Here is a 137,454-nt window from a genome sequence, read left to right on the forward strand (position 1 = left end):
ACAGAATGGGGTCCAGTCAGGTAGTAAGGAGTAGGGAGGTAGGCCCTGAAGGAGTTTTCAGAGGCTAGCTCTGGTGTACTCTGAATACTCTTGATGAGTTCCAAGCAGACAGAATGACAAGGGCAAAGAAAAGCTTAACGGTGCTTGGGAAGGATGAGGCATTCATGTGGTCAGAATCCAGGGTCCAAGGAGACCAGGCCAAAGATGGACTGAGTCACAGGTGGCAGTCAAACATCAGGATCCTTTCAGACCAGTGAACAAAGTTGAATCTTGTCCTTTCATCTGGGAATTGAAAGCTACGGGAGCAGAGGATTGACAGGATCAGATTTGTGTATGTGGCTACTTAGTATTTATTCATTCACTTGTTTGATATTTATTGAATACCTACTATGTGCCAAGTAATGTTCAAGATTCTTAGGTTTTATCAGTGAATAAAACAAAGACCCCTGTCCTTTTGAACTTACATTCTCATTTGGGGAAGACAATAAACAAAAATAGTATTTTTAAGAAGTAAATTATATTTAGAAGGTCAAAACTACAATTAAGCTGGGCATGGTGGTGCAAGGCTGTAACCCCAGTGCTCCAGGAGCTGAGGCAAGAGGATCGCAAGTTCAAAGCCAGCTTCAGCAAAAGAGAGGTGCTAAGCAACTCAGTGAGACCCTGTCTCTAAATAAAATACAAAATGGGGCTGGGAATGTGGCTCAGTGGTCAAATGCCCCTGAGTTCAATTCCCAGTACCCAAAAAACAAAACAAAACAAAAAGTTACATTGTAAAAAGCAGGGTAAGAGAGAACTAAAGTGTTGGCCTATAATTTTTATTTTATTATTTTTAAATATTTTTAGTTGTAGATTGACACAATATCCTTATTTATTTTATGTGGTGCTGAGGATGGGACCCAGTACCTCACCCATGAGAGGCAAGCACTCTACCCCTGGGCTACAGCCCCAGTCCCTGGCCTGTAATTTTAAGTGGAGTGGACAGATAGTCTTCATTTAGGTGACATTTTAGCAAAGACTTAGAGGAGGGAGATAATCATACAGGTCTCTGGGCAAGAGCGTTCTAAACAAAGGAACAGCTAGTAGCTTGGTTTGGAGGAGTGATCAAGGAAAGTAGAGCAGGGAAATCACTCAGGAGGCTGTTGCAAGATACTGAGGGGCACAAACCAACACAGGCTGTGCAGATGGAGATCTTGGAGGCAAAACTGGCAGGACTTGGTACCTGCCTGGGTGTGGGAAGCATGTAATACTTCTGGACATACTATATATTCCATTTCAAGGATAACTAATATGAGGCTATACATGCCACCTCTAGGGCAAGTATGAGAATGATCAACACATTCCATCCTGGATGACTCCATTGCCCACCTGGATGCTCCTCCCCTGCCCCTGCCTCCTAATTCTTTAACTTGATGTTCAGTGACTTTTTCTCCAGTCTACCCACCGTGGATATACCCTCATGCCCACAAACGAATCCTATCAGCTTTTAATACTCTCAAACATCCCGATTCCTCCATCTTATTCACTGTTATGGGTTGAATTGTGTTCCATCCCACCAAAAAAAAGATATGACATCCTAACTCATGGTATGTCAGAATGTGATCTTATTTGGAAATAGGGTCTTTATAGATGTAATCAAGTTCCAATGAAAGGTGGGCCCTTATCCAATATACCTGGTGTTACAAGAAAGAGAATTTGGACAGATAGACACAAAAGGAGTAGGGTACAGAGATGCACAGGGAAACTGTCACACGAAGACAGAGAGCTGAAGTGGTACGTCTATAAGCCAAGAATATCAAAGATTGTTGGCAAACCATCAAAAATGAGGAGGCAAGGAAGGATTACCCAATAGGTTTCAGGAGAATGGCCCTGCTAACGCCTTTATTTTGGATGTCTGGCCTCTGGATCCTTGAAACAATAAATTCTGTTGTTCTAAGCTATCCAGTTTTTGGTACTTTGTTACAGAAGCCTCAAAAAATAGTTCCAATATTCCTCCCCTTCTATGGCACTCCATCTCACTCCTCTTCAGACATCTTCATGAGGACCTCCAGGCCACTGACCCTTGTACCCTTCCTATTATTTCCCTCCCAACCCAGTGTGGATGCCTTGGTCCGTCACTACACCCACTCTTCTGCTAGCCTCCTTATCATTTTGTCATTTCTGACTATCTTAACCTCAGTCTGGAAGAACCCAACAGTCCTCCTTCTGAGTCTTCACTTGTACTGAGTGCTGCTGGAGCTTAGAAACCCCTACTGATGATGCTACAGTTTCATGGTCACCAGCCTACACTGGGATTTTAGCCCTTTCTGGTCATCTTCCTGTATCCCCACCCTTGTCACCTCTCCCAATTACAACTACCTCATACTTCCTTCCCACTGGTTTCCTTGCCCCACCCTCAGCTATAGAGTGAACTCCTGCTTCATGAAGATAGAGCCTCCAGAACTCCCTTGTGCCCTATCTTCACTCTACACCTTTCTGCATACTTGCCCATCCTTGACTCCTTCCCTCCTGTTACAGGAGTCATCTCTCCTCCAACTTCCTGAGTTATCTCCACTTCCTCACCTTCTGTGCCAAGGCAAAGTTTTTTCTAAGAAATTACAGACGCAGAAGCTACACTGCAGTGGATAAAGGAGAAAGCAGGAAATGGAGAATTATACCCAATTCTTGTACCCTCCTAAGCTTGGTCAAGCTTTCTTACACCAAAGGTCTCACTTCTCTTTCTGCCTCTCTCTGACATTGTGCCTGAAGGCCCCAGCTGGGCCCTTTAGAGACTAAGGGGAAGGAAAAATGCCCCCATTATCAGTAGCCATCCATCCCTCCCTATCTGTAGTCTATTTCCTGATTCTCTGAACAGCAGGTTCTGGTTTTCTCAAGGAATTTTGACTCCAGCTGTGTTCCTCCATACTTCCTCTCATCATTTTGGGGGCCCTAGGTGGTGCCTCAGTGAAGAGCAGACCAGTTAGGAGTCCCTCCTGGGGCTCCAGAGCTTGCAATGCCACCTTCCTGAATCACTCCTTCAGCACAGGTCACCATGCTTATTCCATGTGATCTCTCCACCTTGCCACAGCAAAATGGATCAGGATGGGATGCTGAGCCACAGGTGTGTAGGTCTGCAAGACAGTGTGGTTCCAGAGTTCTGAAGACCCTATGATACTGAAAACTGCTGATGGAGGAAGAGAGATAAGATACTCAGAGAAAAATATAGAAGCTAAGAAAGGGTAAAAATTCTGAGTTACAGAACCTTTGGATTTGCCATTTTCGAGTGTCTGGAATTGTCATCTCAGTTTTCAAAGTCCTGGTCCCACTGGCAGGACATGTATGTGATGACTCTTTAGTAGAAATGATGACCTACAAAGTCTAGTGTATATGTGGGTAAGAGAGGAATTTTTAAAAGTACATTGAAAATTAAGCTGTGAAGTGTTAGAACTCTTAAAGTATACTCATATGCCTTAATTATAATTGCAGATCCTTGTCATTTTGCTGTTCAAAAATAACTGGTGTGTATTCTGGTGTCATTTAATCCACTTTCAACGTTACTGCACAAATATCATATACTGACATAGTGGCACACATGTGTACTCTGGATGCTGAGGCAGGAGAATGGCAAGCAAGTTCGAGGCTAATCTGGGCAATTTAGCAAGATCCTATCTCAAAATAAAAAGGGATGGGGATGCAGCTCATTTCTAAGAGTGCTTCTGGGTTCAATTCCTATTACAGCTACACACACACAAATTGTCATATATTTAAACTGCATCTTACTTATTTTTATATTAGGAACTAAAATTAAAAAAAAAAAAAAAAAATTCCTAGGCCGGATGTGGTAGTACATGCTGTAATCTCAGTGATTTGGGAGGCCAAGGCAGGAGGATCAAGGAAGTTTGAAGATAGTCTCAGCAACTGCTAACCACTTATTAAGACCCAATCTCAAAATAAAAAATAAAAAGGGTTGGGGATGTGGTTCATTGGTTAAAAACCCATGGGTTCTATTCCTAGTACCAAAAAAAAGAAAAAAGAAAAAGAAGGAAACTTTTTTGGTGGAGGGAGAGGTAATGAGGATTGAACTCAGGGGTACTCAACCACTAAGCCACATCTCCAGCCCTATTTTGTATTTTATTTAGAGGCAGGTCTCACTGAGTTGCTTAGCACCTCGCTGTTGCTAAGGTTGGCTTTGAACTCATGATCCTCCTGCCTCGGTCTCTGGAGCCACTGGGATTACAGGTGTGCATCACTGCACCCCTGAAGAAAACTTAGATGAAAGGAGAATGGTCAGGCAGTGGCTGTCTGCAAGACATCTGAATCACTACAGCAGCCATAATCAATTTCAGGGGTGAAATGCTTCATAACTCCATGCATCTGAAGGGACTGATGGGGCAGCCAGAGGTTCTCTCTCTTAATATTCCTGGAATTCTTATCACCTGCCCCTCAACCAGGATGCTCACATCATGCAGGGCTCATCTATCTTGGAAGGCAAAGGATGCAGTATTTAAAGTTCTGACCATGGTCTGCTGGCTTTCTGGTGACCTTATCCCTCCTTATTAAGGTCTACAATCCCACCTGCCTGGTATCAGAAAAATATTTCAACACCCTCAAATTCCTACTATAATATAAGCTCACAAGACTCCCAAATTTCTGCTTTCCTTATGACTGCACACCCAAGCTGCTGGACACATTGGAGAAAATCTCAAGATCCATGGGAAACCCAACTGATTCAATTCTTTGGAGCCGACCACTGCCCACAATCCTGCCCTAATGCCCATAGCCCCCTGTCTACTGATAGAACCTTCACCTCTTTCATCCCCCTGATCTCACCATGGTGAGTCTGAGTCAAAGGTCAAGGTGAGGCAGAAAAAGAATGGGAAAGGGTAAAAAGGCAAGTATGAGACCTAAAGAAAGATGTGGAACTGAGGTATTTTTTAAGAATACCTCAGGAAAGAGCATACTTACAAACTGAGTCAATTATATTAATAGTTAACATTATAGCACTAGCTGCTCAAGTGTTATCTAAGTGTCATATGTATATCTCTTTATTTAATTCTCATAACAACCCTATGAGGTAAACACTATTATGTCCCCATTTTGTGGATGAGAACACACCACAGTACACAACAGTAACTTGTTCAAGGTCAAAAGGTAGTTAAGTTTCAAGTGGCAGAACAAGGATTCAAACCCAGACAAGCTGGTGCCTGAGTCCATGAGCCCACTGTAACATATGCCACAGATGGAAATATCTGAGCTTGCAAATTCCCTAAACTAGTTCAAAGTGGGTGGCAAACAGCCACCCAAAGGCCTATACAGATTCAGGTCACTGCTTCAGGATTCTTATTGACTAAATCCTCCCAACACCATCCTGAGCCTACCCTTCCTCTGTCTCCAGTCCATTAGCTCTCAGGTGGCAAAAGGCAGGCAGGGACTTCCATTCCTTTTCTCCCACTTCCACACAGCAGGCCAAGGCTCATATGACAAATGGGCAGAACCTTTATTTCCTAACTCTATCCTTGGACCTCTATTAGGAGGAAGATCAGATGTACTGTAGGCTGAATGTGAAGCCCTTCTCAAACAATCCAGAAATCTGGAGAGACCCCACAGATGGCATTCTTCATAGTAGTTCTTTCTCATAGGCCAGAGGGAAGGGGCAGCAGGACTTCTGTGGATTCAAGCTTTGTTAGGAATGTTGAGCAGTCGAAAGGGGTTCTCAGAAAAGGCACAGCCATCTCAGATGTCCAGGTCTAGAGAACAGCCTGGTTCAGCAAATATTCAGGACCGGGTGTCTCGAGGCCTTCTTCGAGGTCGGGGGCCACAACTGGAGCTGGGCATGGAGCCCAGGCCAGGGGGTGCCCCTGGGGGCTGGTAGCCACACTCACTAGGGTCCAGGGGGTCCCGGCTGAGCAGTACCCACACTGCAGGCACATTGCGACGTACTGTGAGGGGGTCTAGGCCTGTGTCAGGTGAATTTGGGACCCAGCTGTCCTCAGTCTGCAGGAAACGCAGTTTGGTAAGCTGGTGCAGGCCTGGAACCCGCCGTTTGACAATCTCTGCGCAGCTGACAGCCTTCCCTGCAGCCCGGCCAGAACCAGAGAACACCACATGTCGTGCACTGCCTCCCTCCAATCGACCCAGTGCCAGTCCCAGCAGGTTTCGAATTTTGCTGCCATCTCGGACCCGCATCTCCAGGGTATCAGGAGGTAGCTGGGGCATTGGAGAAGGTGCTGGGAGCTCTACAGAGCCAGCTTTCCGGTAGTGCTCCATCCTGCTTGCTTTGGTTTCTGTGAATCTCACTGCCCACTGCAGGGAAGTATTAGATGAGTGGTAGGCAATGTGGCCCCGCCCTCCCCCGCCATTCTCCATCATTCCCTCCACCCCCATTGGGTATGGCCCTTTTTCTCATCCCAGACTTCCCAGGAATAGTGTCACACCCCTCATTCCCAGGCTTCTCAGACCAGGAACCATGTCTACCTCACCTTGGGAAGAGGCTTACCCCTTATACGCCCTCCTCTTCCTCTAGACAGGGCTACAATATACCCCTCTTCCTCACAAATCTGAAGTCCCTGAGACAGGATCAAATTTCCAAGCACTGGGTTCTTTGGGCTGGGGCCAGATCCCATTATTCCAAACTCCTTAGGACTGGGAGGGAGCCCCAACCCCTATTCTGGGCTTCTTAAGGCAGGGCCCAGAACCCTTACCGTGGCTCTCTAAAAACAAGACTGAGAGCTCTTTATCAGGTACAGGAGGAGGCAATCCCCTTAATTTTGAGCTCCCAGAGAACAGGGCCAAGACTGTTTGACCCAGGTTCCTCGGGACACAGCAAGAACTCTTACCCAATGCTTCCCAAGACAGAACCGAAACCTCGCCGGGATCCCTAGGGCAGGGTTAAGCAGCCTTCGCCCCGTATCGGGGTCAATCTACAGCAACCCAGATCACTCAGAAACTCAGGAGCAGAGGCTCGAGAGGAGGGCTGCGTCAGCCAATCCTGGCCAGCCTCGGCCGTCTCCATTGCCACGGCCCGCTTCCAGGTCCCGCGGGCCACTGCAGCTAGCGTCCCCACCCTGCTGGTACCTGGATCTCACCTCCGCAACCCGGGAGGGATCACACTCGATCCTCGCAGCGCAACCAAGATGGCGCGCGAGCCGGGAGTGCGCCGAGCCGGCGGGGCCGCGCACGCCGTACGAGGGCGGAGCCTGAGAGAAACCGAGGAGGAGCTTAGGCCCGCCAAGCGAGCGGAGCTAGGTCGTGCGGACTGGGAACACAAGCGCGGTCTCCGCAGATACATCCGGGACAGGGGCGCCCCAACGGGGCCAAGAGGGCCCTGAGCGGGAGGGGAGGTGCCACCTGAGGAGTCCTGCGTTTGAAGAATAAGGGGCTTGGTCCTTAAAAGATGGGAGGGCGGGCTTTACCTGTTGGACACTGCGGAAGCAGAGGTGAAGCTTGCGAACAGGAGGTTCGGTTTGGAGTGGATGCTACTGCTGCTACTGCTACTGCTACTGCTGCTGCTGCTGCGCGGGCGACAACCTTAGTTACCAAGTGCTGAGCTTTGACCTCATCCTGTGGGCACTGGCGAACTAGTTTTTTTTTTTTTTTTTAGTTGTAGATGGACACAATATCTTTATTTATTCGTATGTGGTGCTGAGGATTGAACCCAGTGCCTCACATGTGCGAGGCAAGCTATCCACCTCTGAGCCACAACCCCAGCCCTATCGGGGTTTTTGACAGGGGTCAATCGAACCAGTTTGTGTTTAGCTCTCTAGCGGCAGCAGAGGATGGCGTGTGAAGTGGGGCTGCAGTTGGCATGACCCTGGGAAGGGGCTGTACCACATACAACCCGATAGCAGCCTCACAGGGCTCCTGGCCACGGGGATCCAGGGGCGTGTCCACAGAACCTAGTGCAATACCCAGCGAAGAGCAGGCATTCAAATATTTGTTAGATGATTTGTTGAAACCATGAACCACAGAAATGGCAGTGGGAATGGAGAAAAGATTAAATTGAGAGATACTGGCAGGTAGTTATGGTGAATAGTTGACAACTGTTTGAATGGAAAAGTAGTCTAGTAGACTGCCAGGTTTCAGACCAGTTTGGACACGCTGAATTCCAGGAGCCAGTGAGACCACATGGGTGGCGGATGGCCAGCAGGCAGTTGGTAAGCAATCTGGAGCCAAATTACTCCCTGAGACCACAAGGAGGCAGCACTTAGCGGAGTGTGGTGCCCACTTCAGTTGCTCCCCTGCAGGGCTTTCCCAACTTCCCCTCTCAGAGCTTAAAACATCCAGATCTCTTGGGCTCTCCCTACGCAGCAAATGGCACCACGCAGGCTCCCAAGAGAGAAATTTCAAGGTTTCTCTCTGCATTTGCACATATTGCTCCCTTGGCTTGGAAAGTCCCTGCATTATCACCCTTCAGGGCTGCTGCCTGTTCCATAGCTCGTTCTTTGAGCCTGAAAGATCTTGTGCATACCTGGTAGCACTACGTATTGCTTGACTATATCCCTCAACATCCTGTGTCCTCAATACCTGGCATGGCATATAACTTTTAGAGGGTACTTGGTAAATGTAAGATAAATGGATGCACAAAGGAATGTTCCATTCACATCAATCAAATGAGAGCCTTCATCTTGAGAGCTCTACATCTCCCAGAAAGCCAGACTAGGATAAGAATAGTTTCCAGTCCAATCACTAGGGAGGTTGACAGCTCTGCCTTCCATCACCCGCATCCTCACCACCAAGCATATCCTAGACCAGAAGCTGGTACACTCCTCCAGTAATCTCTATAGTTTATTGTCACTGGAATAAATACACCGATGGGGGGGATGCAAAAAAACATAACTGCCAGGTAACCTGATATCTGTCCTCAGAGCCCAACCTGAGTGCAGACAGGTGGTCCTTACATCTCATAAATACAAATCTGCCTCTGCCTTCTTATAGACAGGTTGGCTCAGGGCCCTCCTGGTTGCCCTGACCAGCCCTGTGATGGGGAGCAGCTGTCACTCTTCTGCTGGCTTCACTTGCTTGGCAGCCTCTAGCTGGCAAAGCAGCTCATCCCACTGCACGAATTGCTTAGAAAGAAGCACTGTCTGGTCACAGGTCAAGGAGATGACAGGAGTCTTATTGAGGGAGTGATTTTGCATCTGCCAAAAGTAGGGATGGGGAAGCAGGGAATCGACAGGTTGGTTGGGATGGGAGGAGAGACCTAGAGATGGAACAAAAGGATAGAGCTTGGGGAGAGCACCTACTGGGGTCTAGCTGAGCAGAAGGATACGGTTTTGTTGTATTCCTCCAGGAGAGCCTTGGACTCTTCAGTGATCTCCGCACACTTGTCCTGTAGGGCCAAAGTGGTAGAAAAAGGATATGGGCAAAGTCCTATCTCTCACTAAACTTATTCCCCACATAGCCTAGTGAAGGTGAAGTTTATACCTAGAACAAAAGGAGCAAAATGCTAAAGGGGCACTTTCAGGCCTTAGGATGGGTGCCTTAACAGAAGTCCAAATTATGAAAGGGGAGGTGGGCCACACACTTAAGAAAACATTCTGTCTAGTATATGTGTCCTCCTTCTGAACCCTCTTTGAACTTGAAACTAAGAACCGAAGATAGAAAAAAGAAGAAAGAAAGAAAAGAGAGGAGGGAGGAGAGAGAGAGGGGGAGAGCAATCCTCCACTCATAATCGAGGACATACCATTCTCAGGAATTCTTGGGCACCTCCCAATTTCAACCTTCTGTTTCAGAATAGCTCTATGGCTGGGAGGCAGGAGGCCTGGATGTAGCCCTAGACAAGTCCCTTCCCTGCTCTAGGGCATATGGAAAGTAAAGGACAAACCTCTGAAGTGTCAAAAGAAGGGCCTAAGGCATGCTTCCCCAGGTAGGAGGAGTGTGGATGAGGTGCCTTACCATCTCTACCTTCCCTTTCAGTCCTCCTCATACCTGCTGCTGGATGTGGATCTGGGCCAAGTGCTGCAGGCGGGCGGCATGCTCAGGAACGGCTGTAAAACACATCGCACACTGCCCGATGATGCTTGTGCCCTCCCCCGGGACTGCTCAATAGTCTATTAGGTCTTCGGCAGGATTAGAGTATTGAGTGGAGAAGCTAAACAAACGCCAGGCTTCATCGACCGCTATAGCTGGAGGTGGTGGTGGGGCTCCCTGCCTGACCCAGTCTTAGTCCAGGACCCATAGGGAAGGGAAAACACAGGTGCCAAGGAGAAGACAAAATTTTGGGGCTCCGAATGTTACCCCCTACCACTCAAATGCTATGAACATGGCCTGGTAAAGAGAGTTTTTGTTTGTTTGTTTTTGGTTTGGGGAATTAAACCCAGCAGTGCTTTCCAAGTCCTTTTTATTTTGAGGGTCTTGCTAAGTTGCTAATGGTCTTGCCAGAGCTGCTGAGGCTCATCTCAAACCTGCAATCCTCTTGCCTCAGCCTCCCAAGTTGCTGGGATTATATGCATGTGCCACCATGTCCAGCAAAGAGTACTTCGACTATCATAGGATCTGTCCCTTTGCCCTCAGCCCAGCAGCCCAGGTCTCTTTGGCTTTGGGAACGGGGAGCCGGCAAGTGGGCTGAGGAGGAATGCCAGGTCCCTAAACTGGCCACCTGGAATCTAACATCCAGAACCTTGACCACCATGTTGGGACAGCAGCTTAAGGCTGTCAGATACTCAGCAAGTAGCTGATCAGGAGCAGGAGGGGGAGTTGGAAAAAATACCTCCGGAGACAGACAAGATGGATATCTGGATTCAATTAAAGCCACTGTCTGCTTGTCAAACCCCAGGCCCAGGGACTCTCTCAGAAGTGCAGCAGGAAGAATTCATATCCCTGGCAGGGGCTCTGACTGTAAAATCAGGGCTCTGCAGCAATCTGAAGAGAGAGACTGAGGGGTGGGGTAGAAAGCAGAGTTGGGGGCTGCTTGAGCATGTGTTAAGTATACTCAGGCCCAAATTACCTGAGTTCTTGAAACTAAGCTCTCCATCCTGAGAATTTTAATTCTAGTAGAGATGGCAATAAGACAAGTAAGCCCCGGGGTGGGGATAAAGAAAAGGAGTGGACCCAGCCTAAACCCAGGGAGTCTGAGGCATAGGGAAGTCTTGCTCATCCACCCCTCCCCAAGCAGAACAGTGGAGCTGAAGCCCCAAAGAAGTACCTTTGATGGGAGCACTGTCCAACATGGGTACCAGGTTGTCCACCTGCTCCAGGAGTGCAACTTGGGAGAGAATAAACTGTTCCTCTGAAGCATAAAGAAAAGACAGTGGAATTGAAGCAAGTCCCAGCACTGTTACTTCAGTGCAAGAGGTCAAGCACCTGGCGGGAGTCAGGGTTGGGCAGCAAACCTACCCACTGCCTCCCTTCTCTAGGTGCACATTCCCATCCTGCCCTACCTCTCCTGGATGTCTTGTCTGACCTATCTTGAGTCCAAGGAGTCTCTCAACCTCTCCAAATCCCATCTTTCTCCAAGTTTTAATTCCAAAGCCTCTTTTCTTTTCTTTCTTTCTTTCTTTCTTTTTTTTTTTTTTTTGTTGAGGTACTAGGAATTAAGTAGGGATTAAGCCCAGAGCTATTCTACTATATCCTAGCCCTTTTGAGACAGGGTCTTACTAAATTGTCAAGGCTGGCCTTGAACTTAAAATTCTCCTGCCTCAGCCTCCTAAGTCACTGGGATTACAGGCTCCTAGGCCTCTTCTTCTAGCCTCCTATCAACAATTCCTTGCCTTCTAGATCACAGAAGACAAAAAGTACTTCAGACTTGGGTCCTCATACCAAAGGCCCCCAGGGAGGCGTACAGAGACATGTGACAGACTATACCAGGCAAGATCTGCTCAGTGGCTCTCAGAGGTAGAGAGAATACACATGGCAAGAGATCTGGGAAAGCAAAGAGAGAGGCTAGGAAGAAAATAGGACCTGGGCTGGGTTCTGTATACACAGGGGGTTTCAATGCACTGAAATCCTTGGAGTGGGAAGACATTCAAGAATGAGGACTATAGCTGGGCAGTGGTGCATAACTGTAATCCAAATGACTCTGAAGCCTGAGGCAGAAGTATTGCATGTTTGAGGTCAGTCTGGGCAATTTGGTAAGATTCTGCCTCAAAGATATAGGACAGGCATGGTGGCTCACATCTGTAATCCCCGTGGCTCTGGAGACTGAGGCAGATTGCAAGTTCAAGGTCAGCCTCAGCAACTCAGTGACACCCTGTCTCTAAATAAAATATAAAAAAGAACTGGGGATGTGGCTCAGTAGTTAAACAACCCTGGATTCAATCCCCAGTACCAAAAAAAAAACAGGGGGGGAAGATATAAAAGTGCTTGGGGTATAACTCAGTGGTAGAGTGCCCTGGGTTAAATCTCCAATATCATAAAAAAAAAAAAAAAAAAAGAAAGAAAAGAAAATGAAGGAAGGAAAGAAAGAAGAAGAGAGAGAGAGAGTGAGAGAGAAAGAGAGAGAGAGAAAGGAAGGAAGGAAGAAAGAAAGAGTGAGGACTATTACATGCAAATGATTAGAGGCAGGAGTGCTTGACAATTAATAAAGGAAAAAGAATTCAATTGGCTGAATAGGAAAAGGCAGAGCCCCAAAACCATAGCTGGATGGAAGGATAGTCCCTATAGACTAGAAGACCTTGGATGGCAGGCTAAAGAATTAGGATTTTATGCTAGCAAGGAGAGGAGACACTGCAGTTTGAAAGTAGGCAAGTGACATGCTGAAAATGTTTTGTGAAAATGAGACCAGACTAAGGCAAGAAGATGACTTGGGACACTGTAACTGCTTCCTGAGGCAGTGTCATAGGAAGAGAGGAGAGGCTGGGGTAAAAGTCAGTGCAGAGGGAGATCTCCTGAACCATAGCAATTGATCAGGAGCCTTTTGAGAGTCCTAATAGCCCCTCTCATCAGATGTGCCCCTCCTTACCCACTCTCAGTGTTACATTACCCACCTAGGTTACAAACTCAGGTCCCTGAAGTGGGAATTGCCTCCTCTTGCTCTTGTTGTGCCCATGAGGGCAGGACTTTCTGGTTCACCACTATAGGTCTCTCACCCAGGATAATGCTCGAATTCATAGTAGATAACCATTGAATATCTTGTTTCTCTCTCTCTCTCTCTCTCTCTCTCTTTGGGGGGTGAGGTGGGATGGGGTCAAGGGAACAGGGTCTCACTATGTTGCCCAGGTTGTCCTTGAACTCACAATCCTTCTGCCTCAGCCTCTGAAGTAGCTAGGACTACAGGTGCTTGCTACCATGCCCAGCTGAATATGTTCTGGATGAATGAACAAACAGAGGTGCTCAGAAATTCCTAGCTATGTAGTGGCTGACTGATATTTCTGCCTAGAACTCTGAAATACTGGAGATTTTTCACATGAAAGAAAAATGCTAAAACTCATGACAATATTCTCCTCTCTCCTGAATAACAATGGTCTCTGCCCCCATTTTTTCCTAGAAGATCTTCTATTCAGTGAGCAGAATGAGGAAGATTTGGAAGGAAAATTCTAGGGGTAGGCCATTGATAGAACACTGAGTGGCTCCCACTGTGGCTAGCACCATGGCCTGCAGCTCACCCAGAGGTATGCTGCTTTCAGTGCCTTCTACTGGATCCACAGATCATCTCAGGCTTCAGTTCAGAACCTGGCCAAAATCCCAGACAGCAACTTTCAGGGCTGTATCATGTCAAGATGGGAGAGGAAGACTATCTCTGTGCCCTATATCCCCACATCCAAGATCCTCAGGTGCATGTACACACATAGTCCAGAATTACCTGCTAAGATGAACTGCAACTTAGAGGCATCAGGCATGGCAATGCGGTCAATGTACTCAGGATCCAGGTATTTGATCAGGTCTTCAACTAGAAAAGTAGCAAGATAGAAAATAGAACTTGGCTAGAAACAGAACTCTGTCTTATAAAGTAAGTTTGGGGAACGGTCATCCTTGGAGGGAGCTTTGAATGAAGAGCTGACACACGTAGTGCTGCATCAGCAGCACCTACCAAGTTCCCTATTCCTCCTCCCTGTTTCTCCACTCTTACGATCTGCTGGCTGACCTCAGACTGTAGAGCTGGAAACACAATTGCTGCCACCACTCAGGGGTCCCCAGCACTGCCACTGATCCTCACCAAGGGTGGAAGGCTCCTTTCCTCCTTAATGCCAAACAAGCCAGAGCTTGCTCTGATTTCTAGTTACTAAGACAGTTACTAGCTGTGACATAACAGCCTAGTTGAACCAAGGCTGAGATTCTCAGTGCCTAATTTCTTTCCCTCCTTCACCAAGGGAAGCTTTCAGTAAGAGGTCTCATCTCATAACTTAAGACCCTGGCATGGGCTTGAGATTTATCTACAATGTAGAAAAGCATACTGCAATTCACTACTTTGGCAGGGAAACATCTTCACATTCTTTCTTTCTGTCTTCAAGGAATTACTCTAGTGACCTGCTGGCTGAAGGAGTAGAGTGAGGTTCCAGGAAGCACAGGTATGAAAAGTAGAGCTGGCAGGGACCCCATGGAAGCACTTACTCTTTTTGTACAGAATCTTCACCCTCTCCCTCTTACTGGCAATGTTCCCCAAAGCCACCTGCACCTTGACCAGACCATCAGCCACCTGTAAGGAAAGTGGAGGTTAATTCCAAGATATACCACCTGGCTCAAGGCTTGGAAGTAAAGAATCCTCATTCCCCTAGACTCCAAAACTTCTGAGTCCTAGTAATCTAGGTTGGTCCTCTTCTTTTGCATTAAAGAAGATGAAGCCTAGCTTCAGATAATCCTTAATATGAAAGGAAAAGAATCATGTACTTCTTGGGGAGTTTCAAGTCTGTTTCAGGAGACAATTAACTACTTTAGAGTTTATGGGGCACCAGCATATATTACATATTCCCTGGTTCCTAAATCCTTGGGCATGAGAAATGCAAATATCTTCATCCAGGTTTTCATTACCCCATGACTGGATGACTACCAGCTGCTGAACTGACTGGCCTACCTCTAGCTCCATCCCCTCCAAATCAACTCTAGTGTGGAGAATGGAAGAGTCTTGGAAGACATCTAGGATCCTAAAGATGGTCAATCCCTGTATTAGGGCATATAGAAAAGAATCAGGTTGTGGAGAAGTAGAGCACAGTTAAGAGCATATGGATTGAGTTTGAGATGTCTGCTGAATATCAAATGGAAAAGTGTGGAAGACAAATGGACATTAAATCAAGTTCTCAGAATAGAAATCTTAACCAGAGATACATATTTGAGACATAATGGCAAGTAAAGACTAACTGAAACTATGGAAGTGAATGGGCTGACCAAGGATTTAAGGGTAGAAGATGAGAATTTTTACTGTACAAGAGTTAAATAGAGAAGGAGGCTATGGAAGTGAATGAGTTCACCAGGGTCTTAGGGTAGTGAGTGCAGAATGCTAATATTCAAGGGACATATGTTGATAGGCAAATAAGACTGAAAGCAGCAGCCAGAGGGTAGAAGAAATATCAGGTAGGCTAGAGTCATAGAAGCCAAAGAGAAGAATGTTTTGGGAAGTTAGTTTTCAAGTGGGCACACAATCTGCTAGTGACAATCAATTTCACAAGTGTACAAACATACAGCACTATTTCTAATGCACTTAACTCCAGAATGCCTGACACTGCACCAGAAGTTATTCAGTAATTGGGCTTCCCATTGTAGAAATACGGCATTAGAGGGTACCCGGCTCTCAAACTTGTCAAAATTTAATCATTGGTGTGGGGTGATTGTCAGCATCTGAACACCCAGCACCCAGTCCCTGACACTCCTATTCTTGGCCTTCTCAGACATCACCTCTCACTCTTTACCACCTCTGCTCTGACTCCTTTGGGGTTCCATGAACCTCTACCTGCACAATTCATTTAGCAACTCACTACGCAGGGCTCCAAGGCGGCACTTCCATTGTGGACTTCATCTCCTATTGAAACTCTCATTAGTCAGTTTCTCAAGTGTGTCAGATCTCCCCAACTAGCCTGCAAGGGCGGGGCAGAGTCTTAGTTACACTTGTCACTGAACCCATCTCAAAAAGTCCTAACTATCCTCAGAGCCCACCATGGGAATGGGCCCTGAGGGTACAATCGGCTCCAAAAGATCCCCGACCTTTGTTATGTCAAAAGCTGGACTGTGGACGACAGGATTGGAGTGGTTGCATCCATCCCGAGTGCTGAACCAGTGGACTGCTCTTGCCCTGCAGCAGAAACGGACCACCGGACCCGGGCTCTCACCTTCCGCGTGCCGCGCGCCCCACTCGGCCCGTACACCCAGCGCTCCAGCTCCTCTACTCGGGCCTGTAGTCGCTGCACGTCCGTCAGAGCCGCCATCGCCACTACAGCCCCACCTCAACCGCGGAAGAGTCAGAGGGTGGGACATCCGCCCAAGGAGGAAGGATGGCCAATCCGAGTGCACGGATGGTCCTCCGGACAGGAAGTGACGCCATGATTCAACCTTTCAATGCCAGAAGTGACCAGACGGGGCAGGTGAAAGAAGTCAAAAGCTGTCTAGTTACCTAGGTAACGCTACCTGATCGTTCCCTACCCAGGCTTCCAATGCCTGGTTATCAAGATTTTTCCTTTCTTCTTCTAATTTCACACCAAAGAGTTTTCCCCGCCCCTTAATTTTGCAGGTATAAATACACCCACTATTCCAGGATAGGTCCATTCCCATAGACAGCCCAGTAGGAGGTTTCATGAACTTTAAAAGTCCATGAAAAAAATCCTTAAAAAGTCTTTTAAAGCTCAAGTGACTTAGTGACTTGCCCAAGTCCAGACAGCACTATAGTAACAGAATCGAGATTTGAACTAAGCAGTCTGATTCAATGCTCTTCTATTCTCACGGAGTTTTGCTATTCTGCCTTCTCCTCAGAGTCCCCCTCCCCCGTCTCATGCTGCCTGTGTACCACATCATCCCTTCTCCACCCAGACCCAAACAAGAAGAGGAGGCACTGGAGAGGGAGGGAGCACAACTTTATTTGGAAATGTGACCTGAGGGACGTCTCCTGCAGCAACACCCAATCCAACCCTTCACCTGGCTCCTGAAAGGGTTGACACAAAGAGGCGATGTGCCAAAGATGATACTGACACAAAGGGCACATGACAAGATGATGGGGGTTGCTGGGGAAGAATCCTTTGGTAGATGCTGCTGGAATTGGCTAGGGAGGTGGTGCCCTCCTTTTACAATGAGGTAGATGGAACGTCAAAAGAAAACCTTTTGGCATGGAGGTGGGGTGTGGTCATCTCTCAGGGCTGCGTCCCAGCGTGAGCATCCTGAAATCAAGGCAGAAGGGTGCCTCCTCCCACCTCAGCAATGGAGCTGGGATTCTTAGTTCTGAGTAGGAACTCTCAGGGCAAGGCGCTGGAAGGGGGCCCAGTAGAGGGTGGGGCTGCAGGGTTGGTTGGGCCCTGGGAAGCTGGCACAGGTTGGCGGCGGGCAAAGAGGACACCTGGCAAAGGGGTAAGGGGACGGTAAAAGTAAACACAAGCAGGAGAGGGTGGGGCACAAAAACAGAAGGGAACAAAAGTAAGTGTCCTGATTGCTAGAGCACCGTACACATACCCTTGCCACAAACCAATGAGGAAAAGTCCCTTGGGTCAGTGAGAAATTCCTATGCCAATGTAGATACCCTCAAACAGGTAAAAAAGAAATACTGACAATAATACATAGGCTCACGACAAGGCAGATATCCCATGGTCACCATGCCTTGAACCCCATGCCTTGTAGACACCCCCTTTAACCCATGCCAATGTAGCAATCCCCTGAACCCCACGTTACCCATGCAAGTTCAGATATCCCTGAACCTCATGCTAATAGAGAAAATCTAGAATCCCCATGCTAGTCTAAATACCCCTGACTCCATGCCAGTGTAGACAACCTAAAGTACCCATACCAGTGTAGACCACCCCGTTGATCTCTAGCGCCATGTTGATACTGCTGATGCCACTGCCTGCCAGATTGAGGGGCCCATCCAGCCGCTCTTCTGTCCAGGAGGGGGCAGAGTAATCACATTTTGGGGAATCAGATTTCAGTCCCCCATTTCTATAGATGGCCCACATTTCACTTCAGCCCCCATACCTGTAATCACAGTTGTCTATAGAGGGATTTGTCTGCCCACCTCCAAAACCTATCAGGTGATGGGTCTATTTTCCCTCAGTGCATAGGACTGAAGACCCCTCAACAACAAGCCCTTCCTCACCCCTCAAGGGAACCTTGCTGCGGGGTAGGAAACTGGGGGGTGCACTGGGTCGAGGTGGGTCCATGGGGCCCATCAGCACAGCCCTCTTCTCTGGAGGCTCCTCTGTTGCCAACTTCTCCCGTGCTGGTCCCCAGGCCAGGCCCACAGGCAGTTGCAGATGAGGGGTTGGAATTCCACTCTCCTCTGGAAGAACAGGTCATTAGTTTCCCTGGCCCAAGCAATGTGTCTTGCATTTGGTTCTTCCCCAAGTCTGAGACCAAGAGAGGTTATCCAACCTCAAGCACCAAGATCAATCTCTCTTCCCATTCAGAGCTTCAGGCTAGAGGCTGAGGTGTGGTGTCAAGCCCAAAGGGGGCCAATATATAGATTTAGGTTGGTTAAAGAGAATTTGGGGGACTTTGGTTTTGGTTGTTAAAGAATCCAAGTCACAAGGAGGCAAACCACATGCAAACAGGAGCCCTAGGTAGATAGGTTTGAAATGAAGCTGCTATGGATAAAGGACTTTTTTCTAAGCTTGGCTTCACACCACAGTACCCCGTATACCACAGCTGTCAAGGCTTTATTGACTCCAAACCTCAGGATTTCTATGCCTTAGCAATACCCAAACTTCAGAGCCCTCTCAGGTCTTCCTGCTCCTATATTGCAATGCCTCCCAGACCTCGGGATCCTTACTATTTCTTTCTTTCTTTTTAAAAATATTTTTAATAGTAAATGGACACAATTCCTTCATTTATTTATTTTTATGTGGTGCTGAGGGTCGAATCCAGTGCCTCATATGTGCAAGGCAAGCACTCTACCACTGAACCACAACCCCAGCCCCTACTATTTATTTATTTACTTATTTATTCATACTGGGGACTGAGGGGTGCTTTGTCACTAAGCTACAACCCCAGCCATTTTTATTTTTTATTTTGACACAGGGTCTCGTTAGATGGCCCAAGCTGGTGTTGAACTTGCAATCCTCCTGCCTCAGCTTCCCGAGTAGCGGGGATTACAGGCGTGTGCCACCGCGCCCCTCAAAATCCTTTCATTTTAATGTTTACTATACCTCAGTGCATGCACCCCGCCCCCAAATTCTCATCCTTTGGTCGCACCTTTCTTAATAGGGCTGGGGCTCAACTGGGCGCAAGCATGCGCCGGTAGACCAGAGGCGGAGCCCTGGGCAGGGCTGGAACCAGGACCCGAGAGAGGCGCGGGCGGGGCGGGGCCAGGGCCGGAGGCGGGGCCAGGAGCGCCCCTCTGGTGCGGCCCAGCTAAGGTGAAGAGCGGCGCGGCGGTGTAAGCCTGGCGACGGCCCTCGCGCCGATTGCTGTCTATGGCGGCCTGGAGCTCCCCGGGGGAACTGAGCGCCCGCGTCTCGCACTCGTATGGGTACAGGTACTTCATGTACCTAGAGGCGAATCGGGGCGGGGAAGGGAGGCTGGGCCCAGCGGGTCAAGTCCCACACCCTGACACCGCCCCACCTTCCGCATCCTCATCCCCCACCCTGCGTGCCCTTCCCTTCCGCCAGCACCCCTGGCCTCACTGAGTGCGTAGAGTGAAGGCGGCTGAGGTGATGGTGGTGGGCAAACTGAGGCCGCGCGTGACCTCCCGCCACACTTTTCGGTTGATGACTTCCACCAGGCCACCCTTGGCGGTCACCAGGCGAAACAGTGCATACAGGTCCAGCACCTGCTTCGCCATGATGGGCACACGATTCACTGGTGTCCCTGATGGGGAGTAGGCAGAGAGTCAGGACACCAGGATGCCCTATCTGAGGGCATCCCTAGGGACTGAGGGAGTTAAGTGCCTGCACTAGGCTCAGGGCTGGAAGGCCAGGGGATGGGGAGGTAGGATTACAGGCGGAACCCCCAGGGCCTCCATCATAGCAGGAAGGACTGGAGTCTAGACCAGGGGTCAGCACACTTATTCTGTAAAGGACCAGATGGTAAATATTTCCGGTTTTGCAGGCCAATAGATCTCTGTCACAACTACTCAACTCTGCAACTGTAGCCTGAAAGCAGCCTTGGAGAATAACTAGGGAATGGGTGGGAATGTGTTCCAATAAAACTTTATTTGCAGGCTCTGAAATGTGAATTTTACAAGCTATAAATATTATTCCTCTTTTAATTTTGTTTTCCAAGTAGATTTTTTAAAAATGTGAAAACCATTTTATCTCGAGGGAGGTGGATTTGGTCTAAGAGCTTTAGTTTGTCCGTCAATCCCCCCCCCCCCCCCGCCCCGTCCAGGTAGACTGTAGCAAGGACTAGCGAAGAACTGAACTCCCCTAAACCGCAGCCCCCAACGGCTGCCCAAGGCGGAGATGGGGCGGCGGGGTGGGGGAACGGAGAACGGATGGCAGGTGGAGAAGAATCAGTTCCTGCCTGGGCCCGCCAACTCTGCATCCAGCGCCACCCCCGCCAGCCAGTCCTGACAAAGGGTCCTGTCTCCGCTGAGCGATGGGCCCCAGTTAATTCCTTACCGATCCCGTCCCCCTTCCACAGCCGCCTTTGGACCCGAACAATTAGCTGCGGCCTGATTAATGGGGGGAAATTATCGGCCCTGCGGGACCGCCCTCCCCCACTCCCCACCCCCTACTCCCGCAGCCCAGCAGAGGGAAGCAGGAACCTAAAGGGAGGCAGAGCCACGGGTGTGGGTAGTGCTGGGATCAGCTCAGACTACCCCAACCCATTCTCAGTATAGAGAAGGCCCCAAGGAAGGGGCAGAGAGGAGACACTGGGACCAGAATGACCAGTCCTCCCAGGAGAGCAAGAGGAACTGGGACCCCACCAAGTGTCCCTGGGAAGGATAAAAAGGGATACTGGGTCTGGGTGATGGTCCAGGGAGACTTGGACCAGCAGCTGCACTAAGGGAGGGGGGGCTGCAGTGCAGCCAGTTAATTAGCGGCTTATCAGGCTGTGCTCTGAGTGAGTTAATTAGCTTTGTAGAGAGAGATAATGAGTCAGTGTTCAGTCCCATGAATCTGGGGAGAAGCTGAAGTGATGGACTACTGCCCACCCTGATCCCCTCCTGGACCCTTCTTGCATTCTTTTCCAGTTCTGAGATTACTGGAAAGGAATTCCTTCTCCACCAACTTCCTATACTTTTATGGTCCCCAGCCCATCCCTTGGGAAGTCTTTTCTTCAGTCTAATCCCAGTCCTTCCAGCTACAAAGCACTTGGGGAATTCCCTGACTGAAGCAGGGGAAAATTGAGGAGACAAGGCTGGAGGAATGGCCCACTATAGAGAATTAAGGCATTACTAGCCCTCCAGTCCTGGGACCTTCCCACCCTAAGCCAGTCCCCCACGATTCCTCCTCCCACCCTCCCAATTGATTCCACACTCATTAACCTGCCAGTGGACTGGTAACTAATTAATCCTGGGGCAAAGAAGGGGGGCAGGGTCAGAGGTTAAAGACGCTATTGAAGGCCTAAAGGACAGGTGCTGCCAACCCTAGGCCCCTGCAGGGAGAACCCCACCTGGGGACTACATCCTGGTGTCTCCCTTCCTCAAACCTGATAAATGGGGGCAATTCCAGTTTCTTCCCCGCATCACCTCACTCACCCCTCTTCTGCATGAAGCTAAACAGGTCATCCAGAAATTCCTTCCTCTTGGGGTCTGCATCAAGTTCATACAACTGGGAAAGAACCAGGGTCATTCTTTAGCTCCATTGAACCCCCTCCCCTGAGACTCCTATTCAGGTTGTATGCTGAACAAGAGTCCTTAGGTAAAGGGGTAAGTTGAGCCTGAATGTGGACCCCCTGGCATTAGGCCCATCCCCAGGGTGCAGGAAGGTAGGGGTACCTTTTTCTAATATGCATAGACCAGTACTGGCTAGTGGTGCTCTGGGAAGCCCAAAACACCCATCTGGGAATTGTAGGGAAGAGGAGACATAGGAAGAAACTAGGACAGCTCAGCCTGCCCTCCAGAGTGAAGTCTTGCCCCATTCTGAGAGGACATTCCCAACTAAGAAAGCCAGGCTAGGTCTGTGCTCCACACTGAGGAAACTGATGTGTATGTGAGGCATCATTCACTCTCATTCATTGTGCAAGGCCCTCATGCTGTTCACATCCTTGTGTTTCAGGGTTAGGGTTGTGTGAAGGGCAGGGAGGATGCTCAGGAGCTCCTGGATTGATAACTTCTGGCCTGAGATTCCAGAGGCAGTTACCCTGTCTACTACAGAAGCTACCACAGAGGCACTGGCCAAATGCCACAGGACTTGAAGGGTTAAGGGATGAGGGACCTACCAGTCATCCTACTACTTCCTAGTCACTTGTACCCCTGCCCTCAGAATCACCTCTCAAATCTAAGAGGAACAATTTCCAGAGTAATAGTCAATGACCCAGAATAACAGTCCCTGAGTAACACCTATAAGTAACGCTCCATCCCCCAATAAGTACTCTCAGAGAAAAGACCACCCATGAGTAACAAACCCCAGAGTCTCACCTTTAGAATCACATGCCCACAACACAGAGCCCTAAGTCTTAGATGGATACCTTCAAATAATATTCACACTCTCCAAGTAATAAGCCCCAGAGTAACAGTCCCTAGAGCTATATCTCTGGAGTAACAGGACCCTGAATAACACGTTCTTACATTAATGCCACAGAGTTCTAGCCATAGACTAAGACTTCTGGAAAACACCCAAGACCAACACCCTGCATAAAATGCTGCCAGAATAGCACACCAGAGTCACAGCCCTAAGTAACACCTTCATAGAATAAAACCCAGAAGGGTTTCTCAGGGAGGAAGAACCTGGAATTAAGGTCATGTGAGTAAAATCTTGTCATTCCCAGTTGCATAGTTGTCCTTTAGTCACACCGTAGCTGTAGTGGCCAACACAGGCTGGGAACTGCCGTCCCTGGAATTTAGGCCAGGTAGAACATTTGGATGGGGGAGTAGTGTGATAGGAAAGAGGAGGGGTGTACCAGCCTGCCAAGGGAGTGGCAACCTCTATTCTGCTTCCAAAGACAGAGGGAGATAGTATGGGACACTCCTACTGGTCCTGGCGACTTGATGTGTGAAAGGGTAGGTGTGTGGGGGGTTGCTGGTATAGGAATTCCCAAGCCCCAGGCCTCTCTCCCTGAAAGCCCCCCCCCCCCCTTCTTAAAGACTCACTGATGGCTTCCAATTTGTCAGTCTCCGTGTTTGGGGGCATTCCCTGCACCTTAGTGTGGTTTTGTGCACTTTTCACATATCTGGGTGTCTGTTTTTCCCACCCTATCTATCCCCCAGTCTTCCTACACGCTCTCTCTCTCTCTCTCTCTCTCTCTCTCTCTCTCTCTCTCTCTCTGCCCCCCCCCCCCCCCCCCAGGTCTCTGTGTGTGTCTTTCCTTCCTGCAGAGGGCGTTGGGGATGGATGGATTACTGATCACCTGGCTTTGCTTTTGCCCAGAGGGAAGGAAGGGGGAAAGCCCTTACAACAAGGGGATCCTACCTGCTTGAACTGTTCCTCATAGGTCCACTCATGAGGATGGGGTCCAGGGGGTTGGCTGGAAGGTGAGCTGGGGCCCTGGGCTCTTGGACAGCTCTCCTCAGTTGGCTCCTGCTCTGCTCCAGCTTCCTCCCCTTCCTCATCTTCTTCAGCATCCTCCTCTTCATCAGCCCCAATGTCCCCCAAGGCTCCCTCTGGAGCCTGCAGGGTCGGGGGCCCAGGCAGGGGAGGCCGGGGTGGCAGCGGTTGATGAGGAGGAACCAAGAGCCCCACCCCTTGGGCCAGCCGAGCTGCCTGCTGTCTCTGCAGGACCTCCATTACAGCTTCCAGGCGCAGTCCCCCTGCTGGGGGCGGCCCTGGTACCAGGCGGGGCCCAGAGGAAAGGGCCGTCTGTATGGGAGGCAATTATGGTGGTGGTGGGCCTTGCTGCCCCTACACCCCCCAACACAAGCGGGGGTGGTCATGGATTCAGGAACATGCAGTGGGTCATAAGGAAAGGACAGAAGGATAGCTTTCTCAGACATGTACAGAGACAGAGAGGTTGAAAGATCAGGAGAGAGAGAGACCAGATCGAGGGAGTAAGAAATGGCCAGAATGAGGACAGGGAGAGGGTGAGAAAATCAGAGATGGTGATAAGGGCCAAGGGAGATAGAAGTGGGAGGAAGAGAGAAATGAGAGATGGAGATGGGACAAGGAGAGACCAAGATGGAGAGAGACAGAGATATTAGAGACATAGACGGGGAAAGATGAGATTGATAGACAGTGGGTAGAATGACAGCAAGGGTAAGAGAGAGGAACAAGAAATAAAAGACCTAAGTGACAGGCAGTCCAGATAGAGACAGAGACAGAGCGAATCCAATAGAGACATGGTGAGGGAGATAAGGAAAGACCGACGACGCAGCAGGAGACAGACAGAAGAAAGATATCAGGAAGAGGGAGAAACACAGAGACAGGAAGACTGGTACAGGAAAAACAGACTGAGATGGGGCAGGCAGACAGAGGGCAAGACTCAAGGAGGTGCGGGAATAGAGGGCGGTGGGGGTAGTGACTGGGAACGGGACCAGACCGGACGGGCAAGAGGCGGTGGAGTCACTGCGCCCAGCTCTCTGGCTCCCAGCACCCGACAGCCGCACTCACCGGCCTGGCGCGGCCCGCTGCCCCGGGTGTCTCCACGGCGGTCCCTCTGCTCCGCCCGCCTCGGGGACGGCCCCTGCTTTTGCTCGGTTCCCTGCGCAGGGTCCTCACGGTGCGCTCTTGCCGTCTTGCGCTCCTCTGGCCGAGGCGCGCTCACTCGCGGCGGATCTGCTGGCTGCGGTCGCGGGGGCGGGACCCGAGCCCCGCAAGGCGGGCGGAGATGCAAAGGGAGAGGCCCCTGTGGGCTCTGCTTCTCTCAGTCCCCCAACAGGTGTCTCCCACCTTCCCTACAGCCAGACTCCGGGGGAGGGGCGCTGGAGAGCTATGGGGAATCGGGAGAGTGAGGAGTCCACCACAGCTGGATTCCGGACCAGGACCCCGCCCCACCTCACCAAGACATCCGACACTCATAGTCAGAGTCGGGCGTGCACACACAAACAGCCGCTTTCACACATCAACACACCTTGTCATAAGTTCAGGCACGTAGCTGCTCAATTTTACATACTGGGTTACATGGCACTATAGCGTCAGGGACCTGGGCCAGCCGTAATCACTAGGCGAATCACTCTGCAGGATGCTGGGTGAGTGTTGAGCCTGGCCAGAACAGGAGCTTCTTCTGCTCTGTCCACATGCTGTCCTCAGCTGCATCCATGATGCAGTTTACACACAGGCGTGCATATGGCGATGTGTCCACACCTATGCACTCCCACACTCAGAAGTCTCTGAGCTGACTGCACACCTGCAGCAAGGTATAAGCACCACATGCAACTACACAACTGCATACAGTCCTTTAAAATTTTTCTTGACATTCTATGATATATTTCCAAAGGTACACGGGAGAAGAGCTAAGAATATAATGAGCCCCAGGCACTCATCTGTTTGTTTCACAGTGACTGGTATGTCACACACATTCTCCACTTGTGTGTCCCTGACTTCCAAATCTCTATCTTCCCAGCTTTGGTCCCACCCTACCCCAACTATCCACCAGATGCTGTTTCTTTATTGAGGTTCCTGAGTGTCAGGCCATGATTTCTCTGAGCAGCTTTAACCCTATTCCTCTGGGGCACCCCCATACTTCCCCAGTTTTATTCAGTGCCCAAGGAGACCTCTACCTACCAAAGGCATGATGACCACCCTAAGGTGAGGGAATAGCAAGTGTCTGTAAGGGTGACATCTACTATGGGTATGCAGTACCAAGGACCATTCTCAATGAGATCACTGGGTGAGACACACATGCCCCAGGGACATGATTCCTTTAGAAGGCAGGAATCTAGTGAACTTTGTCTCCTCCCTTCTTCCTCCTACTCTCCAAATCAGTTCACTCTTCTCCAGCTTCATCTTGCCCTAACCCAGACCACCAGTTCTTCTACCAGGAATCTATGTTGGGTGCCTGCTTTCCTCCAGCCTCCACCCTTCTCTGCACCCGGCCCTAAGTCCTTGTTCTCTATGGCACATCCCTGGTCACACTGAGGCTCAGTCCCACTATACCCTTGGTGGATCCACCCCTTCCCCATGGTGGTTGGCTATGAGTTCTCCTGAGGCAGAGCAAAATCTCTTCGTCTGCCCACTCTGGCCCACAAAGGGGAGAACTGGTGAATGTACAGAGGCCAATAATCACGCCCTCCCCATTTCATGGATGACCAGAGGGCAGAGCTTAGAAATCCACAGAACTCCACTGTCCAGCTTGCTTCTCTTTCCCCCAGCTTCCCAGGGCTGCTCAGAGTATGTGTCTCGAGAGAGATAGGTGATAAGATTTCTCTTAGAAAGGTAGGAACTTGCTTGGCGGAATTAAATTATGAGGGTTTGGAGATTGCTTTTTGCAGAGTTTGGGTTTGGGGAGGAGAGAGGCATGGAGCTGAACAGCTACCCCTCTCCCCTCAAAATAAAAAGTATGAAGCAAAAGGTAAACCCACCTTTCAGGTCTGAGCTGGGAGGTTGACAACTGGTAAAGGTTGAGGGGAAGGAATAAGCCAAACTGGAACCTGGTTTATCTCTCTATTCATCTGTGAAAAGGAAAGGCTCCCTCTCACACCCACACAATAGTCTGGCCCTATGCCTTACAGAGACAAAGACAGACAAAATAATCTAGACCTGCAGAAAACAATGCTTCATTCATGCAACACATATTTATTGAGTACCTACTTTATGCCAGGAACTGCTGGACACAGGTGTAAATAAAACAAAGTCCTGGTTATAATACATAATTCTAGCAGAGGAAATATATATTGTCTGATGGTGATAGATAACATGGAGAAAAATGTGATTGGGTTGAGGGGAACAGAAACTGAAAAATGTATTGGTTATATATTGCTGTGTAACAAATTACCCCCACACTTAGAAGTTTAAAACAAACATTTATTTTCTCAAAATTTTGTGGGCTGGGGATTCACAAGTGACTCATTGACTTTTATGAGACCGTAGTAAAAATGTTGGTCAGGGCTGCAGTCATCTGAAGACTTGACTGGGGCTGGAAACACCTATTGGTAGGAGGCCTGTTTCTCCCCACATGGACCTCTGTACAGGACTGCTGTATGTCCTCTTAAAAGGCAGGTGGTTTCCCCCAGAGTGACTCAAGAGAGATTAAAGAGGCAACAATGCTTTTTATGGCCTAGTTCTAAAAGCCACACACTATCACATACATTATTTGTTAAATACATTGAAGTACATAAGAAAGTCTAGTCCACATTCAAAGAGAAGTAAATTAGACTTCACCTCTTGAAGGGAGGAATACCAAAATTTCTGCAGTGAGCTAGAGTGCAGCTCAGTGGTAGAGCACTTGCTTAGTATGCGCAAGGATCTGGGTAACATCCCCACCATCCACAGAAAAAGAAATTTGTGGCGGTATTTTTAAAACCACAGAATGGGATGCTATTACATAAGTGTTAAGAGAAGAACTCTTTGAGCAGGAATTAAAAGTGGGAAGGACAAGAGCTATAAGGATGTCTAGGAAAGAGCTCTGACTTCAGTATAGCCAATGCAAATATCCTGAGGTAGAAGGGTGCTTGATGTGTTGGAAGAGAAGCTAAGCCACTGGTCCTAGAGTAGTTGAGAATGAGTTGGATGCTTGGTCAGAGGTAACATTGGCCTTGGAGTAGGCCCATGGAAGGGGTGAAAGGACAGAATGAGATGCAAGACCATTGAAAATGTCTCAGGAGAGTGAAAGTCTGCCTCCAGCTGCTGTGTGGAGAAACCTTTACACAGGATGCAAGTGTGATCAGTTTACATGGTCATTGCAGCAGTACAGGCAAGTTATGATGATGTTTTGAACCTGGGTGGTTGCAATGAAATTGACAAGAAGTGTGGCTAGAGTCTGGATATGTTTTAAAGATAATACTGAGATTCATGGATGGATCAGATATGAGATGGAAAAGAATGAGAGGTGTGTAAGAGAACTCCAAGGTTTTCAGTCCGGAGAACTGGATAAATGGAAGTGTCCTAAATTAGAGAGTAAAGACTATAGTAGGTGACATGGGCAGGATTGGGAGAGAAATCACTTTGCTTTGGACATCTTAAGTTGGAGATAACTATTAAACAGCCAAGTCAAAATGTTCAGTAGAAAAAAAATATTCAGTAGAGATGGAGGTGTTACAATATTTGAGGCTGGAAAACCAGGAAGAGATGTAGACCGAAACAAAGATTCAGGAGTCAAGATATATAGATGGTATTTAAAGTCATGAAATAGTTGAGATCACTTGGGAGGGGACATAAAGAGAGTTTAAGGACCAAGTTCTCAGAAGTAGGAAGTTGAGGAGATAGGGTTGACAAAAGAGGCAATAAAGGAAAAATATATCCTAGAAGATTACTTTTGTCAACAGAAAGGTGAGAACTATGAAATGATCACTGGGCTTAGCAACAGAAATGGGGAGGATCTTGGAAACTTAGTCATTTGTGGAGGGGAGGAATGGGCACTGGGAAATACCTGAGAGATATATGCTGTGAGCCTAGAAGCAGAACTGGGTTTACCAGGTGGGAGAAATCCTCCATGGAGGTTATGATTTTGCAATCCAGGATCAATGGAGTGGCCCCAGTCAGGACCTGTCATAGCCAATTTGCTGGTAGTTGAGATGGCCAACTTGCCTGGGCTTCATAGTCATTCAGAGTCACATGTCTAGATTTTTTAATTTAAAATTTTGATGTAATTTTCAAATGAAGTTATACATGTATTCCTTAGTATGCATTCACTAGACTATCAAATTTAAAAACATATATAATATTATAACCACATTTCTGCCATCTTTATCATACCAGGAATCCTAAGAGGTGGGAATGGTCTGGGCTTTACTCAACCCCAGAGGGACAAGATAAGGGTGAGGAAAGCTTGGTGCCTGGGGCATGCATGTTAAGAAGAGCAGGTCCTTTGGTGTGAATGCACTTTAGGCCCCTCTTTTGCATCACTCTAGTCCTAACCCTACCTAATTTTCATACCAGAAGGTAGAGTGTCTGCTTCCCACCCCAGCTCTCCTCCATAGAAGTGCTGGGTCCTACTAAAAGGAGAGCACAGGGTGGAGGTACTTCTGCCCCAAGTATGGATGGATGCCATACTCTGGGAACACAGAAAAAGAGTACTTGAGAAGGATGCCTTTTAGCTCAAAAGTGGGTGAACACTGCCACCCTGTGGCCATCCAGGGCTGGATTCAGAGGACTGTTCCTGTAATTGTGCTCACATAGTACAGACAAGACAGACTACCTCGCCCAGGTCTGAATTTCTCAAACTGTGATATTCATAATTGTGTTGAGAAGGGATCTTATTACATATGCTAATTTCAAGGCATCACCTCAGAAAGACTGATTTCTCAGGATAGAGCCCAGTGATCTGTAGACTCAGTGAGCCTCATAATTCTTAGGCATAATCAAGTATATAGTCCCTACTATAGTCCAAAGTCACTGTCTAATAAACTGAATTGCAAGCGAGAGGCCTCCTGAGGTCCCCCAGAAGCTAGTGACTTTCTCTGCTGCTCAGACGCACCAAGAAATGGAACTGTTCAATAGGTCTTTATTAACAGAGACAGACAGATGGACAGAGAATGCAGCACGGGCAGTGTTCTGGAAATGGTGATGGGGGTGTGTGTATGCACACACAGAGGAAGCCTTCTCTAGGCCAGAGAAAGCCCCTTAGACCCAGGCCTCCCTCTTCAGGCCTCTCCTCAGTGGTGGGTGAGGCCAGCTTTCCCATCATACTCCAAGGGAAGGAAAGGGGGTCTTTCAAAGATGGAGGACCTTTACTTTAGCATTCTCTACATTCCTCTGGTTCCCCAATTGACTTTGTTGCTGAGAGGGTGGGGGACAAGCCACAGGGGCACTTGCATAGCAGGAAAGTGGAATGGGGATAAGGCATATGGTGAGGATAGGGGAGGTAAAGGGGAAGGGCATCATAGCTGTAGGTGAGGGGGCCTCCAATGGGCAGCTCCTCTTCCCCTTTACCCCCCTGCCCCCAGATTACTGCTGGGTTGAGGAGTCAGGCAGAGGCAGAGTGTAATAATACTCACCCTACCCTTAACTCCAGAGTCCTGATTGCAGGCAGGAATCTCTGGAAGGCCTGAGTTCGTGTGAGTGGAGCTTGTGATATGTGTTGAAATATGACTGGCCCCGTAGGTATACATGGGACTCCCTCTCTGGATGAGTGTGAGTGCATGATCCTGCAATACACACAGGTCTTGGCATCTATATATATATATGTCCCATTTGTTCCCATGGGTCTCTGTGTGGGATGTATAAGCATGTATGTCCCTCCTTGTACATCAGGAACTCAGTATCTGCACGGTTTGAATATGTCCCTGTCTGTACATGGGTTCCACAAGTGGATGTCTGCAGGCCTGCCTGCTCCTGTCCATCCACAGATCTTCCTGGATGGTCAGGGGTCCTGGCCAAAGAGGTAGGTGGTGAGCTCAAGTCGGAGGCCCCGGGCATAGGAGCGAAGAGTATAGAAGAGAGTGAGGAAGTCCTGGGTGCTAAAGACAGTGTCAGCCAGTGCAAATGCCAGGGTAGACGGGATGACACCCCGGCCATACTCCACCATCCATGTGTTTGGCCCCCACTCCACAGCCGTTGCCTCGCCAGGCCCGTGCATCACTGTTTCCCCTGGAGGAAAGGGAGCACCCATGTGAGGAGCCCATTTCTGTTTTGCCCTTCTATTGTTTGTTGTACTTCCCTGGTCCATGGAAAGTATCCTTATCTGGGGGTGGGGACTGAAGAGACACCTTCAGGAAAGGAAAAGGTCTTACCTCACGGACCTGATCTCCTATCTAGAAGGAAAAAATGACTCAGTCACTTCTAAATCTTCTGCGGGGGCCAATATTCTCTTTTGGGGGAAGCCATGAAGGGCTACTGAACTTGGCCAAGGGTTACTGTGTGAAAGTCTGCATTTCCAAGTTGCAGTAACATCTAGTGGAAATTTAGCTAAAGTTGGGCTCGGTTGGTTAGATATGGAGGGGTGATTATAAGACTTACAAGCCTTTCTGTTCAGTTACCATGCCTACATGCTTACCTTCAACCTCAAACTCACTTGGAAGCCCAAAGCTCTACTTTTTATGTAAATTGCTTCACCATTAAAAAAAAAAAAAAAAAAAAAAAGGTAGGGGGAACTGTTTGTATGATGTCTGGGTGTGAGTGTTGCTGAATACCAGTTTTCTCACCAGCAATTGCTGGAATATTGGCTGGGTAAAATAGTGTCTGAGCAGATAAAATCAGACACGCTTAACAGGGAGTTATGCATTGTGTTCCTTTAACATAGGAAAGCAACAAGGTCCCTCGGATTTGGTCCCCAACCAACCACTTGTGGCCTGGCCTATGGAGACAGGGAGAAAACCATGGGGAGGCCCCACTCCATGCCCTGCTCCTTTCCCCAACTGTATGCCCTCCCCTGCTTCTCCCCCACCATCCGTTCCCCGCCCCTCATGAGGGCACCCACCTCTCTGACAGAGTCTCCTAACTCACCTGGGTAGAATACCTCACTCTTGGTGGTACCCTCTCTCCACTGGTGGAAGATGCCAGAGATGATAGTGTCTGAGATCTCAGCCCAATAGCGCCCTGAGTGACAATCGGATGGACACCGACTATTAGGGTTATCAGCACCATCACATTGCCCAGCCAAATATCAGAAAGGAGGGCTTGGGCCCTTGTATAGCCCCAGCCTCCCATTCTGGCCCACCGCTAGCACTGACCCGAGTGGCCGCGGGAACCCAGGGCTGTGCCGAAGAGCAGCACATACTCGGACAGCGAGGCGTGCAGAAGGCACATGGCACCCATCCAGCCGCCCGCGTTCACGAACACCCACTGCAGCTCCTCGTCAGGCAGCACGTGGCCTGGATGCAGCCGCCGCAGCTCCACGATCAACCGAGAGAAAGCCAGCTCGTGGTCCAGCCCTGGCGAAAACAGAGGAACAGCGGAGTCAGGGCAGGCTCCAGGCCCGGCCTCCGGGAAGGCGCCCTCGGAAACCTCAGCTCCCCTCCAGGGCCGCCCGCCCCGCTCCCCGCCCTCAGCCCGCTCACCAGCGTACTGCCGCGCTAGCTGCGCGATCTCTTCGTGCTGGAAGACGAAGCTCCTCGTACCCAGCCACAGCCAGACAACCTGGGTCAGCACTGCTGCCGCAGCCAGAAGCAGCGCGACCCACGCCCACCGCCGGCCCACGGCCCACTGCATCCCGGCGGGCAGCCGGTCACCGCGCAGCGCAGGAGGGAGACTGGGCCTGGGACTGGGACTCTGTCTCCGAGCCTGCCGCCGGCTGCCCACCACTCGCTCCCCTGCCAGCACCGTGGTATGGCACGCCTTGGCCAATCGGAACAGTTCGGGCACCCTAGCACCGCCCCTTCGGTTGAACCATTTCCTCACCGAGCGCCTAGAGGCGTGGGGCGGCACAGCTCACGTGAGGGGAGGGCGTGGGCTAACCTCCGGCTGCGGGCGTTAGGTTCCTCCCGCAGGGTCTCTCCTAGCACAGCGCGAGGTGGGGATGGGGGTGGGAGGCGGGGAGACCCAGATGGGCTCTCTAGCTGGGGAGCCCGGAAGTAGAGCCTTCTGCGACTCGCGATTGGGCCCGCCTTTGATAACGCAGAAACCCGGAGGAGGTAGCGCAATCCCTGAGCTGTTGGGGAAGGCTTTCCAGCGGCGGTGACAGTATTGAGAAGGGCATTGCAGCCAGCGAGACCCACTCCAGGATCAAAGACACCGAGAAGACAGGATGGGGTCTTCAGGACCTACAATTTATTCTTCGTTCTGAAGCACGAAATGTGAGCGGTGGCCTTGTAAACCAATCGAGGGCCATCCTGGTTATCAGCAGGGCAGTGATAGGATTAGATCTTGCCACAGAGTGGTACAGGGCTACACAGTGGAAGGGAGCAAGGTGAAAGTCGAGGAGACCAGAACTATGATCCAAGTAAGAAAGAAGGTCTGTGTCACTGGAGGTGGAAATAAAGAAAGGGCTTCAGAACTCTGGAAATAGAGTTAGTAGGGCTTCCTTCCCCCATATTCCTGAAATACTCTTTTCCCTCCAGCCTGTTCCCACTTCTTCCCCTTACTTGTCTAATAGGCAGTTGAGTGTCCTGTTCTGAAGTTCAGATCCAGTCGAGGTAGAGGCTAGGAGTTGTCATTCATTCAGGCTACAGTTATTTTAGCATTTGTATGGACCAAGTGCTGTGGTGACCACTGGGGATATGGCTCCAAACAATGCAAGCATGGTCTCATCTCAGCTTAGAGATCTCACTGGGAATCCTACAGAAAGGTGGTAGTTAAAACCTAAAACATGGGGAAGGAGAGGGAAAGGGCTCGGGAATGATATTGACCAAATTTTATTGTTATATTGTATATTGTGTGCATGTGCAAATATGTAACAACAAATCCCTTAAAAAAAAAACCACTAAAACATGGATAAAATCTCATAGGGAGGGAGAATTGAGAAAGGTAAAGTGAAGGACAGAGTCCTAGAGAACACCAACCCTAAGGGATAGGCAGAGGAAAAAGAGAACAAAAAGGAAGATAAGGGAAAGAGAAAAAAGAGGCAGTGTAGTGCTGTGATTAAGAAATAAATTCTGGACCTGGACAGCCTGGGTTCAAAGCCTGGCTCTTACCACCTAATAGTGTGATCTTAGACAAGTTGCTTAAATTCTCTGACTCAGTTTTCTTATCTGTAAAATGGAACAAATAAAAGCACATACCTTTACTGTAATGAAGTGAAATGAGTTAATATTTTTAAAGCAATTAGTCTCTGGCACATGGTGATCATTATGTGTGTTATTTATATAAATAAAACAAAGGAACTAGAAGAGCATAGTCTCACACATGGGAATGATGGAATGAAAGGCCCACACAAATATAATTTGACAATGGGAAATGGTCATTAAATTTCTCAGTAGGGGCATGTGGCAGAGAAATGAGAGAACACTACATTCATAAACCCATTTCCTTTTGCTCTTGAGCAAACAAAAATTACATTCCAGTCTACTCTGTATTTAGATGAAGCCAAGTGATTGTATTCTGGGCAATGAAATATAGGCAGAAATGAAATGCCACTTCCAGGTCTGGTTCTTAAAATGTCCTGTGAAATTCTTTAATTTTGGGGGAGTGGGGGGGAGTCCCAGGGATTGAACTCAGGGGCACTCAGCCACTAAGCCACATCTCCAGCCCTATTTTGTATTTTATTTAGAGACAGGGTCTCACCGAGCTGCTTAGCGCCTTGCTTTTTGCCGAGGCTGGCTTTGAACTCTCGATTTTCCTGCCTCAGTCTCCTGAGCCGCTGGGATTATGGGATTATAGGTTGGTGCCACCACACCCAGCCCTATGAAATACATCCCCCCGCCTTTTTCTGACCGTACTGAGGATTGAACACCCAGGGCCCTGCACATGCTAGACAAGTACTTTACTACTGAGTTAAATCCCCAGTTACAGACACACACCTGCATGTGTGAGAGCGTGCACACACGCATTTTTTGGTGATGCTGGGAATCAAACCCAGGACCTTATGCATGCCAGGCAAGGCACTCTACTACTGACCCACATCCCCAGCCCATGAGCCATATCCCCATCCCCAACCCCCCATCCCTTTTCGTATTTTTTTTTTTTTATTTTGAGACAGGGTCTTGATGAATTGCTTATGCAGGACTTGAACTCGTTATCCTCCTGCCTCAGTCTTCCAAGTAGCTGAAATTACAAATGTGCACCACCATACCTACCTATGTTGTCTTTTGTTCCTCATGTTACTATAGTTACAGAGGATATAGTAGAGAATTCTGAAGCCTTAAGGAATGGTAGAGCCACCATGTCTGTGGACCTAGGTCCCTGAATGCTGCATGCAGCAAAACTTACCCCCATCCCAAATACACAAAATGGATTATAGTACTAAGCCACTGAGCCTGAGGGGGAGGGCGATTGCCACTGAGTTGAAAGTATAGCAACTAAGGTTACTGAGTAATTCAGAGCAAGACATCTTATAATATTTTGTGCAGCTGAGAGTAGAAGATGGAATAATGGGCTATTTGTTAGAAACTTGGTAGAGAAAAGAATGATAAACCCAGGATTGGTGGCACAGACCTCTAATCCCAGCAACTTGGGAGGTCAAGGCAGAATTAGGATCCTTCAGCAATTTAGAGACCCTGTATCAAAATAAAAAATAAAAGGATTGGAGGTGTGACTCAGTGGTAAAACACCCCTTGGTTCAATTTCAAGTACCAAAATAAATAATGATAATAAAATAAATAAAGAAGGGATTATCTAGAGGAGAATGCAAGGTTGAGGGAATATTTTTATATTGCCTTTGGCTTCTATGGCACTCCTGAGTTAAGTATTCTCCAAGAACCCTGAGACCCCTCTAGATAATTCCTTCTTGATCTTTCCTTTCTCCATCAAGTTTTTTTTTTCATCAAGTTGCTTTAAAAAAAAGAATCTTTTCAGCCTCTACTCTTAGCTGCACAGAATACAGTAACTATCTTTTGTCTGTATTAGGGTAACAAACAACCCCCAAAACTCAGGGACCCCTAGGTAGCAGGGACTAGCACAAAAATCTGGTTTCTGTCCTCCATTCCAGGCAGTCGTTGGGACTATCTGGGCTTGCAGCTCACCTGTCTGGTCTTTCCAGGAAATTCCTCCAGTATATACTATTAAAAAAAAAAAAAAAAGTTTTTGTAAACTTGAATGACCCCAGATAGGGGAAACTAAGGCACTCAGGGTCACAGCCATTTTCCCCAGATGTTATGGCAGAGATCACACCTCTGGGATCTGGGAGGGAAAGTGCTGGGTAGGCCTCATTTAGGTCATTCTCCTTTCCCTCCAGAAAGTGACCTGGAGAGATACAGAGGAGACTTTAGGGAGATGTTCCTAAGGAGATGTTCCTGAAGGAGGTCAGGTCAGGAGTCAGATGCCATGAACTAGGGAGAGGCTTGGAAACACTGGTGTTTCTGGGACGATCCAGTCCACTCAAACAAAGATACCTGTAGAAGTAGAAAAGCAGGGTTATGATCCCTGCCCTTACTCCCTCTTGTACCATGAACATCCAATGGGAAAGAGTAAAAACTTTTATCTCTCAGTTCCTGCTCTCTTTCCCCTAGGGCAGAGATCAGGTAAATGACCAATGACCCAATTTTTACAGCTCAGCTACAGAATACCTGGCTTGGCCTGGCCTGGCTTGGGGGAAGGCCTCTCTACCACAGTCTAGCTCTTAGCTCACTAGATTTTTGTCCTGAATCCCACTGAAGTCTCAGAGACATCTCACAGCACTGGGAATTTTCTTGGAAACCTGCACTCAAATTTCACCTTAGCCACTCATTCTCTGGGTAACCTTGAGGCCTATGATCCCACTATGATGTGGGAAGGAGATTTAGACAACATTTAGATGGCTCTTCAGGAGTGCCTGGTGAAGGAGATGGAAATTTACAACCCCTGGGGGAAAAAGGGAACTGAGGACTCTGACCTTTCACAATTTCCCTTATCTACAACTGTCCACCTACCTACCCTCCTGTCATGTATGTGGGGAGATGTCTGTGGTAAATGGGAACTTTGGTCATTTAAGAACCTCAGCTGGAGGGAAGGCAGGAAGGGATAATGGGAAGAGCACAGAAGGAACACCCACCTGACTCCTACCTATAGCTGTACCAGCTGTCCCCAGTAAAATAGGTCCCAAGGATCCACAACCGTTCCTCTACCTGCCCTCCTGCCCCACCCTAAATGAGCCTGCCAAAAGTAACTGACCAACTTCTCCCATGCCCTGGCCCTGCTAAACTTTATAAAACCCAGATCCTTGTTGGAGCCTGCTGACATTTATTTTCTCTCTCTAAAATGTGCCCCTCCGCTGCTTAATAAAGCATGGCTGTTCTCTTGAGGTCTACCTCCATTTTCTTTTTCTTTTTGTATTCTCTTTCATGTGTTTTTACCAGGGGAGGAATTAATTTGAATTTGTTCTGGTGTTAGTTAGTTGCTCTGGTTGAAGAAAATTTTGGGGAAGAGAGGGGATGTGTAAGGGAAACAGACATTTCTAATGCCTCCTGGATGGCTGGAGCTACTGAGATACTGACAGTCCTGTCTCTTCTTCACCCACCTACTTTTCTTTCTTTGTTTTGTTTTCTTTCTTTCTTTCTTCTTTCTTGCTTTTCTTTCCCTCCTCCTCCTTGTCGTCATCGTCGTCGTAGTCCTCCTCCTCCTCCCCCTCCTCCTCCTCCTCCTCCTCCTCTTCTTCTTCTTCTTCTTCTTCTTCTCTCTCTCTCTCTCTTTCTCTCTCTCTCTCTCTCTCTCTCTCTCTCTCTCTCTCTCTCTCTCTCTCTCTCCCCTCCCCTTCCTTGCTTCTTTCCTTCCTTCCCTCTTCCTCTCTCCATTTCTTCTCTTTTTCTTTGTTTTATTCTTGAGGTTGGTCTCAAATGATACTCCCACCTCAGCATCTCAAGTAACTGGGACTACAGGTATGCAATTCACCATACCTGGCTCTTTTTTATATCTCTTATAGCCCTCTTACTCGTCCTACTTCTTGTGTTTTTCATCTATGTGTATGTGTGTGTGTGTGTGTGTGTGAGAGAGAGAGAGAGAGAGAGAGAGAGAGAGAGAGAGAGAGATTTTGCTACTTAACTCCTGCCTAAACTTGTTTCTGCTCCACTTCTCCAGGTAACACCTGAGGAACTAGGGTTTAGCTATAGCACATCAAAGCCCACCTGCACCCCCTCTTTTTCACCACGGCCACTGAGCAGGTGACTGAGGTGATTGTTAAGATCCAGGGTCATAGCTTTACATGGCCTAGAATGAAGCTCTGGGAGACAGTGACTTGTGTGCACAGGGAAATCCTATGTTCCACGTAGAGCCTAGATGCTTGGCCCTTGGAGGATGCTCAGTAAGAATTTGCTGAATGAATGGCCAGATGAATGAATGAATGAGCAAAGAAGTCGTAAGCGCCCTGAAACAGAAGGACTCTGCAGTAAGCCCGTTTCGCAGAGGATCTTCCAGCACTTGATCCAGCCCTGGTTGGAGTGTAGTCATCAAAGTTCAGCCTGGTGCTCCGCAGTCCTGAGCCTCGCCCCCAAGCGGCAGGCAGCCCTCTCAGGCTGTCACGTGTTGGCGGCTGGCCAATCATCGCGGGGCGGGGCGGGGAGGGGCGGGCAAATGGAAGTGAGAGTCGCGGCCCCACAGACATTCCTGAGGATCCCCCGGTGGCCTCATGTCGCGCGGCGGAACCGATTCCGAGCAGCGCCTGCAGGAGTCGGAGGCGTACTCCACCGCAGCAACCTTCCGGGCTAGCGGTAATTGCAGGGCGGCCCGGACTCGCTGGGACGCAGAACCGGGTCCTTCTCTTCCTTAGGAAGCTCCCCTGCCCCCCACCTCAAGGTCGGAGGGCCCACCCAGACACAGAGAGAAGAGCTGTAGGGCATTTGGTGTTGGGAAGGTCCAGCCCAGGGTCTTTAGCACCTGAGCCGGACGGGGTCGAGAGGACGCCCCAGAGTTTGAACCTGCTGGTGGTTGAGGGTCACGGGAGAGGGAGACGAGCTTTGCTGACTGATCTTGACTATTTGCCCCCAGAGCATCAGCATATTCGCTACAACCCGCTGCAGGATGAATGGGTGCTGGTGTCTGCTCACCGCATGAAGCGGCCTTGGCAAGGGCAAGTGGAGCCCCAACTTCTGAAGATAGTACCCCGCCATGACCCCCTAAACCCTCTGTGTCCAGGGGCCACACGGGCCAATGGAGAGGTAAACCTGTAGAGCCCACACCCGCAAGGTCAACCAGCAGGGAGTAGTCCCCCTTAGAGCTTGCTCTTTACCCACAGATGTGACTCCTCTGAGTCACATCCCACCAAGTCTTTTGGTTCCCTAGAGTGGGTCTTCTCCACCCCCTTGCACCCTGTGCTGCCCTTGAAGCCCACCAGGTGGTGTAATGGGGCAGCGAATGCTTCTAGCCTATCCTTGTCAGTAGGTGAATCCCCACTATGATGGCACTTTCCTGTTTGACAATGACTTCCCAGCTCTGCAGCCTGATGCCCCTGATCCAGGTACCCTGATTTGAATTACTGTTGGGGAGGAGGGAGGCTAGACCTCTTGGGAAACTTGCTGCACAGAGTGATGTCCCTTTATTTCAGGACCCAATGATCACCCTTTGTTCCAAGCAGAGGCTGCTCGAGGAGTTTGGTAACTATGGATTTCCCCTCTTAACAGCCTTCAAGGGTTGAAGGGGTTGAAGACTAATCCCTGTGGTTGAACCCTGCCCCTAGCACCCAAGCCCTGTTCTCTGTTTTCCCTTTTCCCCTCACCACCTAGTAAGGTCATGTGCTTCCACCCCTGGTCGGATGTGACACTGCCACTCATGTCAGTCCCTGAGATCCGAGCTGTCATCGATGCGTGGGCCTCAGTCACAGAAGAGCTGGGTGCCCAGTACCCTTGGGTACAGGTCTGTGAGGTTACCTCCTTTCCTGGATGGGCAGAGAGTGGGCAGTACAGGTTTAATTCAGAGGATTAGCATTTCTACAGGATGTAGTTGGGAAGGAGTTGACATGATGTTTTTCTTCTGTTAATTAAAGCTCCCTACCCCTACCCAATAGATCTTTGAAAACAAAGGAGCCATGATGGGATGTTCTAACCCCCACCCTCACTGCCAGGTAAATGTGTTATGGGCTCTAGTGGCTTTTTTGGCTGAATCCAAGCCAGCACTGTGGGCAGGGCAACTGGATAAAGGGATAGGACCAAGAAAATATGCTAGTGATGTGGTGACTTGGAGGTAAAGAATCTGCCTACTCTTCTGTGCTCCTGCTCCTTGACAGGTGTGGGCCAGCAGTTTCCTGCCAGATATTGCCCAACGTGAGGAGCGGTCTCAGCGAGCCTATCAAGGTCAGCATGGAGAGCCCCTGCTGATGGAGTATGGTCGCCAGGAGCTACTCAGGAAGGTGGGAGAGAGCCAGGTCCTGTGTTCCCAAAAAGTCTTCAGCCTTCTTACCCCAAAAGAGATATGTGTGAAGAAGGATAGAAAGTAGCAGAGAGACTTGATAGAAGACACTAGCAGTGATCTAAAGGAAAGATGATAGTGGCTTAGATTAGGGTGGTAGTGGTAGAAGTGGTGAGAATCCATCAGATTCTTTTCATCTGCTTCCCATACCTATTTACTGTTCTCACCTCATCCCACATACCAACTTTGATGAAGTCATCTCCATTCTATGTTCCCAGGAGCGTCTGGTCCTAACCAGTGAACACTGGTTAGTGCTGGTCCCCTTCTGGGCAGTATGGCCCTTCCAGACACTACTGCTGCCTCGTAGGCATGTGCGGCGGCTGCCTGAGCTGACCCCTACTGAGCGTGATGGTGAGTCTCTCAGCTAGGATGCTGAGGCTGGGCATTGGATGGGTTGGCCCTGGTAGGGCCAATATCTGGTTTCCAGGCTGAGAGGCTGAGTCAGGTATTTATTCCAGATCTAGCCTCCATCATGAAGAAGCTCTTGATCAAGTATGACAACCTGTTTGAGACATCCTTTCCCTACTCCATGGGCTGGCATGGTGAGGCTTTTTGAGTACTTATATCTAGCCCAACATTTCTGGACTCCTAGGTCCCAGTTCAGGGGAGTAAAATCCTTACCAGGTCTTTAAAATACTTGCTGGGGACTTACTGTCCAGATCAGGGATGCTTGATTGAGGGTGGAGCAGCAACCTTGGTGAACTGTCATTAGGGTATTTTTTAATACTTGTGCTTATCTCTGATGAAAGATGCCAGGAGATATAGCACTTAGTACTTGGCCTCTTGGGGGTAGGGCTAGAAAGGGCTCTTACCACCATTTCTCCCTCTTTTTCCTGTTAGGGGCTCCCACAGGATCAGAGGCTGGTGCCAACTGGGACCACTGGCAGCTACATGCTCATTACTACCCTCCACTCCTGCGCTCTGCTACTGTCCGGAAATTCATGGTTGGCTATGAAATGCTCGCCCAGGCTCAGAGGGACCTCACCCCTGAGCAGGTCAGGAGTCTGTGGCATCCTGGATCCCCAGATCACATTTCTCTTCCACTTTCCCAGAGCATCCTAACAATGATGACTCTGAGAATCCCTATAAAAACCTAGGTATTCCTAGGTGCTCCGGAGCTGCTCAGCTGCATTCTCTGGTGATGACAGCAGTCTTGTCATCATTCTCCCAATCCCATAAGCCCACCCCCAGTGTCTTCTGGTTGCTAAGAACTCTATCCTGCCATTCTGGGTGGCCTTTACCCTCCCTGATTGCTCCTTATCTCCCTTCCAGGCTGCAGAGAGACTGAGGGCACTTCCTGAGGTACATTATTGCCTGGGGCAGAAGGACAGGGAGACAGCAGCCATCGCCTGACCATGCTGACCAGAGCCTTGAATCCTTCTCCCTGAGGGAATTGGGTCCTGGAGTTTGGGAGATTAGCATCAATAAAACTGTGCTCTCAAACTTTAATCATATATTCTCACACTAGAGGAGTTTGAACTCTAATCTTCAGGAATCTGGGGTTAAAAGCCAAGGGTACAGCTCCAGTCACAACTTTTCCTTGCCTGCAGATGTGCAAAAACTTGATGCAAAAATTGCATCCCAAATCTCTGAACAAAATAATATTCGGTATTGCATCTGGCCTATAGATTTCCTTGTGGTATAAATGGCATTCCATCTTAGAAAACTGTTTAAAGCTGAGTGGGGTGGCACATACCTATACTCCCAAGCTACTAGGGAACTTAGGTAGGAAGATCCTGAGTTTGAGGCCAACCTGGTCAATTTAAAAAAATAAATAAAAAGGATTGGGGATGTACCTCAGTGAACACTTAGCACTTGTCTAGCCTGTGCAGGGTTCAAACGTGTATTGCCAAAACAACAAAACAAAACAAAAAAACCCAAAAAAACAAAAAAAACTATTTCAGAAGCTTGTGTTCTGGGTTAGGAATATATGCTCAGTTGGTAGAGTGCTTGCCTTGCATGCACAAGGCCCTGGGTTCAATCATCAGCACCATCAAAAAAAAAAAAAAACAAAAAAAACAAAAAACTAGTGTTCTTAGTTGTGGCTAAGGTTTTAGGAAGGCCAGCACTTCCTTCACCACCAAGCCTGGTGTTAGCTCACCAAGTCTGAGTCTGAGGGTTTGGTGGGGAGAGGGTAAGCAAGAGCCTAGTGTCAGTGGTCAGTGGCCAGACCCTGGGCTTCTTGCCAGAACCCTGGCTTTGTGAGTGGCTATAATTTGGCTTTGCTCCAGCCCACAGGGGCTAAAGGGGCGGGTTGGGAGCATGTAGGTGGCTTTGTGTCCTTGGCTTCTCTAGACTCTCACGTGCAGTATGGGCTGACTCAATACAGTTGCCTCTGTGCCCTGATCATTGCTCAGGGCAGAAAATAGTTCTGGCAGGGAAGGGGCAGCCAGAGTTAGGAGCTCAGGGCCTAGAAGGAGGGTGCAGTTCTCAGAATGACCCTGGGTCTACCCTCACTGTTCTGGATCTTTCCCTGTGCAACAGGGAAACAATAGGTGATACAGGAAACATGATGCCACCTGGTACCCTCCAAATTTTAAGGGGAATGTAATAACACAATTGGCTAAAATGCTTGATCTTCACTCTTTTCCCTGAGGATCATGAGTCTCTGGGTGGGGAAATCACACTAAGACTGAACAGTGACTGGACCTGGCCCAGAAGACTATTGGCTGCCTGCCTTCCAGTCCAGGATCTTTTTTCTGAAATCTTGGAGGGGAAGTGCTTGGGACTTGGGAGTGTTGCCCTGGTCTGGAAGGAGATCAGACAGACATAGCAGGCATCTCCCTTAAGCCTCCAGGGATTGGGGAGTAGATGAGAGCCCTAGGTGGGTGGCTGGTTTCTTAAGGCATACCTAAAGACACACACACACACACACACACGCGCGCGCGCGCCTCTATTTTGGTTACATTTTGGAATCCTCTGGGGAATCTTAACAATACTGGCATCTAGGTCCAACCACCAGGATTCTTAACTGGTATGGGGTGGGGCTTGGCAGTTCTAAAACCACAGCACCACAAACCACTGCTCTAGACAGCCCTCCTTCCTATCTTATCTGGAGTTAGGGGCACCTTCAACTTCTCCAGTCACCTGCCCAGTGGCTCCTGAGACCTGCTCTGGGAAGGGCCTGAGCACTTTCAGTTCTGCTGCCCCAGGGAGGAAAGGCATTTTAGTCGAGATCCCAGGAATTCAGCTTCTAAGCCTCGGTCATCGGCATCCTCCTCCATCCCCGGACGGGACAGGAAGTGTCCGGCCGAGGTGGGGGTGGAAGTGATTGGCAGTTGGAGGCTCCAATGGGCCGGGAGCCCCCCCCCCATTTCACCTCTCTTCTTCCATTGGCGCCTGGGTGGAGCCGCCCCCACTGCGGGGGCCCTGGGCGGGAGGGAGTAAAGGCCGGGGCAGAGGGCGCTGGCGGCGGCGGCCGCGGAAGGTGAGGCCTGGTGGGGTGGCGGGTGTAGACAATGAAGTCTTGCCAGGAGGGGCGGGGCAGGGTGGTGTGTGATCTAAAGTGCCTGGAGTGATCGACGGACTGTTAGTGTGTTTGTGTGACTGTGAAGTTACGTCTGTGTATGACGATGTCAGTGTGTGAAACTTCGCAACTAATTGACAATTGGTGCAACTGTCAGCCAATGTGACTGCGTTTGTTAGCGTGCATGTAGCTGAATCTGCATGTGGTCATGCAAGGGTGGGATTATGTGTGTATCTGTCAGTGTGCAGTTTTAGGTGAGATGGGCTGTGTGTTTGTGTGAGGGGGACAGTGACCACATCAGGGAATGTGTTTTGGGAAGGTCCCTGTGGGGTTTAAAACTGTCTGCCAATGTGAGAGTGGGTGGCTGAGTTTGGGTGTGCCAATGTGTGACTAGAGGAGCAAGAGTGAGACTTGTGACTATGTGTGTGTCCTAAGGAAGACTCTGTGGGAGTATAGCTATATTGCATTTCCATAGCCAACAGGATTGACCTTTCAACTTACCCTGCAGTGTAGACAGACCCATTCCTACCTTCCTCTGCTCAATTGTCCAGGGGGCTGGAGGAGTAACTCAGTGGTAGAGCATGTAGGCTAGAATAGGGGAAACTCTGGGTTCAATCCCCAACTGCCTGCCTCCCAATCAAAAGAAAGAGTTCTCATCACTGGTCTACTCCACCTTATTTTCTGTTTCCTTGAATTTCTTTTCCCTCTCCCTGTGACTATCTTTCTGGAAATAATTATCTCTGTGTCTCTGCACTTTTGTTCCTCAGGTGTCTTGTATCTGCTTTTCTAGTTCTGCTGTCATGTGCTTTGTTTCTCAGTGTTTCTATGCCTGACTCATCTGTTCACCCTGTCCTTTTGGTTACCTGGGGGACCTGTAACAGCGATGAGATGCTGATACTGTTGTTAAGAGCTCCAGAGAGAGATGGCTTAAACTACGAAGAATTGCACAGGGGCACAGTATGTGTATGTGTATGTGTATATAGGTATGTGTAAATGTGTCTAAGTCTAAGTGAGGCTGTCTGAGTATATCAGTGTGACTGTTAGTGACTATATTTGAGTGCGAGTCTGAGGTTAAGTGTGGCTCTTGTATATCTGGCACCAAGGGACCAAAGGCATTTCCTGATGCTGGGGCCCAAAGGTTGAACGGAGAGGTGACTGGGACCTCAAGGGGAGGAGGAACTGAACCCTTTGGCCTTTCCCTTATGTGCCCCAGCCTGGGGCCCCTCTTCCTCTGGAAACACAACCATCTATGCCCTAAGGAAACATTTTCTATGGAATGAAAAGGAGTGGGAGCATGAGCTTGTGTCTGTTTTTGTTTGTTTGTTTGATTGTGTCCACCTGTGTTCAAAGAAGTGTCTTTTTGTTAACTGTACCCAAGGATTCTACTCATGAGTGTGGCTATGTGAGGCTGGGCGAAAACACTAAGATTTTCTCACTGACAGGGACATAAGCATAAGCAATTCTCTACTTGCTGATCCTGGCTGCATCTGTGGCTTCCTTTCCAGCCTGGGGGGAGGCCTCTTCCCTTCCCAGGGCCTCGGATGGGAGGGGAGGAGGGAAGAGGAGAGAGGAAGGAGGAGGAAGGAGGGGGCCTGGCTAGGGGCGGCTGTGCTTGGGCCCAGAGGGGGGCGGGCAGGGAAAGAGAAGGAGGGGATGGTTCTGGGGTCCCAGAACTGAGTGGAGCAGGAGCCTGTGCTGTAGCTGGTAAAAGGACGTCCTGGAGGCCATGGACAGTCAGCTACTGGGATCAGCAAGGTAGGGCAGCACTAAACAGGGTAAATGTGGCTGGTGTTGGGCAGGGGAGGGCTGAAGTGAACCCATTCTACTCTGAAGGGGTTCGTGTTCTTTCTCTTTTGGCACTCTTGCCCAGGGCTTTCTCCCTATCTGCCTTTTCCCCACTGTTCTCTCCTCCTGTTCATCTGCCAACTTAGAACCCTCTTTTGTAGCACCGGCTACCCTCTATATACACACAGTTAGCTCCTTCTTAGACTTTTTGAGTTACCACTATTCCCAGATCAGCCCTTGCCTTGTTGAGCCCCCATCACCTACTGGTCCTGATCATCGAGTGATCTCTTGGTGCCGAACCCCACTACCCTGCTGCCGGGCCCTGTCCCTGCAGGATCCCAACTCCCTCCCCTCTCCGCCACCCTGTCTCCATCTACATCTGCTGGCTCCTCGCCTGCCCCCAGCCTCTGGCAGCAGCCAGGGCATCTGGATCCGCTTAACTCTGCAGCCCTAGCCTGCACCCTAGGCCTATCCAGCCTCACAGGCTGGAAACCAATAAGATTTCAAACCAGGCCCAGCTGAGTGGCCTAAGTAGCCAGAGCAAGGAGCCAGGCCCAGGCTTACAGGGTGTTTTTAGACCCACCATCATAGCCCCCCACCCCAGGGTGATAAGGTTTGTCCCAGATTAGGCACAGGCAGGGATCAGCTATGGACAGGTGGGAGTGAATGCCAGAATTCCCAGCAGCTGGATTGGAGGGGTTAATGGGAGTGGTTGAACCACTGCCAGCCCTTGGTGCCAGGGGTGGGCGCCAAGGGTAGTGTGTGTTGGGGGGTGGATGCTGGCTGGCACTGTCTGTTGCCTCCGGCTTTTGTTCTGGGCCCTAAGCCCAGTACTGAGATGGAGGGTGTGAGGGCATGTGTGTGTGAATACAGTACTGGCTATATGGTGGGAAAAGGGACCTCAGGTCAGGTTCCCCAATAATTTCTGATTGGCTTGCTCTACTTTGTGCTTAGTTTTCCTCCTAGGAAACCCCAATTTTGAAGAGGCGAGGAAGAACCAGGTTTTAGCTTCCTATCTTAGAGATGGGGTACCCCTGACCCTGCCTCTCTCTCCACAGATGAGCAGCAGCTGCTCAGGGCTGAGCAAAGTCCTGGTGGCTGTGGCTACAGCCCTGGTGTCTGCTTCCTCTCCCTGCCCCCAGGCCTGGGGACCCCCAGGTAAGAAGAATGCTGTTCTGTGACCCCCCAACTCTGACTTGGGACTTGCTACTCTCACTGTGGCCCCGTCCCATGCCTAACTTATGACTCCCCCATCCCTGACAAACAGGGTCATGACTACCCTGACCGCTGATCTCTGTCAGATTATATAAGATGTTTTGACCCTAAGCTCCTTATCCTGTCATTCTCACAAAGTGAGGAAAAATCTCACCTCAGAAATGCCCTCCACAGGGGTCCAATATGGGCAGCCTGGCAGGTCCGTGATGCTGTGTTGCCCTGGAGTGAATGCTGGGTAAGTGTCCCCCCTACTCTCCACCCCACCTGGCCTATTGATCTGATACATTCATTTTTTTTTTTTTTTTTGGTGGTACTGGGGTTTGAACGTAGGTCCTTGTGCATAGTAGGCAAGCACTTTACCACTTAGCTACATTTTCATCCCTTTTTTCAAATTTTATTTTGAGACAAGTTTTCACTAAGTTGCTGAGGCTGGCCTTGAACTTGCAATTCTCCCGTCTCAGTCTCCTGAGTGGCTGGGAATGCAGGCATGCACTACCACACCCGTTTATGGCCCTTTCTTGACCCTGCTCACTCCTCCTGTTCTCTCCCATCCTTGCCTGCTCTGACTGTAATCCTCACCTCTCTGTTCTCACCCTCTGCTTACTCAAAAGAAAATTCAACCAATATGTATTGAGCACTGCTAAGTGTCTGGTCTACAGTAGGCTCTGTGATATAGCAGTGTAGGAGCCAGGCAAAGAGCTTGCCCTTTGGATTTTTACATTCCTAGTGGGGAAGACAGAATAAGCAAATAGGAGTCTTTCCAGGTAGCAATACTTGCAGGACAGAAAATCTAAAGAGCTTCATTTAGAAGAGGATAACTGAGTGTTTACTTTTTATTGATAACAAGAGAAGGTGTTGCAGAGGAGGTGACATTAAGCTAATTTCTGCCTCCAGGAAGGAGGCAGCCTTGCACAGTTTAGGATAGAAGTGTTCCTGACAGAGGGAACAGCTGGCGCAAAGGATGTGGGACGGGTATGAGCTCCATACTTCTGAGGAATGTGAAGAGAAGCAATGTGACTGGAGTGCAGTGAGTGGAGGGGAGGGAGGTAAGAGCTGAAGGAAAAAAAGGCAAGGGCTGCATCACAAGGGGCTTGGTAAGTTAGTGAAGGGAATTTCGGTTTTATTGCAGGTGCAGTTAGAAGCCTGTAGAGAACAGTGGCATGGTCTAACTTATACTTTAAATCTTTGTCTTCACCTCATTTCACCTTCAGGACCCCAGTGTCCTGGTTTCGGGACGGAGACTCCAAGCTGCTCCAGGGACCTGATTCTGGGCTGGGTCACCAACTGATCCTGGCACAGGCAGACAGCACTGATGAGGGCACCTACATCTGTCAGACCCTGGATGGTGCACTTGCGGGCACAGTGATCCTGAAGCTGGGCTGTGAGTTAGGGAGGATGACAGTGATAAGATGTGGGGTTCTGAGGGGAATCAGGACCCGAGCAAGCTCTCTGGGATAGGGAGGAGTAGGGCACTGCTTAGTTTCCCGCTGTACCCTCTGTCTCTAGACCCCCCAGCCCGTCCTGTGGTCTCCTGCCAAGCAGCTGACTATGAGAACTTCTCCTGCATTTGGAGTCCCAGCCAGGTCAGCGGTTTACCCACCCGCTACCTCACCTCCTACAGGTGTGTGCATGATCAGTTAGTTGTGTGTGTGTATACATTTGGGTGTGCCAGCACAATTTGGGGATGGAAGGCAGAGAGGGAGGATTGACAAAAGCCTCAGAGAGGGCAGAGGACCCTCTTTTCTTTCCTGACCTCAGGTGGCCCCTTCCCCACCAGGAAGAAGACAGTGCCAGGAGCTGATGGCCAGAGGTAGGACCTGAGGAAGAGGCTGGAGCTCGCTTGCATCCCACAATAGGTATTTCCAAAGCTCAAGATTGTATTCTCCCTCCTAGAGTGAGTCCAACCACAGGGCCCTGGCCATGCCCACAGGACCCCCTAGGGGCTGCTCGATGTGTGGTCCATGGGGCAGAGTTCTGGAGCCAGTACCGGATTAATGTGACTGAGGTGAACCCACTGGGTGCCAGCACACGCTTGCTGGATGTGAGCTTGCAGAACATCTGTGAGTACCTACCTCTACACTTCTCTTCAGATCCCCATCAGGGATACCCCAAACAGACTCAGTTCCTCTATCCCCGGCTCCATTCCACATATGGATGCCCCCAGGAGTCTAAAGGATCAGAGCCCAGAGGCTTGATTACTTTTGCATACACTCTTGAGGCTGCTGCTGCTATTCGTAGACCTTTCCTGCCTAGCCTCAGAGCTGACCACCTGCATCTGGGCCCTATGCTGAAACAACTGAATCTAATGTCCTCCTTACCCAAGGGAAGCCCCTGCTGGTCTCTCCTTTTGATCTGTTTGTGGAAGGTGGGTACTAAAACTCTGATTAGAATTTTAGCCTATTCATCTTCCTTGGATGGAGAGAATTACTTTTATTCATTCAACAAGCATTTCAAAATCCTGCCTCCAGATCTCAGCTTCTTTTTAATAAGGATGACAGACAGGGCCTGAGCCTCATGGATAATCAAGTTTAAGATTCCACCCTCCCCTCTTAGAAGCACCCAGCTCGGGTGCTGTTAATCACACATTTTGGGAAGTGATGGGAGAGGGATGGGTACCTGTTGCCTAAACTGACTTTGTGTCTCATCACCCTCAGTGCGCCCTGACCCACCCCAGGGGTTGCGGGTGGAGTCAGTACCAGGTTACCCTAGACGCCTGCATGCCAGCTGGACATACCCCACTTCCTGGCCCCGCCAGCCCCATTTTCTGCTTAAGTTCCGGCTGCAGTACCGTCCAGCACAGCATCCAGCCTGGTCCACGGTGAGGCTTGAATCTGTCTGGCTTTGTGATACTGTGCATTATTCATAGCTTCTGGGTCCTGACAGGTCCCTGAAGACCTGATGCCTCTCTGTACAGAGTGTTCCCCGTGGGCCAGGTGTTGCATTGGGTGCTGGGGTTGCAGTTGGGATGACAGAGCCTTTGCCCTACAGGGCTATACTTATGATGTAAACCTATCTATGGGAAGACAGGAGTGGTTTTTTAAAACTAACTTTTCTTGGAAGAGAAGTACCTTATACCCAGAGGCATATCCTCATACAAACACTTTTCTACCCATCCGAGAATAGTAGTGAATTCCCACCTCTGGAGATATCAGAGATTGGCTGACATCAGGTCTGGAGAGCAGCAGGATTGGATCATATCCCATTTTTAATGCTGTCTGCCTGCTGATCACTGTGCTACATGTTTTACATACATTATTGCACTTAGGTATATTCATCCCCATTTCACAAATGAAGAAACTGAGGCAAAGAGGCCCGAAATTCACCTAGTAAGTGATTTAGCAGAGATGTGAACGCAGACAGAATGATGCCACAGCCCCTCTAGGTAATCAGTACACAATACTGCCTTCCAAACATCAGGTCTAGGCTCTACCTCATCAGCCACCCTAGTGAGGCCCGGATCCCACACCAAGCTGACAGGGACAGGACTGGGAGAAAGGGGACCTCTTCTTAGACTGCGGCTAGATAAGCTCTGTGCTTACAACCTGGATAAAGCACTGAGGAACCATTTCCTCCCCAGGTGGAGCCAGCTGGCTTGGAAGAGGTGATCACTGATGCTGTGGCTGGGCTGCCTCATGCGGTACGTGTCAGTGCCCGGGACTTTTTGGATGCCGGTACCTGGAGCGCCTGGAGCCCTGAGGCCTGGGGGACTCCCAGCACTGGTAAGAAACCAAGTTAAAAAAAAAAAAAAAAGCACAGAACCCACCCCAAGCATTTATCAGCTGGATTGATTCACTGAAGGCAGCCCAGTGGCATATCCCCCACCCATGCAGGCACTGAGATTTTTTTATCCCAGGTCTCAGCCCCTGTGGCCTGAAGCTCTGCCTTAGTTTAAACCCTGCCCCGGCCTCCATCTCAGTAGTTGCAGGCTCTGCTTTTACAAACCAAGTCCTCCAAAGCTGGCCATGGCCTTTCAGGCTGTTTCTTAAGTGCAACCTAAATGGTGCTCCTAAGTATAATCCAAGGCCTGGCTCCTGACCCCACTGTGGACATTTGTGGACCCTTCTCAGGTCTCATTTTCCCTCAAGGGCCCCTGCCAAATGAGATGCCTGCTGAGAGCCAGCCACAAGTGCAGGTGGAGACAGTAGCTCATGTGGACAGCCTTGCTCTTCCAAGGCCCTCTTTGCAGCCAGACCCATGGCCACTTGGTGAGTTTGGGCAGATGGGCAAAGGTTGTAGAGGACAGAAAGTTCTGAGAAAAGGGGGCACTGAGCTTGGTTGGGTTCATTCTCACAGTGCCATGTGGTCCTCCCCTTCAGATCACAGGGACCCTCTGGAGCAGGTGGCCGTGTCTTTAGGAATCTTTTCTTTCCTGGGACTGGCGGCTGGGGCCCTGGCACTGGGTTTGTGGTAAGTGACTATCAGTAACTGTCAGTCTCAATCCCCACAGATGATCTGATGCCCAGAGACCATATCCATTCCCAACCTTCATGACTTCCCACTTAATCTGATTTTGGAACTACCTCTCCCCACCCTGACCTCCCACACCCCACTTCATGATTCTCATTGATTCCTGTCCTGACCCTTTTCTAACAAACCCTTTTGGAGGAGACTGAGATGCCCCACAATGTCAGGGAGATAGCTGCCTTTTTGTGCCCAGGTTGAGGCTGAGACGGGGTGGGAAGGATGGACCCCAAAAGCCTGAGTTCTTGGCCCCAATGATTCCAGTGGACAAGCTTCCAGGTGAGTAGAACCTCCAAATGGTTTGGACTTGGCAATGTATCCCCCATTTTGAGAGTGTCTGGCTTAAGAGCCAGATGTCATAGTAATTTTAAGGGTGTCAAAAATCTGAGTTGGATTTCCTCATTCTTATGTTATCTAGGCTGGGGCTGGCCTTTTCAAGTCCCTTGACTCAGAAGTGGGTCTGCTCCCTCTCTCTCAGGGTACAGGGGATTCTAGATGGTCTCCCTTTCTCATTTTCTGTGTTAATACCGAGTCTAATGACTCAGAGCTGGATAGCCATCCTTTTCCTTTTTTTTTTTTTTAATATTTTTTTTAGTTGTTGATGAACCTTTATTTTATTTATTTATTTACATGTGGTGCTGAGAATCAAACCCAGTGCCTCACACATGCTAGGCGAGTGCTCTATCACTGAGCCACAATCCCAGCCCCATCCTTTTTCTTGGGATGTCTTAGATCAGCGTTTGCTTCCTTCGCTCATTCTTGAGGTGCCTGGACTTAAAGCTATATCTACTTTCTCATCTTTAGGGTGTTGGGGCTCTCTGAGTTGGGGCTGACTGCTGAGCTCAGAACTGGGCCCCACTCATTCTTAGGATGTCTAGACTAAGACCCAGTTCTGCTCCCTCTCTCCTGATTTGCGTCCTGCTCTTCTAGGTGCTCCAAACCTGTAGAGGACCCAGAAGAACTTCAGATGATTTCACCTACAAGTCTGCCTTGCTGGTTTGGATGAAAGGACAGAACCAAGCAGGGCAGTAGATCCCTTTGGACAGGGTTATCAGCTGGAAGTTCTGCTGGAGCCCATTTCTTTGAGATAGTTTATTCCAACTTGCCAGCTGAAAGGTGTCAGAACCTCTGACTTCATCCCAGAGCTGAAGGTCCACCTGAGGAATGTGCATGTCTGTGTCCATATGTGACCATGTGTATGTGAGGTAGGGAGAATGTGTTCTCTGCATGTATGTATGTATGTATGTATGTGCCTGAAGAACGTGTGTAGGTCCTTGCCTCTTGGCCTTGCCCCGTGCAGGGTCTATGAAGATGCAAAATAAAGAGGAATGAGGAAGTTGTCATATGTCACACTCAGAGATTACTGTCTAATCTTGCTTTATTATTTTGGCTATTGGGGACTTCAGCCCATTTTCCCTTGCAGCCCCGGATTCAGGTTGGGCAGAGTCCCCTGGAGCCTTTTCCCTTGGTGCTCAAACCACCGAGCCAGGCTGCGGTTCTGGGGATGGATGCAGACACTGCGTCGAGCCAGATGAAGCCTGGGAAGGGAAAGATCCAAAGCTATGCCCATTGCTTGGGGATGAGTTTAGGGTCCAGGGCTTGGAGGCAAGAGTCAGATATGAAAACTCAAGTTGGTTAACAGAATTAGCAGTTGGAGATGGGGTTAGGACTGAGGTTAGAGACAGGGGTATCAAGGATGGGGTCAGAACTCACACAAAAGCCTGGAGATGACAGTCCCCATCAGCCTCCTGCAGTTCCACCCGAATGACCTTCCTCAGTAGCTTGCTTGAGAGTGGCTGTCTGTAGAGCTGAGTACAGCAGGTAGTGCTGGGTGGCAGTAGCAATGCTATGGGACAACGGGTCCATGTGTTTAGAATGGTTCAGACCCAGAACTGCTCCATCAGACAGCTGAAGGATGGGCTTCCTGGGCCCCTTTCCCTCCAGCCCCTTCACCTAGATTCCCCAGAATTCTATCCCCAGGTACTTACCTGCCCCAGGGTCTGGACTCAGGAGTGACAATAGCAGCAGGAGGCTGCTGGTGGGCAAGAGCCCCTTCATGCTGTTCAGCCTAGATACTTCCCTCTCTCTCCTCCTCCTCCTCTCCTACCTTTTATCTGAGTGTATTTTACCTGGGGCTCCAGGTGAGTCAGAGACAGGTGGAGATGCAGTGCTTATCTTGTGACACTCCTGAGCCTTAAATTTTGGCCTGCAGTCATAGACCCCTTTGTCTTCTGACTGCCATTCCCCATGGGCTCCTAAGCCCTGATCAGAGAAGTAGTGAGAGGGATAGTACATGATGTGGGGGATGACATATAATGACTAATGACTGCTAAGGACACTTAGTAGCATGTAATGTGAGACATTCATACTCATATATCCATAGCCACATTCACGGTCACACCTTGGTCACTCAGATAACCTCACAAAGTCACACCCACAACTGGACAGTCAATAGACAAAATCATACAGCCCCAGTTAAACCCAAAGTCCCACTCCCACATGGATGTGTTTCTAGAATCATCCAGTCACACTCACAATCATACTAGCACACACACATTCCAATGGGGGCATTGTGGGTGTGGTGGGAGCACAGGGCAGGCCAGCACTAACTTGTCTTCATCTTTGCCTCCCCACTTCTTGTTCTGGCATGTCTGTCTTATCAGAAGAAACTGATGGGAATGTATTGGGAGAAATCCTAGTTCTTGGCCCTGCAAGTTTACACACTCGAGACATTCATTGCTGCCAGCCAAGAACTAGGATTTCTTCCAGCAGGAATGGGTCCCTAAAGCAGGCCCTTCCGGCTGAGGGAGGGGTCTTGGCTGGGACCAGACACATTCCGAGAAACTGGGAGAAGGCCTTTTGGTAGTTTTGAGAGTACCCTGGGGATGCTGAGTAGGGGTTGCTTTCCCCAGGAAGATGAGACAAGGAGGAAAGGTAAGGTGACGATGAGGGGAGATAAAAGCTCTTGGTGCCAGGTTGCTGATGTCAAAACAGTAAAAGACCCAAGAAATCTTACCTTCCTGATTTTGCCTAGTTCTGTTCCAGGAATGTCAGCTTGGCAGTAGGGGCCTGGACTTCCAGACTCAGCCCCTGGCTTATTGGGAGACATCAGACTTAAAACCAAAATTATATCTCTTGTTCTACTTGAATTCCAGCCTCTTTTCACTGTGGGCCTAGAGGAACATTATCCCTCACCACCTGGTTCAGTAATACACACTTTTCTAACCCCTACACCCTCTGCAGCCTATCTTCTTGCTGTAGCCCCTACTGTATTTCCTTCCTGTCCTTCTCTCCTAATCCCATACCCAGGCGTCCCTCTTTTCCCCCTCCCCAAAGCAACACTCCTACCCTTCCTGATCCAGTTCTTTCCAGAGTACTGGAAACTACCCAGGATAGGGCAGGAGTTGGGGCTAGTGGCCCATGTCTTCAAAGAATGTCCCACTCCTGATCATGGGATTTCAGTCCTCAAGTCCTACACTGTATTTGAAACATAAACTGAGCCATAACCCATTAACCCAGCCCGATGTCACAGGGTGCTTTCTAGTCTTCTGTTTTGGGGACAGTCAAACTCTTAAGGGGTAGGCTTTCTCTTGGGATACAAGTCACACCTTCTCTGAGAAGTCTTTCTGCTATAGGACTGCTTCAACAGTCAGGAAGGACTTCAGCTTGCAGAGTAGGGACTAGTCCCCCTCCAGGCTGAAAAACTGAGGTGTGAAGCCCCTCCCTGGAGTTTGTCTCAGGTATCTTCAGGTCTTCTGACAGCATCCTGGTGAGGTGTGGGCCCAGGGCTAGAGAGAATATTCCACATTTGAAGGGGTCTCTGATGTACACATTGAGAAGAAATGGCTTTAAGAGCTTGGTTGTTTTCTTCAAAGTGATAACCTAGAAGTCACTCATCTTGAATCTTTGGTACCAGAGACTTTAGGATACCAGAGACCTTACTCTCTTACTCCCAGTCTCGATTTGTGCCCCAGAGCTTGGGTGTAGCCACTGAGGAAATTCTGAGGAACTTCCCCAAGATCCCCATCATCTTGTCTTAGACCCTCTTCATCAGATGGTTGCCTGTCATACACTGTGATTTCCAGGGAACTCTGGAAGGCACAAAACAAATTCCAGGACACCCATTCCTCCCCTTTGGCTTTTCCAAAGATCAGGCCAAGTCTGTTGTTGCAGGGGCTGACCAGGCTGAAAGTCACTGGCCCCAGCTAGAAACTGGGCTATCTCTATAACTTAATACCCTGGTGTCCTTTCTGGTGCTGAGGTCAGTCCCTAATAAAAGCAGGCTCACATAGCAGTCCCTCCACTTTGGGAGTAGTCTCACCACTTTGGGAATTAGTGGGTCCCAGGCTGGTTTGGGCAACAGGATTAAATGGGATGGCAGGGAGCAGTGGCCCCTGGACTTTACTAGGGAAGTAGCAAGAACTGCTAGATGGGTTGATGCTAAGAATCCCTAAAATTGGGATCAGACTGGAGGAGCCAGGTTGGGGTACTAAGTGTAGGAAAGGCCACCAACCCACATCACTCTCCTGAGGCAGGTTACGTGAAGAAGCAACTTCTGTAAAGAGGCAGCTTCTAGGAATCTACCCCTCCTCTCAATGGCAGCCTACTCCCTACAATCCTGGCTTAAAGCGTTTTAGATCCACTCTTAGGAAGGAAAATTCTTCGGACACAAAGCAAAATCCTGACTAGGAGGAAGGTGGTAACTGAGAGCTGGGGTTGTAGGAACATCAGCATGGGGATGAGGTGTACAGGAAGATCAGGTCAGGATTATTTACTTCTCTCCATATAGACTACTCACAGGGATGGGAGGATTTTTTGGTAGGGGCAGAGGCAGGGAAGCAGTCACTGATAGTAACAGGAAGCCTAACTTGATGAGGAGGCCCTTGGATACCGGGCTGTGATATGGAAAGGCACCCCACTAGGAGGGAGGTTCTGTTGGTAAGTAAATAGGTGTGCAGTGGGGTTCCCAGTCCGGAGGGTGGCAGCGAATGGAGGCAGCGACGGCAGAGTCAGGAAGGCAGTATGGTGGTCTTCGCTTTAAATTTTTAATGCACCGGCTGTCTGGGCAGCCGTGGCAGGGGTGCGGCAGAGGAGGCCACGACCTGAGCGATGGGGAGTAGGGCCCAGGCCGCTCGACAGACAGCTCATCAGGCCCCGCAGAGGCTCCAGCTTCTGCTCCCGGGGGTGCGCAGAGCTGCAGAGCAACCCGACACTGGCATGAGGCTAGGCGGGGGCGCCCAGATTCCCCCCGATCTGTCCTCCGAGACTGAGCCTCGTCCATGCCCCCGACGGGCCCTCGGGATCGCAGCCCCCTCACCTCCGCTCCCTGCGCCACATTCGCAGCCAGGGGAAAAAGTAGAAACAGCCCCAGTAGATCCTGCAGAAAGAAGGCAGAGCCGGGCCGGGCCGGGCGGGGAGGGGCTGACCCCACGGACTCCGCCCCCGGACGCCTCGATCTCGAGGAAGGCTCCGCCCCACAAAGGCGGTTCCATTCGTGGCCCACGCCCCGTGCGGCCCCGCCCCCCCAGAACGCGCACCCTCCCCCACCCGGAGCCGCCTGATTCCTCCTCCGCAGAACCCCGCCTCCACTCACTCCTCCTCCGCCTCCAGCGCCACCTCGTATCTCCTCAATCCCGACATGTCCTGGGTTCCGAACGTCTCCTGGGGAGAGGCATGATTGGATCAAGTATTCCCCAGTCCCAGGTACCCTTCTCCGTCATTCTTGGGACGAATCTGACCAGGTCGCAGGTGATCTGAGATTGGTGCCCCGGAAGACAATTGCCACATCGGGACAGGGTGGGATTGAAGATTTGGGAGACACTAGAAGTTAAGGCTTTAGGAGGACGATTATCTCGGGGGCCTAGGGCACGTAGAGGGGCAAGGCGAGGGGCTTGGCGATCATGGGGCTGGGAGATTTGGGGCCTTGGGTGAGGGTTTCTAGGGGCTAGGGTCACCTGGAGGGGGGCTGAGGGGTCGGCGCAGCCTAACTCCCGCCCTCCCTGGCTCCACCCCGGATACGGACCGTTACCTTTACGTCACAGGGATGCCTTCCCCTACTAGGGGTGGGGCTTGCCTATCACCCGGAAGGGGCGGAGCCAGAACGTCTCTTAGAGAAGGCCGAATCAATGTGTTACATTCCGAGGTGGAGTTAGGGTCTGTTACTAAAGAGGAGGAATTGGGGTTTTATAAATGCGGGGCACAGGACACTCTTAGATGAATGGCGTCAGATTTTGGAACTACAGCATCAAGCAGCAATAGCAGCAATGAAAGAGCTTTGGGACTCTGTTCAACACTGTTTTCCTAGTCCCCACTGCCCCTTCCTGGCTTCTGCCATGTTAGTTGCCTTTCTTGCCTACCCTGCTTGGGTGATCCTGGGCTGAGAAGGAATGGGTTCTCTACATAACTCACTCTAGAGCAGGCTGGAAATACTTGTTATCAGAGTGACCTTGGCCAAGTCACTTAATGGCCAGACAGTTGTTCCTCTTCCTCTCTTGAGCTGAGACTGATCTTGTGCTTTTTCTTTTTTTCTTTTCCTTTTTACAGACATTCAATCAACAGCTATGTACTGAGTGTCTACTCCATGCCAGGCACTGTGATGAACATAGGGATATAGTGTTAAAGAATTACAGGCAGTCTCCATCCTCCAAGAACCGACATTGGGGTACAGCTGGGATAGTCAAAAGAAGCTGGGATAGATCATTACAATAAATGGAACAGACTGGCTGGGGAAGGTAGAGAGTGCTTCACCAGAGCCAAGAAGGGCAATTAACCCATTGTAGGGGTTTGGAAATAGCTGCCTCAGATCTCTGACATTCCAGCCAAGGTCCACTACTCACCCAGTTTGTCTGGGAGAGGCAGAAGAGAATCTTGTGGCTGAACTGATTATATGGGAGAGAATGACTCAAAATAAGCAAGATGAAAGTTTGCTCGGCTGAAATGGGAAGAATGGATGCACTACCTGATCGTCCATTAACCCCTTTTCTCTCTCATATGTCCGTCTTCCCAAGCCTGCACTACATACAGACAACACAGATGAGTGGTTGTCAGGTGGCTTTATTGGAAGCACTGCCGTCTGGACCTGAAGAGGCTGTGATCTTGCCATACTCACCCTTTTGCTCACATTCACATTGATACTCCTGCCCTGGTCGAGTCTGGTCTGGTGCAGAGCAGCCTGGTCTTCCCTTCTGGTCCTTGGTTCTCCAGGCCAAGGAGATTCCCTTCACTCAGACACATGGCTTCATCTGGTGTTGTCATGGTTTAACCACTGTGGAGCTTGACTCTTCAGGAGAAAGGAGAGGCACAGTCCTGGGATGGGTAGAATCTTCAATAGGGCCTTGGAAGTTGGAGGCAGGGCCAACGAGGACAGGTTTTGCCTTTGCAAAGGACTTCTTCAGTATTTGGATGATGTGACACACCCTGGAGCAACCTGGGGTGCCTAGAGCTGATGGACTCTCAGTTTGGTGAATCTGGAATCAGAGATCAGAGAGAATGGAGTCCTGGAATCCAGCTTCCTAGAAGGCTGTAGTGTAAGGGGCAAAGATGGGCATTTATTCCTGGTTCATGAGAATGCTAAACCTTTGGTACATATGGTCCCTGACTCATGATGATATGACTTAGGAATTTTTAACTTTATAATGGTGCAAAAGGTATATGCATTCAGTGGAATGCATACTTCAAATTTTGAAGTTTGATCTTTTCCTATCCCAGTGGTAACGTGACACAGTACTCTTTTGGGGTGCTGGACAGTGGCAACAAGCCCCAACTCCCAGGTGGTCATGTGATCATGAAGATACATAACTAATACTCTGCAGTGTACTGTATAAGCTGATACTTAGCAGGTTGGGCAAATTAAATGCATTTTTGATGTAGGATATGTTCAACTTATGATAGGTTTTTAGGAACATAACCCCAATGGAAGTTTAGGAGCATTTAGGAGCATATGTAAAAAGAGTGTCTTAGGTATTCATGAGCCCTTTGGATGATTTTATGCTGAAAGATGAGATGACTCAGAATGGGGACTCATCACCATAAAGATCAATCATATGGTTAGAGGGTTGGAACTTTAAGTCAGCCAGACCTTAGAGAAGGAGAGAGAGGCTGGAGATTGAGTTCGGTATGTGGCCAACAGTTCAACCAAGGCTATGTAATGATGTCTCAATAAAAACTGACCACCAAAGCTCACAGAATTTCCTGGTTGATAAACATATTAATGTGTTAGGAGGGCAATGTATATCCTATGTCCCCAGTGAAAGCATGCAAGCCCTGCATTTGGCATTCTCCCAGACTTTATCCCGTGTGTCTCTTCATTTGGACATTACTGATTTACACCCTTTATAAACAATTGTAAACATAGCACTTGAATTCTGTGAGTCATTTTACTTTTTTTTGTTGTTGTTACAGGGGATTGAACTGCATTAGTGCTCAACCACTGAGTTACATCACCAGCCCTGTTTATTTTTTATTTCTTCTTTTGAGACAAAGTTTCACTAAGTTGTTCTTCTTTTGAGACAAAGTTTCACTAAGTTGCTTAGGGTTTCCCTAATTTGCTGAGGCTGGCCTCAAACTTGTGATCCACCTGCCTCAGCCTTCTGAGTTGCTGGGATTACCGTGCCCAGCTAGAGAGGCACTCTCCTAAACCTGTGGGGTTTGATGCAATCTGTGGATGGTTAGGGTCAATCAAATGCAATACATGAGCTCATAGCGTAACACCTTGCTGGATATGCACCTCCAGTTTCTTTGCAGAAGATTTCCCTCCCCCGCCCCAGATACTGGGATTTGAACCCAAGGCCTTGCTTGCTGGGCTACATACCATTTCTTTTTAATTTTGAGACTTAAGTTGTTGAGGCTGGCCTTGAATTTGTGATCCTCCTACCTGTCTCCTGAATATCTGGGATTACAGGAATTTGCCATTATGCTCACCCTTTCTTCCCTTTTATAACTTCTCAGTAGCTTCCCTGCACCCATTTGTCACTCTGCTTTCAGCTCTGACAATCTTAGCAGTCAGCACTTTGGACATGGTGTGTGTGGGGGGTTTCACTGTTGTCCTAAGAAGATTTGTGAAGTTGCCCTCTTGAAGATACTGAACTATATTTCAAGGCTGGAAGTCAGGGTTTGGTTCAGGAGTAGAGATTTAGTCCTAAGACAAGGGAGGTAGTAGAAGTAGGAAAGATAAGATCCATCCAATCTCCCAGATTTCCTGAGCACAATCACAGGAGCCGGATAAGGCTGGAGAAAATCCTCACTCAGATTCTCCAGCTCTGCCTAAGCCTGTCACAGTGCCTACACATTGATTATCTGAGATCCACTCCACTCTTGGACAAGCAAAGCTAAAGGAAGGCTCTTTGGAAGCAGATCCAGCTCTCTTATGTTTCTGACTTCTAGGATTTCTCCGTCCTGGCCCAGCCAGAAGTGTCCCTCTTTCCTATTGACCCATTTTTCTGTGCCCCATAGCTGTCAGAGGAATATCTAGAGGGGAATCTGGCTCCAAACATCTGCTTCTACCCTGGGAATTGATAGGAATTTTTTTTTTTTTCTTTTTTTTTCTTTTTGGCAGTGAGGAGAATTGAACCCGGGGTCTCACACGTGCTAGGCAAGTGCTGTGCCACTGAGCTAAGCCCCAACTCTGCTGAGAGGGATTTCTGAGGAGGAAGAACTGTGAGGTGGATGTGCTCTGCATTGGTAACCAATGTCTATCAGTCCTGTGAGACAACACACATACACAACAAGTTACATGAAGCAGATTTATTACAGATAGGCAAGGGACCACAGAAACAGATTTGTTGTGAGCCAGGCCTCCAAGGTTCAGGAAAGCTTTGTGCTTTCTACTTTTGCTGCAGCTGAGGGACCTCAAAAGCAGCCCACCCTGGATTTTATACCCCTGGGGCAATTGCTAGGCTATAGTGTTGAAGGACATCCTGTTTCTGAAGGAGACTGGAACAGAGAGCCTGGACTGTTCAAACTCCCCCTTATCTCAAGACGTTGCATTCCCAGCACATTCTACATTTATCCTTGAGAATTATAAGTGAGAAAACTGGGAGAACTATGTCAGTCCAAGGCCACTTGGAGAATTTTACCACTGAGCTACACCCCAAATCCCAGACCACGTTTCTACTCCTTGTTATGTTCTTTTAGGGAGTTCCTCTCCCATTTCATGTGGATTTGGTAGGGCTATCAACCACAGTGCTTTGGTTTGAGGACCCCATTCCCTAGACACTGTGATAGACTAAGATCTAATTGTGTATCTTAAGTATACAGTTAACCAGAACTTTTTGTAAGATTTGAAATTTGGAAAGGACAAGATGGAGGGCCTCTTGCTTTAGATCATTATAAAAATGTAGACAAGAGTCACACTTCTTGCTACTAGATAAGGACCCATCTATGACAGGCCCCAACACAAAAGTAATTAGAGAATAGGTAAGGTAAGAGATGGAGATAACAACATTTGAACCCCTGGATCCAAACAGAGCTGAAGATTAAATATCCTTAACAGTTCAGGTTTATGTGACATGACAAACAATATTTTGCTTAAACTTTTGCAACCAAAAGAGCCCTCAATAATATTTATTGCATTGTTCTTATTTTACAGATGAGGAACCAGAGACCCAGAAAGATTTAATTTCCCAAAGTTTCTCAGTTTATAAATGGCAGAACATTAGTATTTGGAACAGTTCTGTGCTGTATTACCTATATGTGTTTGTCTATCTGTCCATCTGTCCACCCACCCACACATCCATCCATCCATCCCATTTATTTATGTACCTGATCATCTTTCAGTGGTAAGACACTGAAGCCAATAAGCTTTCTCTCACTTGCCAACTCCTAATTTGAAACTGGGTCTTGATCAGGGATTTACAGACTTTTTCTCTAAAGATCCAGGAAGTAAATGTTTCAGAATTTATGGGCAATATGGTCTCTGTGGTACTCGCACAGGTTTACCATTGTAGCTCAAAAGCGGCCATAGATAATGTGTAAGTGAATAGGCACAAATGTGTTCTAGTGAAACTATTTACAAAAAGAGGTGGAAGCCTGGCTTTGGCTCATGGCCATAGTTTGCCAATTCCTGGTCTGGATCAATGGGAGGGATGTGTCTTTTTTTTTTTTTTAATTGGGAATATGAGTAGGAAATGGGAACACATAAAAACCTTGCATTTGTCATTACTCATGTATTAGAAAAAACAGGATTTTTATACTCTGTGTTTTAATCTGGTTCTGGGGCTTTGGACAGATGAGGAAACAGGTGTCAGTTTCCTCATCTGTAAAATGTACCTTATGAGGTAGTACATGTACCTCACACACAATGGGCACTCAGTAAAGGGGAGTTCCATTCCTTCCTCTCATTCACCACCTTCCATGTATTACCAGTAGCAGCAGACCTCTTTTCGAGGTTCTTAGAATGCAGTGAGGACAGAACTCAGTCTGACTTTCTGAATTCAAGAATCCAATTTCTAAGAACAAGCTTCCATATAAGTTATATAGATTAAGCTCCTGGGAACTTTTTATTTTATTTTTTAAGTTTTTTTAATTTATAAGTGGACACAATGCCTTTATTTTTATGTAGTGCTGAGGATTGAACCCAGGGCCTCATGCATGCTAGATGAGTGCTCTACCACTGAGCCACAACCCCAGCCCCTCCTGGAAACTTTTAAAATAACCCCTCCTGGAAACTTTTTAAATAGTCCTACTCCAACTCTTACCTGCACTGTTCCAAACTTAAAACCACTCCAGTGCCTAACAAATCAAAGGGTTCTCCAGTCAATGGGCCCTGTTAGACCTAGAAGCAATTTAGTCATCCTCTTTTATTAAGTCTACCCTTTCCCCCAAGTGACTTTTCAACCTATTTCTTCCAAAAATACCTCTTAAGGAAAAGGGGTTGTCCTTGTGCCCATGACTTGTGTGTTCAATTGTATATGTCTGTGCCTTGGGTCTGTGTTGTGATTATATGCTTAAATGTCTGTGGTGTGTTCTTGATGTATGTGAATGATTAACTATAATAGATTGTGTACCTGTGTATGTGTGTGGAACATGTGGGTGAGGGTGTTGGCACTTGTGTATTTGTGTGTGGGTTTGTTTCTCAGCTGCCTTTTCAGTTCAACCCTTTGTGGTGCTCAACTGCACCAGGACCTGCAGGGGGCATCCAATGCCTAGGGAAAATAGGACATGGGGCTCCAGGCAAGGGACCTCAAACTCATGGGGCCTGCAGAGGGCGTCTAGGTATGGCCAACATGGGATATGTAGCTGTTAGCCTGAGGAAGTAGGGCTCTGGGCTCTGGACTCTGGAACAGGCTGGGATATCTTGTTCCAGAAAGGGGCTGGAAGTGAACAAGAAACAAAATGACTCAGCTTCTGAAAGTCCCTGATCCTGGGAAGGGGTCTGTTTCACTTCCTATCCTTCTCCAAATCTTCTGTGCATGTTCAGGGGGTCTCAGCCTAGCCAAAAGGGCATAGCTTGCCCTGCAGTCTGAGTGTGGGTGGAACATTGCACAGAATTTCCGGAGGTGAGGTGATGGGACTTTAGGATGGGGGAAGGGAATTTTGAGCAATAGCACACCCTTCCCTACCTCCTATCCTCTGGAAGTTTGAGCCAATGCCACTGCCAGGGTTTCTTGAATATCTCTCTCCTTCCTGCCCCGTACTGAGGATTTGAGGATTTAACCCAGTAGTACCTAACCATTGAGTTACCTCCCCAGCTCTTTTTATATTTTATTTGAAATAGGGTTTCATGAAGTTGCTGAGGCTGGCCTTGAACTTGTGATCCTCCTGCCTCAGCCTCCTGAATCACTGGGATTACAGATGTGCCCCACCCTACCCCACCCCACCCAGCTGACTAGTTTTCTCATTCCTTGTAATTTGGGCTACTCTGAGATCCAGCTTGCTTGGCCCTGGGCTGAGCTTGCTTGGAGAAGCTCAGGAATCTAGGGTTCCTGAACACAAAGCCAAAGTTGACCTGTGTTCCTGGAGATGGAGAGTTCTGGTAGTGGTGGAGGGCAGAGGGAAGCAGGGAGTTTCATGATGAAGGAAGCTCTGCAGAATGGGTAGAGGATGGGTAGACATTTAGGGAGAATGAACAGCAGGCAGGACATAGCGGGTTGTGGTTAGTCCTGATATAGGTGAGGTGGAGAGAAGGGTTAGTAGTGAGAGAGGTTGTGTGGGGGGATCTAAATTGGAGGTGATTGTTTCAGGTCAGCTCTACCTTTAGAAAGATTCCTGAGGATAGAGCCATGGGGATGGCCAGTCCAACTCCAATTCTCAGTCCTGAAAAGGCACATACAGATTGACTAAACCTCCCTAGATACAGGGTGAGTCCCCAGCCTATTGGGATTTTATGTGAGAAGGGGGTTCAGTGCTGCAATTGCTCTGAGGAGAGTGAAGTCAGGGCTGGGCTGTGACAGTGGCGCTGAGGAAGCCACAGAGACATTAAAGAGGTAGGAAGCCCATGAGTTGGTAGCCAAATGGAGTGAGGGGAGCAGTTGGAGAAGCAGATGGAGGAACCAGAGATGAGGTACAGATCCACTTCTGGGTTCCAAGCTGCAGAGCCAAATGCCTATTTGGGATTTCCTGTTGGATCCCTCAGACGCCTAATTTCAAATTCAAACTCTAGATTTCCAACACCTCCCTCCCAGCTTGTCTCCTTCCCCAACTGCCTGTCTTTAAGAATGTTACCCCCATTCCTCCAGTTGCTTGGGTCTGAAGCCTGGTGCCATCCTTGGTTTTTCCCTTATGCCTGAAATAAAATCTATCAACTGATTCTGTTGTTCTATTTCATAAGTATGTCTAGAATCCCTGTTCAACTGCTACCACCTGGACTAGTCCTATGTCAACTCTTTCCTAAACATTGGAAGGGTGACCCTGACTTCCCTTCTCTTTTCTCTATAATCCATTTTCCAGCCTGCCAAGAGGATCTTTTTAACTGTAAATGCTCCTTGGCTGAAATTTTTCATAGCACTTTGGACAAAATCTTCACCCTTTCCTGTGGCTGCAAACACTCAAATCATATGACTCATGCCTCATCATATGTCCTGCCTCACCTTATACCTCCCCTTCCTTGTCCACTGTGCTCCAGTCACTGGCCTTTTCTTCTTGCATGACTGATGTCATCTCCTTTAGGCATTAGCTTAAATACCATCTCCTCAAAGAGGTCATTCCCCTGAATTGTTTTCTCTGATAAGCGGATGCTGATCCATAGGGTGGGTAGGGAAGAATGAAGGAACTTTGGATTGTACGGAGGGGAGTGAAGGGAGAGGTGGGGCTGGTGGGGATGGGAAGGACAGTAGATAGAGACAGATATTTTTACCCTATATACATGTATAAATTTTTTTTTAAATCTCTGTCAAAAAAAGTTAATGAAAAAAATAAAAGTTTAAAAGACATTTCCTAAGCATTCTGTTTTAAGGATAACAGTGCCATCTCCTGTTTTTATCTTTCTTAACCTTTTTTTATTATATTTTGCATACACAGAATTTGAGATTGTCTTAGTTCTATGTTGTAGCTCAATACTATTATTTCGGACTGACCAACATTTGTACAGCTTCTCACACAGAAACCAAGTAGAACAGTTACTCACTTTCTCAGCATCCCTTTTATTTAGGGAGGTCCAGCCAATCTGGATGCATCTTCTCAGAACTGTGAATTGGAGCTGGAGATGCAAAGGAGCAGGGACCATGGGGAATCTGTTTTGATGGTGACAGCAGCCTCCTATTCCAAGCATGACTGCTCTTGAGTTATAGTCATCTTTCCCTCAGTCCATACCAGTGGTCTCAGGGAGAGTTCCCTATGACCACCAACTCAAGTCAACTTTTGAACCAAGTTTATATGTTTTTTTTTTCCAGGTTTTTAAAATAACTTATTTTTTAAAAGTTAACATGTTCATTACAGGAAATAGAAAAACACAAGCAAAGAATAAAACCATCCAGTAACAAGCAGCTTAGTTGGGCATGTCCTTCTAGAACATACATAGTTTTGCACAATTATCTGGAACTAGCTTGGAGTGGGTCACAATAGCATTAATACTCCATTCAAGGTGATTTTTTTTTTTTTTTTTTTTGCTACTGGGAATTAAACCTAGGGGTGCTTCACCACTGAGCTACATCCCCAGCCCTTTTTATCTTTTATTTTGAGACAGGGTCTTGCTAAGTTGTTGAGGGTCTTCTTAGTTGCTGAGGCTAGATTTGAACTTGCAATCCTGTCTCAGCCTCCTAGGTTGCTGGGATTACATGTGTGTGCCACCACACCTGGATCAGGGAAATATTGAAGAAGGTGGAGAAGAAAATTTTTTCTGGTAAGCAGAATATCTTATTGTCCTTTTTTTTTTTTTTCCCCCTGAAAGGTAGTGAGTGGTTCCTTGAGTTGGAAAATGAGACCACCTGAGGCTACAGTTGTGAACATCTGGCTTGTGTTTCTTGGGCCACAGAGTGAATAGGACTTTATCATGTTATCAGGGATTGATTTTGACTATCAAGTGGAAACACGGATGCAGCTACATGATGGGGTCATGAAGAGGAGTAAAGGGGTGATTCCTGGGGCACCTCCTGATGATGTCATGTCTAGTAGTAAAAGACCACTATAATCTTAATCAGATCAGACCACCAGGGACTGGTATCCCTGGGGTGTGAAGGTTTGGCCATCAAATATCAATCAGCTGAAGTAAAGAGAAGTAAAAAGATCCTGGACAATAGAGGAAGTTGGTCATACAATTCCAAGGTTCCTGCCTCATGGTGTGTAGTCTCTCTGTAATCTCCTCACTTGGAGGGAATCCCTTTGACTCCTTGACTTGTGAATATTATGGGATATTGTTTGAGTGATTAGGTTTTCATATATGGCAAAAATGAAGGAATTTTGCAGATATAATAAGTCCCTAATCAGTTAACTTCAGTTTAGTTGAAAGGGAGATTACCCTTGGTGGGTCTTGCCTAATCAAGAAAATACTTTTAAAAAGAATATAGAGGTAGGAGATAAGAAGTGATAGCAGATGTTTTTGTGTTGGCCTTGAAGAAGCAAAATGCCATGAGTGAAGAGGGCTATGTGACAGAGAACAGCAGGCAGTTCTGGGAACCAAGGACCTCAGTCCTACAACCACAGATGTCAACAATCACTGAGTTTGAAAGAAGACTGAGCCTCAAATGAGATTGCAACCCTGCTGACACCTTGAGTTGAGCCTGGTGAGACCCTGAGCAGAAGACCCAGGTAGCCTACACCCCGACTTCTGACCCAGAGAGACTGAAAGAGAATAAATTTGAATTGTTTTAAACCACTAGATTTGTGATTTGTTAGGCAGCAGTAGAAAAACAACACATTTGCTTAGCTAGCAAATGCCAGGTAAGGCCCAGGACAAATTTCAGTGCTAAGCACTGTAAGATTTTTACCCATATTTTCTTTCTTGTTGTGAAATGAGTTGTGTGTGTGTGTGTGTGTGTGTGTGTGTGTGTGCTCTGACTTCCCTTTTCTTTCACTCTCATTTGTTTCATTCTTGAATGTAGGTTGTTGTGGTGGTATTACTACCCCCATCAAGATTCCAATTTACTTCTCCCCCCCTGGGAGTTTGCCCCCCATGAAGTTAGGCATGGCTGTGTGATCCACTTTGGCTAAAGAAATGTGAGCGGAAATGGCGTTTGTCACTCATGGATAAAAACATTCAAGCAAGCCTTCCCCTTGCTGTCCTCCCTGACTGGGATGATCATGGAAGCATACGTTGAAGAGAAGGAACATGCCAAAAGATCAAAGCAGCTTGGAATGTTGAGCCACCACATGGAATACAACTGTGTTAGAGACTCGACTGGACCCACAACAGACTTGGTATGCATGGGGAATAGAATTTTGTTGTGTTAAGCTACTTACCATTTGGGTGTCACTTGTTATCACAGCATAACCTAGCTTCTTCTGACCAATCAGGTGTGTGGGTGGTGATTATCTTGTGTTGTAGAATAGAGATGCAAGACTACAACAAAACTAAAAGAGAGTGAATGTCACTCTGTGATCTTGGAGAATTAGAGTTGAGTGTTGCTTTGGACTAAATTGTGTTTACCCCAAATTTATATGATGAAGCCCTAACCCTCAATGTGACTAAATCTAGAGTCCTTAAGGAGGTAATTATGGTTAAAGGAAGTCATAAGGCTGGGGCTCTAATCCAATGGGAGTGTGGTCCTATGAGAAAAGGAAGATCTCTTTCTGTTGCACAGTGAGAAGGTAGTTAGCGGGTTGCAAGAGAATCCTCACCAGAAACTGACCATGCTGGTACCTTGATCTTGAACTTCCTGTGTCTAGAACTATGATAGAATAAATTTCTGTTGTTTGATCTATCCATAAAATATCTATGGTATTTTATTATGGTGGCCTGAGCTGACTAAGAGACATGGTAATTGCTAAGGCTCTGAGTTGTCTCACTTTGGAGAGGAGTGAGATTTTCTGGTTTTATAGGCAAAGGTGAGTATGTTAGGTGATACTGTTAATTTTTTAAGTCTAGGGTTTGAGAAGAAGAATGTATATTGGTGTTGGGCAGTCATAGGGTGGACTCTAGAGATTTGTTTTTTTTCCTTCACTGTGCTCTAACTTAACCCCTTTCTGTGTTTGAGAGATTTCCTATTTTATTAGTCTTGATTACTGGTTGAGTTTGTTTGCATCACAGAATCCCCAAAGGTCACATACTAATCTCCCCAGCCCTCTTTGCAGCTAGGACTCAGACACATGAACTAGGCTTTGCTAATCATAAGTTCCTTTCAAAGACTGTGAGTAGGAAGCTAGCAGTGATGTAAATGGAATGTCAGAGAACCCATTTTGGTGGTAGTAGGAGTAGTGGCCGAACTGATGTCCATTTTACAGGGGTAGCTACAGCTGTGATTCCAGAAGTGGCATCTGGCAGGCTTACCACTTAATATTTGTGGGGTTTGGGGCAACAGTACAAATGGAAACCTGCCATCTAAATATTTATTTATTTACTTACTTGCTTCTTTGGTGCAAACTAAGCATACACTCTACCACTGAGCTACACCTCCAGCCCCTTGATCTAAATATTTAACCGTTATAAATCAAGCTAATAACTTATTACATTAAAAATATATATGACTTCCTGTTTTGAAAAATACATTTCAAATTCTTGGACATAATGAAAGGAGGTGGTCTCCTAGTCCATTTTTCTGTTGGTAATAACACAGTACCACACACTTTCTAGTTATGAAGAAAAGAGGTTTATTTTGACTCATAGTTCTGGTCTAAGGCCGAGGGGCTACATCTGGCAATGGTCTTCTTACTGCCAAAATCCTGAGCCACTGCAGAACATCACATGACAAGAGATAGAGAACATGTGCTCCTTCTGGTCTCACTTTCTCCTCCTCATCTTCCTCCTTCCATTCCTCCTTCCCCTCCTCCTCTCACTTTTCTTCCTTCTTTTTCTTCTCTTTCTCCTCCTCCACCACTGAGCCACATAACCAGCCCCCCAATTTTTTTTTTTTTTATTTTAAATTTGAGATAGGGTCATTCACTTGCCTTCTGCTGGACAGGCTCCCCTTCAGGGGGCATCTCTGTGTCTGAGTTCAAGTATTAGAGTCCCGTTTGGGGCTATCGGCTTCTCCTCTTGTTTTTTTTAATTTTTAAAAAAATTTTTTATTTCTCCAGCTATTCCTAGCAAGCCAAGTTTTCCTAGCAAGCCAGCTAGACAGCCCCCTCAACTCTCACTTTGAGTGCTACTGATAAGGTAGGCATGGGCTGTAATCCCAGCTTTGCCACTTACTGGTGTGGATCAGGAGGTCATTCTACTTCTTTGTGCTTTAATTTCCTTATACATAAAATGATAGTGATGGTCCCCAACTCATAAGGTCATTTGAGAATAAAATGATACAGTGCAAATGAAGGATTCAACTTGCAAACTAGCACATGGTTAACCAAAGTAGTGGTTTTCTCTATTCCCCAAGGAATAGAGAAATGTTCAGTCCTGACTGCACTGTTGTCTCCATTTTTATTTAGGAGGTGGGTCAGCTCAAAGGTGTGGCCTATGTAGTAATAGTATTCTGGAGCCAAACTACCTGGTAAGAACCCCAGTTTTGACATTTTCCTAGCTGTCTAGCCTGGGCAATTACTTCACCTCTGTACCTTAGTTTTCTCACCTGAAACATAAGAATGGTAACAGTACTAACAATAGTTCCCAGCACTTAGGAAGCATAAGTGAGTTAGCTAGTACCACAGAGACATGTCCATCCATGTGAACAAAGTCTCAGGGGCCATCTAGGAAGTTCTCTGACCAGAGAAGAGCCTGCATATTGTTTTAGTGGAGCTTTTGGAGGAAACTCCCCACTTTGAAGATCTGCTCCTTTCTGAGACTGTTATTTCCAAGATTTTCTGGCTGTTCCTGAATTTCCCGGAGGCTAGAAGAAGGGGTGACGCAGGGTGGGAGCTTGCCGAGAAGTTGAACATGAGATGATCAAAACATGATCAAAACCGTATGGAGCTGGCTCTGACCAATTACTCAGCCACGCATAGAGACGGCCCCAAGTGTCTTGAGAACTGGATGTGCTCCAGGCCTGTGTGGGCATGGTAGGAAGGGGCCATATTCAATTCCTTTTTGTGCTAATCAAATGTGTATTTGGGCTTATTCTGTGACAACCACTGTGCAGAGCAGCATTGGCACTGAAAATGAACAAGCCTCAATCTTTTTCCCTGCAGCTATCCTAACAGTTAGGACAGTGAGCTTTTGGTCCAAAAAGGAGCTCCCTGAGTAGGGATGTCAGGTACTCTAGGTGAGATATAAGCTGCAGGGACCATAGACCTTTAGGGTAGGAGATTTTCAGCTAAAGGCCTTGAACTATAATGAGTGTCCTGTGCCCTAGAGTGGAAGGGGTCTATTTAGAGGTAGGCAGAGAGCTTGGAGAGCAAGGAGTCCACAGTCCTGCCAGAGAGCTAGCAGCCTCATTATTGTCAGAGGTAGGCAGGTAAAACTTGTGATAAATGAAGGCATAACATTCATTAGTGAATGGCAGCGCAACAGGACACAGATGTTGATTAGATGGAGTCACAGCACTGAGAATGTTTAAGGAGGAGGGGTCAAGCCTCATATTGCTGGATTTATGCACCTGGCGGGGAGAAAAGGGGATAAAACTCTGTGCCCAAGAGGGGTTGGTATGGTTGAGAGGTGGGAAATAGAGGGGTAGGGGGAGAAATCTATAATGGAATGGAATGACCAGAGAAGGGATGGGGAAGGGTTATATACCTGCTCCTTATGGGGTGTCCACCCTCCAAGACTTCCTTCAGATTCTTTTATTTTAAAGGGTTCCAGGGTCAAGTGGAGACTGTTCAATCTAAGGCACTTCACTAGCTCCTAGATTATTTTCTCTCTTCTTGAGCCTCAGTGTTATGATTTGGACCCTGAAAAGCTCATGTTTTAAAAGCATGGTCTCCAACACAGCAAGTTTAGAGGACAGACTTTTAGGCAATGATTAGGTCATGAGGTCTGTAACCTCATCAGAAAATTAATCCATTTCATGAATTAATAATTTGAATGGACTGGGTGGTAGCTGTAGGTAAGTGGGGCATGATTGCAGGAAGTAGGTCACTGGGGGTGTGCCCTTGGGTTATATCTAGTCCCTGGTTCCTCTGTTGCCCTGCTTCCCAACTGCCATGAACTGAGCAGCTTTACTCCATCACACACTTCTGCCATGATGTTCTGCTTCATATTTAGGCCCAGAGCAATGGAGTTGACTAATAATGGACTGAAATCTCTGAAACCATGAGCCCAGAATAAACTTTTGTTCCTGTAAATTGTTCTTGTCAGGGATTTTGGTCACAGTAATGAAAAGCTGGCTAACAAACTCAGTCTCGCCTTTGTTCCCAGAAAAAGACTCCAGGTAACCCAAGAAGGGGGGAAATTTCTGGATATGTCTGACTTTGGGGGAGCCTGTGTAAATGCTGGGGGTTTAGTTTGAAATCCAAAGATTCAGGAGACAAGTCTTCATTTGGAACAACTTTCAAAAATCAAGATCCTGGAGCTGGGTTTGTGGCTCAGTGGTAGAGTGCTTGCCTAAGTGTGAGAGTCACTGGGTTTGATCCTCAGAAACACATTAAAAATAAATATACAAAATAAAGGCATTGTGTCCATCTATAACTAAAAAAAAAAAAAAAAAAAAAAAAAAAAAAAAAAAAAAAATCAAGCTCCCTCCTGGGCATGGTAGTGCATGCCTGTAATCCTAGTAACTTGGGAGCCCAATGTAGGAGGTTCACAAGTTTGAGGTCAGCCTGGGCGATTTAGGGAGACCCTCAGCAACTTAGTGAGACCCTGTCTCAAAATAAAAATGAAAATGGGTGGAAATAAAACTCAAATGGTGGATGGAGTGCCCCTGAGTTAATCTCCCTGTACTGCAAAAAAAAAAAAAAAAAAAAAAAAAAAAAAGAAAAAAGAAAATAAATAAAAGAAAAAGGAAAAGAAAACCCCTCTTTGTCATCTGACAGATGGGAAAACTGAAACCCATGGTGGGTTGAAGGAACTTGCCTCATGTCACATAGTGACAGGGGCAGAGATATGAGACATGACCCTGACATTGGACCTCCCAGTGACAGTGCCACGGGGGTAGTGTCTAGGGACCTCTGTCCTGGTAGCACCTTCCTCAGAACGCCTACCCTTACCTCCCCCCTCTGTGTTCACCTGAGGATGCAGAAGGAGAGTTTGTGTCTGCTTTTGAGGTAGGCTGACTTCCTTTTGTTTCAGTGGCACCTGAGAAGGATTTGAGGCAATGCATTGCCCTTACATATGTGTTTGTTCTCTCCCTATGGGGTGCAGGGCACTCCATGGTTGGCTGGCTTGATGTAAGTGTACGGGTGGGTAGGTGTATGGATGCCGAGACAGCTGAAAGCATGGGTGCATGGATGCATGAATGGATGAATAATTTCTCCCAGGCATCAGAGCCAAATTTTCCAGCCATAACAACTGTTCTTGAAAATGATTCCCATCTCTCCCAGCCCTTGTGACTTGGAGACCTCAGATACCTGAGGTTTTTAACACCTGCCATGGGAGCAGAGATGATGAAGAAGCTGTCATACTTTCATCTTAGTGAGGAGGGGCTGGCACAACCCCCTTGCCATTGCTCCCCTTCCAAGGCCTGCCTAGACCTGGTTTTGTTTCTGGCTGAGTTGAATCTTGTATCATGATGACTTGTCTTTCCAGGAAAGATATTCAATTTGGTCTCCTAGCTGCCATTGGACCTTAGCACACAGACTTGCCATTCTTTTTTTTTTTTTTTTTTGGCACGGGGTATCAAACTCAGAGGCACTGAGCCACATCCCCAACCCTATTTTGTATTTTATTTAGAGACAGGGTCTCACTGAGTTGCTCAGGACTTCACTTTTGCTGAGATGGGCTTTGAACTCATGATCCTCCTGCCTCAGCCTCCTGAGCCACTGGGATTATAGGTGTGTGCCACCACTCCAGGCTCAGACTTTTCATTCTTGACTGTTTCATTCTTGACTGTACAGGTCTTTAAAGGCTATAGTCTGGAAATCAGCAAGCTTCTCTGAAGGACTTGTGAAGCACAGAGTGTACTCCTCACAGACATTCCTATGGGATGTTATAAGAGCCCCAGGGCTTTTTATTCTTCAGACCTAAGACTCTTTCCCTGAGACTCCCTGGCTCCTTGAGCTTCCCTGGTTGCTCCTTCTTTTAACATAGGGCCTCTTTTTCATCTCTGACCTATGACTCCCAGGCCTTTCATTCAGTGTCCCTAAGAGGGATGGCCCCAGGATTGCTCAGAATAGACTGGACCTTGCTTAGACTGACTGAGTTAGAGAGGAGGGCTGGTCTAGAGGTCAGATTCTGTATGGACAGATGGGGCCTTCACCCATGGCTTCTGAGCCTTTCATCATGTATTTATTTATTCTCTAAACCAATATTTATTGAGTAACTACCTTGTGCCAGGTGGTACATTGGAAACCAAACTAGACTTGATCCTTGCCCAGGAAGATGGACAAATATAGCAAATATTGGTCAGTGTGATGGATGCTGTAGGGAAAGGTTGTGAGGGAGTGAAGTTACGAAACCCAGCCTGGAGACAGGAAAGGCTTCTTGGAGAAAGAAACATCCGGACCCTGATGGGAAGCCAGGGGACGGAGGAGAGAGAAGGATGTGCAAGAGGGAATAGGATGGGCGACAGACACTTTTTCTCAGGCATTAGAACTAAGCCCTCTGCCCTACTCCTTTCTTCCACTAACACCTAATCCCTGAGACACCTGGGGGCTTGAACACCACCTATCTTGAAGAGCAAAGATGGGCAGGCCCAAGCCACTTGACTTGTCCAGGGACTGACACAAGTTGAGTGTGGCTGAACATGAGTATGATAGGCATTGAAGAGACAGGAGATGGGGCCCTAATTATAGGGACTGATCCTGAGATCATCAGGGTGTTAGGTGGGGGTTGATGAAGAGATTGCTCAGGCCATAAGGTGGAAAATAGATCCTGCCCTCTCTTCTCTTCCTATTCTGTCCTTCTGGGTGAAGAGCAAACAGAAAGCAAACAGACCAATCAGTGGGTGCTAAGTGGCTTTATTGGAAACATTGCAGTCTGGGCATAAAGAGGCTGTGATCTTACCACACTCACCCTCTCACTCACACACTCACACTCACAAAGACACTCAAGGCCCTGCCCTGGTTGGGTCAGGTCTGGTGCAGAGCAGCTGGAAGCCTGGTCTTCCCTTCTGGTCTTTGGTTCCCCAGGCCGGGGAGAGTCCCATCCCTTCACTTAGACACTGGGCTCCCTCTGGTACTGTCATGGTCTAACTGCTGTGGCGCTTGCTCTGGGAGAGGAAGGAGAGACAGAGTCATGGGCTGGATGGAATCTTGAACAGGGGCTTGGAGGTTGGAGGTAGGGTTGGGGAGGACAAACTTGCCTTGGTAGAGGACTTTTTCAGTCTCCGGATGATGCGGTCCACCCAAGGCTGGTCTGGGGGTGCACAGAGCTGGTGGCCTCTCAGTGTGGTGAACCTGGAGTCAGAGATCAGAAAGAATGAGGGGGATCCCTGGAACCCAGATTCCTGGAAGGCTCTGGTGTGAAGGGCAGAGGCTGGACCACGTCTGGGAAACTTTCAGGGGTTTCCTTGAAGGATTTGCGGTCGGCCAGGAAAAGAGGGATAAGAAGGTGGGGGTATCACTAGAAGCCAATGGGAGAATGGGACTAGACACTCTCCCCACAACTCACACAACAGCAGGCACCCTGCAGCCATCCTTGAGGAGGAGGTAGCGAAAGGCTTTCACGATGTTCCCAGGGATGGGGCGCTGGGTCACAGACAGGCAGCAATCTTCTGCATCATTAGCACCACCCAGAGCTGGGGCTGGGACAGGGCAAGAAGGTTTGAGGACACAGGGATGGTGAGGAAGGGAGGCCACAGTCTGAAGTGGATTAGAGTCAGCTGTGTGTGTGGCAGGGGGGACAGCTAGACCTTTTATGCAGGTCCAATAAGCACCAATATACACCAATATGGCCCCACGGATTGAAAACTATATTGTAATGCTTCCGAACTGTTCGGTAAAGAACCATTACCCTGAGCACCTCAAATGCCTTCTTGCTACCCTGATCTCTCTCTTAGGTCCTCTCAACTTCTCCACATTCCACAAATAAAAAGTTAATGCTAGCCGTCTCTTCCTCTGGAGATGCCCACATTCTCCTCTGAATGTGTCTCTGTTTTCCTAAATAAACCCTTGTCTGTGTTTCTGAGGGGGGAAAGTTAATGCTAGTCGGAGTGCTGGGGCAGAGAACCTGGTGTTAAGGCTTTATGGGCTATGGTGGCACAGACTTGTTGTCCCAGCTATTTTAGACCAGCCTGGGCAACATAGTGAGATCTTGTCTCAAAACAAAACAAAACAACAAAAAACAAAAAACAAGAAGGAGAAGGAGGAAGAGGAGGAGGAAGAAAGAAGAAGGAGAAAATATATTACTAAATATTTTGACTATCAGCCCTGCCTCAGTGTCTCCAGTTCTCCCTACCTTAAGCAAATATATACGTTCCTTTTTTCTACCTGGGAAACTGAGGCAACAGGAAATAGACCCTGAAGAGAAAAGAAGCCATGAACTCCAGAATATGCCAAGAGCTGAGCCGCATTGGAATTCAGGGGTACAGAGGTGTCCACACTCACAGACGTACACATAGGGTGACCTAAGTATTCCCCTGAACTTGGAGTATCCCTCATGACCAAGAACAAACAATTTGAGACCTAGACATTGCCTGCACTGACCACCACTCCCCTCCCCCAGTCATCCCTTCAGCCTTACCTGGGGAGGTCCAGAGAACCAGTAGACTGAGGGCCAGTAGTGGGGCCACGCGGGGTGCCATGGAGGGTAAATTGAGCGAGGAAGCCTGAGCGTGCCTCTGGGTGTGTGCAGGAGTCTGCAAGGCTGAGGCTCAGAGAGGCTTGCAGGAGAGTGGCGGGGAGCGCACAGGAGTCCTTGTGGGGTGTGAGCCTGTGTGAGGCTGAGGCTGCCTCCTATTTATGGCCCAGAGCTTTCACTTTCTCTGTCCGAAATTCCCCTTCATGTCCCATTCCGGGGATTCTTTTTTACCCCCCTCTTTCTGGCAAAACCAGACCCTGCCCTCCCTTCTTCCCCCTCAGCGGCTTCCCCTCTCTTCTGCTTAGCTTGGCTTCAACTCTGAGAACCCAAGCAGCCTACAGCCTGGCCAAGAAAAAGGGGGGCTCCTTACTATTAGCTCTAGGGTGAGTGTGCATTCTGATATCTTTGTGATAGGGGACAGATGCAAGTGATGGGAACACAAGATTAAAGGGATAATTCTATAAAATGGGTCCACTGTGCTGACTCCCCACATTCTTTTCCAACAAGCAACCTATCTGAAGCCCTGCTGACTGAAGTGACCAGGACATATCACATTTGTCAGCAAACCATCTGTTATCTGCAGGAGAAATGCAGGTCCAAAATCATGTCGATAAGAGGAACACAATTTACCCCGAAGGGGGAGACTTTTGGGGCCCTTTTCACAGACCAGACCCCAGGATTCAAGGAGATAAGGATAATTGCTCCTAACCATAAAATCTGTCAGAATTTATGGTTAAGAATTCAATTAGAACTGGTCAGTGTGGGCCAAAGTGACTTAGAACTATGGCAGTGGGGACTTGAAAATTCAATGTTGTCCTGCTGTCGGTAGAGAGTCAGGAGGTGGACTTGGGTGGGATTCTCTCGACACTTCTCTGGGACCCCCAATAAAACTGGAGCACAGGAGACGCATGCTGTCCCTCCCCTTTCTGAGAGGACCTACTCTCTCTTGAGAGTGTCCCCTTTCCCCTTTCCTATCCCTTCTAATAAACTCATGCCTGTTACTCTGTGCGACATGTCTGAAATCTTTCTGACTTGATCACAAGAATTGGAATTTGAAGGAGGGGAGTCTTCATACTGCCTCAGTTTCCCAGAAGGCCCCAGCCATGTAACAATGTACTATAGACAACATCCTTAGGTGGTATTGTCACTGGGTGAACTACAGTCTGAATTGTAGACCAGGACCCAGTGGCAAATCAGGAATAGCTTTTCAAAAAGAAAAATAATTGTTAGCAGAAGAGCTTTGGCCTTATTCCATCGTCTAAGTGTCTTTGCTATAATTCTCCTATTTGAGGTTCCTATAGTATCTTTCTGTGCTACAAACAACTTAAAGTTTGTTGGATTGAAGTGTTGTTAGGCCCAAGCAGCAAAACAATTTCCCTGGAGCCTGTAGAGTCCTCCTTACTCTGGACCTCATCAAAACTGTCAGCTTTATGCAAAATATCAAGTAAATATTTCGAAGTAGTACATCTAACTTTCTTCTAAAATCCAGACTGCCCTTTAACTTTGTGCCTCTTTCTTCATGTGTAAAAATGTTCCAGGTCACTATTTCTTCCATTCATCTCTATTCCTAAGTAGCCTAGAAATTTCACAACACTTTTAGAAACACTGACTAGGAGGAAGAATAGAATAGAATAGAATAGAAAAGAAAAGAATAGAATAGAATAGAATTCACCTGAGAGTGAGATCCAGGTCCTCCCACCTTCCACTCAATCAAGGGGATTCAGGTCTGGGGAATTGACTTAAGTTAAGAAACAGGATAAAAGATGTTAATCTCCAATATCACTTGAATCACTTTTCTACCCATCAGGTCTAGAATTTTTTCATTTTTATGTGTCAATTAGCAGATCAGTAAGCTCTTTCATTACTCAGGATCCCATGATCAATTTGCTATCACCACATATCCCATGGGCAAACATGTTGATTATCAATCATATCTATAGTTTATATAGTAATTTTATTCATCTTAACACTCATGGTTAGATTCTGTGTTAATCGACTTTTCATCACTGTGACCAAAATACCTGACACAACTTAAAAGAAGAAAAGATTTATTTTGGTTCATGGTTTCAGAGCTTTCAGTCCATGGTTGGCCAGTTCTCTATTCCTTTGGGCCTGAGATGAGGCAGAACATCATGGTGGAAAGGTGTAGCACAGAAAATCTCAGCTCATGGCATCCAGGAAGTAGAGAGAAAGGAAGGGTCCAGGGACAAGATATTCCAGGGCATGTCTCCAGTAACCTATTTCTGAATAGACCCTATCTTCTTCACTTTCCTAATAATCTATTCAAATTATTAATCCATCAAATGGATTAATCCACTGATGAAGTTAGAGTCCTCATGATTTAATAGTAAGTGGATAAATATATGAGGATGGTGGGAACGCAAAGTTAAGAGAATAATTCTATAAAATGTGTCCACTGCACTCACTCCCCGTATGGTGCTTTCTTTGCCAAAAAGCAATCTGCCTGCAACCCCGCCTGACCTGAGGGGATAGGAAATGTCACATTCCTCAGCAAACTGAGGCAAGGGGAAAAGGTCTGGCAGTCAGTGTAGGTAATGAATGACGGGGGTTGAGAAGATGAGGGCTGGGTATCAAAGAAAATACAGTGGGTTGCTAACAGTTAACCTCCAGGATCACACTTCCCAGCACAAGGCCTTGCTAACAATTCTGACCCCCCTTCCTGCCCTCAGGCATGTACACAGAGAAGAAAGAGAAGGTGTGTGTTGGGGGGTTCTGGAGTCTATAAAAGAGCAAGACACACCCATTCCCATGGATACCCAGCTCTGGACCCCTTTCTCTTTGGAGAAATCTGCTACTTCTGTCCCTTTCTTAAATAAAACTTGGTTTCCACACATACCTCAGTATTTCTTGAGTGTTTAATCTTCAACATCAGGGATTAAGGACCCAATCCTGGTCTCCAAGACTGGTATCACAAATCATTTCCCACCTCTAAAAATTGTTGCATTGGGGACCAAGCTTTCAACACATTGGGGGTCATTCAAAATTTGAATATTATATTAATTAATATTATATTAATTAATTAATGACCACCTGGGAGTGTGCTTAATATTTTGTTAGGTTGGTTATTGAAAGCCTGGATTCAACAGTGGTCTATGATCAACATCAGATTGAAATGTTAGAACCTTATTGACCAATGTATTATAGAAATTCTGGATGAACACACCAATCAGTAAGTTTGTCCTCATTGGTCCCCAGACTTCTCCTAACAAGTTAGCAAGTTCCTACAACTCCTTCAGCATATATGCTCTTGTATTGGGCATATCTTATAGTTGCCTGTCTAGGCAATGTTAGGATCAAACCTTCGTATGGATCTGGAAACTATGAGGAAGACCTGGTGAGTCCTGAGGAAAAAAGTCACTCCCATTTCCAAGGAGTTATTAAAACATTTTCTAGTGGAAGGGAATGCTGGATTCTTCACAGTTTTCAGAGGAAGTGGTAATGATATTCTGCCATCAAGGAAGTTTCAGGGGAGGAGGTTGGAGGTCCAAAATTCTCCACTTTGTTCATCTCTGCCCTTATATCTCCATTCCAAGTCTCAGAGTCCTGCTCCTTCCCAACAGTTGCCTCTATTTCAGCATAAGGGATATGGTGGGCCTGTATGTTTATCTCCTGTTGCAACTCTACAACTCATACAATTGAGTCTTGGGTTTGATTCTCAGCCAAGTCTGCCACATAAAATAAATAATTCTTAAGACTTTCATAGAAGCTATCTGGATCTCTATTCCTGCCTTTAGTTAGATCTTAACCTTATCTTAACCTTATCTTTTTTTTTTTCAGTGCTGGGGATATCTTTTTTTTTTTTTTTAATGTAATTTTGCTAACACAATTAGAAACAGCAAACCCTCCAAAATATATGCAATCACCATTTGCAGTCATCGTTTGTGGCCATAGCCATTAGCTGACTCAGACACTTCTAAGTCTTGCCTTATAGTGTTCCATCCTATGTCTCACTGGTGATATTCTAAGTGATTTTGAATCTTCTGCATCCTCCAGATTGTGTATGTCCTCTTTCCCATGCAAGGAGATTATGCATGCACTCATCACATACCTGAGCAACCCAGTCCTAGGATTCCATTTTGGGAATCTGTTTCCTGGGATCACTTCTGGTAGCATTTTCTCTATCAGTGAGGATCCTGGCAGGAAATAAAGGCACACTGTAAGGGTGTGGGAAAAATCAAACACTTGCCTTACTCTGATTACTCAATACTTGGGGTTCTCCCCTACCCAGCAATTCTTTGGCAAGTGATTCTCCAGCAGACATCACCTGGGTGTCCTCTAATTCAATTCAGTTGACACCGTCTACCTTGAGATTTCATCAGATCTCACAGGTTGAAGGTTCAGTTCCACAAGACTGTCACTTACTTCAGTTGCCAGTCACAAGAACAGGTTGCAGCCCATGCTTCTGACCAACAAGTTATGTATAGGGGTTCCCCATGACCCCCTTTTTGGGTTTAACTTGCCAAAGTACTTCACGGAACTCAGGGAAACACATCTACTGTTTATTATAAAAGATATTATACAAAGGATACAGATGAACAGCTAGATGAAAGAGAAGCACAGGGCCAGGTATGGGAGAAGGAACATGGCTTCCATTCCTTTTCTGGCCTCCTCCAGGAACCTCCACTTGTTCAACTTTTCAGAAGACTCCTGAACTCAATGCTCTTGGGGGTTTTATGAAACTTTAGTATGTAAGCATAATTGGTTTTATCATTAGCTATTGGTTTATTAACTCAATCTTGGAAGGGGGCCTCTTTCCCAGGCAGTGTAGGAGGTGGGGCTGAAAGTTCCAACCTTTTTACCACAAGGTTAACCAACTCCCAGACAACCAAGTCCCACCCTAAGGCTATCAAGGAGTGCTAGATCACCAATCATCTCATTAGCATATAAAAGACACTCTTGCCACCAGTCATCTCATTAGTATACAAAAAACACTCTTGCCACTCCAGGAATTACAAGAATTTTAGAAGCTATTTGTCAAGAAAGGAGCAGGTAGATCAAATATATACTGCATAATATTACACACTTTCAAAAAAGTTTTAGCCAGAAAGATTTTAATAAAAGGGCAGTTTAAGAGGTGGGTCATGATTAAATAAACTTTGTGGGTTGGCGAAGCACTGTGGTCTAGCAATGGCAGGAAGTCATTACCATATCAAAACCTAAAGGGGCAAAAGGAAGGAATACTGTTCTAAGAACTTTTGTTAGAGATAGATCTATGAATGGGAGACAGTCCAAAAGGATCTGTAACACCAGATCAGTAAGTCTCAAGCTTAACCTGTATTAGAGTCACCTGAAGTTGTGTCTGGGTCCATCATAGTTTGTTGGACCCACCTCTGGAGTCTCTAATTTAATAAGTCTGGGGTAGGATCTGAGAGTTTGCATTTCTAACAAGATTCTAGGTGATGTTGATGCTACTGTCCTAAGATTACTGAGACCAGGGCAAAGGTCAGGTAGCTGATTATTAAAGAAAAAGAAATGGGCAGATAGCACTTCTCATGAATGGGTTGCTAACAGCCTCCAGGGGAGGGGAAGGATCGCACAACACAAGCAATCACCCCCTGGAAGGCTCTCTTCCTGTCTTTAGGTCCTATAGGCAGGAGAAGAAAGGAAACCTGAAATCTATAAAAGGGGTAAGACACCCCCACTGTATCAGACACTGATTCTGGACCCTATCCTCTCCAGAGGAGTCTCTCTCTTTTCTATCACTTGAATAAAACTTGTTTTCTTGCCTCAGTGTTTCTTGGGTATTTGATCTTCAACCCTGGGCGATCAAGGACCTGATTTTCAAGATGGGTTTCACTACTCTTTAAGAACAACTGCCATGAATGAAATTATTCACTGCCAAGACACCTATGAGATGAAGGATGTAGGGAATTAATACCCAAACTTCTCTCTCCTTCCATCCACTGATTTGCTGCTGCTTCCCATTGGCCAAACCCAAACAGAAGCCAGAGAGTGAGGAATTCTGGGTAATGCAATCTGTAGAGGTCAGCCTTCCAGGAAACAGAGCAGATCAGAGAAGAATAGAGAATGATTAGTGTTGGAGCAACCAGAATAAAGAGAATCATGGTAGGCAGAAGAATGGATATATCAATGGAAAGATAAATGGATAGATGAGTTAATTGACAGATATCTGAGTGAAAGGATGGAATAATAATTATGGTTGTAAGAATAGAAGGTATGGTAGCGCATACCTGTAGTCCCAGTGACTCCAGAGGCTGAGACAAGAGGATTGCGAGTTTAAAGCCAGCCTCAGCCATGGTGAGGCACTAAGCAACTCAGTGAAACCCCGTCTCTAAATACAAGAGGGCTGGGGATGTGGCTCAGTGGTTGAGTGTCCCTGAGGTCAATCTCTGGTAGCCCCCCCCCCCCCCCCCCAAAAAAAAGAAGGTGGTCCATTTCCAGAATTCAGTATTTAGCCTTAAATATAAAATAGGGATATAAGAAAAGCACAGAAGGGGAGAACAGAATGAAAAGTTACAAGCAGTTAACAAGAGAGTGTGAAAGATTCACAGCCCCTTAACAAACAGAAGGTGAGAGGGAAGGGGCCTTGGCCTGTCTAATAGAGATAAACCGTGTATGCACTAAGATGCACTTATTCCCCCCAAAAAGGTCTTCCTGCCACAAGAAAGCAAAGAGAGGTGGGGAAAACTTAAGGCACATTTCTTTAAATAACTCAATAGGAGACAGTAAAACCTAGACGATGTTGGGGAAGACTGTACACCCCATAGTATTCAGTCAATGAGGAACTGGGGAGGGACCTTTGTGCACTAGGAAATAACATGAAATAAAAATAAAATAAAACCACTCTAGGTGTGCCTGCTCACCCAGATACCTGATCTTGAAAGATTGTTATTAAAAACCTTGCTTTCTCTATACCTTTTTTCTCTCAGAACAATCTTCTGGTTTGGGCAGGTGAGCATGTTTCTCACAATGGTTAATATTTAGTGAGTGCTTTTGTTACTGGGCAGCACAAGATCCCACCAGGGAGGAAGAGGCTAGACTCCAACGTGCACTACTCCTGAAATATTCAGAGTCAAATTAGTAGGAAAATAGCTTTATTCACAGCCAAATTTGAAGGAAGATGGAAGAAACTTATTGTTTCAAATTTCCATTTTTGAAATTCCTGAAAATCAGCAGAACTTTAAAGGAGAAGAAGCAAAAGGCAGGAAATAGACATATGCAGATTTAGTTAGCCTGTGCTACAGTTGTGGGACATATGGGTGGGGTGGGGCCTGGGACAAGGTTCCTAATCTATCCTGCCTCATGCTAGACAGGCTTGGGGAGGGGGCAATTTCCATTCTCAGTTTTCTTGGTGTTAGGCCACAGGGATGTGGGGGAGACAGACCTTCCACTTCTATTCTCAGCATGAGGAGATGGCTCTCAATTTCAGAGGGGGACCCCAAATTCAATCTGTTTCAGTCCAGCACTTACTAGGAGTTACCAACTGTGTGAGCCTTATTTTCCTTATGTGTAAAACAAGAACAATAACATGAAGATAATAAATACTAATTCATAGTGTTGTTGGGAAAGTTAAGTAAAGAGAAATAGTGGTAAAGTACTTGCTTGATACAGAGCTAGCACACAGTAAACGATCAGAAATACTGTTATTATAATTAATGAATGGAGAGTTGGGGATGTAGATGAGTGGTAGTACACTTGTCTAGCATGCATGAGGCCCTGGGTTCAATCCCCAGCACTGCAAAATACTACTACTATTACTACGACAACTAATAAAAATAATGATGGATGAAATAACTTATGAGGGAAACCTTCCTCCCTCTTCATCCAAGAGTCTAGAGCTTGAGTAGAATTGGTTTAGCAAGTACCGCATCCCATATATTAATTCCATTTTTGAAAACTTTTCTTCTGTTTTTTTCTCATAAGGATGATAAATTCTATTTTCTCCCCCATCTGTTGATTCCTTGAAATTTGGGGATTGTCTAAATATGAGCTGGCCAGTCCCTCTCCTTAGAAATCCCCTCTTGGTTCCCAGGATTGAGAGAAGGGAAAAATAAAGGGGGCTATTCCAAGGCCAGGCTCCTCTAGCGGTTCCGCTGACCTAGGGGTCAGATTTAGGGGAATGGTGAATAGGGGAAGGGGTAGTGCTTGTGGAGCCAGAAGGTGAAATCCCAGAGGCCTGAGACGGGGATGGCCTGGGATGGGGTTCCAGAGCCTCCTCCTACGGAAACTTCCCTTTCAACACTTCTTGTCTCAAGGGAGGGACTGGTTCCCAGATGGTGGCTAGACAGGCACTGTGATGACATGGGGGGACACCCTAGGCTCTCGTCGTTGTCCTGAGGGCACCAAGGAGCTTTCACCACTGGCCTCATCAGGAAGGAGAAAGGCCCCCCTGAGGATTAGGGATAAACATAGCCCCCCCTACAACTTGACCTTCACCTCTGAACCCCAGACCTATGATTGATGATCAAATGCCACCAACTGTTACAACACTAGGGTCTTCTGGGACTCTGAGGCAGCGTGAAGACCTACCCACCTTCAAACAATGATTCTTGCAAGTTGCTCAGAGTAACAGGCATGAGTTTATTAGAAGGGATAGAAAAGGGTAAAGGGGACACTCAAGGGAGAGAATGGGCCTTCTCAGAGAGAGAGGGGCGGTGTGCCTCTCTTGCACTCTAGTTTTATTGGTAATCCTAGTGAAGTGCCCAGAGAGTCCCACCCAAGTCCACCTCTTGACTTTTGATTGACAGCAGGATGACATCAGACTTTCAGGTCACCACTGCCGTGACCAACCTACCTATCTTTCTTTTCTTTCTTCCTTCCTTCCTTTCCTTTCCCTCCCTCTCTTTCCTTTCCCTCCCCCCCCCCCCCTCTTTCTTTCTAGAGAAAAAAGGAAAAAGAAGTTTATTGCTTTGCTAGCAAAAGACAAACACAGGGCTGTGATGCTTCCCATCAGGGCTGCCATGACCTTTCTAGGTTACTTTGGCCCATGTTGACCAGTTCTAATTGGATTCGTAAATCATAAATTCTGACAGATTTTATGGTTAGGAACAATTATCATTATCTCCCTAAGTTCTGGGGTCTGGTCTTTGAAAGGGTCACAAAAGTCTCCCCCATCAGAGTAACTTGTGTTCCTTTTATCAACATAATTTTAGGCCTGCATGTCTCCTGCAGATAACAGGTAGTTTGTGGAGGAATGTGACATGCCCTGGTCACGTCAGTCAGGCAGGTCTGCAGGAAAGTTGCCTGATGGAAAAGAAAGAATATGGGGAGTCAGCACAGTGGGCCCATTTTATGGAAGTATTCCCTTAACCTTGTGTTCCCACCACTCACATCTGTCTATCCCCTATCAATGTGCACAGTAGCATTCACTGTTAAACGGACATTTTATATAAGAAGCCTGACCTTAGAAGTTTCAGAAGGCATGAGTAAAAGCATGGGAACATGGTACAGACGCCTACACATGTTATTTTCTACCTCTTGCTCTGATCACACTTAGGGCTTCATGGAGATTTCTCTTCAAACAGTTAACAGAGGGAGAAAAACTCATGGTCTTGATTTTCAGATGGGTCAAGGTATGCTGGAATAGTGACAAATAGGCAGCTATTTACAACTCTACCCGGGGGTGGATAAGAAAAGTTCTCTCAGTGGGCAGAATTTCAGGCGGTACATTTAGTGTACACTTTGTTTAGAAGAAGAGATAGCCCGAGGTTTGGAGCCATACTGACTCGTGTGGTGGTTGTCTATAACAACCCTGCCCTTCCCTCTACAAATGGTTCCTTCACTAAATTCTTTTACAATAAACCTTTTTAAGTATGCATTTGTTTCCTGCCAAGTCCCTAAATGGCACAGTGGTATCATGTAAAGATGGCATAGAGGTTTCAATTCAATTTCAACATCATCTATTTGGAATGCCTGTTGGGAAAGATTCTGAGAACCAGCAGAAAAGAGTGAAATAATGAAATAATAATAAGTAAGACATTTGTATCATATTCACCCCAAAAATATGCACTGAGGGTCTCCTGTGTCAAACACTGTTCTTAGCAGTGGGATACAGCAGTAAAAAACAAAACAAAACAAAACAAAAAACCAGATACATATATCTACTCTTGCAGAATTTTTATTGTACTGGAGACAGACAATTAATAAGCAAACAAGAAAACTCCATGGTATGTCGGATTGTAATGAGTGCTATGAAGAAAATGAAGAAGGCAAGAAGGGTAGGGAGTAAAGGGAGGGTGTTATTTTAAATAAGGCTGTCAGGGAAGCCTTTACTGTTAACATGTAAGCAGAAAGCACATCTGGAGAAGGTAGGCAGAAAGCCATATTAGAGATCTGTGGAAATGTTCTAGGTAGAGAAAGTAGCAGGTACAAAGGTCTTGCGGTAAGAGCGTGTTCGAGGATTAGCCAGGAGGTCAAAAGGGGAGAATGGTAAGACATATAGTCAGATAATGTCAGGGCACACAGTGCAGGGCTTTGTCAGTCTTAGTAGGGTTTATATTTTACAGAGATGGGGAGCCACTGGAGGGTTTGAACAGAAGTGTGACATGATCTGATTTATGTTTTAAAAGTCTCCCTCTAGCGGTTGAGTATAGAATAGACCAAAGGGGCATACAAATGGAAACAGAAGGGCCTGGAGGTTATTTCAATAACCCAAGGGAGCAGAGGGATGGTGCTTGGAATTGGTGAGAGGTGTTCAGTTCTGGAAACAGGGTAGAGTCAATGGACGTTGCTGAGTGGGCAGGGGGTTCTGCATAGGGTATGAGAGAAAGAAGAGGCAAGAACATTGTAAGGTTTTTGGCATGAATAACTCAATAGATGGAATTATAATTACCAATGTGGATGATTGCAGAGGAATGGGTTTGTGGAGGATTCAGGAGCCTGGTTTTGAATTGTTAAGTTGAAGTTGCATGTTGGACAGTAGGTAGTTGGCTTGTGTCTGGAGTTCAGGGTAAAGATTCTGGGAGAAGATACAAATTTGGGAGCATATGGATGGGATTTAAAGCTGTAAGACAATGAGGTCACCAAAAGAATGAGTGTAGATAGAAAATGCTCAAGTTTCAAGTTTCAAGGCTTGCCCAACATTTACATATCAGGGAAGTGAAGAGGCATCAGGGAAAGAGGGGGCAGTTGGGTCTTCTGAAAGTACCTACTATCATGGCAAAAAGGGAGAGGACACAGGTCCCATTTAGGATACCAACCCCCAGTCATCGGTTTAGACAGTCCACTGGGGGTGGGGCCAGGAGGTCATGAAGGTAGGTTCGATACCGTTTCTGCACAGAGCCTACAAGCTTTACCTAGTTCACCCTCTACCAGCCCTGTTGCCTAGTTCAGCGTGAACCCTGGCAAAGTCTGGCCCTACCTCAGGGCAACTCAGCCTGGCTCCGTTTAATTAGCCTCATACTTCCGTTAAGGAACCTGTACAATCTTCACCCACTCTAGTCTGAGCAAATCCCTGCTCCAGGGGTCAGAAAACTTGAATGGAGGGCACCTTAGCCATTAGGGTAGGGGAGAGGCCCAGGGCCTGGGAAGTCAACTCAGCCAAGTTCTCGGTGGATGAGGGGGGACAGGGGAGTGAATGGTTGTAGGCAGAGAATTCAGACTAGATGCTTAGTGTTTGTTGAATGAAGTGAATGCGAGCATTCCGAGCTTTGTCCGTGAGATTGTGCGCTAATGGGTGGGGGGGGGGGGGGGTGTGTGTGTGTGTGTGTGTGTGTGTGTGTGTGTGTGTGTGTGTGTGTGTGTGTGTGTGTGTGTGTGTGTGTGTGTGTGTGTGTGTGTGTGTGTGTGTGTGTGTGTGTGTGTGTGTGTGTGTGTGTGTGTGTGTGTGTGTGTGTGTGTGTGTGTGTGTGTGTCTAATGCGTCTCCCCTCGCAGGCCTGCAGAGGGCGCTCCGAGCTCGGGAAGGAAGGCTCTGGAGCAAGGCGCGGCTATGGCAGAGGGGTGGGCGGCTGCGGCTCTGACCCTGCGGATTCCTCAGCTAAGCTAGGAGGAACCTTTGGGGTCCAAAGTTCCCGAGCCTCAAAAAGCCTCTTGCTCTCCCGCAGCCCTGTCGGCTTCGGCCTCCTGGCGAAGGGTAGCCCCCGGGTCCTCGCGCACGCGCGGGGCAGAGGAGGAGAGACGGGCTGTAGGTGGTGCCCGTACCTCCAGGGACCTGCGCCAGCATGTGCCTCGGTTCCCAGGCAGCCGTTCCCCAGGCCGAGGACACGCGCCCTCTGCCACATCCCCCGCCTTTCAGGTCTGAGTCCTGTGGGTACTCTGCGGAACCGGCCGAGACCCGTGGGTGGGCGATTAGGAGGATTTACCTCCTCGGTCTCCATCCGAATGTCCCCAGTTTACCCCGAGTCCGAGGAGTCAAACGTCGAAGACCTGAATAATGAATGTTTGGCTTAAAGGCTTAGGAAGTGCACATCACCTCCGGCACTTCCTTCGCAGCGTAAATAACCCGCACCCGGCTAAATCCTGAACCACAACACGCTGCCAACTCGAAGCAAAGGTTTCTTTATTCCCCCGAGATTTGACAGCCCAACTGCCCGCTCCGTGACGCAGGAGGGGCTTGAACCCGACCAGGAGAAAAGGAGTTTGTTCTGCTCGTCGATAGACAAAGTAAAACGCAAAACCTCTGGCCTAGCGTGAGACACATTTGAGGCTAAATAGAACAACAAATTTTGAAAAAGTCCCAGGAAGATGAAGGAAACGGAAAATCCAAGGGGCAGCGTCATCGCTGCCCCCTGGTGGCCGCGCGGAGCAAAGTCAATCTTGTTTCCAGCCGCGTTGCTCCTGGTGTAGGGGGTGTTCAGAACACAAGCCAGCTGCTCAGGTATTCAAAAGCGGAGTCCCGTTACTACTCTCTTAATACTGAATTGAACTGCATTGTTATCACAATTCATTGCTCTTGTGCAAAAGTCTAAAACAACATGTCAGTAGAGTTTTGCTTTGCCACCAACTGAGAAATATACCTTGAAGAAAACGAAGTTTTCAGCTAGCATAGTATGGGATATTTTCAGCTAGTTGTATAATATGGGACGTGTAGAGCAGACACTATTAGAATTATTACAAATATAGGTGTTAGATAAAAAGACTTGGCAAGTTCAGCATTCATAAAAATGGGAATTCATGGGTCAAGACTGATGGCAAAGGGTAGAAGTGTTGATGATTTTTAAACAAAGCAGCATCATTTTATCCCAAAATACAAGAAGAAACAACAGCAGGATGTGGGAAAGAAAGAAAGGGCATCTGACACTGGAGAGTTGTTCCTAGATATATGAGTAAATCTGGAAACAAGTCCTTTTAGGCCTTCACAGATAGTTTTCCTAGAGCTTTCAAGTTATTTTGAACTTTTCAAGTTACAGACCCCATCCTTCTGAAATTCACTAGGCCATACAAGGAGGTGAAAAATGCCAGGTATATTACATGTGTTGGTCTGGTAGTCTCATGCCGCCCATTAAAAAAATATAAGGTTTTAAGAAACAAACAAACAAACAAACAAACAAACAAACAAACAAACAAAAAAACCCAAAAAACAGACTGGGGATGTAACTTAGTTGTAGAGTGCTTAGCTGATGTTTATGAGGCTCTGAGTTCATTCCCCAGCAAACACACACACACACACACACACACACACACACACACACACACAGAATAAACAACCCCTGCAACCTAACTGTCTGTTGGTGGTTGGATTAATGACCAAAGAATGACATTGTGGCTAGTCAAAGTGTGTTCCATGTATCATGGGCAGAGGAGTTGTTAAGAAACCTGACTTTCAAACCAACCAGCCTAGATGTCCATCAACAGATGAATGGATAAAGGTAATGTGGTATACATATATGCAGTGAAGTTGAGCTTATATATAAAAAGAGAACAACATTAGAAGAACAAAAATGGAACTTGAGAGCATTATGTTAAGCAAAATAAGCCAAACTCAGAAAGTTGAGGGTTGTATGTTTTTCTCTCATATGTGGAACCTAGAGAGGAAAAAGGATTAAAAAAAAAAAAAAAAAAGGTGGGGGGAGGGTGGAAATCTTGTGAAAATAGAAGGGAGTCTCATAGAGTAGAGGAAGGGACCCAGGGGGAGAAAGAAGGGAAGGAAAGAGGAGACAGTGGGGAATGAAATTGACCAAATTATGTTGTGTTCACATATGAATATGTAACAATGATTTCAACTATTATGTATAATTATAATGCAAGAATCAAAAAAAAAAGAAGATGGGATATGGTAGCACATGCCTATAATCCCAGTAGCTTGGGAGGCTGAGGCAGGAGGACCGCAAGTTCAAAGTCAGACTTAGAAATTTAGTGAGGGAGGATCCAAGATGGCAGACTAGAGGGAGGCTGTGTTCCTTGTCGCTCTGTAACGCTGGATTCAAGCAGAGGATATCTGTTTCTCACTGCCAGCAGACTGACCGCAGACCGCCAGTGGAGCACCAGCTGCCTGCCGTCACCTGGAAGTTCACTGTCACAGTACCTGCAGGTTTGATTACACGTGGCTGCCGCCATTTTGAGGCAACAGCGAGGCCCCGTAGGACCCCTGGCTGGACTGACTGAGCCCCATCTCCAGGATCCCTCAGCCCGACTGACCACTACCTGCCTCTGGGGCCCTCACATCAACTGACTGCTCCCTGCTGCCAGGACCCCCAGACCAACTGACTGAGCCCTATCACCGGGAACCCAGACTGACTGATTGCACCCGGCCTCCAGGATCCCACAACTACACCAAACACACTGGACCCCCAGGATCCCTGCCGGACCAACTGCATCCCGTCTCCAGGACCTCCAGCTGACCATGTCCACCCCTGAGCTGCAACTCCCCATTTGCCAACACATTTCGAAGCCAGAGCAACCATCTTGGATAATCCTGGAAGCCGCAGCTCCGACCCTTGGGTGGGGCAAATCCCATCCTGAGACGCCTGCTGGAGGCTTGAAGCTCAATGTCAGGGGCTATTTGGTCTAGGATTGCATAGTGTCTGATTTGGGCACTGCTAATATTGATCTCCCCTTAAAGAAAGGGTTTTGGAAACCTATAGGGCCACTATAAGCCTATAGGGGGAAATCTGCAATACCCCAGATCTGCACTACTAAAGGGGAAGATACATGAACAACATGAAAAAACAAGGGAAGAAAATGATCCAAACAAATCTAGGTTCCATATTAATAGAATCCAATGACACTATGTTAGAAGAAATGTCAGAAAAGGACTTCAGATTATACATGATTAAGATGATTCATGAGCAAAGGATGAGATAAGAGAGCAAATGCAGGCAGTGAATGATAATACCAATAAGCTGAAAGAGCAAGTGCAGGAAGAAAAAGATTATTTCAATAAAGAGATAGAGATTCTAAAAAAAAAAACAAAAACCAAAAAAACAAAACAAAACAAAACAAAAACAAAACGGAAATCCTTGAAATGATGGAGACAATAAACCAAATAAAAAACTCAATGGAAAGCATCACCAACAGCCTAGACCACTTGGAAGACAGAACCTCAGACAATGAAGACAAAATATTTAATCTTGAATATAAAGTCACCCAAACAGAGAAGATGGTAAGAAATCATGAACAGAATCTCCAAGAACTATGGGACATCATGAAAAGACCAAATTTAAGAATTATTGGGATTGAGGAAAGCACAGAGATACAAACCAAAGGAATGAACAACCTATTCAATGAAATAATATCAGAAAATTTCCCAAACCTGAAAAATGAAATGGAAAATCAAATACAAGAGGCTTACAGAACACCAAATGCACAGAATTGCAACAGATCCACACCAAGGCACATTATAATGAAAATTCCTAACATTCAAAATAAAGATAGGATTTTGAAGGCTGCGAGAGAAAAGCATCAGATTACATGTAGGGGGAGACCAATACGGAGAGCAGCTGACTTCTCAACCCAGACTCTAAAAGCTAGAAGGGCCTGGAACAACATATTTCAAACTCTGAAAGAACATGGTTGCCAACCAAGAATCCAAAAATTCAAAAATTGACATAACAAAAAGTTGGTTCTTTGAGAAAGTAAACAAAATAGATAAACCCTTAGCCACACTAACAAAGAGGAGAGAGAAGACTCAAATTACTAAAATACATGATGCATAAGGAAATATCGTGACAGACACCACTGAGATACAGAACATAATGAGAAGCTACTTTGAAAATCTGTATTCCAACAAAATAGAAACTACTGAAGACATTGACAAATTTCTAGAGACATATGCTCTGCCCAAACTGAACCAGGAGGACATACACAATTTAAATAGATCAATATCAAGCAATAAAATAGAAGAAGCCATTAAAAATCTACCATCCAAGAAAAGCCCAGGACCAGACGGATTCTCAGCCGAGTTCTACAAGACCTTCAAAGAAGAACTCATTCCAATACTTCTCAAAGTATTCCAGGAAATAGAAAAGGAGGGTACCCTACCAAACTCATTCTGTGAAGCTAATATCACCCTCATACCCAAACCAGGAAAAGACACATCAAGGAAAGAAAATTTTAGACCAATATCCTTGATGAATATAGATGCAAAGATCCTTAACAAAATATCGGCAAACCGTATCCAAAAACATATTAAGAAAATTGTGCACCACGATCAAGTGGGGTTCATTCCTGGAATGCAAGGATGGTTCAACATTCGTAAATCAATAAACTTAATCCATCATGTCAATAGACTTAAGGATAAGAATCATATGGTTATTTCAATTGATGCAGAAAAAGCGTTCGACAAAATACAACACCCCTTCATGCTCAAAACACTAGAAAAAATAGGGATAGTAGGAACATACCTGAACATTGTAAAGGCTATTTATGCTAAGCCCATGGCCAACATCATTCTTAATGGAGAAAAACTGAAACCATTCCCTTTAAAAATGGGAACAAGACAGGGATGTCCTCTTTCACCACTTCTATTCAACATTGTCCTCGAAACTCTAGCCAGAGCAATTAGGCAGACTAAATAAATTAAAGGGATATGAATAGGAAAAGAGGAACCTAAGCTGTCACTATTTGTGGATGACATGATTCTATATTTAGAGGATCCAAAAACCTCCTCCACAAAACTTCTAGACCTCATCAATGAATTCAGCAAAATAGCAGACTATAAAATCAACACGCATAAATCTACAGCATTTTTATACGCAAGCAACAAAACAGCTGATAGGGAAATGAGGAAAACAACTCCATTTGCAATAGCCTCCAAAAAAATAAAATACTTGGGCATCAATCTAACCAAAGAGGTAAAAGATCTCTACAATGAAAACTACAAAACACTGAAGAAAAAAATTAAGGAAGACCTTAGAAGATGGAAAGATCTCCCATGTTCTTGGATAGGCAGAATTAATATTGTCAAAATGGCCATACTACCAAAAGTGCTATACAGATTCAATGCAATTCCAATTAAAATCCCAATGACGAACCTCACAGAAATAGAGCAAGCAATCATGAAATTCATCTGGAAGAATAAGAAACCCAGAATAGCTAAAGCAATCCTTAGCAGGAAGAGTGAAACAGGGGGTATCGCAATACCAGAACTTCAACTCTACTACAAAGCAATAGTAACAAAAACGGCATGGTATTGGCACCAAAATAGACAGGTAGATCAATGGTACAGAATAGAGGACACAGACACAAACCCAAATAAATACAATTTTCTCATACTAGACAAAGGTGCCAAAAATATGCAATGGAGAAAAGATAGCTTCTTCAACAAATGGTGCTGGAAAAACTGGAAATCCATATGCAACAGAATGAAACTAAATCCCTATCTCTCACCCTGCACAAAACTCAACTCAAAATGGATCAAGGATCTTGAAATCAGATCAGAGACTCTGCATCTTATAGAAGAAAAAGTAGGTCCACATCTTCACCTTGTTGGCTTAGGATCAGACTTCCTTAACAGGACTCCCAGAGCACAAGAAATAAAAGCAAGAATCAATAACTGGCATAGATTCAAACTAAATAGCTTTCTCTCAGCAAAGGAAACTATCAGCAATGCGAAGAGAGAGCCTACAGAGTGGGAGAATATCTTTGCCACTCATACTTCAGATACAGCACTAATTTCCAGAATATATAAAGAACTCAAAAAACTCTACACCAAGAATACAAATAACCCAATCAACAAATGGGCTAAGGAAATGAACAGACACTTCACCGAAGAAGATGTACGAGCAATCAACAGATATATGAAAAAATGTTCAACATCTTTAGTAATAAGAGAAATGCAAATCAAAACTACCCTAAGATTCCATCTCACCCCAATTAGAATGGCAATTATCAAGAATACAAGCAACAATAGGTGTTGGAGAGGATGTGGGAAAAAAGGTACACTCATACATTGCTGGTGGGACTGCAAATTAGTGCAGCCACTCTGGAAAGCAGTGTGGAGACTCCTTAGAAAACTTGGAATGGACCTACCATTTGACCCAGCTATCCCACTCCTCGGCCTATACCCAAAGGACTTAAAATCAGCATACTACAGAGATACGGCCACATCAATGTTCATAGCGGCTCAATTCACAATAGCCAGACTATGGAACCAACCTAGATGCCCTTCAATTGATGAATGGATAAAGAAACTGTGGTATATATATACAATGGAATATTACTCAGCTATAAAGAATAATAAAATTATGGCCTTTGCAGGCAAATGGATGAAATTGGAGAATGTCATGTTAAGTGAGATAAGCCAATCTCAAATATCCAAAAGAGGAATGATCTCACTGATAAGCGGATGATGACACTTAATGGGGGGTGGGAGGGGGACAAGAATGGAGGAAGGAGGGACTGTATAGAGGGAAAAGAGAGGTGGGAGGGGTGGGGGGGATGGAAAAAAATAATGGAATGAATCAAACATCATTACTCTATGTAAATATATGAATATGCAAATGGTATGCTGTTACTCCATGTACAAACTGAACCAACATGTATCCCATTTGTTTACAATAAAAATAAATAAAAAAAAAAAGAAATTTAGTGAGGTCCTCAGTAATTAATTTAGTGAGACCCTGTCCCAAAATTTAAAAAGAAAGAAAGAAAAAGGAAGCCTGGATTCTTACATGAAATTTGGTTTCAGGTTTATGTGACTGAGGTTGGGAAGACCTTTCTTTTTATTTCTTTATATAAACAAGGATTTCTGGAACTGTGTCTATAGTCATTTGCCACATAATTACCTTAAAGTCATGAACAGACCATATATGACTGAGTATTTCCCTAAAATTATATCACCTAGTGCTGTCCTGGCCACTTGGTTTGCATAAGTTCACTATGATGCTTACAGACAATGAAGTCAATTAACAACACATCTCTCAGCAATTGCCTCTATTGTTCAGTGATGCATAACTGCACATTGACTTCTTTTTTTTAAATTCATTTTTATTGTAAACAAATGGGATAATCTTGTTTCTCTGTTTGTACATGAAGTAGAGGCATACTGTTTTTGTAATCATACATTTACCTAGGGTAATAGTTTTTGATTCATTCTGTTATTTTTTTTCTCCCCCCACCCCTCCCACCTCTCTTATCCCTCTATACAGTCCCTCCTTCCTCCATTCTTGCCCCCCTCCCACCCCCCATGAAGACCTTTCTATTAGATCAAATCAAGGAGGTCCTTAAAGAATTGGCAAGGTAGGAGTGAACTAGGGGAAAAAGGAGACTTTAGTTTCTGTGGTAACTCTGACACCGAGGAGCTGGTCTGCATTTCATGTGTGAGTGTGTGTGTGTGTGTGTGTGTGTGTGTGTGTGTGTTTGTGTGTGGTTATTTCATAGAAAAGATAATGGTGAAGTCATTTAAAACATGCTATTTGCAACTTATTGGATGGCACTGAAGATAACTTATTGTTTAAAGGTAGTGAGAACTCAGGGTTTTTTTTGTTGTTGTTGTTGTTTTTTGTGGTTCTGGGGAGTGAACCCAGGGCCTTGTGCATGCCAGGCAAGCACTCTACCTCCTGAGCTATATCCCCAGCCCAGTAACTCAGTTTTAAAGCCATGAAGTGCTTTAGTGCTTCAGAGCTAAAACTCAGGATTCCGGGGATTAAAGTGTTTTAATGTGTAGGGGATGATGATTTTATAAATTTTGCAGATAATTTATGATTTTTCATTTTATATTTCTAGTAGAAACCATTGTTTTCCTGTTCACTACTGTCCAAATAATATTTAGTAAAATGTATATTTTTAGAGTATACAGGAACAAGATATTAGAAATTCTTCAAATTATAATTTTGTTTTATACTTTGCCCCATATTTATTGAAATATTTACTTGTCTAACCAGTAGTCTCTTGAGAGTCGCCTTCCATTTGAGTCCTTGTGTGTTTATGCCTTTACATACATACACACATCAAAAATATTTGTTGTGTTGTAGTTTCAGTAGGGCTCAGGAGGAGTAAATATAAAGGCATGTGTTTAATTTGCCATCTTTTCCCTGAACTCCCAATGTCTTTGAATTAAGTTGTATTGACTTTTCCCTTATAACTTTTTTGTCTGGTACTAGAGATTGAACCGAGGGATGCTCTACCATTGATCCCCAGCCCTTTTCATTGTTATTATTATTATTATTATTATTTTAAATTTTGAAAAGAGGTCTTACTAAGTTTCTGAGGCTAGTCTCCAACTTGCCATCCTCCTACCTCAGCCTTCTGAATAACTGGAATTACAGAACTGTGTCACCACATATGACTATGATTTGATTTTTCTTTGGCGGTGCTGGGGAATTGAACCCCAGGCCTTGCACATGCTAGGCAAGCACGCTACCAAATGAGTTATATCCTCAGCACCTTATGATTTTTTGTCTCATTTGTCTTATGGTTTTATGTCTCATTTAAGAAGTTCTTTTCTGCCTCAAGATATAAACATACTTGTCTATATTTTCTTCTATTTCACATACTTTAATTAATTAATTAATTTTTGTGATGCTACGGATTGAACCCTGTGGGCCTTGTGCATGGTAGGCAAGAGCTCTACCCCAGAGTTACATCCCCAGCCCTGTTACATATATTTAAACATTAGTCTTTAATCACCTTATATGACGAAGCATTTGAAAAGCTCTGATAATGTCAAGAAGAGAGATATTTTTAAATAGGGAAGAGATATTAGAACATTAAATAAAACAAAAAAGCTGAGTGGCAAAGAAGTAAGCATAGTATACTGCTTTGAAAATATTTATAAAATTCATAATAATGTAAACTACCATGGTCTAAATGCAGTGGTCATGATAGTTGTATTTAGAGGATGACAGGAGAAAAGAGTTGGTAAGAGAGCCAAATCTTCACTTTTTACAGTAGGAATTCAATTGGTAACATTTAAAACAGATAAATCAAGGAATAGGAATAAGCACTGGGCATGGTGGCACACTCCTATAATCTAAGGGACTCAGGAGGCTGGAGGATGGCAGGTTCAAAGCCAGCCTCAGCAATTTAGCAAGGCCCCGAGCAACTTGGCAAAACCCTGTTTCCAAATAAAATATACAAAAGGCTGGAGATGTGACTCAGTCCTTAAATGCCCCTGAGTTCAATCCCCAGTACCAAAAAAAAAAAAAAAAAAAAAAAAAAAAAAAGATAAGCAAAGTATTTGTTTATATAGCAGTAAATGCCAGAAGAATAGCTTAAGAGTTAAAAGTTGTGGGACTGGAATTGTAGCTCAGTGGTAGAGCATTTCCCTAGCATATGTGAGGCACTGGGTTTGATTCTCAGGACCACATGAATAAATAAAATAAGGTATTGTGTCCATCTATAACTAAAAAAATATATATTAAAAAAGTTAAAAGTTGTAGGAAATGGTGGTGTTCAGAATAAGATTCTGGTACTTTTTGTTTTTGCTTGTTTTTAAACCATGAGTATGATTTTTTTTGAGTTATGTATTTACAGAAAGAAAAAAGGACAAAGATGAAGGCAGACAAGGAGAGTAACCATTTGTTCTCTGATGAAATCAATAACATATTGCATACAGACAAGTCCAGGCAGGTTAGCAAGGGGTGGGGGTAATTCAGTGAACTATCAGGTTTTATTTGTTCTGCTTAAGTTTTTCCTGCACTTTTGAGCAGGTGAGGATTTGGGCTGGGCTGAGGGTAGAGGCATCCCATGTCAAAGGCCCTTTTGCCTTTTGTAAAAGTCTAAAGTAAACCAAAGAAGAGGTTGTGCCCTGGAGGGATTGGGAGAGGGAGAGAGAATTCTTTAGAGCTGTGGAGGGGATTGGTTTGTAGTTCCAGCCAGTGTCAATACTGGGCTCTAGTCCCTGGCTGTGATAGAGAAAGTGACAGGACTCTGAATAGATGGCTTTGGAGAGCTTGGAGGGCAGACCAGATTCAAGTCCAGATGTCTCAAATCTGAATTCCCATATCTCAAATTTGGCACAGACCTGGAGAAACATAACTGCTGGGACCACAGGGGTCGGAGAATTCACTGGTGACATCCAGTGATGGAATGGTGCTGGAGGGGAGGTAGGTAAGAGGCCTCCCCTGGAACTTGGTATTTTTATGATCTTTACATACCCTTGGCAGATGGGATTCCCTAAGTATGCTTGATGCCAAAATTTTCACCAGCACTCCAGTGTAGGGGCTTGGAATAGCAATTAAATTCACTTAAAGAAGATTTTAAAATACAGTATTATTTCTTGCAAATCTGAGTTTGTAGGCTAAGATCACACCTGACCACAAGGACAGATAAGGAGGAGACCCGTCTTCACCAGCCCCACGAAGAGTGAGGGCAGATACCATAATGGCTTTGGAGTAGATGGTAAATGCTGTGGCATGCTCAGACTCCGTGGAAAGGAAAGTGGCTGGGCAGCCCCACCTCTAGCTTCTTAGGTCCCTGCCTTCCTTGCCTTTCCCCCAGGATCTCTCCCCTTTCTTTTTCACATTTCTGAGCCCCATCCAACTGTCTTCCCTCTCCCTCTCTGGAAATGAACATGAAACAGGAGGGACTCTGCTCGGAGGAGGAAGAGATAGAGAGCTCAGGTAGAGTTTTCTTGAAGACTCTGACAGATTTAGTCTGATACTGGGCTTCCAAAATGTCCAGGATCCTTGTTCTTTGGTTTCAAGAAGATGAAGGAGCTCTGGTACCCTGAGTCCTAACCAAAGGAGAAAGGAAGAAAAACAGAAGGAAGGAGGCTGTCCCAACTGGAAAGAGCTGAGGGAGTCAAAGAGATTTGAACAGGGCAGAAAGGAGTCCTCTTGTGCCTTTGGGGTTCCTTCTATGGCTGGAATTATAACTAGGGTAGGTTTCAGTAGAACTTGTGTTTGCTTTTGTTATCAGTGGGCCAAACTGTCACTCTTGAGGACCTCTAGGGTACTTGGAGGTTCTCATCCAGTAGTCCTTGGTAGATCTGGGAAAAGATCAGGATGTCACTGCTGGAGTAAGTGAGTGATGAACAGACTCAGGAAAGGGAATCCCTTCAGGGTCCCAGAGGCCTGCAGAGCCATGGTGGTGTGTGTGTGTGTGTGTGTGTGTGTGTGTGTGTGTGTGTGTACATATACATGTGCACATGTGCCCCAGAAATACTGGCAGAATATCCATTTGCAGAAACTCCCCAGAGAGCCGGGTCCAACCTGTCCATCAGCCTCCCTTCAACTACCCAGAGGTCTGGGCACCTGGGGTGAATAGTAACATACAATTGAGTGTGTGACCCACCCTGTAGTGACACAAACACACAGGAACAGGTATTTGGGTGGGAGGCTGCAATAACTTTTTATTCAGTTAGGCATGAATCACATTTAAAAGGAAGAGATGGGGTGCAATGGGGAGTAGGGTCAGATCTTGGATCCTGGGTGACCTCCCAGAGGGGACAGTCCTGCTGTCTCCTTCCTGTCTCTCTGGGCCTGGCCCAGCATGGGCAGTTCAGTCATGCAAGGTAGGGATGGGAATGCAGATGGGAGGGTTGAAGCAGCAGCAGGGGGTGTGACAAGGCCAGCATGGGGTGGCTGCTCTGGGGCCCCTGAGTCCTTCCTCTATTATAGTCCCCTTCTTGCCCCTTGGGTTGGGGCTCCTAGCCCTGGTGAGGCTGGTGGGGGCCTCCTGGGCTGCAGGCTGGTCACTGAGCTAAGGCCCTTTTGGGGTCTGTAGCTGTTCAGTCCTGGGAGGGCAGAAGAGGTGTGTGAGGGGCTGACCTTCACCTCCCCCCTCATCCCTTCCTCTTTCTTACCTCTTGCAGCCTTTGGAGCCCTTTCTCTTCTTTCCAGACTTGTGGGTCCCCCTGTCCTTTCTACAGCCCTGGTCTTCTTTCCGTGGGGCTGGTGGCTTGTCCAGACGCTTCATTAACTGCTGCACCCAGGCCTCCTTGGGGTCTGCACAGAGCTCTGGCTGGGAGCGCTTCTGGGGCAAGAACCTAGGGGTTGGAGTTTAGTGAGCCATCTTCGTTTTGCCCACCATACCTCCCCACTCAACCATCAGCCTGCATCCACCCCCTTGTGCCCACTTACAGGATAGCTGAGATGGGGCAGCCTAAGCTTGGTTCCTGCTTCCGGTAGCTGCGAACAACCTTGTAGGGGATCTTTCTTTGGCTGTACTTCAAGCAGCAGTCCTGAGCCCCTCCATCACTGCCTGTAGAGCAGGGTTCACAGGGAGACAGGGGCTGCTTGTAAGTTCTTACCTACATCTCTCCAGCCCCTTTGTCCCAGCTAAGACTCCTCCCTCCTTGGTACCTTGGGTCCAGGGGATGCAGAAGGCCAGAACCAGGATAAGGAGGCTCAGAGTCAGCATCTGAGCCATGGCTGTGGTTGAGGATAAGTAGGAGGCCAGAGCTCTAGGCAAGATGGGCAGCTGAAAGTTGGGGGTCTCTGTGTGGCCTGGGACTGGCCTGCTGCCTATTTATGCAGTCCGACACTTTCACTTCCCTCATTACCCCTCCTTTTCCTTCCTGAGAGCTGGACTGGGCCCTCTCCTGGCGCTCAGCCTCACTAGTATGCTTGAATTAAAACCACAGCCAATCAGTCCCCAAGCTGCCTCCTCAATGTCGATGGCCTCCATTGGGGCCCTCCTCCTGTTTTCAGACACTGCCTTGGTGCAAGCCGTGCCACTGCTCCCCTGGGAAGCTTTCTCACTGCGCTCCAGGCTCCACACTCTCTCTCCTTCAAGCAAATCTGATAGTAGGCCCTTATCATGCACATGCTTTGCCAATATTACCTCCCATTCTGTAGGCCATCTTTTCATTTTTTTATAGTGTCCTTTGATGCAGAAAATTTAAAAATTTCAATGAAGTTCAATTTAACCATTTCCACCGGCCATTATCTGTGCTTTTGGTGTTATATCAAAGAAATCTTCACCAAATCAAGGCTCGTGGTGGTTTCCTCTGTTTTGTTTTAGAGTTTCAGTTCTTACGTTTAGGTCTTTAATCCATATTGAATCAATTTTTTGTGCATAGTGTAAGGTAAGTGTCCAACTTCTTGTGTGTGTGTGTGTGTGTGTGTGTGTGTGTGTGTGTACCCTAGGGATTGAATCCAGAGCCTCGTGTATGCTAGGCAAACACTGCCACTGAGCTGCATCCCTAGCATCTCCTTCCCTTTCTAAATTTTATTTGGAGACAGGGTGTCTCCTAGTTGCTAAGTTGCTGACGCTGGTCTCAAACTGGTAATCCTCCTATTTTAACCTTCCTACTAGCTGGGATTAGAGATATGTACCATCACTCCTGGTTTAGGTCCAGCTTCTTTCGCATGTGGAGATCCAGTTTTCCAGCATCTTTTGTTGAAAAGACTGTCCTTTCCCAATTAAGTGGTTTTGGTACCCTTGTTGAAAATAACTGATCATATGTGTGAGGGTTTATTCTTTATTCCTGGGTTCTTTATTTGATTGCATCTGTCTATATATCTATCCTATGTCACCACCATTACTGTTTTGATTATTGCAGCTTTGTAGTAAGTTTTGAAACCAGGAAATGTTAATTCAACAACATTGTTCTTTTTAAAGATTGTTTGGTTATTTGACTTTCCTTGAAATTCCATATGAATTTTAGGATGGATTTTACTTTTTTTTTCTTGATACCAGGAGCCTCATCCCCAACCCTTGTATTTTTTATTTTGAGACAGGGTCTCTCCAAGTTACTTAGGGTTTTGCTAAGTTGTTTAGGGCCTCAATAAGCTGCTTAGGACCTTGATAAGTTTCTGAGGCTGGCTTTAAACTTGCGATCCTCTTGCCTCAGCCTCCTGAATTGCTGGGATTAAGGTGTGTGCCACTGCTTGGCTTTCCCCATTGAGTATGATGTTAGCTATGGGTTTTTCATTTATTACCTTCATCATATTGAAAAAGTTCCCCTCTATTTCTAGTACATTGAATTTTTTTTTTTAATCATGAAATGGTATTGGATTTTGTCAAATGCTTTTTCTTCATTAATTGAAAAGATCATGTTTTTTTCCTTCATTCTATTAATGTGATATATTAAATTGGCTGACTCTTTTTTTTTTTTTTAACATATTAAGCAGGTTTTATTTAACGGTAATAATACAGATACAGACTTCTCCAGCGAGGGAGAAGGGGGCCATGACCGATGTTCTAAAGTTCCAAGAAGTGAGTGTATCCTACATCTTTTATAGGTTAAGGCCTCTTTTGTTCTCCAGTTCTCTCCTCCTTATCTCTCCTTCCTGCCTACACGACTAGACCTGGTTTTGCATAAAGTGAGAAGGGATGGGCAGGGGGAGGGCTGATTCTTTTTTAATATATTTTTTAGTTGTCAATGGACCTTCATTTTATTTATTTATATGTGGTGCTGAGAATCGAACCAAGTGCCTCATGCATGCTAGGCAAGTACCCTACCACTAAACTACAGTCCCAGCCCAGTTGACTGATTCTTTATGTTAAATCACACTTTCATTCTAGGAATAGATGTCACCTGATCATGGTATATAATAGTTCTAATATATTACTGAATTTGCTTTTCTAATATTCTGTTGAGGATTTTTGTGTTTATATTTGCAAGGGATATTGATCTGTAATTTTCTTGTGGTGTTTTTGTCTAGCTTTGGTATCAGATAATGCTGACCTTATAGAATGAGTTAGGAAATGTTAGCTTTTTGTCACCTTTTTGGAAGAGTTTGAGAAAGACATCTGCCACCACCTCCACCTCCACCACCACCACCCCCACTACGAGTTGGTCTGCCCATGTAGATGCCTGGTGTAGGAGTGTGTGCTCTCTTAGGGATAGAATAATCCACACGAATTCTTCTACCACCCAGCTCCATTCCATTTGCCCTTTCCATAGCCTCCTTTGAGTCATCTATTCTCTCAAAATACACAAAAACAAATCCCCGGGAGCATCCAGTTCGTTGATCATAAACCACATTGACACCACTCAATGGTCCATATCTAGAAAATACTTCACGAAGATCTCTCTCTATTGTGTATAAACTGAGGCCAAACACTCCAAGACAAGTGTTGGGATCTGGATTCGTCCTGCTGCCTGTATGTCTTCTCTGGGTAAGACAGTGGAAAGTGACTTTGGCTCCTTCGCTGTTGGTGTTCTGGTGTATGTGACCTACTTTGAGATCTTCTCCTATGAGAGTGAGAGTGGGATTGAGTGCAACAACTGTGAGAATGCCTTCTTGACCTTGACCTGGATTTTGATCTTGACCAAGAATGGGATTCAGAGTGTTTGGAAACCCTTGATGAACTACAAGATCCTGACCTGCTCTCCAATTTTCACCAGCAGGAGTTCCCATTGGCGATTTTGACTGGGAGCGAGACCCTCTGCTGTCGAAGTTGTTTTCCTCTACATCACTCATGTCGGCCAGACTCCCCAGAACTAAATAAGAGACAAGTCTTGGCTTGAGGGCCAATAGCCTGATCAACCCGCCGACTGGACCGTGGGGAGAAGGGAAGAGTCAGCAACAACTGCCGCTTGACTCCACTCCCACTCAGTCGCAGGCTCTGGCAAAATCTGGACATTATTTCTTCAAAAACTTTTCCCACCCTGTTTTTTCTCTTTTCCTTCTAGGCCTCTTATGATGAGATATATTTGATGGTGTCTCTCAGGCTCCTTTAATTTTTCTTCATCTTTTTTCTTTCCATTTCTCAGGCTTGATCATTTCAGCTGTCTTATCTTCAGGTGTACTGATCCTTTATTTTGCTTGCTCAAATCTGCTGTTGAATGCCCCTAGTGATCTTCAGTTATTGTATTTTCAGCTCCAAAATTTCTATCTGGGTTCTTCTTCATAATTTTAATCTCTTTATTGATAGTCTAAGTTTTTCATACACTGTTTTCCAGATTTCCTTTAGTTATTTGCGTCAGGTTTCCTTCAGCTATTTGGACTTATTTAGGATAGTCAAAGTTTTCATTTAGAATTCCCAATGTTTGAGCTTCCTCATGGATGGTTTCTGGCAAGTTATTTTTCTCTGTGAATAGGCCATACTTCCCTGTTTCTTTGTATACTTTGTAATGTTTTGGTGAGAACTGGACAATATGAATATTATAATGTGGGATGATCTTTGGACATTTAATTCTTCCTCTCCTTAGATGCTGCTGATATTTGCTAGTTGACACTTTTTGTAACTTATTTTGCAAAATGTGCCTTCTTTGATGTGAGGGGTCACTGAAGTTTCCATTTTGAGCCTCTGGTCAGTTGGTGATCTAAGAAGGGTTTCTCACCATCCCCCTGCAACACACAAAAAGTTTCTGTCTTTTTAAATCTTCTGATGTGTGTTGTTGGGGAAGTCACAGCCCCAAAAGGCTGAAACCAAGGCAAACTTGTCTCTTTGGGAACTACCACACTGACTAAAGTATATAACCCCAAATCTGGGGGGTTGAGGTTCCCATTGCCCACCGTGCCACTAACCATCCACTCTAGGAGTGTAGGATGCTATCCCCACAGAAGGTCTGGGAGGCAGTTCATGCGTTATGCTCTCTTATTAAAGACCACCGGCTTCTCCCTTCATCAAGCACCCTTGCTGCTGTTACAAGTGACCAATCAGGTTCCAGAGTTCTGAGATGATTGATGTCAATCACTCCACCTCAGCTGTTGCTTTCCTGGAGGGATAAATCCTTGGGGCTTATTACTCTGCCATTTTGCATGATGTCACTTCTATAGTTTAGTTTTTGACGTTTAAAATCTTTGACCCACTTGAAATTTATCTGGGTGTACAATGTGTGAGAATTATTGGGTCATAATTTAGAATTTATGTTTAAAACTGGATCAAGACCTCAGATTTGTGACCCCCACGTTGGAACTGGAAAGTCCATCTGATTTCCAGAGTACTAAACCTAGCAGCAGGCCACTCATCCTCAGTCTTTGGTTTTTTTCTTCATCCCCAGTCTTATCACGGTTTTCTGAAAGGAAGGCTTATGAAGGGACAGGGAAACGATACAGAGTTGGGGAGGGGATGAGGACTGGGACAGATGTAGTCAGGACAGAGGTTGTCAGGGACATAGTACTGACAAAAATATTGAACCCACAATAGGGGTATTGCTTTGGGGGAGGATGGGATGCAGAGGGCTTGGAGATAGTGATACTTTTGGAATAGAAATGAAGATCCCCAGGTTCACAGAGGAGAGGGGATGAGATTTGAATGACCTGAATGAGAAACAATTGAGCCTATGAGTCTTAAGTTTTGCAACAGAAGTGCCCTTGCTGGAAAGATGCTGGCATTCCTGGAACATGACTGGGCAGAAACAAGGAGATAAGATTTCCTGGATCTTTACCTGGTCTGAAGGCAGGTCCTGACACCATAAAGTTTTAAATTCCCATCTCCTCATCTCCCCCCACTGCCTCTGTGGAAGTAACTAAGGAAGTAGTGAGCAGCCTATCTATGAAGTTTTCTAAAAAGGCAAGATAGCATGGGCCTGGATGGGGGTGGGAGACACATAGGTGACAATGGAATCCTATTGGTGCTTTCAAAGTTGGCTGCACTTCATAATCACCTGGGGAGCTAGTTAAAAATACAGAATTAGAGTCAGTACCCTAGACCATCTTAAATAGAATCTTAGAATGGAGCCAAAGAATCTGTAAGGTGTCCAAACATTTGGTGAGGGTGGGGCTGAGAAAGCCACCTGGGCCAATTCTGCTCCCCAACCCACACTCCAGATGGGCACAGAGCTGGTGGGAGGGAACAAAGGTGGTATGGGGAAAAGGAAGCTAGAGAGATGTCCTCCCTATCTCTCTTGAGGGAGAAGATTTTCTAGTGTGGCAGAGTGTATAGAAAAAGTGGGGCGAAGGAAAGAAAGAAAGGAATTGTGCAGTATTTTTTCCTAAAACCCCAGGATCTCTTTCTCTCTCTCTCACCCAAGAACCTTGTAGTCCTCTTGTCTTTATTTATGTTATTATGGGGAGCTTCATATTTGTGTCAGAAGTGTCATAGCTCCGTCGGGTCCCATACTGACTCCTCTTTCCTAGATTCAGGAAGATCTTCCTAGGATAGACCCAAAGCCCCTACCTCTTTGAACTTGAGCCTGTAGGGGTTAGAGCAGCTTCAGAGAGACATTGAATCCTGGAGATACAGGGTTATTGCTTCTTGTTCCTGAGGCTTAGGACCTAAATTAGGATCCCTAAGAGAAAGGAGGCAAACAGCAGGGGCCTTGCTGGAGGTGGAAATCTGGCTGGACAAAAAGCCAGGGTGGAAAATAGCTGCCTTGAAAGCAAGAGGATGGCAAGTGTCTGCCCCTCCCTGGTCTGTGGAGGACCTGGGGGCATGAGAGGAAGGGAGTGAGCCCAAGTATAGACACAGTACCCAGAAGAGGGACTGAGGTGATGAGAGCAGTTTTGACCCTTCTCTGGGACTCCAAGGCTTCTTGGGACCCAAAGAGTTCTCTAGGACCCTTGGCTACTCACCCAGTCATTTCCTCTGCCCTCAGCTGCTGGCCTGGTCTGTCCCACCTCACAGAACCACTTGAACCTTATCCTGGGTGTGGCAGTCTGGAGACTGCAGCCCAGAACCCAGGCTTCTTTTGGTCTTCAGGCCAGGCTGTTTGTAGATATTGGGGAAGGAACACAAAGACTTGGATGGCTACACATAAGAAATGTGAGTGTCCACCTCAGAGTTCCAGTCCCAAGATGAAGGTTTTGGCTTGACGAACTCTTGAGGAAATCCGGATACTATTCAATGACCTCTGGTGAGACCAAGGTGTCCAGGAGTGTTATATTGATCCCTGGTGGTGTTAATTAGCGTTTCACTGCTGGGGCAAAATACCTGAATAAAACAACATAAAAGGAGGAAAGATTTATTTTGGTTCATGGTTTCAGAGGTTTTAGTCTGTAATCAGCTGGCTCCATTGCTTTGAGCATGAGGCAAGGCAGAATATCATGCTGGAAGGGTGTGATAGAGGAAAACTGCTCTCCTAACGGCAGCCAGGGAGCAAGAGAGAAGGGAGAACGAGGGGCAGATGGAGAGATAGAGAGATATTGAGGGTTGAGAGGGACAAAGTATAGTTCCAAAGAGCATACCCACAGGACCCACTCCTTCAACTAGATCCCATCTCCTACAGTTTTTAACACCTCTCAATCATGCCATTAAATTATTAATCTGCTGGTGAGACTAGAGCCCTCATGATCCATTCACTTCTCCAAAGTCCCACCTCTGAACATTGCTACATTGGGGACACATGAGACTTGGGGGGATATTCCAGATCCAAACCCAAAACACTGGGGGAAAAGAGAAGGGAAGGCGATGACATCAGCTCTACCCTGATAGTGAGTGCAGAACTCATACACCTAGAATACACCTTATGAAGAGATTAAGACCCTGGAGTGGGGGAGAGGAACCATGTTTACTGAGCCCCCTCAGCCTCAGCATCAGCAGGCCCTCTACCTCTTTAGGACAGGCACCTGGGCCAGTTCTGTGACAGACATGCTAGGTGTGAGCGTTGCAAGAGTCTGGAAATTCCCACACTGGGGAGGGCCACATTCCCCTCAGCCCCAGGCCCACCCGCTCCCGCCTGCTGGGGGCTTCCAGGGCAGCAGATGCTCCCAGCCTGGCAAGCAAGAGCGGGAAGAACTCTGGCCGGAATTTCAGCTAAGGGTCTTGGCTAATCCTGGAATGGGGTTTGGGGTGGGCAGGGCCCCAAGGGCCTGTGTATCCAACAAGGGTCAAAGGGCCTGGGTGCTTTGGTGCTCCTGGTTCCCAGCAGAGCACTGAGCCCTCCAGGAACAAGATGCCCTGTGCACTGTGCAGTTGGTCCTGAAAGAACCATAAGTCCCTGAGGGTACAAGTGACACAACCCTTATTATGGGTGTGACAGTGATATGCCCAGAATGGAGGCACACTTTACCTACTGTGTCACGGCCCAGGGTTAGGGTTAGAGTTAGGCTTCTGCTCAGCACAGCACTGATGTTGTGGTTGCAAACTCGAGTGGACCATGCTGAGCACAGAGCTGGAATCCTGGGGATGTGAAAGTAGGTTCAGGATTGGGTTTGTGATTCCAGATGACAAGAGAGCTAGCGTACCTCGGCCTGAGATCGTGTTAGGGTTGGAGTAGGGCACTGCTTGCATTTAGGATTAGGATTAAGAATGGCCAGGGAGTTCAATTTTGTGTTGCAGATCAGTTTTAAACTTCTAAGAGAGTCTGGAGAGGGACTCAGGCTTGTGCATAAGGTGGGTTATTGACCCGGTAGAGGTGAGAGGCTGTTGGCCATTTTCTGGGCCCTCCATGCATGAGGGGGACGAGTGTCCCCACTGTTATCCAACTAGGGCAGATAAGTGCCCTGATCCTGGGGAGAGGGGACATCATAGTTTTCTATGTCAAACTCATTTGGCCATGTAAACATGTTCAGTTAACACCCAGCAGTATTACCTTTCTGATGTGGGCTGTTCTAAGGGTCCTCCTTGAAGTTCTCTCTGGGAATGGGTTGGAGTTGATTTAGAGGTAGGGTCGTAGGGTGGGATTGTGGTTCACATTAATTACAGTGTGGGGTAGAGCTACACAGTTGGTCATGCCTTGTGTCAGGGGCACCTTCCTGGGGACCCAAGACCTGGTTCTTAAGGGTTCCTGAGGGTAAACAGGACGGGGTGTGTCTGTGTGGTTTGCTGTTTTCTTGTGTTTGCCATGTCAAAGAGTCCAGGGGTCAGGCACCTGCAGGCATGGATCCAGCATTAAATTGGGGGCCTTTGTAGGTGAAGGATGGGCTGCTGAAGAGGACAGTGGACTCACTTCCTGAGCTTGACAGTTCTTTAAGAGCACACAGCCAAGTTGATGTGCCCAGTGGTATGCACATGAATTAAAGGACAAGCAGTAGGACAGAAATCAGAAACCAGAGCTCAGAGGAGGGAGAGACAGGCCTGGGCAGCAGTGGCCTTGAGGCTTAGGGAGGAGTCTGAAGGATGGGTTTGGACTGCATTTGTCTGTGGGTGTGTGTGATGGGCGTGTCAGTTCTATATGCAAACCTGTCTTTGTGCCTGAGTGAGTTTTGGGGCCCATCTCTTCTGGGCATGTCTGATTAAGGGTGTTCATGGGTTACTGTAAGTATGTTTCTTTTTTAATTTATTTTTATTGTACATAAATGGGATACATACTGTTTCTCTGTTTGTACATGGAGTAAAGGCATACAATTTGTGTAGTCATACATTTACATATGGTAATAATGTTTGACTCATTCTGTTATTTTTCCTTCCTCCCTCCCATCCTTCCCATCCCTCCTTTCCCTCTATACAGTCCTCCATTCTTACTTCCCTAAGTATGTTTCCTATACATGTTTGTGTGTGCTCTGAATAATTTTCTGAGTGGCATGGGTAACTTTGCATCTTTTCTCCTATGTACCTGTGTGGCTGAGGTTTGTCCTTGCCTCTTTCCGTGTGTGATCTCCTCCCTCTTCTCAGTTCTCTCTCTGCCCCACTCCCTGCACCCCCAACCTTGCCTGACACACCCCAGCTGCCAGCACTATTTACCGAAAGCAATGGCTTCCCTTCCCATTGTCTGGATTCCCATGGTCAGGCTGCCTGCCCAGCGTCCTGCCCCTGTGGCCTCTGTAGGGGGCCTGACCTTGGAAGTGATACACTCTGGAAATCCCCCAGTGTGCTCCTTGCCTGGTCCTGGACCCAGAGAAGTTACAGTGCAGGAGGGGCACATGGCAGGGAAGGGGGCTGTTGGCAGCACCCGCCCAACCTTCTGGAAACAGCATCTTTCTCTAGCCAGTCCTTCTCCCCCTGCTTTCTTCAGGGTCCTGGCCTCGCCATCTGTGGGCATGGGAATGGACAGACCTCTGCAAGCCCAGTTAGTCCTGGTGAGGGTCTGGCGCTCTGTGTCCCCAGCACATTCCATGCCTGCATTATGCTTACTTCTTATGTCCTCATTGAACTGAAGGTTGTCCCCGCTCCTTTCCTCTCCTTGCAGTGGACACAGGAACCATTCTTGTCCTTCCTTCTATGACGGGGCTGGGCTAGGCCTTGGGCCCCAGAGTCCAGGTGAAGTATAAGACTTGGTTGGTTGATAAAGAAGCAGAGGTCCAACCGACTCCCCCATGGTGCAGGAAGCTGCATCTCCATGGGGTTTATTCCTGGCTCATCCTGTGTTCTTCACCCTCCCTGCCTGGGCTTCAGTGAGCTGGCACAAAAGCCAAGCAGCCTCTTAAAGGTCCCTGTCCTTCATGACCCAGCATTTAACAGAACTGATGTTGTGGAGAGGCCACTGTCCTCCCTCTGCTGATGGTCTCTTGATCTGAAATTCCTTCCAGACAATTCTGAAGTGCCTAAGGGAAGGGTTCTAGAAGGTCAGGCCAGTCACCGTATCACAATGTGCTAGAGGTGAACCCCAAAGTTCCCAAGCACCGATACATTCCTAGTGCCTACCCCTAATACTGGAGTAGCAAATTCTTGAATGTGTGCTTCTTCTGATTTCTCCTTTCTTGAGCTGAGGGAGAGGTAAAGGGTGGTCTTGTGCTAGGTTATGGGATAGGAGGCTTCCTCCTCCATCAGCACACTGTATGAATCTCAGACTCTGCTCCTGTCTTCTCTCGGATCTTGGCTTTGTTGAGAACTCAGAATCCAGAAGGTCTCAGCTGAAGCTCAATTCTCTCCTCCAGCTCTTTGTTCTGGGACTTTGTTCAGCCACATGAGCATAAGGCAGGTAGGAGGCTGTGGGGGGCCCTGGGAAGGACCTGCTCCACCCTTAAGCCAGGATGTGTGCACACTAACCCGGCTCCCCACCTGATGCCACTGTGACCCTTCTGAGTGAATTCCCTTCATTTTGGGCCTCCCACTAGTGTCCTAGCTCTGGGTCTCTCTGTGCAACTCGCACCAGGCAGGGAGGATGTGCCTGGCCCAAGACCTCCTTTGATCTCTGGGAGGCTTCAGGAAAACACCTGGAGAGTGTTGGCTCAGCAGGCCTGGGCCTTGTGCCTCCCTCCCTGGGGGCCAACTAGGGGCTGGGCCTCCATCTTTTTAGGTACAGAGTCACCATTCAGAGGAGGAACTCATCCAATCTTGCTCCCATCTGGGTTGCCACATCCTGCCAGCAGTGGACACATTGTGCTAACCAGTGGGGCTCTATCAGAGGAAGCAAGTGCTGCCATCACTTCCTCCTGGTTTGATGGGATGCTGCATTTCCTTAGGGATAAGGGATATCCCCTGTCCCTCAAACCATATGATAAGTAAGCCCTGTCTTTTCTGTCCTTTCTCAAACTCTTGACATCTCCGTGATAGGTGGAAGGAGAATGCAGAGGTACCACCTTCTGAGGGATACTAGGTGGCTAACACAGGTCTATCTTGTCTACTCAGGGCAGCCGTTTTCCTTCCTGCTTCTCAACTTTCTCCTCCCACACCCAATTCTCCCTGGTCCCTTGCTGAGCACTAGGATGTTGCATGCCCTCTTCCTTCCTTCCTTCCTTCCTTCCTTCCTTCCTTCCTTCCTTCCTTCCTTCCTTCCTTCCTTCCTTCCTTCCTTCCTTCCTTCCTTCTTCCTTCCTTCCTTCCTTCCTTTTCTTTCTTTCCACTTGCTGTTGTGCAGGTTGGATGCATTTAGTGTTTTCTCCAGGGTCTCTTCAGTTCCTCCAGTGTTGCAAGAGCACCTGCTTCACATACATACAACCACCTGCAACTTCAACCACTTTAGAGTGTCCATTTGAGTCCTCATACTGGGACCAACTCCTTAAACCCCAATAGAAACCTTCCATGGTAATTTCCAGAATCCCTCTCTCCCTCCAGTTTTTTGGCTTTGGCTCTCCATATAGCCATTGCCCCTGTGGTCCTTTCCCCACTCTGGGTCTTTGTCCCTGGTCTAACTAGCTGTGGAAGAAATCGTTATTCTTTTGATCCAGTAACTGCTCTCATTCATACTATGTTCTCTGTGTTTACATGAGCAAATCGTCTGTGCTTTAGCCAGAGCTGGCCTCTCACCTTGGGGACTTGCTCCCATTCCTTCATTTCTTCCATTCCTTCTCAGTTTCAGCATCTCTTCCCTTGTTCTCCTGCCTCATTAATTTATCCCTCTCGACTGCATCTTTCCCATAATCACTCAACATCAATTTGTGCAAACTTTTAGAGAATATCTTCTTGGTGCTATTGCCTCATATTTATGCATCTTATTTTGAACAGAACTCCTTGAAGGAATTAAGCTTGCTGTCACCAGTTGCTCTCATTTCATTCTGTCTTGAATTCCCTCCAGCCATGCCTTCATCTGCATCATTTACGTGAGGCTGTTCTAAAAGTCAGAATCTCTTTGTGGCTAAATCTGATGGTCCTTGTCTTTTTGGCTTTTTATGCAATCTCTCTGTCCTTGAAAGACGTCAGTTTTTGGCTTCCAGTAAACCACACTCTTGGTTTTCCGGCTACCTCAAGGGCTCTTGCTTTTGTTTCCTCTGATACTGGTTCCTCCTATGTTTTCCATCTTCTTAAAGTAGAAGTATCCCAGGACCCAGTCCTTAGATCTCTCCTCATTTACACTCACTGCCTTGGTGATCTTACCTGGTGTCATGGTTATAGCTCATTCTCTCATGAAGACAGGATTCTCCCTGGGAACACCATGTTTCTGTGTTGAGGACAGATGGTTTAGGGTATGGTCTCAGGATGATGCTACTTCAGTAATGATAGCAGTAGAGGATGTGGTAAGTGGTCATAGTCTGGATGCATTTTTGAAGGTAGGGTCAACAAGGATTTGTTGATGGGTTGGATGTGGACTGCTAAGGGAAAAAGTTATTGATGATACGTACAACTATAAATGATCTGAACAACTGGAAATATGGATCTGTCATTAACTGATGTGGGAAATAGGATCAGAAGGGTTTGATGTGAGTGGGTGGGTTTGGAGCAGAGATTCAGGAGTTCTTTTTTTATAGTTTGAGATGAATATTGGGCTTCCAAGTGTATATATTGACTAGACAATTTGGTCATGTGAGTGTCTACCACGTGAGATGAGATGAGGAGCTCCACCTTGGCAGGGTTGTGTCCTTTACAATATTGTGTTTGTCATAATACATAACACACAGTAAATACTCACATATTTAATTGGTGAATACAAGATACTTCTTAAGGTCATTTTTATTGTGACAGTTCCTCCTCATCAACTAAGTACTTCCTCCTGTGTCAGGGCTTCACACCTCATAGAATTCATCACATGATGCAATGCTTTGTCTAGACCTCACATGAAACTAATATTAATATATCATTATGCACTAGACACAGTTAAATCAAAACACTAGAGACCAAGAGATCTATGAAATAAAAGGGCTTATTAAGCCTTTACAGATACTAGCCAGAAAAATAAAAAACAAATTCCTGGGACAAGTTTTCACAAATTCTAGCAGCAGAGCTAGGTTGGAAAATGTCCACTAGATTGGAGCCAAATGTATTTTTAATAAACTTTGGGAAAAGAAAGCACTGTAACCCACATTTGCTATGGATAATAGGGACACAATAACGATAAGTAGGTAATGTTTTGGGCTGGGGGAGAGTCTATAAGAAGTAGTATTGTCTGGATTGGTTGGGGTTATAAAAGTTCAGAAAGTTTATATGTAAACAGGGCATGGTGGCCCTGGTGTTGATGGGATTTAAATCAACGTTAATGGTCTTTCTGTTGATTCTATCTGCAGCTGATAACTGAATAATTTCCCTTTTCTTCACATCATCCTCTGGACTTTGTAATTATGTTTAGAACATTTCAGAATTATTCTTTTATCACCACTATCATGACCCTGGGGATAGAAACATGTAAAATAGGTAGATGTGGATGGTAAATTGTTGGAATTCAAGTACAACCTTTACCTTCAATGTACTTTATTCAAGTCTCTGAGAGGGAGCAGTACAATAGTGTCCCATCTGAAATGTGGTTTAAAACTCTTTTCCTACATAGGAAGGACTTTTTAGCCTCCCTCATGCCATCTCTTAACAAAGTATAATGGAAATGAGGAGACAGACAACTCTGCTTAGATATATAGTGTATTTCAGGTGGTGCTGCACCTGTTCATCAGTGGAAATGACAGTAGCAACGCTCTTCAAAGGATGCATAGGTTGGGGAGCCTCGAAACACTTCCTCCTTGCTTTGAGAGTTCTCCTGAGCAGGATGATGTTTCTGAGGTGAGGGCTGGGAGCTAGCGTGTGCTCCCTGGTTGGGTGGCACAAGGCACTCGAGGACAGTGCCGAGGGCAGTGGCGGGGATGGCCCAGGGCTGAGGCAGAACCGTGCTGTCGGGAGCGTAGCCGGAGCTTACTGTCTGGGGAATGGGGACCATTTAAGAAGGTCGGACCTGCTGGCTTCTCGGGGGAAGCTGAACGGGCCTTGGGGTGCCCACCTGGCTTCTCTGTCTTAGTTCTCCCCATGGGGCTTTTGGCTGGAGTGAGGCTCTTTTCAACATTTTCTTTTCTGGTTTTGGACACCTTCCCAGCTTTAGAGAACATGGACTCTACATGCCCTTTGCCTTTCTTCTCAGGGGTAATGCAGTGCAGAAAGGATTTTATTTTATTTCTCAAGCCAGACTCTGGAAGGCTGGGCTTCTTGTGAGCATGGGCTAGCATCGCCTTCTCCTGCAAAACCTGATGTTGCAGAGTTTGGCCCTGCAAAGGTTTACCCTGAATTTTCTGGTGGAGGAAAGGCTTGTCCTGGGAAACACAGGGCACCGCAGGCTGGGCACTCTTGGGATTCCTTGTGGGCTCAAGGATGACATGTGGCTTGCTTGGGCTGTCTCGCGTGTCATGCTCAGATTCTTTCCCCTCAGGGACTGCTGGGGGTGGTTCTGGAAGCTGCAGCTGAGGGTCATTCTGGTGGCTGTGTTGACAGGGATCCTCAAGATGAAAACTCCGGTTCCATCGCCAGGAGCCGCGGGGTGCCCTGCTCAGAAGCATCCCATCTGGCCTCTGATCTTCAGCAGGGTGTCTTTCTTCGCTGGTTGAGGAGATCCCAAGCCCTGCATCCCCTTCTCCCAGGTCCCCTGCTGCCTTGGGTTTCCCTGGGTCCTCTTTCTTTTCTACCAGTGGGGGGACTTGAGTCAAGTCCTCCATCTTGTCAGTCGAGGGCTCAGGGCTCCAGGGTTCCTCCAGGCTGGGGTTGTTCACACTGGCCTCCACCTGAACACAAAGTATCTGGGCCTCGGTCATGACCCCACTGAGCTGTGAGATCTTGAAAGCCCAGTTGGCTGATCCATGGGGCACCGGTTTGGAACTAGGTGACTTTAGGTTGTGCTGTATTGCCTTCAGCTCAGTAGCCAACTGTTCTTTAAGGGGGACCCATTCTGAGTCTGGGGCAGGAGGAGACTCTGGTGTGATGGGCAGTTCTTGGACCTCTGGGTTGCTTAGACTCTCAAGAGACTCCTGTGTGAATATGTTCTCTGCAACTCCCTCAATTGGTTCCCTGGACTCCCTTATCCTTATGGGAATTCCCAATTGCATTTCTATGACCTTTTTTCTCAGGTGGAAATTCAGTTTGGTGAAGATGTGTGTCTTGGCTGAGGAGGGGCTGGGAGGAGGAGTCTGGCTCTCTGAAGGCACCATTTCTGTCATTTCTTCCACCTGCATTTCAGGCTGGAACTCCTCTGCGTTGTCCGCCCAAGACTCCTCATCATCTTGGAAGGCTGGCTCGAGCTTCCTGCAGGGGTCTTCAGGTGAGATCAGCTGAGTTAGAGGCTCCTTTGGGATTTCTACAGGCTCAGATCCCATCTCTGTGATCACAGGTTGGCTAGAGATCGCTGGGGCCATGGCCCTAGACAGGGCCACACAGTACAGAGCAGGCAGGCCTGACAGGAAGACCAGATACTTGTGCCGGAGCATGGTTTCCAGTTTCTCAATGGCTCCCTCAGACAGGGCTCGGGGCAGCTTAGGGTGTTCAGTGCCAACACCTGGTAAGACGTGCTGCTGCTGGTCCAGGGCCACTGGCATCCAGGGCATAACTTTGTGCTGCAGGTCAAGGTCACTTGCTGCCTGCAGTTCCAGGTGCTGGCTTTGTGGAATGCAGGGGAAGGGAGCCAGTGCCAGGCCCCCAGGAATTCTGCATTCCCAAGAGCTACATACACAGGCAGGGACCTGGCCCTGGTGGATCTGTCCACATTTGGAGTCGATGTGGTTTTGCAGTGTTGCCTTGGCCTGGGCAAACAAGTGTGGCACCATGGGTGAGAACAGGCCACCAGCCTCATTGTCCTCGAGGGATGGAAGCGGGGGCATGCTCACACTGGGTAGGGCTGTACTGCTCCAGGACAGGGTCTGCTGGTCACTGGAGGAAAGCAGCAACTGGATGGACTGCTGGATCTTTGGGGGCAGGCCCCAGCGATGGTGAATCAGCTGCTTCTGGAGGTGGAATTCCAGCAGCCTGCGGGCATGCTCTGGGAAGAAGAGCAGTTCCCTGGTGAGGACTGAGAAGGACTTCCCTGGCCAGGGGGTCTTCACAGTCCCAGGAGATTGGATTTTGTCACCTGGCTCATACTGCATGGGGCCTAGGGCATGCTGAGACCTCCGGAAGACTGCTGGCAGGCCCCACTGAAGCTGGAGTTGCCTCTGCAGCAAGTGCCATTCCAGGGCTTCACACTCAGTTGTAGTCAGAAATGGGACACTGATCTGATTCTCAGAGGGAGACATGCAGTTTGGGGAGGTTGGGGATGAGGCTGGGGCTGACTCAGGTGGAGATTTGGACAGCAGGGGGTGAAGGTCATTGAAGAGAAGAGGACCCTTCAATGGGGACTTGGGCACATTCTTGTTCTTGGAGAGGCCTTTAGAGTCCAAGAAAGTGACAACCAGGGACTCACTGTGCAGAGTAGGAAGGCCACAGAAGAGCTGACTGTATTTCTGCTGCAGGTTGCTCTGTGAGTCATCATCCTGTTCCCCAGTCAGTGAATAGAGGTCATTTAGGACTTTAAGGGCAGGAGAGGGTAAGGCTAGTACCTTATAGTTTTGAATTTGCTGACAGTGGTGTATTTGTTCTGGATCCACATCAGACCATTCAGAAACCCAGATAGACTGGGTAGGCTGTCCTGCTACAAATGAACCCCACGTCTGGTGGGAAATGGTTCTAAGTTTGTCAATAATGACCTTAGAAGTCATGGTGGAAACTTGTGAGTTTTTTTCAGATCGGAAAAACAATGTTGGGTCTGGCATAAGCTGCCTCAGGGAATCTTCAACACGCCTGGGGAGTCCCCATCTCTGGAAATGCATCCATTTTTTCACATGTACTTCAAGAAACCTCATGACTTTAGGACTGAGTAAAGGCAGGTGGGCTGGGAGTACTGACTCCATGTGTAAGGTCATAGGATGTGTCAGGTTAGTGATCTCTGACTTCAGTGATACTGAAGAAACCTTGGGCTTCAAGTGATGGTGAGCTTGGTTCTCCTGAACAAGGTAAGTGTTGTTCTGCAGCATTTCCTGCTCATTCACTGTAGACATAGATTCCTCAAGTCTTAAAGGAGCCATAGTCTCTGGGCCTACTGGCCTATCTGCCAGTTGAAATTCCTGCCCTAACTTGAGGTGATCAGCCAGGTATTCTTGGATACTGATTCCATCAGTTTTCTGGGAAACTGTCTGGGTTAAACATTCGTTTTCTATTAGTTGTGTTAGTGTCGGGGTGACAGATGCCACTGAAGAGTCTCTGGAATGCCGGGAACGAAGCTCCAGATTCTGCTCAAAAGACACACTTGACATGGACATCATCTCTAGGCAAGAACAGCCCCATGATGGTCCCAGTAAAGTAGAGCAGATCTGGTTGTTCTCACCCTCCAGCAATTGCTGAATCTCTAGAGCCACACCATTGCAGATGTGGCAGCAGGAATCTGCACACAGAAGCTGCCGCACACTTTCCTTCTGAGGAAGCCAACCCTGGCTGGGAACGAAAACATGACAACGATTAAAGATGGAGTGACATCTACCTCTTTGCTGGGTATTGCTACCTCCATCCCAAGAGTCCTATAAGAGCTGGGTCTACACTGTTGAAAATGAGGTCCTATGGGCACTCATCATTCTGAGAGCTATGGGATGCTATACCCTGCTGCTATACCCAGAATCTGTTGGATATCATTCTCTAGAAATTTTAAGGAGAGAATAAGATTAGGCTCCTGTATGAAGGGTCCCTGGAACTGTCTTCCCCAAAGATGCACCAGAGGAGGTAATGTCAGCAGAGTCTAGTCAGACCCAGGAGTCACTTTGAAAGGGTATAAGTGTAAAAGAGAGTATGACAATGATGATTTCATTATTCATTCTCTTGATGGGATAATTTGTGTCATGGCTGAGTGCAATCCCATGTAATGCCTTTTATGAATTATGCACTAGTCAAATCCTGAGTTATAGAACTGCTGTGATCCTAGCACAGAGAAGAATTGGGTGACTGTATCCTCCCTCCTGAGACATCTGGACTCCTCACTGCCATAGCAACTTTCTCAACCAATAATCTAGTCCCCACCATACATGTCTCCTACCAGCCATTATCCCTGTCCTCATTCCTGCCCCAGGCCTAGCTAAGAAATCACAGGGCAGGCAGAGAGTTGAAAGACTGTAAAGAGCAAGAGATCACCTTTTCATGAAAGAGAGCAGCTCCTGTGGCTCCTCAGCTTCCTCATGGGAAAGTCTCCTAGCTGAGGAACCAGGACACAATGTTATATGGTTTTGGATTGTTTCAGAGGCTTCCTATTGGGAGCTGAATATTAAGACCTTTGACTCAGAAAGAGGAAACTGAAAACTCAAGGTCTGTGCTCCAAGGCATGTTTATGTGTAGAATCATGTTTACAATGTGATGTCCCTTACCTAATGTCATATGATCTTCACAATCACAATGTGAGTGAGAGAGGATCATTTTATGGATAAGACTGAGAGATAAAATGATTTCTATGAGGTCATAAAAACAAATGACAGTTAAGGACATATGCCTACTTCAATTATTTCTTTTCAGGGTCATAAGGTAGTGAATTTTGGAACGTTCCCATGTTCAGATTTCCCAACCCTGTAAGTCCTCTGTGAAAGTCATCAATTTGAGGAAATTGGAGCATTCAGTGATTACAACACCTGGCTCCTGGCACCAGGAGTAGAGGGACAGATACTATATGGGAAGCTAGCTCACAGTGGATTCAGATGAAAGGTTGGGATTTTACCTCTTGATGCTGCATCTCTGTCCCTTTGCCTGACTTTTCGGTGATGCTTGAAGACAAAAACATGAGAATGTGAGTCTAGGATGCCATTTTATTTTTTTATGTCCCAAATGAGACAAAAACTCGTATTTCCTACTGCCTTTCTATATAGCTGTCTGCCTTTGATACACTCTCCTGCATTTCCTTTACCCATACTCCACCTTTTGTCACCCCAACATTTCCCTTCTCTGCTTATTTCTGATTCACTTTGAGATTCTCCATTCTTCATCCTCCTGTCCCCATGACAAGTTCTGCAGAGAGCTTGGGATGACATAGAAAAGTGTAAAAGGTGAGCATTTCTAATGACCCAAGGACTCCTGCTTACAAAACTCACTAACCAGAAAAATCCCCATATTGGGAGGTCTTCTGAGATCTAATGAGGTAGACTTTATAGAATCTATTTCTTAAGTCAAGTAGGGAGGGTCTTAGCTTTTCCATTAGCGTACATTGGAGGGAGGGCTGGTAAGTAATTAATTAGGTTCTCAGAATAAAAGCAATATACAAAGGTAACTGAAGATATGGCATAAAAATGGGGAGGGGATTTAATGTGGAGAAACACTGAAAATTTGAAAGCTTCTTATCTGAGGCTAAACTAGCTCAAGTGTGATGATAGTGTTTCCCTACCTGGCAGCAGCTTCTTGTAGGTTTGCTCTTCAATCCACAGTAACTCCGTCTGATTTGCCAGATAACTAGGATAACAATGAAAACAGAGCCATAGGTATATACGGGATATCCAGTGTCCCACAGAATAGATGTAAGGCTCAACATGGCCTAAACTTCATTAGCATTAGGAGACCAACCATCTCCATCTCTGGGCGTTCAGGGACCTAGTGCCCCATGACTCCCAGGGCTTCACCCTTGTCATGTCCGCCTCACAGAGGACAGAACAGGCTGCAGACTGCATCACAAAGCCCTCCTGTTTCACAAGGGCAGCTCATGTGGTGGTTCGGTCTGAAGGTGAGGGGTCTGCTCCTCAGTGAAGGGTGCACAGCTGCGTCTAGAGGTGCCACACTCACAGTGCCCACTTCCCACTTTCTCTTCATTCTCCATTCCCCACACGGGGCTGCTGGCTGGGCTTGCTCCTTCACAGCAGCTGAGGGCTTTTGTGACACAGGGCAGAGCAGCTTGTGAGGATGAGAGGCTGGAATGGAGGGACTTCACCAACTCCCCACTTCCCTGGAAATACAACTGAGAAGTGCAGAGGAGTTTAGGGGGGTCGGTGAGTGGTTATGTCTTGGAAATGGAGAGCTTTGATATGTCAGGCAATGGGTGACAAGAAATCTGAAGTGCAAGGAGGGGAGACCATGGCTGATGAAAGGCAGGGTTGGCTGCATCTTTAAATGTCATTGTGGGTGGAAGGAAGGGAGGCCCTTGTGTGGGGAGGGGATTGTAAGCATCGCCTTCCTTGGAGACTCATTAGTGGCTTGCTTTTGGAACTCTGTCCAAGGCTTGGTTTTCCAGGTTATTCCTGTTTCTGCCCAGGTTAGCATCCTTCCTGCCCAGGGAGATGAAAGCCGGCAGAGAGAGATGGGTTAATGGCCACTTCCATCTATGGGTCACAACCTACTTGCTGATCATGGTTGAATGTATTCTGTTTGCCTAGAGTCCCAATCTGATTTTGGAAACGTTTAGTCAGGACAGGTGTCTTCCATTCAGCCCCAGGACCTATCTCTCATTCCTACGCCTATTTATTTAGACATGTGGGTTACCTGCTTGGCTTCTCTGGCTACTGTAAAATACCTCCAATATCCTAGCATTCTGAATTTTCTTGAGAGGCTTGCCTTGCTGACCGTGATCCAAGGCAGGAAATTCTTAGGCTCGAAATCTTTGAAGAAACTAATTTGCCTTTTTATCTTCTCCCCAGCATCCAGCCCACCCAGATCGCATGATGAGCATTCAGAGTGCTCAGCCCTATGCTGGGCAGTGCCAAGGGTTCAAAGACATTCAAGTTGTGCTGTTGTGTTCTCCCTGCCTGGTCTCAAGAGACTTAAACATACAGTTTATGACTAATTCCTATAAAGCAAGAGTCAACAATTTAGGATAAGTAGAATTTAAACTCATTTGTAGATCCTAGGTACAAACATCCTATTTCAGAAGACAGAAATCCTAGCAATGATCATGGTCTTTGGAATAGGCTGTTGGGATTTTGGAAAATCATAAAAATGATCATGGTCTTTAGAGAGAGCTATTGGGTAATTGGAGTTGGGTTTAAAAGTGCAGGTTGTGGGGTAAAAGACTGTCCCTGGTGGGAGGGAAACATAACAACAAATCCAGAAATAGAGTTAATTGGGAGTAAGAAATGCAGTCTATCTTGAGAAGAGGTGCAGGAACATACCCGGGAGACCAATTGTGGGGAAAGATGGAAAGAGCAGGAATGAGGCCTCTTGAAGGAGGGCCTCGGCATTTATTTTATGCAGTCACTAAGGTCAATTTTTTAGAAGTAGGCTTACACATACACAGTAAAAATTCAAAAGGCAGAAGTATATCTCTTTCCCATTCTTATCTCCCTCCACTTATTTTTCTTCTTTGCATATCTTCCATAATTAATTTAGCATAGAAAAATAAATAAATTGATATATTTTTATTCATAAATGGAAACATATCATATACATGGTTTTTCTCTTTTCTAATTTTGTTTGGCAATATGAACACATATTCTTTTTAAAATTTCTTTAATGCCTGCACTGTGTTCTTTGGTAGAACAAAACACAATTTACCTTTAATTCTATGTTCTCCGATATTTCATTACTTAAAAGTCTTTTGTTCAATCAAACAATGCTGACACGAACCTCAGGTGTAGAAGTCTTGTCACAGGCATGAGTACATACACAGGAAAAATTCCTAAGGGTTGAATCAACAGATCGAAGGGTGTGTGAATTTTAAATGTTGATATTGCCTATTGCCCACCAATTGTACAAATTTTCACTCTCACCAAAACCATGAGTGGATGGCTCTTGTCCCATACTTGTTCACTCAATGTTACTGAATTTTTTTGTCAATCTGAGAAGTAAAAAATTGTATTTTATACTTTTATACATTTTTTTTGAGGTAGGAGCATCATCTTTTGCTGTGTTTATTTTCTTTTCAGTGAAATATCTGTTCCTATCCTTTGTCCACAGGTTATTAGACATAGGATTTGTTATTGGGAAAAAAACCACATTGATTTATAAATGCTTTTCAATATTAAGCAAACTAACTTTTTATATATTACAGGTATTTTTCTTCAGTTTGTCGTTTTTTTGAATGGGGCTACCAGGGATTGAACTCAGGGGCACTCAACCACTGAGCCACATCCCCAGCCCTATTTTGTATTTTATTTAGAGACAGGGTCTCAATGGATTGCTTAGCACCTTGCTTTTGCTGAGGCTGGCTTTGAACTCACAATCCTCCTGCCTCATCCTCCTGAGCCGCTGGGATTATAAGTGTGTGTCACTGCGCTTGACCTTAGTTTGTCTTTTGATGTTCACGACAAATTTTTGTTATGCAGAAAATTTTGTAATTTATGTAGTTTGTTAGTTTTCTGTGTTTAAAGTCACACTTAGAAAAATTTTTTCCCTCTCTGAGGTTATAAAAAAGTTTGAATTCTTTAGGTATTCACAGTTTTATTTTTATATTTATACCTTTGCTCATTTAAACTTTATTTCTGAGTTATGAGTGAAGTTGGTACCTATATTAGTGGAACAGAAACTCATCTACCAAATAGAGTTTCTCAGAGACTTCTGGATTCCCCCTGGGACAAAAGAAATCTGGAAATAGCATTTCTTTCACTCTTCTAACAACAACAGAAAAATCACAGGACATTCTGCAAATACAATTTTTCTTGAATTTATCAGCAAGTGAGATTCTAGGGCAACTCAGTTAAACTTAATCTACGGAAAGACAATTTCTTCCAAGGAAACATGGCACAGATGCACTTGCTTATTTGGGGGTGACTCTCTTCCTACCTCCATCAAGCTGATAAGAATTCAGCTAAAAATGTCTTTAAAAAATTTTGATTGTACATATTTATGGGGTACAGTTGGATATTTCAATACATGTATACAATATGTGCTGATAAAATCGGGGTAATGTTTGCATCTCCTTATCATTATTTTATCTTTGGAGCTTCTGTGTTCTGTTCCTGTCTTCTAGTTATTGATAAAATAACTAGAAGTTGTAATGAATTGTTAAGGACCAAGTGTAAGCCAGCATGAGAATACAGAAAATTGGGACCCAGTAATACAAGGGGAATTCATACTCACTGCCAGGTTCTTCTCCATATGCTTTACTGTATGTTCACAAGGAACACTGGGAGCAGTGGGAGACTCTTGAGAAAGTCTCCCTTATGGAATAGGCTTGGGAAAAAGACATCAAGCCCTTCTCAGATCCTCTCTCTACCTTCCCTGTGGGAACAATAAGTTCCTGGGTTAAAGGTCAATAAATCCTAGCAGGAGACATTAAGTCACGAACTGGTGAAGACCCACTACAACCAGAGAAAGGGAGTAGAAACAATTACAACAACAAAACACTTCTATCTTTGTGAGACAGAAGTCTTCCAGGTGAAGGTGGGATAGGACCATGGAAAGTCTCTACCTCTGAGACACAAGGTCACAGTGTCTGTCTGAAATGGATATTGAATCAGAAAAGCAGAGAACACCCCCAGTACTACCAGCATCACCACCAACAATCAGGCTAATAACATGAAGTAACAACAGCACTCTACTGCTGAAATGGTATCAAGAACATAGAGGAAGACATTTCAATAGGCCACCGAGAACATATAAACCAAGCATAGAACAGACACTGAGAAAACCTCTGGCAAACTAGTCTCAAACAAGTACAAGGTGAAGTTAGAGAAAGTTGGAGTCTGTAGTACACTGATAGTAATGGAATAAGAACACAAACCAAATACGGCTCAGTTCCTGATGAGGCTGAATCAGTCTCCCACACTAAAAATCCAGCAGAAAGAAAAGGGTGACCATTTCCAGGCATGCAAATGACTTAGCTCAGTCTCTGCAGTCTTATAATAGATGTTCATCTTTTAACAGCATATTATTATGAAGCAACCTTCCTGATCAGATGGGCAATCTCAACAGAAAAGAATCAAATGGAAATTTTTAAGTAGAAAACATGGTAACAGAGATAAAAAGTTGCTTTTGTCAGGTTCATCAGTACTCTTGACACAAAAAAGGAAAGAGTCAGTGAATCTGAAGATAGTTTGATAGAAATTGTCCAAAGATAAAAGTGAAAAAACAAAAACAAAAACAAAACCAGAACAGAGCATCTAAGAGCTGTGACATAACATATATGCCATTGGCCTCCTAGAAACAGAGGAGAGAGACAATGGGACAAAAGAAACATTAGAAAAGATAGTGGCCAAGAGTTTTTCAAGATTAATGACAAAAAAATTAATGACAAACACCAAAACAAAAATCTGGGAAGCTGTTCAACTTTGGTGATCTGCTACTAAATAACATCATGCTAAAATCTTCAAATGTTTTACTTGGTGAAAAATAAAGATGACTTAAATTTATAATATGCCACTTTTACTCACTTGCATTCCACATATGATTTGCTCTATGGGAGAGAAAGAGTTCAAATTACCACATGTATTCTGGGAATTGTGCAATGAAGGACATTGAGTTTTGAATATCATTTATCAAATGTATCAGAGCAGAAAAAAGGTTGAGAACTGCTTCTCTAAAGAATGATTTTGCCCAAATCAAGTCATCTTTGGCACAGAGACATTCCCAGTAGATGGAGGAGGGGCTATCATCTGTCATGTCTTGGCAAGGTTTATTTTGATCCAAGTCCACAACATACTCATTAATCATCTGCTCTGCCAGCCAGACAGATGTTGAACAGGAAGCCAGGGTTAGTTACAACTTGACAGAAATGCATTAGCACAAGGGATAAGAAAACGGCATCTTTTAACTAGCAGGCTTGGGCAGAGACTTGTACCACTGCTGGCATGGATGGATGCTAATGGAGCATGGGTCGTATACTGTGCACACAGAAGCAAAAGAGGGATTAGAACAAGGAGAAACCAGGTCATAGGTTATTCACTCTGACCCAGAGCAGAAGAAATGTCCAGAAGGGTTGAAATAGGCTGAGTATCAGGACCTCACAGCTGGGGTATTGTTAATTCTGGTTAGATCTCCCCTTCCTGCTCCCCCATACCTGGTTTCTTGGATGCCCAGCTCCACTAGCCAAGACTGTGAGTCATGATCAAGAAGACCAGCAGAGAGGGCTACCTTGTTTTCCACCCATCAATCAGCTTCACTTTATAGGCTACTGGTTCTCTGGAGTGTGAAAAGTAGCAGTAGGTTTTCCCTTGGGAAGACCTGAGAGAGAGAGAGAGAGAGAGAGAGAGAGAGAGAGAGAGAGAGAGAGAGAGAGAGAGAGAGAGAATTTAAATGATTTTTACAATGTGAAGTAACTAGGTGATAAATGCTGATTGGAATAAGGTTATGGGCAAAAAACAAAACAAACAAATAAACAAAAAAATCCCAGCATGTGAAATTATTTGAGAACCATGAATGCAACCATATGAAAATGTACCCATGAGAGAAAGACCCAGAAGAAATACCCCAGACTGATGGCTGTGTATATTAGTGGGGTAAAAAGTTATGTGTATATTTTTTTCCAATTGTCTGAGTATGCCATTGTGCCTTTACAGTTTAAAAAAGCATTTTGAAAGTAAACATTAGGGAACTTTCAACCCAATGATAGAATAAGCTGATTCAGACCACACCTTCTCAGAACAACTAGAAGATTGACAAAACACATTTTTTTAAAATTGTAAACAAATGGGATATATGTTGTTTCTCTATTTGTACATGGAGTAAAGGCATACCATTTGTGTAATCATAAATTTACATAGGGTAATGTTGTTTGATTCATTCTGTTATTTGACAAAACACATTTTTAAAAACATCTGCTTGAAAGCATTATATAACTACCAAAGTGATGAGCAGTTATGGGGACAGGACTGGGGTGAGAAGGGAAGCTTACTGAAGTGAGCTTGACTTTTGGGGTTGTCCTTCCCCTTAAAGTTATTGTCAGTGACAAGAACTAAGAGGCAAAAGAGCAGAAAATTTGACAGGTTCATAGCATAGAGGGAACAAAAATTGGAAGTCAGAGCCTGATAAGGAGGAGGGGCTCTGGAAAGCACCATAGTGGCTTTTGGGTTGTTCCTAAAGGGCTCTGCCATAGCAGTACGTATGAACTGGAAGTGGACATGCCCTCAGAGAGAGGGAATCCACGCTGAATCCTCCCCATCCCTGACTGAACTATGGTAATCTGAATTGCCAGTACCTCTGGCTTAGGGACAGTCATAAGGTACCAAAGCCTGACAACCACAGTTACGAGAAAGGCTGATCTTATTTGTGAACATAGACATTACAAACCTAAACAAAATAATTCTATGTCAAATGATATACAAAAACAACACTTTATGACTGAATGGGTTCATTTCAAGAGCACAAGGTAGGTTGAAGATTGAAAAACCAATCAATGCAATTCATATGGATAATTAGAAAGAAAAATGATCATATTGATGAATGTAAAAAAACTTAGAAAAATTAAATATCTATTCATCACAAAAACTTTTCTCAAACAAGGAATAGAAGGAATCTGATAGGACACAGGCACTAAGCAAACCATGTACAGTTGGCCCTCTCTGTGGCTTCTACATCTCAGATTCAGCCACACACTGTGTGAAAATATTTGAAAAAAAAAAAAAAAAAAGTATCTGTATTGAACACATACAGGTGGGTTTTCTTGTCATTACTCTGTAAAAAATAAAATACAATAACCATTTAGATAGAATTTGTATTATATCAGGTATTATAAGTAATCTGGAAATTCTTTAATGTATACAGGAGCATGTGCATAGGTTATATACAAATACCATGCCATTTTTTATAAGGGATTTGAGCATCATTAGATTTTGGTATCTGCACAGGGTCTTGAGACCAATCCCTCATAAATACCAAGGAATGACTATATTTAAAGGAGAAATGTTAAAAGTTTTTACCCCTGAGATAAGGATGAGACAATTTTGTTCTCTATCACTTTTTATATTCAATATATATTAAACTGGGGTTCAAGTCAATGTAATACGTCATGAAAAAGAAGGAAGGGTTAAGGATAGGAAAGGAAGAAATAAAGCTGCCATAATTCAAGGGAGCTTGCATTATATGTTGAAAAATCCAAAAGAATCTACAGATAAAAACTATTAGAATAAATAAGTGAATTTAGCAAGATTACTAGATAAAAGTTGAGTATATAAAAATCAATTGAATTTCTATCCATAAGCAACAAATGTCAGAGAATAAACTTAAAAAGATAAGACTTACAAAATCATCAACAACCAGGAATAATTTAACAAAAATTGTGCAAAAGCTCTGTGTATAACTTCCATTCAGTGAAATTAAAGAATGTATCGTGTTCATGTATTGGAAGTTTCAATATTATAAAGATGTCAATTCCTCTAAATTAATCATTATTTCTCTCCCTTTCTTCCTTCATTTTGCACCCAAAGTAGTTTTACCACTGAGGTACATTCCCATCACTTTTAATTTTTAATTTTTTTTTTTTGGTACCCAGGATTGAACCCAGGGTCGCTTAACCATTGAGTCACATCCTCAGCCTTTTTTATCTTTTATTTTGAGACAGGTTCTTGCTAAGTTACTTAGGGTCTTACTAAATTGCTGAGGCTGGCTTTAAACTTGTGATCCTCCTGCCTCAGCCTCTTGAGTTGCTGGGATTACAGGTGTGAACCACTGTGCCTGCTTCCCATCCTTTTTTAAACATTTAAAAAATTTGAGACACAGTCTAAGTTGCTGAGGCTGGCCTTAAAATTGCGATCCTCCTGCCTCAGACTCCCAAATCACTGAAATACAGGCATGTGCCGTTGAGGCTTGTTTTGATCTTTTATCTCAATGCAATCTCAATCTCAATCTCACTGTTATTCTTCTATTTATTTATATTTTGGTGAAAATTGACAATCAGATTTCAAAATGTGTATGGAAGTACCAAGAATAACTAAGACAATCTTGAAGAAGAAAGGGTATCATCTACCAGATTCTAAACTTATTGTGAGGTGACAGTAAGTTGATAATGTGACACTGATGGTAGAATAGACAATCACACACAATGGAACAGAATAGAGAATAAATGAGCATAGACAGACGCTTGATTTATGACCAGAATGGCACTGCAGGTCAGTGGAGGAAGGAAGGTTAAAAAAAAAAAAAAAAATATATATATATATATATACATTGACCTTTATTTATTTACTTAAATGTGGTGCTGAGGATCGAACCCAGTGCCTCACACATGCTAGGCAAGCGCTCTACAACTGAGCCACAAACCCAGCCCAAGGCCCTTTTAAGTAGGATTCTTTTAAATAAGATGCCTTTCCAGTCCTTAGTCCTTCCTTCTTTTTTATGATTTATTACATTGATTAGAACCCCATTATAATACATATTGAATATAAGGAGTGTTTCATCCTTATTTCAGAGGTAATGCAGTTAGATCATTTGGATATCCAGAGATGGGCAGTGTATTTATACAACAAAAGTGAAACCATTTAAGAAAAAGCCTGACTCATTTTTTGATGTTTGGCTATTGACAGCTTTTAAAGCCTCACCCTTCTCTCTTGCTTGTGCTCCACATCTGGGCAAGCCATCTGATAAAAAAGTCAGGGTGTTCTCTCTTTTGTCACTGGTAGAAGATTCAGACCACACACAAGACCCCACCCAGGCATGAGAACACATTACACTGATCCCAACACCAAATACACAAGAAAAACAGAGCCAGTTTCCTTTTCTTGCTTGTCCACGCTATTTTGGACTGGCTCAGGAGGCACCCCCTGCTCTCTTTGGAGACCAGAGTTCTGTAAGTAATAAACTTTTCATATCCTCTGGTTGTGTGTTACATCATCAAACACACATACATTCAAACCAAGTTTTGGGTGGAGATCTGCTAGGGTTTGAATTTCTCCACCAAAACTCATGTTGAAATCAGTTTTCACTGTGAGGTGTTAAGGGGTGGGACCAGGTGGGATCATGAAGAGGTCATGGAGTTATGAGAGCTCTGTTTGATTGACTCATAGCTCCCTCTAACGAGCCTGTTCTGTCTTACCATATGTTGACCTCTACTGTGTCATTGACCTGGCAGGAGGGTCCTCACCAGATGCCAAGCAGATGCCAGTGCCATGTTCTTGGACTTCTAGAACTATTTTCTTTATAAATTATTCAGTTTGTGATATTCTGTTATAGCAACAGAAAACTAAGATTGATCACGTTGTATTAGGTTGGTTATAATAAATCATAAAACTTCTAGAATATAACAGAATATCTACATTAGAATATTTTGAGGATAGGAAAAATTCCTTAAAAAACATAAAAAGCACTAATAATAAAGATTTTCTTTTAAATGCATTGGATGGATTACAATCAAGATCTTTCATTCATCAAAAACACCATTAAGAGGGGTAATGGCAAGCCACAAAAGGGGAAAAGAAATATGCAAAGTATTTAGCCAATAAAGAGATTATATCCATAACATATGGTTCCACAGATCAATGAGAAAAAAAGCAAACAACCAAATAGACGAATGTGCAAGGAACATGAACACACATTTCACAGAAAAAGATAACTAAATAGCCTCTAAATAAATGAAAGGATTCTCAACCTTATTAGAAATTGCAAATATAAAAACAATTGAAACCACAATGAGATACTACCATAGGCCTACTAGAAAAGATAAAATTTAAATTTGACAATGCTGCCATGAGAAGGAACTTCAGCAACTTGCCTAGTTCCTGCTGTATGTCTGAGGAGGAGAGCCACATGCTGCCTCACACTGAGGTGCCTGTTTGCAGAGTAACCTTTAGGCGAGGCTTAGTCAGTACCTATTCTATTCACTGACAGACGGTGCCCACGTGGACAAGAAGGCGGGATCAGAGTCTTCCTAAACAAGGGCGCATTCACATGGTGCACAGCTAGGCCTGCTATTTTTAATGATGTGGGTATGGATCTTCACATCTGCCCATCTGCTCATGGCTTGAACAGCAAACCAGGGAGAGGAAGTACATGAAGGGCCTCTGGGGACTCTGGAGGGCCACTCAGCTGTGAAGGATTCTTATTCAATTGTTTCTAGGAACATTACTTAATCCAGACCATGCTTCCATTATAAAGCTGTAGTGCCACAATTATCATCATCAAACTTCTTCAGGAAACTTCATGGCTACCTATTCGTAAATGTTATAAGTCGTACATCCTTGTAAAGAAAAATCCTGCCAGACGTGCCACCGATGTGAGTCTTGTCCCTTCTCACAAGCCTTACCAATGAATACCCAAGATGTTCCTAGGTGCTGGGGACAGAGATGCATCAAGAACCAAAATTACCAGAGAGTTTGATCTGAAGCCCCACAGCAGTGTTAGGCAGCCAAGTGGGCTAGAGCTCGCGAGGTTGTACACTGTGCACCAGAGTAGCGGCATCGCTAGAGGGCAGCAGCGGCCCACCCAATACTCCTAGTCCTGCGCAGTCTCAGCAGCCACAGGGACTGTATCAGGTTTTCTGCTCCAGTGGCTCTCAATCCTGGTCTTTGTCAGAATTACTGGGAGGCTTGTTAAAAATAGGACTGGCTTCATTGTTTGCAGGGCATAGTATCAGATGAAAATGTGGGTCCCTTGTTCAAAAAATAGGGAAAGAATGCTGTCAAAGGTACTAAAATATAAAGCTTTCACTTTTTTACTGTAGTTTCTCTCTTCTCCGCCCTCTCTTCTCCCAACTTGTCCTGGTGTCTTTTTTATTTTCGATTTAATGACCTAAATAAAGGTAAGTTCAAACTTTAAAGTCTGCATAAATTTTATGTCATCTTTATACTGTCAGTTTTAAATGCAAATATCAGAGCATTTAACTTTTATGAAGAATCACCAACATTACACTGTTCATACTTTATAGTTCATTTATGCATACTCATTCCATTCTTACCAGAACGGTGAAAATGTTGAATCAAACGAAGTCAATAATTTTACTTCTCCTCTTTCTTCTCCCCCTCCTTCTCCTTCCTTCCTTCCTTCCTTCCTTCCTTCCTTCCTTCCTTCCTTCCTTCCTTCCTTCCTTCCTTCCTTCCTCCCTCCCTCCCTCCCTCCCTCCCTCCCTCCCTCTCTCTCTCTCTCTCTCTCTCTCTCTCTCTCTCTCTCTCTCTCTCTCTCTCTCTGTCTCTCTCTTTCTTTCTTTCTTTCTTTTCTTTTTGTTCTTTTTTGGAACTACCACTGAGCTACATCCCCAGCCCTCTTTATTTGTTGGGACAGAGTGTTGCTAAGTTGCTGAGGCTAGCTTTGAACTTGTGACTCCTGCTTCAGCCTTCCTAGTTGTTGGGTTTTCAGGCATGTGCCACTTTACCCAGTTATATTTTATTTTACTTTCTGATTTGTGCACATCTACCAAAATCCTGTGGAAGTCAGTGGATTTTACAACATGCTTATCTTGTCCTTCACTGAACTTCCACATGTCACAGTTTCATTGAATTCTGTGTTCATGGACATGGTAAATGCTATGTATAAATGATGGACAAACACTACATGGATCTCCCCTGCCTGTGCACAGACTCCATTTTCCCACTGGACATCACTTACAAATGACAAGTTCAAGATTAACATTATACTCCACACATAAAAGTTTATTATATTTCAGAGATTATAGGCAACTTCAAACCCATGCAGGGATACCCTAGGGAGCCCACTTAATCTGGTTAAGAAACTTCAATCTGAACTCTGCCAAAACTACAATTCAGAGATGGGTTTCCTGGGTTTGGGGATGCAGCTCAATGTTAGTGCACCTACTTAGCATGCACAAGGCCCTGGATTCAAGAAGGGAGTCCTTAGCAAGTCCAGTCCTTCATGTTCTGAGAATTCATAGACAATGCTGCCTTATGCAACACTCAGGTGGACCCAAATATCATGGCAGTTAAGAATGGTTTCCTTAGAATTAGATAAAACTGGATTTGAATCTTCATTTTATTACATTTTTTTTGTAAACTCGGGGGAAGTTTTTCCTCTCTGAGTTTCAGGGTTTTTTTGTTTTGTTTTGTTTGTACTGAAGATTGATTCCAGGGAGCTTGACTGTGGAGCCACATTCCCAGCCCTTTTTATGTTTTATTTTGAGACAGGGTCTCACTAAGTTGCTTAGGGCCTCACTGAATTGCTGAGGCTGGCCTTGAAGTTGTGATTCTCCTGCCTGAGCATCCCAAGTTGCTGGGATTACAGGATTTTTGAGACATCCAATGCATTATTGTTAACTGTATTCATCCTTCTGTGTCCATAGAACACAAGAACTGTTCTGCACTGCTGTGTGCGTGTATGTGTGTGTGTGTGCGTGTGTGTGTGTGTGTGTGTGTGTGTGTGTGTGTGATCCTGGGGATTAAACCCAGGGCCTTGTGCATGTGAGGTAAGCACTCTACCAACTGAGCTATATCCCCAACCCTTCTCATTTTTAAAAATCTGTAAAATGAAGCAGGTAGTAGTATAAGATTCATAGCATGTGTGTAGAGTTAAATAGGATTTCATAAATTAAGAATTTAATACTATGCTAGGCACAAATTGGTGGCTATCATGGAAGAAAAAATATGACAAAATACATATCTTAGGAGTACATCTCAGTGAAGGTCTCTTCTCACCTCTCTGACTCAGCATTTGCCTGGTTCTTCATTGTCTTCACTTAGTAGGAGTTTGTGCCTAAGGGCATTATTAAAAACAGCATAGATCTTGGTAATGACCAATTAAGAGCAGGTTAGCAGCTGCATGATACTCAGTCACAAACAAATGATAGATCAACTAGAAGTTCAATGGCGAGAATCAGAGAAAGATATAGCTAAAAAAGCTGAGATTGGAGCAAGCCTCAAAGACTGACAACATTCAGCCCTTGGAGCAAGCCTTAAAGATTGACAACATCCTTCCCTTGCAAAGGAACCCCAAAATCAGATCATATTGTGGGGCACTTATTTCTCAAATCATTACAAAAAAAATAGAACGACAAGCTAGCAGTTAATGATGGCTTACAAATGGGGTGAATGAATAGAGTATCAATGCCAGTTTAGAAACTCAGGGAGACAGTGTGTACTTCCAAGTCTGTTTTTTCTGAGGAGTTGCACACTAGGAAAAAGACATGTCAATAAATCAATACAACAGAGAGGCCCTACATTATTTGGATCAGATTATGGGGCACGTATGCCTCAAAGCATTGTCCAAAGAAATAGAACAACCAGCTAGCAATTAATGGTGGATAACAGGATAATATGAATAGACTATCAGTGCCAGTTTAGAACTTAGGGAGACAGTGTGAATTTCCAAGGTTGCTTTTTCTGAGGGGTTGTACACTGTAAGATAAAAACATATCAAAGTATCCATCCAGTCAAGTCACTAAACAAATAAAAAAGAACTCAAGAAAACAACAGCAAGCCCCAGATGGAGGGGAAATCAGTATTCAGAGATGCTACAATGCACTATCTAAAATATTCAGTTTTAAACAGAAGATTGTAAGGCTTGCAAAGAAACAGGGAAATATTACTCATAAGCAGGCAATAAAAACTGCCTGTGAGGAAGTGCATGTGGATAATGAAGATAAAGACTTCAAAGTAGCTATACAAATATGTTCAAGGACCAAAAGGAAACTAGGTCTAAAGAATATGGGAAGGCATGATGACAATGTCTCATCAAATAGAGAATATCAATAAGGAATAGAAGTTATAAAATAAGAACTGTAAATTTTGGAAAAGAATAGAATTTCTAGAGTTGAAAAGTACAATGTGAGGTTTGAGTTGGCAGAACAAAGAAATCAATAGAGATTATTTGGTCTGAAGAAGAGAGAGAGAAAATAATTTAATAAATGAGCAGAGCCTCAGATAAATGTGGGGCAACTTTTACCACAACATGCAAGTAGTAGAAAGATAGGAAAGAAAGGAACAGAAAAAAATGTTTAAAAAATTAATAACTGAAAGCTTCCCAAAGCTGATAAAAAATATTATTATTTATACATATGAGTTATTCAATGAACTTCAAGTAGGATAAACACCAATAGATCCAAGTAAACCATTGTCAAAATGTTGAAAGACCAAAAGTAAATTTTGAAAGCAAAAAGAGAAAACTGCTTGTCATATAGAAGGGAACCTGAATAATATAAACAGATGATTTCTTATCTGAAACAATGGGAGTCAGAAAGCAATGGGACAACATGTTCAAAATACAGTTATTCTCCCTTATCTGTGTGGAATATGTTTAATATCCCCACTGAAAGCCTGAAACCATGGTTAGTACCAAATCCTGTATAACTATGTTTTTCCTGTATGTACATATCTATGATAAAGTTTCATTTATAAACCAGGCACAGTAAAATATCAATGGTAGCTAATAATAAAATAGAACAATTATAACAATATATTTTAATGAAAGTTATGTGAATATGCTCTCTTTCCCAAAATATTTTGTTTTCCTGTAATCACTCTTCTTCTTGTGATGATGTGAGGTGATACAATGCCTACATCTTGAGATGAAGTGAGGTAAATGATGTATCATAGCTTTATTCTACTCAGCAAGGATTATTTTAATATAAACACTGTGATATTGTAACTGTCAATCTGATAACCAAGACTGCTACTAAGTGACTGATGGATGAGTAGAGTATGCAAAGTGAAAATGCTGGACAAAGGGCTGATTCATATCCTGGATAGGACACAGTGAGATGGTACAAGATTTTATCATGCTACTCAGAAAGGTTTACAACTTAAAATTTACTAATTACTTATATCTAGAATTTTCCATTTAATATTTTTAGACCATGGTTGACCATGGATATCTGAAATCATGGAAAGTAAAACTGCAGATATAAGGGGACTAACATACTGAAAGAAAAAAGCTATCAAGCAAGAATATTATACATTATTAAGTAAAAATGAGATGTACCTTGTATACATTGGATAATGATCAAATCAGTTATTTGCATATTCATCACCTTAAACATATACATCCTCTTTTCTAGCTATTTGAGATATCCAATGCATTATTGTTAACTGTATTCATCCTACTGTGCCCACAAAACACAGAACTTATTCCTTCTAACTATAGCACTGTACCCCTAAACTACTTTCTCTCTCTTCCCCACTACTCCCCTAGTCTCTGATAATCACTATTCAACTCTCAGCTTCTGTGAAATTTTCTATTTAGCAAAGATAACTTTTATGATTTAGATCTTAAATGTACACCAAAGGCCCATTGGCTAAAGGCTTGGTTGTCAGCCTGTGGCAATATGGGAGGTAGTAGAACCTGGAGGAGATGGGAGCTTCTTGAAAGGAAGCTAGTTAGGCCACTGGGGGGATGGTCTTGAAAGGGATTTTGCACCTGGCCCCCTTCTCTCTCTCTCTTGCTTTCCAGTTGCCACGAGGTGAGCAACTTTGCTCTGCCATGCATTCATCACCATAATGTTTTGACTCACCACAGGCTTAAAAGCAACAGTCACCCAACCATGGACTGAAACCTCTGATCTCATGAACCAAATAAACCTTTCCTCCTTTAAGGTGCTTATCTCAGGTATTTTATCACAGCAATGGAAAGCTGACTAACGCACCACACTAACTTTCAAAATTGAAGGAGAAATAAAGAAATCCCAATTAAATAAATAAATGAGAAAGTTTACTGACAGCAAAGTTGCTTTACATGAACTGTTCAGCAAAACAAAACAGTATTAAAGGAGCTAGGCATGGTGGCACACACTTATAATCCCAGTGACTCTGGAGACTGAGTTAGGAGGATAGTGAGTTCAAAGCCAGCTTCAGCAATTTAGCAAGGCCCTAGCAACTTAGCAAGACCCTGTCTCCAAATAAAAAATAAAAAGGGCTGAAGTTGTGACTCAGTGGTTAAACAGCCCTGGTTCAAATCCATGGTACCAAAAACAAAATAAAACAAAACAAACAACAACAACAACAAAGTACTAAAGGAAGTTCTTCAGGCTGAAAGCAAGTGACACCAGGCAGTAATTCAAATACACATGAGAAAACAAAGCACTGATAAAAGTAATTATTTAGGTAGTTATAAAAGATGGTATAATTGCACAACTCTTCTTTTTTAGCTGATTAAAAATTGCATAAACAATATGTATAAATTGCACTGTTGGGCTTTAATATAGAGAAATGGCATATATATATATTTAAATTTATTTTTATTGTAAACAAATGGGAAACATGTTGTTTCTATTTGTACATGAAGTAACAGCATACCATTTGCATAATCATACATTCACATAGGGTAATGAGGTTTGATTCATTCTATTACTTTTTCCTTTCCCCCCACCCCCCTCCCACCCCTCTTTTTCCTCTATACAGTCCCTCCTTCCTCCATTCTTGCCCCCCTCCCACCCCCCATTATGTGTCATCATCTGCTTATCAGTGAGATCATTCGTCTTTTGGATTTCTGAGATTGGCTTATCTCACTTAGCATGATATTCTCCAATTTCATCCATTTGCTTGCAAATGCCATAATTTTATTATTCTTTATAGCTGAGTAATATTCCATTGTGTGTGGTGTGTGTGTGTGTGTGTGTATTTATATATATATACATATATATATATATATCACAGTTTCTTTATCCATTCATCAATTGAAGGACATCTAGGTTGGTTCCACAATCTGGCTATTGTGAATTGAGCAGCAATGAACATTGATGTGGCTGTATCTCTGTAGTATGCTGATTTTAAGTCCTTTGGGTATAGGCCAAGA

The 137,454-nt window shown here is 45.8% G+C and overlaps 11 protein-coding genes, 2 long non-coding RNA genes and 1 pseudogene across 33 annotated transcripts; 4 read left to right on the forward strand and 10 right to left on the reverse strand.

Annotated features, from left to right (window-relative positions):
• Positions 1-4,051: 4,051 nt before the first annotated feature.
• Positions 4,052-6,243, reverse strand: RPP25L (ribonuclease P/MRP subunit p25 like; the record flags this gene model as incomplete). Its single annotated transcript, XM_079111803.1, has 1 exon — positions 4,052-6,243. The coding sequence occupies one exon, from the start codon at positions 6,241-6,243 to the stop codon at positions 5,752-5,754; it is 492 nt and encodes a 163-aa protein (XP_078967929.1). The 3' UTR covers positions 4,052-5,751.
• On the reverse strand, positions 6,157-16,327 carry DCTN3 (dynactin subunit 3). 5 transcript variants are annotated; one of them, XM_079111799.1, is made up of 9 exons: positions 16,173-16,327; positions 14,464-14,548; positions 13,715-13,801; positions 11,120-11,203; positions 9,904-9,962; positions 9,219-9,304; positions 7,389-7,466; positions 7,062-7,172; positions 6,157-6,279 (listed from the first exon to the last, which is right to left on the reverse strand). In XM_079111799.1, the coding sequence occupies exons 1-9, from the start codon at positions 16,266-16,268 to the stop codon at positions 6,270-6,272; spliced, it is 696 nt and encodes a 231-aa protein (XP_078967925.1). In that variant the 5' UTR covers positions 16,269-16,327; the 3' UTR covers positions 6,157-6,269. The 5 variants fall into 5 exon arrangements, with proteins under 5 accessions (XP_078967925.1, XP_078967924.1, XP_078967926.1 ...); XM_079111798.1 differs by having other exon boundaries at positions 7,389-7,469; XM_079111800.1 differs by lacking the exon at positions 7,389-7,466.
• Positions 16,328-16,614: 287 nt separating this feature from the next.
• ARID3C (AT-rich interaction domain 3C) lies at positions 16,615-26,701 on the reverse strand. 3 transcript variants are annotated; one of them, XM_079111797.1, is made up of 8 exons: positions 24,687-24,834; positions 23,553-23,939; positions 21,680-21,752; positions 19,662-19,845; positions 19,231-19,526; positions 18,137-18,319; positions 17,831-17,920; positions 16,615-17,386 (listed from the first exon to the last, which is right to left on the reverse strand). In XM_079111797.1, the coding sequence occupies exons 2-8, from the start codon at positions 23,865-23,867 to the stop codon at positions 17,286-17,288; spliced, it is 1,242 nt and encodes a 413-aa protein (XP_078967923.1). In that variant the 5' UTR covers positions 23,868-23,939; positions 24,687-24,834; the 3' UTR covers positions 16,615-17,285. The 3 variants fall into 3 exon arrangements, with proteins under 3 accessions (XP_078967923.1, XP_078967922.1, XP_078967921.1); XM_079111796.1 differs by lacking the exons at positions 16,615-17,386; positions 17,831-17,920 and adding exons at positions 25,147-26,413; positions 26,597-26,701 and having other exon boundaries at positions 17,952-18,319; positions 24,687-24,858; XM_079111795.1 differs by lacking the exons at positions 16,615-17,386; positions 17,831-17,920 and adding an exon at positions 26,597-26,701 and having other exon boundaries at positions 17,952-18,319; positions 24,687-25,422.
• Positions 26,702-26,796: 95 nt separating this feature from the next.
• On the forward strand, positions 26,797-30,005 carry LOC306644750. The gene is made up of 2 exons (XR_013759459.1): positions 26,797-27,909; positions 28,334-30,005. It is a non-coding gene; the product is annotated as an uncharacterized lncRNA (long non-coding RNA).
• On the reverse strand, positions 29,657-32,589 carry SIGMAR1 (sigma non-opioid intracellular receptor 1). The gene is made up of 4 exons (XM_079111974.1): positions 32,171-32,589; positions 31,844-32,044; positions 31,617-31,709; positions 29,657-30,761 (listed from the first exon to the last, which is right to left on the reverse strand). Exons 1-4 carry the CDS (start codon positions 32,319-32,321, stop codon positions 30,535-30,537), a joined length of 672 nt encoding a protein of 223 aa, XP_078968100.1. The 5' UTR covers positions 32,322-32,589; the 3' UTR covers positions 29,657-30,534.
• Positions 32,590-38,227: 5,638 nt separating this feature from the next.
• GALT (galactose-1-phosphate uridylyltransferase) lies at positions 38,228-41,531 on the forward strand. 4 transcript variants are annotated; one of them, XM_079112218.1, is made up of 11 exons: positions 38,228-38,386; positions 38,664-38,833; positions 39,057-39,132; positions 39,220-39,268; positions 39,398-39,527; positions 39,679-39,735; positions 39,898-40,020; positions 40,298-40,430; positions 40,538-40,621; positions 40,920-41,074; positions 41,352-41,531. In XM_079112218.1, the coding sequence occupies exons 1-11, from the start codon at positions 38,305-38,307 to the stop codon at positions 41,430-41,432; spliced, it is 1,140 nt and encodes a 379-aa protein (XP_078968344.1). In that variant the 5' UTR covers positions 38,228-38,304; the 3' UTR covers positions 41,433-41,531. The 4 variants fall into 4 exon arrangements, with proteins under 4 accessions (XP_078968344.1, XP_078968345.1, XP_078968346.1 ...); XM_079112219.1 differs by lacking the exon at positions 39,679-39,735; XM_079112220.1 differs by lacking the exon at positions 38,228-38,386 and having other exon boundaries at positions 38,693-38,833; positions 39,054-39,132.
• A 1,846-nt stretch (positions 41,532-43,377) lies between these two features.
• IL11RA (interleukin 11 receptor subunit alpha) lies at positions 43,378-52,364 on the forward strand (the record flags this gene model as incomplete). Of its 6 annotated transcripts, none has more annotated exons than XM_079113255.1 (13): positions 43,378-43,506; positions 46,389-46,488; positions 46,720-46,780; positions 47,757-47,926; positions 48,052-48,166; positions 48,323-48,355; positions 48,439-48,605; positions 49,200-49,363; positions 50,123-50,264; positions 50,613-50,750; positions 50,862-50,952; positions 51,203-51,285; positions 51,937-52,364. In XM_079113255.1, 12 exons carry the CDS (start codon positions 46,389-46,391, stop codon positions 51,951-51,953), a joined length of 1,281 nt encoding a protein of 426 aa, XP_078969381.1. In that variant the 3' UTR covers positions 51,954-52,364. The 6 variants fall into 6 exon arrangements, with proteins under 6 accessions (XP_078969381.1, XP_078969382.1, XP_078969383.1 ...); XM_079113256.1 differs by having other exon boundaries at positions 43,445-43,506; positions 46,285-46,488; XM_079113257.1 differs by lacking the exon at positions 43,378-43,506 and adding an exon at positions 45,169-45,300.
• CCL27 (C-C motif chemokine ligand 27) lies at positions 52,350-53,781 on the reverse strand. The gene is made up of 3 exons (XM_079113286.1): positions 52,995-53,781; positions 52,720-52,852; positions 52,350-52,544 (listed from the first exon to the last, which is right to left on the reverse strand). The coding sequence occupies exons 1-3, from the start codon at positions 53,062-53,064 to the stop codon at positions 52,409-52,411; spliced, it is 339 nt and encodes a 112-aa protein (XP_078969412.1). The 5' UTR covers positions 53,065-53,781; the 3' UTR covers positions 52,350-52,408.
• Positions 53,782-56,032: 2,251 nt separating this feature from the next.
• Positions 56,033-57,522, reverse strand: LOC306645433 (uncharacterized protein). Its single transcript, XM_079113287.1, has 4 exons — positions 56,961-57,522; positions 56,600-56,667; positions 56,324-56,383; positions 56,033-56,200 (listed from the first exon to the last, which is right to left on the reverse strand). The coding sequence occupies exons 2-4, from the start codon at positions 56,644-56,646 to the stop codon at positions 56,044-56,046; spliced, it is 264 nt and encodes an 87-aa protein (XP_078969413.1). The 5' UTR covers positions 56,647-56,667; positions 56,961-57,522; the 3' UTR covers positions 56,033-56,043.
• Positions 56,614-60,518, forward strand: LOC306645437. Of its 2 annotated transcripts, none has more exons than XR_013759648.1 (3): positions 56,614-56,754; positions 57,550-59,486; positions 59,520-60,518. It is a non-coding gene; the product is annotated as an uncharacterized lncRNA (long non-coding RNA). The 2 variants fall into 2 exon arrangements; XR_013759649.1 differs by lacking the exon at positions 59,520-60,518 and adding an exon at positions 59,488-59,502 and having other exon boundaries at positions 57,550-59,455.
• An 11,621-nt stretch (positions 60,519-72,139) lies between these two features.
• CCL19 (C-C motif chemokine ligand 19) lies at positions 72,140-79,267 on the reverse strand. The gene is made up of 4 exons (XM_079112697.1): positions 76,238-79,267; positions 75,167-75,299; positions 74,859-74,952; positions 72,140-74,765 (listed from the first exon to the last, which is right to left on the reverse strand). Exons 1-4 carry the CDS (start codon positions 76,296-76,298, stop codon positions 74,745-74,747), a joined length of 309 nt encoding a protein of 102 aa, XP_078968823.1. The 5' UTR covers positions 76,299-79,267; the 3' UTR covers positions 72,140-74,744.
• A 20,798-nt stretch (positions 79,268-100,065) lies between these two features.
• On the reverse strand, positions 100,066-101,055 carry CCL21 (C-C motif chemokine ligand 21). Its single transcript, XM_079112465.1, has 4 exons — positions 100,899-101,055; positions 100,677-100,797; positions 100,400-100,582; positions 100,066-100,330 (listed from the first exon to the last, which is right to left on the reverse strand). The coding sequence occupies exons 1-4, from the start codon at positions 100,963-100,965 to the stop codon at positions 100,297-100,299; spliced, it is 405 nt and encodes a 134-aa protein (XP_078968591.1). The 5' UTR covers positions 100,966-101,055; the 3' UTR covers positions 100,066-100,296.
• Positions 101,056-103,147: 2,092 nt separating this feature from the next.
• Positions 103,148-103,967, reverse strand: LOC306645132 (transformer-2 protein homolog alpha-like; annotated as a pseudogene). Its single transcript has one exon. The product of its transcript is annotated as a transformer-2 protein homolog alpha-like (transcript).
• A 10,562-nt stretch (positions 103,968-114,529) lies between these two features.
• SPATA31F1 (SPATA31 subfamily F member 1) lies at positions 114,530-126,011 on the reverse strand. 5 transcript variants are annotated; one of them, XM_079112458.1, is made up of 5 exons: positions 125,852-126,011; positions 123,934-124,074; positions 120,317-120,381; positions 119,083-119,143; positions 114,530-118,395 (listed from the first exon to the last, which is right to left on the reverse strand). In XM_079112458.1, the coding sequence occupies exons 4-5, from the start codon at positions 119,088-119,090 to the stop codon at positions 114,690-114,692; spliced, it is 3,714 nt and encodes a 1,237-aa protein (XP_078968584.1). In that variant the 5' UTR covers positions 119,091-119,143; positions 120,317-120,381; positions 123,934-124,074; positions 125,852-126,011; the 3' UTR covers positions 114,530-114,689. The 5 variants fall into 5 exon arrangements, with proteins under 5 accessions (XP_078968584.1, XP_078968583.1, XP_078968582.1 ...); XM_079112457.1 differs by having other exon boundaries at positions 119,083-119,702; XM_079112456.1 differs by lacking the exons at positions 123,934-124,074; positions 125,852-126,011 and adding exons at positions 119,657-119,702; positions 120,709-121,105.
• Positions 126,012-137,454: the final 11,443 nt, after the last annotated feature.

The sequence above is a fragment of the Sciurus vulgaris genome (assembly GCF_902686455.1).
Source record: "Sciurus vulgaris genome assembly, chromosome: 15".
Classification (NCBI taxonomy): Eukaryota; Metazoa; Chordata; class Mammalia; order Rodentia; family Sciuridae; genus Sciurus; species Sciurus vulgaris.

Coding starts and splice junctions, on each gene's coding strand:
- ARID3C (XM_079111797.1), bottom strand. CDS start 23,867: ATGGAGGTCCTGCAGAGACAGCAGGCAGCTCGGCTGGCCCAAGGGGTG. Junction 18,320..19,230: donor CCCCAGCCCTATTAAGAAAG/GTGCGACCAAAG, acceptor CTGTTCTTCCAG/AGGAGAGTGGAATTCCAACC. Junction 17,387..17,830: donor CAACGGGGTGGTCTACACTG/GTATGGGTACTT, acceptor CCCCTTTGCCAG/GTGTCCTCTTTGCCCGCCGC.
- GALT (XM_079112218.1), top strand. CDS start 38,305: ATGTCGCGCGGCGGAACCGATTCCGAGCAGCGCCTGCAGGAGTCGGAG. Junction 39,133..39,219: donor GCCTGATGCCCCTGATCCAG/GTACCCTGATTT, acceptor CCTTTATTTCAG/GACCCAATGATCACCCTTTG. Junction 40,431..40,537: donor GACCCCTACTGAGCGTGATG/GTGAGTCTCTCA, acceptor TATTTATTCCAG/ATCTAGCCTCCATCATGAAG.
- SIGMAR1 (XM_079111974.1), bottom strand. CDS start 32,321: ATGCAGTGGGCCGTGGGCCGGCGGTGGGCGTGGGTCGCGCTGCTTCTG. Junction 31,710..31,843: donor GGGTTCCCGCGGCCACTCGG/GTCAGTGCTAGC, acceptor ATTGTCACTCAG/GGCGCTATTGGGCTGAGATC. Junction 30,762..31,616: donor GAGTGAGGTATTCTACCCAG/GTGAGTTAGGAG, acceptor CCTTTCCTCCAG/GGGAAACAGTGATGCACGGG.
- DCTN3 (XM_079111798.1), bottom strand. CDS start 16,268: ATGGCGGCTCTGACGGACGTGCAGCGACTACAGGCCCGAGTAGAGGAG. Junction 9,963..11,119: donor GGACAGTGCTCCCATCAAAG/GTACTTCTTTGG, acceptor TGTGTTTTACAG/CCGTTCCTGAGCATGCCGCC. Junction 7,173..7,388: donor GCTTCCGCAGTGTCCAACAG/GTAAAGCCCGCC, acceptor GGTTTCTCTCAG/GCTCCGCCCTCGTACGGCGT.
- CCL27 (XM_079113286.1), bottom strand. CDS start 53,064: ATGAAGGGGCTCTTGCCCACCAGCAGCCTCCTGCTGCTATTGTCACTC. Junction 52,853..52,994: donor GAGTCCAGACCCTGGGGCAG/GTAAGTACCTGG, acceptor GTTGTCCCATAG/CATTGCTACTGCCACCCAGC. Junction 52,545..52,719: donor TGTCATCTCCAGGCTTTTGT/GTGAGTTCTGAC, acceptor TTCCCTTCCCAG/GCTTCATCTGGCTCGACGCA.
- CCL21 (XM_079112465.1), bottom strand. CDS start 100,965: ATGGCTCAGATGCTGACTCTGAGCCTCCTTATCCTGGTTCTGGCCTTC. Junction 100,583..100,676: donor TGCCCCATCTCAGCTATCCT/GTAAGTGGGCAC, acceptor TCCAACCCCTAG/GTTCTTGCCCCAGAAGCGCT. Junction 100,331..100,399: donor GGCTCCAAAGGCTGCAAGAG/GTAAGAAAGAGG, acceptor CTGCCCTCCCAG/GACTGAACAGCTACAGACCC.
- LOC306645433 (XM_079113287.1), bottom strand. CDS start 56,646: ATGTCGGGATTGAGGAGATACGAGGTGGCGCTGGAGGCGGAGGAGGA. Junction 56,384..56,599: donor GCGCTGGAGGCGGAGGAGGA/GTGAGTGGAGGC, acceptor TTCTTTCTGCAG/GATCTACTGGGGCTGTTTCT. Junction 56,201..56,323: donor ATGTGGCGCAGGGAGCGGAG/GTGAGGGGGCTG, acceptor GTTGCTCTGCAG/CTCTGCGCACCCCCGGGAGC.
- SPATA31F1 (XM_079112455.1), bottom strand. CDS start 120,460: ATGTTGAGCCTTACATCTATTCTGTGGGACACTGGATATCCCGTATAT. Junction 119,703..120,316: donor CTACAAGAAGCTGCTGCCAG/GTAGGGAAACAC, acceptor TTTGTCTTCAAG/CATCACCGAAAAGTCAGGCA. Junction 119,144..119,656: donor CAGAGATGCAGCATCAAGAG/GTAAAATCCCAA, acceptor CTGGTTCCTCAG/CTAGGAGACTTTCCCATGAG.
- CCL19 (XM_079112697.1), bottom strand. CDS start 76,298: ATGGCACCCCGCGTGGCCCCACTACTGGCCCTCAGTCTACTGGTTCTC. Junction 74,953..75,166: donor TGCAGGGTGCCTGCTGTTGT/GTGAGTTGTGGG, acceptor CTCTGACTCCAG/GTTCACCACACTGAGAGGCC. Junction 74,766..74,858: donor TGAAAAAGTCCTCTACCAAG/GCAAGTTTGTCC, acceptor TTCCTCTCCCAG/AGCAAGCGCCACAGCAGTTA.